Consider the following 144,179-nt stretch of genomic DNA (forward strand, 5'->3'; position numbering starts at 1 on the left):
GCATTGGCACGCATGTTCCTTACCACTAGCGCCACCTGGGAAGCCCTATTGGATGTACATTTCACCTCAATCCCTCTGACTTAAAATAAGTAAGCAGAGTCCTCCAGACTTTCCAGGCACAAAATAAGGGTTAGTATATTTTCTTCCTTTTTCACTGTAACCTGCAGAGCAAACTCACAGCAAGAGACCAAGACTGGAGGAGTTGAGTGGAATCGAGGGTGCAGCCATGGTTGTCTGCCAGAGCTTCCTGGCACAGTTCTGGCTGCCAGGCCTCCACGTGCTCAGGGCTGTGCCATGGGTCTTTAGCTTCTCCGAGAGCCGCTGGAGGGCCAGCGAGAGAAGTTCGGTGTTCTCCAAGGCTTGTGTTGCAAGCTCTGGGAGTTCCTCCAAGCGTATTAGATGCTTCGGTGTTTGGTGACAGCTGCTTGGAAGGTCAAGTGGGACCGAGCATTACCTGAAACATGTCAGTGCGCCATTTGCTTCTCCCTTGAGTTTCCTGCCCTACAACTCTTAAACCCATCATTATTCAACAAAATGGAGCCCTGAGTCCAATTAGAAGTTAAACATGCAGCCTCCGTCTCAAAGGTTCTGAACTTTTCAATCTGTCCCAATATTCATGGGGACCTGTGAATGCTAGGCAGCAAGGAGAACTCTTCGAATGATGGTCACCGGAGCCAAAAATAATAACCACTTGTGGCCAACAGCCCAATAGCGGACACCAACATTGTGAATCGTGGAAACCCCCAGGCTGGTGCATGTATATTGTTGATGGTTGCACAGTGCTTACAGGGAGGCCTGCCAAGGCATTGACACCTAAAGGATTATAGCAGAATGGCTAGCAAATTCTTAGGGACTAAAAAAAAATGTTTAAAATCTGTGTTTTCACTTAAAAACGTGTTTTACAGTCAGGAAAAAGCCTTTATATGCTTCCTCAGATTTATCTCTCTAATAAAATATTCACTACTGATGGGAAAAAATGGACTAATGATAATATTAACAACAAATTGATAATATATATATTATCTATCTATCTGTATAATACACATATAGATAGGTAGATATGGTACTTACTGTCTGCCAGTTATTCTTCCAAACCCTTCACTTATATCGATTCATGAATTCCTTGCAACAATCCTATCAGTAAAGAGTAGTATGATTTTCACTTTGTGGATGAAAACAACTAAGATTATGCAATTTGTCCACAGCCAGTAAATGAGATGAGGTTGGGCTTTGAACCCAAGCAGTTGAGCCTGAGTACATTTTTGCAGCCTTGACCCTGTGTTAAAGTGGGGGGCAGAGAGGGAAGGGCAGGTCCACCTTTGCCCCACTACTCACTTCATTTTCAGTCTGTATTGATGTTTATTAAGTATCTCTAAAGAGAGCTGTTCTATATATCATGTATTGAAAGTCATGCCTTCTAGAATCATGAGAGGGTTTGTAAACTCAAATAGGCTTCAGCAAGGCTTTAAGATCATCATATTGCAGCATTCCAGGAATAGAGGTTTATCTGGGGACACCAAAAGCCTTAGGGTTCATAATTCCTTAAAGGTGATGCCAGCAAGCTTTCCTACTATCTTAAAGTTCCCAGTTCGCTTGCTTGTTCCTAACTCAAAAGCTTGGTTGCTGAGTTAATCAGAATAGAGTATGCTGAGGTAACAAAACTTCCAAATCTCAGTGGCTTTAACCAATAAAGGTTTATTTTTCATGCATGACCTATGGGCATGGGCAGGTAGTTAGATACTCGAATGTTACATGCCTAACGCAGTTTACCAAGGGGTCTCTGCAGCTATTCAGGAACTCCAAATGTCAAGAGCAGTTGAAGTTGACAGTTGCCACACTGGAGGAATGCTTCCCTGGTGCCTCAGGCAGTAATCTGCCTGCATTGCAAGAGACATGGGTTCGATCCCCGGGAGAAGGAAATGGCAACCACTCCAATATTCTTGCCTGGAGAATCACATGGACAGAAGAGTCTAGTGGGCTACATATAGTCCATGAGGTTGCAGAGTCAGATATGATTGAGTGACTAACAGTTTCACTTTCACTTTTTCCACACCAGAGGAAAAGAATGCCCTGGAAGTTCTTGCACCTGCAATTACAGTTTCTGCCTGGAAGAAACATATTCATGGGCTGGAATGGTCTCAGGGCCCCACCAACCACAGGAGACCAGAGAGTGCAATTCCTGTGTGTGCTGAAGGGGGGTGCAGAGAACAAGCTATCATTGGCAAACAGCATTAGTGACCTCCATGAGGCTCGGTCTGAACCACTGTGAGAAAGAGGCTTTCAGAAAGCGACCCGTACACTAATCAGAATCTGCCTAGATCTTGGTAGCACAGTGAACAGGGATCAGTGCCAAGCTTTATTGAGTCTGACTTAAATATGTTAGATTAGAAAGCACTCAATTTAGCCAGTTGTTTTCTTGACTTCTGTGACTGTTCCATCCGTTTTTCTCTGCTTCCCTTCCCACCTCCTCCCCCATCTACCTGCCAGGTTCCAAGATTATACCAGTAATGCTGTTCAGCTGGCCCAAGGCAAGGCTTCAAGGCAGATTTAATTCATAGTGATTTAAAGGGTTGCATGAAACCATGATTGCAAAGGGTGAAGAATAAGAATGTATTTGTAAACATTTTCTGTACCCTCCATTGATTAAGTGCTCACCAGAGGCAGCTCTGTGGGACTCCCTCCCTTCCCCTCATGAGATAGAGTCGTTTAATTTCTTCTGCACTATTTTCGGTGTGTGTAAGATAAGTGTTCTTCAGCACACAGAAACCTGCCATCCGATTTGATTCTGGATTGACCTGGAGCAGAGGAAGTGAGAGACCTGTCACTGCTTCTCAGTTTGACTGATTGTGGGGAAATACTGGTTGCAAAGGAGGTTGATCTGGGTGTGTTCTCCACAAGGAAAAAGAGGAGAGGGGGAGTGGATTTTGGAGTCATACAGACCTGGGTTCAGATTTTAGTGGTTTCACTTATTAGTCTGTGATCTTGGGCAGATTTGTTTCTTCACCCTTAAAAAAACCTCAGTGTCAACCAATCTCTCTAATCAGGCATGAAAGGAGGAAGGCAGGAGGCTGCTCTGACCTTGTCTTTGCTTCCGACATGTTAGGGACCATAGGGTTGTGGCTCAGATGGTAGACGATCCACCTGCAGTGCGGGAGACCTGGGTTTGATCCCTGGATCAGGAAGATCCCCTGGAGAAGGAAATGGCAACCCACTCCAGTACTCTTGGCTGGAGAACTCCATGGACAGAGGAGCCTGAAGGTCTACAGTCCGTGGGGTGGTAAAGAGTCAGACATGACTAAACTTTGACTTTCAGGAGCTGTAGGGTTTTTACAGCCATAGGGTTCTGCTTAAGTCCAATACATTGAGCCTAGGAGACATAAGTTTACATGAAATTGTCACCCCTATCCCTTCAAAGAACCATAGCTAACATATTTCAACATATGGTTCATATTCAGGAGGTCAGAAAAAATAGAGCTCTCTGGTTAAAAGATCTTTCTAGGAGAGATATGTAAAAGTAGTCTGGAGTCAGTGGGGACTGATTTTGTCAGGTTGTTAAGCATAAGCAGCCTGATTAAAAAACTTAGAGCATCTGAATGCATCAAAAGTAGGAAAGAAAAAAGTAGTAAAAGTAAAAGTCACTGCTTCTCAGTTTGACTGATTGTGGGGAAATACTGGTTGCAAAGGAGGTTGATCTGGGTGTGTTCTCCACAAGGAAAAAGAGGAGAGGGGGAGTGGATTTTGGAGTCATACAGACCTGGGTTCAGATTTTAGTGGTTTCACTTATTAGTCTGTGATCTTGGGCAGATTTGTTTCTTCACCCTTAAAAAAACCTCAGTGTCAACCAATCTCTCTAATCAGGCATGAAAGGAGGAAGGCAGGAGGCTGCTCTGACCTTGTCGTGTCTGACTCTTTGTGACTCCATAGACTATACAGTTCATGGAATTCTCCAGGCCGAATACTAGAGTGGGTAGCTGTTCCCTTCTCCAGGGGATCTTCCCAATCCAGGAATTGAACCCGGGTCTTCTGCGTTGCAGGCGGATTCTTTATGAGCTGATTCACCAGGAAAGCCCATCTGGGAAAGATGGAAAAAGGAAAGATAGGAAAAGTAGGAAAGTCCAACCAAATTAGCTGCTTTTATTCCTTCATTATTGATGCAGTGCTGGGTGAATATATTCTGTTGCATTTTCCAGAAAATGGATTTAAACCGTGTTTGTTGTTTTCTGTTTCATTAGAGTGAAAAGTAGCAATGTGTGGTTGAAATAGAACTCATGAGTTCTGAGTAGATCAGAAATCATTAGTATCATAAACAAATATCAAAGCACAGTCTTTCTCTTAAATTCTGTTGACTGCCCCATGTCTAATCCTAGGGATCTGGTGGCTTCCCTGCTCATTCTGATCTGTGGCTACAGTGATGAGTTATTGGCTGGAACTTCCTGACTAAAGATAACTCAATGAATCAAACTCCCTGGAGATGTGGTCCAGGACTCTGAATTTTTATAAGTTCCCCAAACACTGATGTTTGAAAGCCATTGACATGGAGTCCACATTAAAAAATCATTCCTAAACTCCATTTTCCGCACAAAGAAACATGCCACCTTTGAAGGCTTATGAGAACCAGAGGTGGAGTCTTCTAGACTTGACCATGAACAGAGAGCTTCCTGAAATTCCAGCTGGTATCCACTTCCTCCATATTTATGCTCAGAACCCTAAGCATCCTGAATAACAAGCCATTTGTTAGGATTTTCTACCTTCAGGTTACATTAGTACATTGACTTTTTGAGTGACTTTTCATAGATTTCTCCTTAAATTGTCTTAGGCTGATATCTCTCCTCTCTAACTGGGGATGACTGACTCTTGGCTGTGCCTTGGCACTTCTTGCTGTTCACTCCAGTGCCCCACACATAATCTGTGCTCTGCAGAGATCCATGAATTCCTTGATTGGGGTTAAACTCGAGTGTCAGGTCGGCAAAGGTGTTAAGGATACCTTGAAGGGAAATATCCCCGTCTGAGTCTCCTGCTCCATCCATCCTGTGTCTGAAGCAGAACTGCCGCATGGCTGGTGACCATGCTGATGGATTGATGGATTGACCTTAGACCTGCTATCTTATTTTGATCAATACCTTCATATCTTTAGGAAAAGCTATTCCTCCTGGTAGCCACATGTGAACATTCAGGCATTTAGAAATGGCTGCGTCCAAGGTGGTTCCTCTGAAAGTTAATGTTAACACCATCTGACTGCCTACCTGCTGCCTCCTCTTGGATGTGCAGTGGACATCTCTAACTCCACATGCCCCACACGGAGCTCCTCATCTGCTCTCCATTCTGCTCCATCCTCGTTCTCTCCATCTTGGGTAATGAAAACCCCATGCTTCCAGATGCTCCAGTCCAAAACTTAGGAGCCCTCTTCTATGTTACTCTTCTTGTATCTCATCCCCACCTGCAGTAAATTCTGTTCACTCAACAAAATGCATCCAGAATCTGACCGCATCTCAGCACCTGCCCAGTCCACCCTCACCCGCTCCAGTCCATTCTCAGTAGTCCACGCTCAATACAGCAGTCAAGGTGATAATATGACAACTTAAGTTACGTTATCTGACTCCACTACTAAAACCCTGCAATTCCTTGCTTTCCTATTTCTCCCAGAATAAAAGCCATAATCCGTTAAGTGGGCCCTTTTATACCTCTGAGAACATTTTCAATTTCTCGCTCAATCTTCTCCAGTGACTCTGGCCTCTTTGCCGTTCTACAGTCATGTCAGCCCCCCACCCTGGCCCCCGGCCCCAGAGGTGGTGGTTCTCTCTGCCTGGAATGCCTTTGTGCCCCGTGAAGAACTTCTTTGCTTCCTTCACATTCTTGTTCAGATACCATCTTCACAGTGATTCCCTCCCATGCCCCTCAGTGTAACACCTTACCATCCCACCAGCACTTGTTTGCAATCTTAATTTTCCCATAGTGTTTACCTCGTTTTAGCATCATCTACAAATTGTTTGCGCTGCACTGGTAGCTCGGTAGTAAAGAACCCGCCTTGGTAAAGTCAACGTGGGAGACTCAGGTTTGATCCCTGGATCAAACCTGGTCGGGAATATCCGACCCAGGATAAGGAAATGGCAGCTCACCCCAGTATTCTTACCTGGAGAACTCCACGGACAGAGGAGCCTGGCAGGCCACAGTCCATGGGTCACAAAGAGTCAGACACAGCTGAGCGACTATCGCTTTTACTTTTTTTTTTTGATTCGTGGGTCTTAACCTTTCCCCAACATTAATGAAAGCTGGGCAGGGATTTGTGTCTGTTTCAGTCACTGATCTAGTGCTTAGATTATCTAGTAAATTGTTAAGGAGGGAAGAGAGGAAGGAAGGAAGGAAGGAAGGAAAGAACAGACTCCATTTTCTTAGAATCCCTAAATACTAGATCAGGGTTGTTAAGCTGAAATCAATATAAGTCCACATTGCGTGGGGAGAAGCACCAAGTTATCGGTAAAGGAGGTATGTCTCGCACTCTGGCTGTTTGATTGAGCTCTGCATGAGTGGTCGCAGCTACTGCTCAGATTGATTAAGTGGCTTCCTGTCCAATCAACTCCCCATCAGTTACCTGCTGAGTTCTCGCCTGTCCACCATATTGAATGGTACACCCCTCCCTCTGGCTCCTTGTCAGGCTTTCAGAGCCATGGGTTTTGGGATGTGGAGTTCCAGGGAGGATGGAAGGGGACAGTATCCTATAGAAGTTGAGACAGTGTCCTTACTGGTGGCCAAGGGTCCCCACTCTAAGGGTCCTCTGGAAGCCAAGGGCTTCTTAGGGGTACCGAATGATGCTAACCCGATGCAGAAGCTTTTAACCCATCACGCCTGACCTGGGAGTCACTGCTGCCTGTGGTGAGGAGACAGATTTAAGAAGATGTGGCTGGCTGGGAAGCCGTTACAGCCGTTACAGCTCATCAACCATGTCCTGTATTAGCATTCAACAGCAGTGCTGGGTGTTCATGGGGGAGAGTCTGTGTCATTACCAGGGCCATGGTTTCCTATGAAAATGGTCCTTCAAGCTTACAGGGTGATTAAAGGTGAGCAGATCCCACTGAGATTTTCCCACCATCAGTAACCCACTCTCTCGGGTGGGGTCCAAGTAGAGCCACGTGGTGCTGGTTGACATCCTCATGGGCTGAGTTATTAAAAGTCTTTTTAAAAGACTGATAAAAGTTATTAAAAGACTTTTTAATAAAAGTTACTAAAAGTCTTCAATGTGGTTCCAAAAGGCAAGGGCCACATGTGAGGGTGGTCCCTCTGGTTGAAAGTGCTTGTGGTGGTTTTACAACACAGTCACAAGGTCGATAGATTCCCCCAATGGGAGGTGGGGGTCTGTGTCCTCTCCCTTGAATCTGGGGGGCTCTGTGACTGCAGCATACCAACAGCGAAAGGTGAAGCCGTGCCCCGTGACTTCCAGAGTTAGTCTGTTAACGGTCATGCAGCTTCCTCCTTGTTCGTGAGAACACTCACTCCTAGAGCCCTGGGCCGCTGTGTGCACGCCTGTGTGCATGCTCAGTCACTCAGTTGTGTTTGACTCTTTTGGGACCCCATGGACTGTAGCCCTCTAGGCTCCTCTGTCCATGGGATTTCCCGGGCAAGGATACTGGAGTGAGTTGCCAGTTCCTTCTTCAGGGGATCTTCCTGATCCAGGGATCAAACTAGTTTATCTCCAGCATTGGCAACTGGATTTTTTACCACTTGCACCACCCGGGAAGCCCGGGCCATTGTGTAGAGTCTGGCTAGCCTGAGACTGCCATACCAGAGCGGCCATACAGGGGACAAACTCATCCTCAGGTCTTCCTGACCAGGCCCCAGACCTGTGAGCCAAGAAGCCCCCCCAAAAGTGGGTGTTCCAGACATCAGACTGCAGAGGACCTTCTGTGCCGTGACCTTTCTGAATTCCTGTCGTATAGAATCCTTGAGTGTAATCACGTGATGTTTTAAGTTTTGGGATCGTTTCACAGCAATACATACATAACAGGAACAACAGCATATGGGTGAAATACCAGCTTTGGAGTCAGTTATGCATAAGTTCAAACACCCGCTTCTACTCGGCTAGCTTTGTGACCTTGGACAGGGTCTGATACAGCTTTATTCTTTTGGCTCCACTGGGTCTTAGTTGCAGCATGCAGGATCTTTTGTTGCGGCTTGGAAACTCTTAGTTATGTCACGTGGGATCTAGTTCCCTGATCAAAGATTGAACCTGAGTCCCCCTGCATTGGAAGCTCGGAGTCTTAGCCACTGGATCACCTGGGACCACCTCCCTCGGACATAGTTTTACAGTGGGGAGAATATCACCTATATTTCAGGCTGATGTGAGGATTAAATGAGGTAACACATGTATAATGCCTATCATGTATTACGCTTTTGAGAAAAGAAAACAAATCTTAGTTTCCTTCCTCCCTTCCCTTCCACCTAGGCAGAACGAAACAGTGAGACATAGCTCTGCCTGTGTTGGCAATGTGAGGTTATCCAATGCGTACTGTGATACAGGGTGGGTCACTCTGCATTAGAGCTGTCAGATCACTTGTCCCACCGCCCTCTCTACCTCCCCCAGCTCCTTTAGGCAGTGCTTGCTCTCTACAAACATGAACTAGCCCAGGGCTTGGCTCAAAATACTTGCTCCATGAAAGTGAAAGTCACTCAGTTATGTCTGACTCTTTGATCCCATGGACTATACAGTCCATGCAATTCTCCAGGCCAGAAGACTGTAGTGGGTAGCCTTTCCCTTCTCCAGGAGATCTTCCCAACCCAGGGATCAAACCCAGGTCTCCCGCATTGCAGACAGATTCTTTACCATCTGAGCCACAGGGAAGCCCAAGACTGTTGGAGTGGGTAGCCTATCCCTTCTCCAGGGGATCTTCCTGACCTAGGAATTGAACTGGGGTCTCCTACATTGCAGGCAGATTCTTTACCAACTGAGCTATCAGGGAAGCCCACTTGCTCATAAATGTTGGCAGGTAAATGTATTGAAGAAATATCTACAGGCAGAACCTTTATATGTGGTTTTATTGTAGGATGGAAGTGTATGAAGAATTATAACTCCAAGAATTAAAACTGATCTTTAAAAGTCAAACTCTAGCACCTGACTGCCAGGGAACAAATCCTGGTTCTATTCCTCATTAGCTGTGTGACCTTAGCCAAGTTGCAAAACCTCCCTGTGCCTGCGTTTCTCCACCTGCAAAGTGATTCCTACCTACGAGCTTCGCTATGGTGAATATATACTGTGCACAAAGCCTGGCTGGCTCACGGTAACAATGTAATCGTCACAAAGTATATAGCCCATGGACCAGGCGGATCCACAACACCTATGAGCTTGTTATTAATAGAAAAGTGGGAATCTCGGACCTCGACACAGACCAATCAAATCAGAATCTGCATTTTAACATCTCCAGGTGATTCATGTGCCTGTTAGGACTTGAGAAAGACTGCTTGGGTAAGTGTTAGCTATTATTGTGGTGACGAACAGAATTGTCATGCATAGGGAAACCATCTTCCTAAAAACTGTGGGCCGCCCCAACCTGCAGGGCTTTGGGGATTAGACCAGATGTAGGGCAATGCCAAGGGCTGCCATACACTGGTTCAGCAGCGGCTTCTCCACCACCCCCTCCTGCTATGCTCCATCCTTCAGCATTTCCTCTCCTGGCTCCCAGGCCAGGGTACATCTTGCCAGGTTGCTCCTGGTTTCTTCCTGGGCCTGATTCCTCTCTGAGGTTCACATGTGGTCCATTGTCCAGTGCTTGTTCCAGGTAAAGGGAAATGGTGTCACATGCTTTATCACTTGTCATGGACATTTACATTGACAGAGGTATCCTCCTTTGTTACAAGCATCAGTTCAGTTCAGTTCAGTCACTCAGTCATGTCTGACTCTTTGAGACCCCATGGACCACAGCATGCCAGGCTTCCCTGTTCATCACCAACTCCTGGAGCTTGCTCAAACTCATGTCCATCACGTCAGTGATGCCATCCAACCATCTCATCCTCTGTTGTCCTCTTCTCCTCCCCCCTTCAATCTTTCCCAGCATTGGGGTCTTCTCCAAGGAGTCAGTTCTTCGCATCAGGTGGCCAAAGTATTGGAGCATTATGTTACAAAGTATTATGTTACAAGCATAAGTACACCTATAATTTTATCTTAAACCAGCAACCCATTAAAAAATGTATTCCTTTGTGTAAAGCCGTAAGGCACATGATACCATTTCCCTTTACCTGGAACAAGCACTGGACAATGAACCACACTCGAATGTCAGAGAGGAATCAGACCCAGGAAGAAACCAGGGGCCACTGGGCAAGGCTTCCCTGGTGGCTCAGATGGTAAAGCATCTGCCTGCAATGCAGGAGACCCGGGTTTGATTCCCTGAGTCGGGAAGATCCTCTGGAGAAGGAAATGGCAACCCACTCTGGTACTCTTGCTTGGAAAATCCCACTGATGGAGGAACGTGGTAGGCTACAGTCCATGGGGTCGCAAAGAATCAGACACAACTGAGTGACTTCACTTTAGACAGTCTCACAGTTAACATGTCTGCTACTCTTGGGCAAAAGCAGTGACCATGGCCTACATGTGAACTGGTTCTTTTAGTAACACATACCTCTCTGACTACCTGCATTGCAGTGGAGACAGTTATTCACACAGTTTTTTGGAATGAAGATCATCATTTCCTCTAAAATTACTGCAGACTCACTTCTCATTAAAACTTGGTTAATGCCTTTCATGAGTCTGTTGAATCGGATACTTTTGAATGCATATCCTCTATTGCATTTCCATTAATATTGTCCACTAGTTTAGTTGCCCTTGAATGTTGTAATACCTTTGTGCAGTGAATGTAAGAAGCAGCAATGGAGACTTCCCTGGTAGTCCAGCAGCTAAGACTCCTCGCTCCCAATGCAGGGGCCTGGGTTCAATCCCTGCTTGGAGAACTAGATCCCACGTGCTGCAGCTAAAGATCCTGCATGCCACAGTAAGACTGAAGATCTCAGGCTGAAACTAAGACCCGGAGCAGTCGAAGAAATAGATAAATTATTGAATAAAAAAAAGCATTGATGTTGAATGACTGAGAGTAAATATCCTCGTCTTTTGCAGTATTTTGCACCACCTTGTCCCACTTCCACACTTGATTAACTGTCTGTTATGTTAGTTGCTCAGTTATGTCCAGCTCTTTGTGATCCCATGGACTGTAGCCCTGTTTCTCTATCCATGGAACTCTCCAGGCAAGAATACTGGCGTGGGTAGTGTTTTGCCGAAAGTTTTCACTTTCATCTCAGGTTCAAAGGATTTGTTAATAAGCTGCTCATTTTATACAAATAAATAATATCAGTATTTATTAGAGAATTATCTAGTTTACTTTCAATATACTCACATTAAAAGAAAAGAGAAATAGGAAGAGCAGAGGATACATCACCAGACTGGGTTTGGAACAACATCTAGACTCAAACAGCCCTGGGAAGTCCTGTGACACAGTGCGTTGGAATCCCAGTTGGGAAGAGTCCCAGGCAAAGTATTTGCTCTGTGGGTGAGACTTCAGAGATGGCAGTTCGGGTTCCTGCTTATAATCCCAGGATTTAAACTGATATCCCTATCAATCTGTGAGAAAATTGCAGCTCTGATTTCATGTTAATGATGTTTGTTTTGTCTTGTAAAACTTGGAAAGCTGTTAAGCTCCGGGCTTGGTTGGTTGGCCAAGGCCCCTCCAGGGGCTCAACAATTTCAAGATTTGTCCTCTATCTTATTTGCGCTGCCCTTGTGGCTCAGCTGGTAAAGAATCCGCCTGCAATGCGGGAGACCTGGGTTCAATCCCTGGGTTGGGAAGATCCCCTGGAGAAGGGAAAGGCTACTCACTCCAGTATTCTGGCCTGGAGAATTCCATGGACTGCATAGTCCATGGGGTCCCAAAGAGTTGGACTCCACTGAGTGACTTGCACTTTCACTTTCAAGTCTTGCACTCACAGCAGGCAGTCAGGGAAGCATCCAGACAGGTTAGAAGCAAGGCCAGAGGCTGCTCTGCTTTGTCCCTGAAGCCTAAACAAGGTCATTTATTTAATTTTCCTAACAGATAGCCATTTTCTTCTCCAGGGGATCTTCCCTATCCAGGGATCAATCCCAGTTCTCCTGCATCGCAGGCAGAGTCTGCCAGGTGAGCCCCCAGGGAAGCCCTAACTCTCTAGAACTCAGCAATGAAAGCAGGACAGTCTTCGAAAACATGCTGGGCAAATAGGAAGTCAGTGGATTCTGCAGTCGGGGTCCTTGGGCCCCTGGGTTGTCATCTGAATGATAAGGACCACCCAGAGCTGGGGATGCAGTTTCTTAGATGCTGTGGTTGTGGCCGCGTTACCTCCCTGGGAGCTGCAAGCGGGCTGCAGCCACTGCAGTTCTCAGGACCCTGGGACCAGGTTGGGAGCCCGGGGGACACCGTTCACTCCCCCATGGGGGCGCTCCAGCCCCTCTCTGCCCTGTGGACTCCCCCTTTCCTCCTGTGTCTTTAAGACACTGCAGATGCCAGGTGTGAAGTGGTTTGGAACAAAAAGGGAGGAAGAAGCAACGGCCCTACTGAGTCATATGTGCTCCTACCTCCTCCTCCTCCCGCAGTGGTTTTAATGATTCAGTGGCTGGCAAAGCAAGCAGCGTTCTTTATGTCCCCAAACGAAGTCATTCAAATTTACAAAGCCCAGTCCTTGGGAGTCCAAAGATTTTCCCTAACCAAGTGATCTCCCCCAGTACAGAGGTTATTGTTTTAATACAATGAAAAATGCAGTGACATCAAGGGCTCACAATAGCCCCCATCTTTCATCCTTTCAAGCCCTCCTGCTAGTGTATTTAGTAAACGAATAGAGTAATCAGGGAACACAAGGCAGGCTGCTCTGGTTTCAGGTTATTATGGAATCAGCAATGTTTACTTTCTTATTACAGTTTTCCAATTAGTGGGAAGGCAGTGGCAGTAGCCCAGCTCGGGGTCTCCAGGGAGATGCCTAAAATTTTAGAAGGGACTGAAAGGGGTGGCGGGAGTTGTCAGGACTGCAGACTTGTGCTAATCTTCCCTTTTCACCAAGGGATTAGGGGGAGGGTTGTGGATTTGCAGTTTTAATCAGAGGAGCTGCTGGAACTTTTCCTCACGGTCTCTGAATCATGCCTGTGGCTCCTTCCCTCTTTGATGGAACAGGTCACTGGATCCTTTGTGCTCAGGATCTAGGATTATCAAGGGCTTTCTGGAATTGGCAGCCTTATGGTCAGCTGTTTCTGGCTCTGAGTCCGATGAACCTTTCCTCCACTCCAGGTTCTGTGCCCTGCATCCCTCCGTGAGTGTGGCGGAGAACCCCGTACTTAGCCGGGTGCCTCACCTGCTCCAGCCAGCCTGGCCGCCCTTATCGCCTGTGTCCATCCTCTTCCTGCAGTGATGTGTCTCCTTCCTGTCAGGCTTCTATTAACCTGTCAACAGATCTGTGCTTCTTAAAAAAAGTAGAGTATGTTGAGATCTGATTATAAGAGCAATTCATTTTGTGTATATGTGTGCTCAGTCATGTCCAACTCTTTGCAACCCCATGGACTGTAGCTTACCAGGCTCCTCTGTCCATGGGATTCTCCAAGAATACTGAAGTGGGTTGCCATTTCCTTTTCCAGGGGATTTTCCTGACCCAGGGATCAAACTCAGGTCTCCCATATTGCAGGCAGATCCTTTACCTTCTGAGCCACCCGGGAATCCCAATTCATTTTAGAAAATGCCGATAACACAGAATATAATATAAACCACCATATAGCTCGCTGGCCTCAAAGGTGATCATTTTTAGCTCCTTAAGCAAAGATTTTCATATATACATGCTCAGTTATTTTCCTCACTTATTTATTTCCTCAGTTATTTCCTCATGGCACAGTGTGCCATGAGCTTTTCTTCATGTCATTAAGTTTTTCTACAACATTGTTTTAAGTGGCAGAATAGTATTTTGTTATATGGATATCTTGTTACAGTTTTATTACTAAAATCAATTCTGTGTTTTGAGTCATTTTAGAGGCTTCTAAGATTTCTTTCATATAAGCTGTGCAGTGATGAATGTCTTTGCATGTAGATGTCAGGCGAGTGTATGCTCCTCGGTTCTGTCTTGTCACAACAAAGATGTGGAGTGGCGGACATTAAAGCCCTCTGCGCGTCACAGCTCTCGGGTCTCGGACAGACCGTGTTATAGCTCTTAGACAAATCAGTGTTACAGCTCCCAGTTACAGCTCTGTTTTATTTAGATAATAGCAGGAAAATCCATCCTCGAGGCATGAGAGCATGTCGACCCAAAGACGGGAAGAGAAGAGTGCCCCAGCGTGCGGGGGGTGGGGGAGAGACAGAGAGAGAGACCCAGCCCTTTGGCTCCTCTTTTTGTATGTTTCGCCCCTCACCCCCCCCCCGCCCCCTCACCCCCTCACCCCCCCCCCGCCCCCTCACCCCCTCACCCCCCCCCACCCCCTCACTCCCCCACCCCCTCACCCCCCCCAGCCCTGCCCACCCCCGGGCCTGCCCTATGTAAACTGGGTTAACCAGGAGTGTTGTTTGTTCTACCTGAGGTCCTCACTCTGGTCCTCAGACCTTCCTTTGTTCTATTTTCGCGGGCTTTTCTCTTCCTTATCTCTTAGCCACCGCCTTTCTGGACTCCTTTTCCCTGTTCTAACTACCTAACATATCTATTATTATTTCCTTAAGATAACTTCTTAGAAGCAGAATTGCTGAGTTAAAGCGCATATTTTGAAGGGTTTTGAGTAATATTGATATTTCATTCTCCATAAATATTGTTCGAATTTCCTTTGGCCTAGTAAGCAGTTGTATGGTTACAACTGCTCCCTGGTTCACCAGGATAAGCCTATAAGTTCCTAAAGGGTGGGAACCACACCTCCTCTGGTCCCTACACCAGATGTGGGGACTAGGTCTCTTGTCTCTGCCTAGATAATCAAGGCTGGGCCAGGTGAGGAACTCAGTCTCAGGGCTGTCCAAAGTATCGGAGCACACCTGGTATTTATTTATGGTACTGATACTTTTCAGCATGGAATTTGGGGGCATCAATTTTTATTTTTTTTAAAAAAGTATTGCATTAAAATATTATCTCAATTATTAATTTTTGGCACTCCCTTAAGTTTTGTCCCCACAGTGAATGCCGTACTCTTCTCACCCTAATCCTCCCCTGTGCCAGCTTTCAAGGTCTTCTCTAACACTGCCACCTGCAGTGGAGGCCGTGATTGTGCAGTCCTCTGTGAGCTGACCAGCAGCTGAGCAGTCAGCTGTGCCTCTCTGGGTCTCTTTCTGCAACTGTCATTGTGTCCCATCCCTTGTGGATGGAGGTGATGAAAACGATGGCTCTAAGGCTGAGGTCATGTTTGACCCACACTTCCGTCGTGGGTGTCGGCTGCTTCAGGAGGGGGAATGACTGATTTAGGGCAAGAGAACGACAGCCATGCTTCTTCATTCCAGGCTTCCCGTGAGCTGAAGTTTAATGCTGGCCAGCAGGCTCAGACGCCTCCCAGTCATTCTCCCTTCCTTCCCTGCTTTCTAAATCCTCAGGCATCCTGCCCCAGGGTCTCAATTATTTAATGGTAGGCTTCCCCGTTGGCTCAGTGGTAAAGATTTTACCTGTCAATGCAGGAGATGTGGGTTCAATCCCTGGGAAGGGAAGATCCCCTGGAGAAAGAAATGGCAACCTACTTCAGTTTTCTCGCCCGGAGACTCCACTGGGCGGAGGAGCCTGGCAGGTGACAGTTCACGGGGTCATAAAGCGTTGGTCACAACTGAGCATGTGCGCAGTAAGTATGATAATGATAATAATAGACTCTGTTCTCAAGCACTTACTGTGTACTCAAGAGAATGCTGCCAAGAGGAGATGGAGTCCTCATTCAAATGCAAGTCACCTGACCATGGCAAAGTGATTGCAGATTGTAGTGATTGTCGTTCCGGACTCAGTCCTACTGCATTTAAAATCTAATTTGGCCATTTTTAAGGTGTGTGTGTGTGTGTGTGTGTGTGTGCGTGGGCTCAGTTGCTCAGTCATGTCTGACTCTTTGCAACCCCATGGACTGGAGCCCACCAGGCTCCTCTGTTCATGGAATATTCTAGGCAAGAATACTGGACTGGGTTGCCATTTCCTTCTCCATCAAGATGAGTGACTTGGGGCAAATAACTTAAGCCCCTATACTCCCCTCCCATCCAGGCTACTACAGAACATTGAGTAGAGTTTCTGTGCTATCCCGTAGGTATCTGTTGGTTCATGTACATGACCATCCCAAACTCCCTGTCTTTTCCCTTCATCCTTCCCTCTGGTAACCATAAATTCTCTGTGAGACTGTTTCTGTAAATAAGTTCATTTGTATCATTTCTTTTTGGAGTCCACATATACGGGATATCACACAATATTTCTCTTTCTCTGTATGACTTATTTCACTCACAGTGACAGTCTCTAGGCCCAGCTTTTTCAAAGGTAGCACATGTGAATTGAGCTCCTGCTATATGCTGAGCCACGTGCAGACTTGAGGAAAGGATAGCCCTTGCCTTCCTGTTCACAAATGGAGGCAGAGACATTTGTGAATAGCTGGACCTGAGTTGGAGGACCTGAGTTGGAGCTGTGATGTAGACACAGAGAGGACAGGAGAAGTGAGGCCCACGTGGGGAGAGATGGCCACACCCTGGTTGTCAACCCCTAGGCCATCTGTCTTGCTTCTTCCCCACTGACATCATGCTAATATTGTACAAGTATGGGGTGATCATAGCTTTTAGGGGAGTTGGAACTTAGGTAACTGGCAACCTGAGCAAGCTATAGGAAAGGGAGGATTTTAACTTGTTCAGAAACATCACCGTTGGCAATAATCATATTCCTTTTTCAGCTCTTTTAAAAATCTCTCTCCTCCCACTGCAGTGGGAGACTTGTGACAACAGAGCTTCTGCCCACCTTGTTCTCCAGTGCTGTCTGGTCCATGGTACATATTCCCATGAAATCTGCAGACCTATACAGTCAGGCAGCTCGTTTCAATTCTGTAAATAAGTATTGATTTTCTGCTATGTGCCAGACCCCGTGTTGGGCCCTGGGGATGCTCTGGTGAACAGGCACAGCCCGGGGAAGACAAGCATAAAGCAAAGTCCCACAAGTGTGCTGAGGGTTAGGGAGCGACAGATCGCAGGCGGTGCTAGCGGAGGAGTCTGATGTAGTGTGAGCCTTACATTCGATCAGAGGGGCCAGGAGAGGCGTCCCTGAGGCTCCGGGAGGAGTGAGAACTACCCAGATAACTGGAGATGAGTGGGCAGGAGGGAGAGCTTTCCAGGCAGAGGCGACAGGGAGGAGACTGGGAAGAGAGGAGCTCCGTGCAGGTTCTAGAGCAGAGATGCTCAGAGCTGTTGAAGGACGGAGGGAGGGGCAGAGGGGTGACGTGACGGGGGCACGGGGGGATCAGGCGGACAGAGCCGACCGCGACAGAGGGGAGAGCAGGCAGGGGAGGATGGGGACCCGGGCTGGGCGACCTCGGAGGCCCGCCCGGGGGTACCTGGCACTGCTGTGTGCAGGGCGCTGCAGGTGCTGGTTTTGCGATGTTACTTAGACCCGGCTGCAGGGCGTGTTTTCCGGGGGGCCTGGACCACAGCTCACCGCGGAGTGAGGAGTGCGGCTTCCGTGCTTGGCCACTTGGCTGGAAGAGCCCTAGCGGGAGAATCACCCCGACTCCACAGGACCGCCACCGGGAGGGGTTCTGGGGCAGGAACGGTGGTGATGGTGGGTCGCTGGGGAGCAGAGCTCTGCAAGTTGAAGCAGCCTGCCAGTCCGACTGTAACCAGGAAGGGTTAGTTTTGAATTTATGCTGAACCTGCTACTGGGACTTAAACCCTTCCTTTGCCTCTTTTGTTGTTGTGAGCATACATAATGACCTGTGAAACTAACACATCCCCCTGCCCCAGGTTTGCCATTCTAGGGGACATTTGCAAGGATGAAACAGTCTTTTTACTTTGTTTCCTCATCTCACCACTCCCCTCAATTCTTATCCATAAAAGAATCTGGCAACCAGGCCCCGACAAGATGGTTATTTTGAGGCACTAGCCTGCCATCTTCTTGGTCAGCCGGCTCCCAAATAAAGTCCCTTCCTCGTCCTAACACTTTTGTCTCAGATTCATCGGCTTCTCTTGGGAGGCAAGCAGAACAAGCTTGGACTCGGTAACATGGCCTTTTAAGAGAATGCTGCATTTATTTCTCTTTGTTTTACTGTTGTTTGCCTTTAATTTCAGTTAAAATAGCAGGACAGGAATGTCTGAGGCTTTTCGCTAAGCCCCGCAGTTAGCCTTGTTAACAGAGCTGTGGGCACGTCCCTCCCTTGGGTTTCTCCCAACAGATGGTCTTTGTCCAGGAATGCTTTGCGTTCTGGCAAGATTTGACTATTTCAGCTGAACCCAAGAAGCATTTTGAGCTCTCGAGCACACACTATGTCAAAGGGGGGATACCAAGGTATCAATAAATGAGACAGTCCTGGCCCAGGGGACCACACCTTTGGGGAGAGGTACGCAATTACCTGAACCATGGTGCAGCGGGGAGGAACTGGGTGCTCTGATGGGTTTAAGTAACATGCTTAGAGGGGTGGGGGGCCTGGGGGAGGGAAGGATGCCTTGAGGGGTGAATCCCATGCTGGTGCTTGGGGGAGGGACAGGCAGTTCAAGCAGAGGGAACAGCATAAGCGAAGGCCCAGAGAAGTCAGCCTGTTGCAGAGTTAGAAGCTAATTCTGACTCCATGTTGGAACTGCTTCTTGAATTTGCTTTTCTTTGCTTTTGTTATTGTAATCATACATAATGACCTGCGTCAGTGAACCCTGCCCCTCTGCCTGACTGTAAACTAAAGTGCCTTTGTTCAGAACCCTGTCCACCTGTAGATGCCAGGAAGGAAGAGCTTAACACACTCCCTGCCTGAAACTTGCCATTTTAGGAGATATTTGCAAGATTAATGACCTTTATACTTTGCTTCCTAACCTCCCCCCATCTCTGATCTACAAAAGAACCTGGCATCCAGACCCCATAAGATGGTTATTTTGAGGCACTAGCCTGTCACGTTCATGGTCAGTGGGCTTCCTGATAAAAGTCTTTTCTTGCCTCAACACCTCATCTCTGGGATTCATTGGCCTGTTCTGCAGCGAGCAGAGTGAGCTTGGACTTGGTCACAGACACACCCCAGTGTCCGAAGCTTAGAAAGTGGAGGGCCACAGCCTGAGAATTGGCAGTGACCCCTCTGTGATTTACATGCCATGGTCAGGAGTTAGAATTGCCTCTCATGACAGTGGGGAGGTGTTGAAGGTGACTCAGTCTGCCTGTATTAACCATCACCTTTCTGATCGAAAGGAGGTTTGGAGAAGCATGAAGTTGGTGACATGATGAGGTAGGGGACGGATGAAAATTTTAGTATCTAGGTAAGCAATTGGAAAGGATCAGTGGGCCTGGAAGGGAAAGATTAAACACTTGTTCTACAAGAGAGCAGTGTTTATCAACCCTACCTAAAATGAAGCTCATAAATAGTCCAACCAAGCTACTCTCTTAATTTCAGAAATGGTAATGCTCTAAGTGTAGTATGAGCTTCCCTGATGGCTCATAATAAAGAATCTGCCTGCAGGGCAGGAGACACGAGAGATGTGGGTTTGATCCCTGGGTCTGGAGGATCCCCTGGAGAAGGAAATGGCAACCCACACCAGTGTTCTTGCCTGGAGAATCCCATTGATGGAAGAGCCTGGCGGGCTACAGTCCATGGGGTCACAAAGAGTCTGAGACGACAGACTGACTAAATGCGCGCACGCACGCACGCACGCACACACACACACACACACACACACACACACACACACACACACACACACACACGTGTAGTATATGGGAGAAACACCACGACAGTCATTTATATCAAATAGCATGTATTTCAGTATGAAGTAGTCCAATATCCTCACCCACACTAACATCACCGAGGAGGCAGCTGATGTTGCCAACTGCAGATACAACATAATGTAAAGTTGGACCTCTTTATGTTGGACCTCTTTATGTGCGATTTGAATTCCTTGAGGGAATGCAGGAAATGCAGGACAGTTCTTGGAGAACCAGTGATGCAGGGGAAGAATCAAGTGGACACCAAGGTGGACTGAAAAAGCCAGGGGAGGATAAGGGAAGCTGTTAAGATGCCGCTGGGTTTCTAGTCCAGGTGATCAAGGGAGAGGCTAGAAACTCGGGAATGGAAGGTTCAGTGAGGATGCTCCTGTGCAGGTAGAAGCAGCAGGTCAGCCTCGACTTTGGGTAAAAGCTAGGTGTGAGATGCCGAGTGGACCTCTCTGGGTAGGGCTCAGGAATTTCCCAGAAATCCATGAGCCACCCACCCATGACACCAACTGTGGCAGAGAGTTCGAGTAAAACAAGAGGCCGCTGCATTTGGCGGTAAAGAGGTAGTTTGTGATGAGAGAGAGCTGAGATAGTACAGTAGTGAGGGATGAGGCCAGAACACACATAAGGGATGACATTAGTGGTCAAAGAAGTAGCAGCTGCAGGTTTTAAGAATTGTTGCAAGGAGTGGAGAGTGGGAAAGTAGTTTGGATACAGAATGTATGTGCTGTGTGTATGGAGTTTAGAAATGGGTGGGGAAAGAGAGAGAGGGATAGATAAGGTGACTTACTATTCGTTTGGCATGTGTTGTATTTAGCATTTGGAGAATTATACCCTAGCAAACGTTTTATAAAGTTTGTTGAATTAATAAAATACAATAGCAAGGCTTTTTTTCCCTTAAGAAATTTCAAAGGCATCTGGCCCAGCATTCCTGGTACACATCATTGCCACTTTATCACTGTTGGTTAAATCTAGGCATTGACTGGCTTTCCAGTAAAACAGAGGTACCTAGTTAAAGGACGCATTGGCAATTTAATTATTGTTTTCTAATGACCAGGCCAAGTGCTTCCCTGGTGGCTTAGCAGTAAAGAATGCCTGCCAATGCAGGAGGCTTGGGTTCAATCCCTGGGTCTGGAAGATCCCTTGGAGGAGGAATTTGGCAACCTACTTCGGTATTCTTGCCTGGAAAATTCCAGGAACAGAGGAGCCAGGTGGGCTACAGTCCATGGGATGGCAAGGAGTTGGACATGACTTAGTGACTAAACAGCAGCAGCAAATGACCAGGTCAAGGCATCTCCTGGGATTGGTAGAAGATTCTGTTGGGCTAAGGCTCCTTGAGGAGGCAGATCACAGGTAATTTTCCATTTGGACATGGACCAAAAAAAAAAAAGTGATTTTTTTTAAAAGGTCATCTGCCTGGTACAAGGAAAAATGCCTGTGTAGGTTTTATTCACTTGATTAGAATACGTAGAGGCTGATCTTTGAGTTCAGTGAGCCCTTGGTAGAAAAATTCTTATAACTCCCTTTTACATTTTTGACCTTCTGGGCTGATTCCCTGGCTTTTCTCCCAATGGTTCCTATTCATCCAATTGTTTCCTACAACTGAATCAAGCTGTCGTTTTCTTAGTAAACTCCAGGATGAGGCAAGTTTCCAAATCTGGTGTCTTCTTCCCTAATGTGGTTTTCATTGATTCCCAGAGTGGTTGGAACAGCGGTATCTGGTTTATAATTCCCAGGCAGGGACTGAGACGATCTTGGGAGTCGCCGTGAGAGAACGCTATCTTCCTTTGTACAAAGATGGCTTAGATTTCTTCACAGCTTCTTTTCCCGCGGCAGCTCAGAAGGTGTAAATGGGGTGGGGGATGGGGCGTGTGTCAAATGGAAAGGTTTTATAATTTCAAGGCAACCTAACAAAACAGATCATTCAGAATGTGGCAACCTAGTCCCAGGCACAAGAATCGCCTCTGCTTCCTGCGTCTGTAGCCTTTTGCATTACCCTGTCACTAGCAGAAAATAGGATTTCTCACCTATAGATGGAGAAGAGAGACGAGACTAGCCAGAACATTAGGTAGAAATTACTTGTCAAGTTTGATCAATTCAGAGAAAATCCAAATCCCCTTTGAAAACGCACAGTTGATATTCGAAGATGAGCAGGGGATGTCCTTATAGGTCCATTGTTTGGCCAAATTGTCTGCATATGCAGCGTGTTTGCTAAATGAATGATACATTTGCATCTAAATGGCCCATAAGTAATTTGATTCTGCTCCAGACAGGGTAATAAACAAGCCCCCTCCCCACTGTTGGCCTTGTGAGCCGGGTGTGCGCCTGGACTCCTGTCTTATTGCTTGGATTGTGCTATTATTTGACAAGGCACGGGGGAAAGAGTACATGAATCTATTAAGGGGAACCAATCTCCATTATGCGCTGAGATTTGAGGGAACGGGCAGAGAAATCTTTCATAATGTACAGCTTTTGGCCTCCGGCTCTCTGAGCAAAAATTAGAAAAAAAAAATCAAAGTTGCTGCCACTGTAGCAAATCCTCTCTGCGTGCTGGGGACAGTGAGGCGTTAATTACCATCTGCATGCTGCTTTTTTATGAGAGTGTTAAGTACCCGTGCCTCCTGTCCAGCACCTGAGTGAGTATTTATAGCTCACACGCGAACGTGGGATCCATGATCTGCGTTTGAGCTGAGATCTCTGAGGACATTAGCTACTAAGTGGACACAGCCAGGTATTCAGATCACAAGCTTTCCCCCCGTGTCCAAACTGATGAGTTCGAGCTCTTCATATGGAAGGCAGGGGGCTTAACGCCAGTTTCCAGTTTTCGTCTTGCAGTTATGTCATGCCTATTATGTCAGAGCTGTGACTCTTTATGGCCTCTTTCCATGAGATTTGTGATGTTCCGTTCTTTTAAAGGCTCCAAGGGGATAGTACACCTTGATTTAAGGAAGCTCAATATATTAATCCAGTTTCACTGGAGAGAAATATAGAAGGATGGTTATTCACTTTGTAGAAGGATCTACAATGGAATTCTTTAAGTAGTAAATATTATATGTGGTGCTTAGCTTGTGATTTAGTTCATCATTTCAGGAAGAAGTTCTACTGGCACAATGCAGTCTACTTCTGAGATGTTGGTTTTTCTTACTTAGATGATTCACCCCTTGTTTCCCAGCCCACACCAGCATCGGGACAACCCAGAACTCAGGAGATCATCCCAGTGGCAGCTGCTTCGAGTCCCCAGTTTTGATCCTAGAACTCTAAGCCTCTCATCCTTTATGGTGACAGGTCATATAAGTTGGCTCATGTAGTACAGATTCTAATTCCTTTTAGTTTGCTTTCTGGAGCTAGAGAGTCTGAAAGCTAAGGCCGATTCTGCCCAGTTTCCCTGACATTAAGACCTCCTCCTATGATTTAGGGATTAGATCTCCTGGCAAATACAGTGAGTGGTAGGGATGTCTGGCCCTAGTAGGGGAGGAAAATACTTTCCCACTACCATCACCGACTCAATGGATGTGAGTTTGAGCAAACTCCAGGAGATGGTGAAGGACAGGGAAGCCTGGCGAGTTGCAGTCCACAGGGTTGCAAAGAGTCGGAAACAACTTAGCAACTCAGTAACTAGCCTTCTGAGTTCTTGGCTAAGACTCCGTAATAAAACGCAGATGCACACGAGAAACAAACAGGAGTTTATTAACATGTCTGCTGCTTGTACATGTGAGAGTTACCTGGAGAAAATGAGTAACTCAAAGAAGTGGCTTAGAATTCAGGCTCGGACTTCCCTGCTAGCCCAGCGGTTAAGAATCTGCCTGCCGATGCAGGGACATGGGTTCGATCCCTGGTCCGGGAAGATTCCTCATGCTGTGGGGGCAACTGAGCCCATGTGCTGCAACTCCCGAAGCCCTCAATCTCCAAAGCCTGTGCTCCACAAGCGTGGCCCACACACTGCAACTGTTCACCGAAACTAGATAAAGCCCGTGTGGCAATGAAGACCTAATGCAGCCAAAGATTAATTAATTAATTAGAAAAAAGAATTCAGGCTAAATATCATCTTAACAGGGACAGGAGAGGAGGGTGAAATCCTCCTCTTAATGGGAGGAAGAATTGACTTCTAGGAAAGTTGAATGGACCCTTAGAAGAACAGATAGGAGAGATGATAGTTTGTGATGAAGTTTGTCTGAGTGAGGTGCTGACTTCCTTTCTCTCTTGTGATACAGTCCATCTTCCCCAATTGGCAAAATTCCTGGGGAGATGATTTATGACAATGGGCTTCCTCCTGGAAAATCTGTCTTTAGGTAGATAAGGGGAGTTCAGAAAAAGGCTTCTCTGTGTATTTGCTATTTTCCCAGTGCCTAGGGCTCCATATAATCAATATGTCAAAGTGGCATGTTTTGGGGTGCTACGTCCTGAACTCCCACAGTCCCATTTTTGGGGAGCCATATTCTGCTATCCTTTAGGGGGCAGTGGCTGAGTCTCTGACCCCAGTATCCAGTGTACACAGTGGTATTTCTGCCAGAAGAATTTTGAGGTATATATAACTAGGTAGTTTTCGATGGCTGCTCTGTCCCCAACTCTATGACTCTCTGGCCCTCCTGTGAACTACCTCATATATTTTCTGCTTAAACTAACTTCAGTAGGTGTATCAGCCACAACCAGGAAGATTTACTGATACACTCCCCCATCCCTATGTGTCCGGGGTCTTTCGCACTCTGGGCTGTGGTGTACAGCTGGGCAGGTGGTGCACTGCTCAACTCCAGAGGACGCCATTCCCACAGGCGGAACACCTTTTCCTCACGGACTGATCTTGTCTTGCAAGCCTCTTACTGCTCTCTCAGCTCTGCTGCTCCCGCTGCCTTCGTGTGGGCCTCACTCCACAGCTTGAACTGTAGCCACCCAAGCATGAAGGGAAAATTTTCTTCAGAGAGGACAACTCTATCAGCTCTCATGACCTTCTCCAAGGGATTAAAACTCTTTAAGGCTAGAGTTTCTTCTGTCCAGACACCTAGGACAAAACATTCCAGGGGCTGGGTGTATTAATCATGAGTTTTATTTTCAATATTTTACGATGTTTTGACATCTTGGGGACTTGAGGACCCGGGAGAGGGACAGCCCCTCTGAAAGTTAGATGGATCATTCCTCAAGAGAGTAGACAACTTCCCAGAGAGCCTGCCTTTGATGTGTAAATCAACCAATCCTGTATCCGCAATACTTCACATCAGCTACCTGCTGTGAAGAGCCGACTCATTGGACTAGACACTGGGAAAGACTGAGGGCAGGAGGAGAGTGGGCAACAGAGGACGAGATAGTTGGATGGCATCCCTGACTCAGTGGACATGAGTTTGAGCAAACTCTGGGAGACAGTGAAGGACAGGGAGGCCTGGTGTGCTGCAGTCCATGGGGTCGCAGAGAGTCCGACATGACTGAGCAACTGAACAACCACCTTCCTTCTTTTATCAGGCACCTGCCCTAAATCACCCCAGGGGACAGTAACCTCTAGGAGGCCGCTGAGATTCAAATACCCAGTCCTCAACCCGCTCAGCTGCTTCCTCTGCCTCACCCAGCCCTTCTCAGGAAAAGCACAACAGTGGCTTTTGCCCGTGTTGCTTTACCCTCATGCCTGCCTCCTGTCCACCCCGATGTTTCCTTGTGTGGCTCTGGGTAGCATGCGGACCCCCCACCCACCCTTGGAAATTTTTACATAATAAACTTTTCACTCACAGGTATTTGTCCCTGTGTCTACCATCTTATCGTATCTGATTAAAACAAACCCTGGGCGATTGAAAACACTGGGAAAGGAAGTATTTGAGCAGCACTGTGTGGCATCATGGGCTTCCCAGGTGGCTCAGTGGTAAAGAATCCATCTGCAATCAGGAGACGCAAGAGTGAGTGAGTGACTGAAAGTCGCTCAGTCATGTCTGACTCTTTGCGACCCCATGGACTACACAGTCCATGGAATTCTCCAGAATACTGGAGTGGGTAGCCTTTCCCTTCTCCAGGGGATCCCTTCTGCAGGGGATCTTCCAAACCCAGGGATCGAACCCAGGTCTCCCACATTGGAGGTGGATTCTTTACCAGCTGAGCTGCAAGGGAAGCCCAAGAACACTGCAGTGGGTAGCCAACTCTTTCTCCAGGGGATCTTCCTGACCCAGGAATTGAACCGGGGTCTCCTGCATTGCAGGCAGATTCTTTACCAACTGAGCTATCAGGGAAGCTGAGATGAAAGAGACGTGGGTGTGATTCCTGGGTCAGGAAGTTCCCTTGGAGGAGGAAATGGCAACCCACTTCAGTGTTCTTGCCTGGAAAATTCCATTGAGAGAGGAGCCTGGTGGACTACAGTCCATAGGGCTGCAAAGAGTATGACATGACTGACCATACACACACATAGTATCATATTCCAAAGTCTTTATTTCTTATGATGAACTGGTCTTCTCAAGACAGAACCCTTGTGTTTTGATTGTCTTCTGCCTCAGGGAAGTTACATGAAGGATTCCCCATCAGCGCATTCCCTCTCGTTGTTGGGTCACTGACCCTCAGATGCAAAGTCTCTCTTATCATTTATTTCAGAGAACCTAAGAACTAACATGAGTAAGGCTCTCTGTGACCTTCTAGAATCTCTAGCTCTTCTAGAATTTTGGAGGTGAATGTATAGATTAGGATTCTAATAGTACTCTACATCTGGAAGAAGACTCAAAATACCTGTAGAGTTTATAGTTGCTCTACCAAGTCCCTAAACAATTATGGGATCTTAGAGTGATAAAGGACCCTAGGAATTATCTAGTCTAGATTCCTCCTCTGTGACTCCCTTCATTATTCAGTGCTTGCTTATTTATTTTTCGACTGCACTGGGTTTTCATTGTGGCAAGCAGGCTCCTTGTGATACACAGACTCACTAGTTGCGACTCGCAGGCTTAGTTGCCCCATGGCATATGGGATCTTAGTTCCCCAAACAGGGATTGAACCCACGTCCCCTGTGTTGGAAGGTAGATTCTTAATCACTGGACCACCAAGGAAGTCCCTACTCAGTGCTTCTTCATCCAACCCTCTTCCTGTTGAGTATTCGAATTCCTTCTGCCATTTCTGATGGTCAATGACCCGTCCATTTGATCATCCCATTGCATCTGTGTTAACGTGAATTGTTGCGTATTTTAGTGCTGAAGTTGATGAACCAGCCCATTGGACAAATCCAGTCTGCTGCCTGTTTTTGTAAATCAAGTTTTATTGGAGGACAGCCATGCTCATTCATTCAGGTGTGGTCTAAGGCTGCTTTCACACTACAGTGGCAGAGTTAAATAGTTGCCCTAGACAGCATATGGTCTGCAAAATCTCTAGTATTTACTATCTGGCTCTTGTCCTAGCAGATAGAATGGGCCAGAATCTTGGACATTATTTACAAGTTCTTCAGGGACAACGCCAAATTATTTCTCCATGAAGCATTTTTTAATCATAATAGCTTCCATTAGGGTCCTCTTCAAACCATGTCAGTTAAAGTCTTCATTATTTCATTAGCTCTTTATTCTTCAAGGCTATTGAGAGAGGATGGTCCATGAATTGCTCATGTTTCTATACATCTAGACATGATGAGCCAATTTGCTCTAGAACTGTCTTTTGAGGAATGTTAATGTAAATGTGGAGATAATGACTCCTTCTAGAACAAATTTGTTTACGTTCCTGGATAGTAAAAATAGAAGTATTCCCTTCTCAGAGAGATTTGCTTATATTCCAGGGTAATAAGGATTCCCTGGTGGCTCAAATGGTGAAGAATCTTCCTGCAATGTGGGAGACTCAGGTTCAATTCCTGGGTTGGGAAGATCCCCTGGAGAAGGGAATTGCAATCCACTCCAGTATTCTTACCTGGAGAATCCCATGGACAGTGGCTCCTGGCGGGCTACAGTCCTTGGACTTGCAAAGAGTCAGACATGACTGAAACGCACAGGGTAATAAAAATAATCTCTCCAGAAAGGAAGATGGCAGTCTTCCTGGCAACCCCACCTAAGATCAGCGTCTCCTAATCTCAGGGTCCCTCTCCCTAATGGTCCCCACACTGTGCTCAGGTAGCACCTGTTTATCATCCTATTGGAACTGGGGCTCAGGAAAGTGAAAGTGAAGGCACTCAGTCGTGTCCAAGTCTTTGCAACCCCATGGACTGTAGCCCACCAGACTCCTCTGTCCATGGAATTTTCCAGGCAAGAATACTGGAGTGGGTTGCCATTTCCTTCTCCAGGGGATCTCCCTGACCCAGGAATTGAACCCAGGTCTCCCGCATTGCAGGCAGACACTTTACTGTCTGAGCCACCGGGGAATGGACTCAGGAAAACTGGACTCAAATATTCTTCTTGCTGTAAATAATAAATTGTCTAGGGACTTCCATGGTGGTCCAGTGGTTAGGAATCTGCCTTCCAATGATAGGGACACGGGTTTGATCCCTCCTTGGAGAACTAAGCTCCCACCTGCCTCGGGACAACTAAGTCAGTGCGCCACAACTGGAGTTAAACCCACGCACTGCAGCATAAGTTCCTGCGTGTCACAACTAAGACCCGATGCAGCCAAAGAAACACGCCCAAGTCCATCTGCGCTCATTGTCTTCCTCTGACCGCAACTACAGGTGCATGTCATCCAAACCATCCAAATGCCACTGGGCTGCTGCTTAGGAACTGCTGGGCCATTAGACAGTTGCTTGATGCACGTGTAAATGTATTTATTTTGTTTCCTTGAGTTCACTCCAGTTCCTCAGGGCAGGGACCAAACTGTTCTTCCCTTTGTATCCTCCGGTGAGCCCACCACACGTAGGCATTCACTCCTATTTTGTTGCTCTTGCTGTAGGCTCTCATACATCCTGTTCTGAAGTACTCTTCTTAATGGCTACCTGAAGACTTGGGACTATTTCTAAATTGCCATGGCTTCTCTGTGCCCAGTTGCCTCAAGACTCTGGGCTCTCAAGACACCCCAGGCTTTGTTAAACAATGGAGGTGAGTTCCAGCCCCACCAGTGCCCACCCAGAGGGCAGCCCACCGTGGATGCAGGAGCAGAGCCTAGGGAATACAGCCCCACCAGTCCTGCAGCCAGAAGTTGGCCATACACGTGGCTCCCCAGATTAGGGCAGAATGAACAAAGGGTGACACTGCCAATGAGGGCTTGCTGTGGCTAGTAACCCGCACCCACGATAAAACAAACACACTTTATGGACTCGTTCCTCTTAGGTTTGCCGGATTTAGCAAATACCCTAATACTTTTATTTTATGAAGTGGTCCTACTCTCTGCACTCTCCCCTCTAGAGCCCATTCCCCAACTGAGCCTTGCCCTTGGGGTGTGGCCACATCACTAAAGCAGACCCAGTGATAATGGTTTTCCTGATTCTTCTTTTTCACAGAGCCTCGCTTCTGGGCTGGGGAAGATGCAGATCTGAATGTTTAGAGGATGGACCCAGACCTCCAGGAGACCTTCTCCTAGTTTTGCTGGCTGCCTCGATCTTCTGTCATTGTTTGCAGGAAGCAGGACCACCAGGTAGGTGGTGGGCTCGACTTTTGAATGATCTGGAAGTGTTTTCATTGGAGGAAGGGGGACCCCTTCCAGGCCCTGAGGGTGGGATCAAACACTCGGAAATGAATTATCAGAGGAGACACACGTGCTGACAAAGCAAAAGACTTTATTGGGGGGGGCGCCCTGGTGGAGAGCAGCAGAGCAAGGAAACCCAGCTATCACATGGCTCACAGTCTCGGAGTTTATGGTAATGCAGTTGGCTTCTGGGTCGTCTCTGGCCAATCATTTTGCTTGTTGCCCATGTGTGGTCTGAATCAGAGTCCTTCTCGGCCAAGGTGGATTCCAGTGTGAGAGTTTCTGGGAGGTTGGTAGGATGCACCGCCTCCTCCCTCCTCCTTTTGACCCTTCTCCAAATCTCTGGTGACTTTTGGCTGTAGCGTCGCGTTCTTTATCGGGACCTCCTGTTGTGAGACAACTCAGGCAAGCAGTTTATTTTCATGCCCAGCCAAGGCAGCCAGTTTCACTCAACAGTTCTCTAACATTTCGATGTATTGAGGTGCTTGATTTCCTGTTGATTGTGTTTTGATTTTTAACTCTGTAATTGCCAGGATTATGGGTCAAGTCGGATATAGAAATCACAAAATGTCTATCTCCTTGTATTAACAAAAGTTGATACAGAACCTAGGAAGAGGCAGAGAGAGGGGAAGATGGAATTACCTCCTGGATGGGTGATAATCCACGTCCCCAGCTTTGATCCTTAATAGATGCTTTTTCCTTGGGCCCCCCCTTGCAGAGGATGTACAGCGTATATCTTGTCTACCTCTAGGCTAATAAGAAACTAGTTCGTGATTTCCTTTCCTCTTGCCCATAGGCAAGACTTATGTGGGGCTTAGCTCTGAGCCACTGCTGAAAGTGGCCTGATAATTCACATCCCGCATGGACGGCCCTGGAATAGTGACACCTGCTCAGGCATCCTGGGGAGATTTGCAGGATAAATAAATGCCTCCCTGGGTATTTGCGAGGTAACTCCCTGTCAGGGCTAGGGGCAGAGATTTTAAATATGAATTACCATCCCAGCCTGGCAGGGGTTTATAGGATAAGCCCCTTATGTGCTCATGGGGAAGATTTACACAGTCCCTTTATCAGCACCAGGCTGCCGGAGTTGTCACCGCGTGACACTTGGTGCTGGGGACCCTTCTATGCTGGCTTCCGTCCGCCAGTCCCGGTCATGGCTCCGGCATCACGGCTGATGACCTCCAGCATCCTGCCTGCCCAGCTTTCTTCTCTCCCTCTTCTGTGCCTGCCACCCACCACCTCTGCCTCCAAGGGACAGGAGAACAGAGTTCCCTCTGCTGCTCCGCACAGGGAACCCCTTCCTGACTCCTCTCCTTTTTGGACTCTGTTTCCTGCTCCTCCATCCGAATGTAACCGGTCGCTTCCTGTCACCTTCTTTCCTGCCTTCCTCCCTCTCGAGGAAGGACTGGCCTGCTTCTCCAGGAGGTTTTATCTGCTCCTTTGTTTTCTGTGGCCCCTGTTACCACCGGTGTGCTCAGCTCTGAATTTGAGAGTCCAATCATCAGTCACATAACCCTTGCAGAATCCCGTGGGGGAAAGAGTGTTAAAATCAGAATCCCGGGTTCCACTCTGAGTCTCCTGAATGAGAATCTCTGGTTTCTGGATATTAGAAATCAAGTTCTGTTGATCATTCTTTATATTTACTTATATTTGACTCTGTCAGGTCTTTATTAGTGCTTAGGCTTTTCTCTAGTTGCAGCGATCGGGGGCTTCTCTCTAGCTGTGGTTCGTGGGCTTCCCATCGCTGTGGCTTCTCTTTTGTGGCGCATGGGCTCTTAGTGCAAAAGTTTTGCTAAGTGTGGCGCACTGGCTTAGTTGTTAGGCAGCCTGTGGGATCTTCACAGACCAGAGATCAAACCCTTGTCCCATGCATGGGCAGGTGGAATCTTTACCACTGGACTGCCAAGGAGGCCCTGTTGATCATTCTTAAGCACACTATTAAGCACCCTAAAGTTTGGGAAATAAAGCCCGGCATCTCAGGGAGGGTTCAGGGCTGGACCTCTCTCCCTGGCTGAATTTCTCGACGGGTGAGTGTCCCCTTCTTTCAGTGGAGTCTCTCTCTGGCACTCAGCAACCTTACTGTGCATCTTTAGCACATTTTTCGGGCAAGGGAAAATTTGGGACACCATAGGGTGCAGAACCATTCCAAGAGAGGCCATGGCCTGACAACTAACGTGACTCATGAATATTCATGCTGGTTCTGTGGTCAGTTTTGATCACTCAGCTCAATTCAAGGCGCTCTCTATAAGCCTTTGTGAGAGCAGGAAACAGGTTCTGGGAAGAAGGACATAAGGAAGAAGATGGAGGTTAAGATGAATTGACAGGCAATAGGATTAAAATTCTTGCTCAATCCTGATCTTGTGCGTAACTAAGATCAGTTGGCCTGAAATTAACAAATTAAACCATGAAGGCTCCCTTGACAACTGATCTGATAGGCCCAGAAGTAAATTTCAGGGACCCTGTTGTCAGAGGCAGGGGAGGGCTCAGATAAGGGGCGCTGGGAGGAAGCGGATGGGCAGTGAAGGCCATCGGGGGAGGCTGTGGTCCCTCTTCTCAAGGCAGCACCAGAGGCTGAAATAGTACTGGGGGTACATCAGTTGCCAGGGCTTTTATTCACCTTCAGAAATACTTTCTTCCTTGCATCCAACTATGACTTTGAAATGGAGGCAAAAAAAAATGAAACGGGGAGGAAGATAATGAAACATAGGTCAAATGTGGCAGCTGGTGAATTTCTGATAATTGCACTTTCCCGTATAGCATTTCATTTCTATTCCCTAAAGTCGCACAGAACCCTGTGGGGAGGGAAAAGATTCAACAACAAACAATAACAACAAGCAACTCTGAAGGGTTCAAGGAAACAATATCAAATGCAATTTAATGACATTTTTCATGGGAGACAGGGTGGAGATAAACTGATATTCCAAGCCTGCTTCTTCTAACATTATAAGAAAGCCTAGAAAATTACATAAACATCAATTTAGGTCAAGTAAAATGATCCTTGATTTCCTTCCTTTCTGTCTCTCTCATCTCAGTACCCCAAAAAGAGGTTAAAAAGGGGAGAGGAATATTTGTAGTATAGTATTCTATATACTATACTATATTAGAAAAGGCAAACTCTAAGCCTTGTAGGTAACCTATGTAGTAATCTGATTTGGGGGGGAAAAAAATCAATGCTTATCTACAACAGATTGTTTGGATCTTGTAACAGTGAAGTTTTTCTTGGCTGGCTGTTCTCCAGGTTAACATAATAGAGAGCTCAGCAATTCTTAAGGAAATCTTCAGAACAAATCGTCTGAAGGTCTAAAAATCTGCTAGGAGATTCTGCTCTTGATGCTGTTTGTAGCTCAACTTTAATCGAAGCATGATTCTTTGACATCCCAACCATGATCCCTTCCCCTTCCACCAGAAATAGCATCCAAGTGGAAGCTTCAACAAGCCTCACTTCTTTCCCTGACACTGAAGCCACTGGGATCAGAGTCAGTGATTCACTATTGGCCTTGGAGATTCTGCCTCTTATCAGGTACTCAGCCTGGAGTTTCACTGTGACTTTTATCCTAGTGGGAACCAGGCCTTAATGTGAAAAGAGTGCTGGCCTGGGTAGACTGTGAATTGTGAACAGCGTCCTTGTTGGGTTGTAGCTAAGTATCCAGATGAAGCTAGATTAGTGCTGGACTCCTTTCTTCATATAACATCCCCTGACCTGTTCCCTCTCAGTCCCTCAGCTTCGTGGATGAGGGTCCTGTTTTTGCATTCACACATGTTATGCTGTGTTATAGTCACTGCCCACTGTGTCATTCTCAGATGTTGGATATTTCCAATCTCTTGTTGCAAAGTGGAATATTTCTTTAGGCTTTGGTCTACATGTGGAGTAAGAAAGACGACCAATGAGAACAAGGAACGAGAGACTGTACTTTTGTAGAGTTTGGTCTTCCCTTTTGGACTGGGATTGCCAACAGGCTGGTTTTGTGAGCTATAATTTTTCCATGAAAGTCATGAGATAGAACTTTCCACCCTAACTACAATAGGGAAGGATCTGGAGTAGAGAAAGGAATGCCCCGGAAGCTGCTGTAAAGCCTCAGACTCCTTTTTCCAAAACAATTTGCATCTTCCCAATAATTTGCTCTTTGGCTGGCTTGGCTATCATTTCTGCCCTGTCACTGTGGCCACTGGGATCTTATTTCTCCTTCCAAAATCCCCTTTCCCTCTCCTGATGTATGCATCAGAACTGCCCATGCAGTGATAATGCAGGTAAATGTTTAATGATTAGTCTTCAAGTGGGAAACACCTTGGCTTATAGCATTGCCAATTTCCATGGTGTACACTGCCACCACAGCCAGTTGCAAGCTGTTCCCATGAGATCACCAAACATGGGGATGGTAGCACATCTTTATATAGAAAGTTCACCATACATACATGATCAAGGTAAATAATCTCAAGAGCATAGAAAATAAGAGTAGTGAAATAGTTAGGAAGTGATGAGTTTCGAGTATTTATTACTTTTGTTTTAATAGAACCTAACTGTAAATTTATATAATTTAATTTTTAATCATGGCTATGCTTAACAATTTGTAAAATTCCTAAAAAATTTAACAACTGTTAACATAAGCCAGCTCTAATATACAACTCTGTCTTGGTCTGGGAAAAGATGGAGTAAAGGAAGAAATGAAAGGGTGTATTTAATACTAAAGTACTAAAAGGCCTCTGTGCCATTCAGACTTTGTGCCTGGCCCTTCTGAGCCGTGGGTCCAGAAATTCCTAGAAATGACATAGTTGGTATTGGTCTGAAGCCAGGACTTTGGAGCAAGACACACCGACTTCCAGTCCCCGCTGTACCGTCTGCTAGTTGCGTGACCTTGGACAGTGTCTAACCCCTCTTTGCTTAGGCTTCTCATGGGTGAAATAATAGTACCTGCTTTATAAGGTTCTGTGTGTGCGTGCTAAGTCACTTCAGTCATGTCTGACCCTTTGCGACCCTATGGACTGTAGCATGCTAGGCTCCTCTGTCCATGGGATTCTCCAGACAACAATACTGGAGTGGGCTGCCATTTCCTTCTCCAGGGGATCTTCCTGACCCAGGGATTAAACTGGCGGCTCTTACATTTTCTGCATTGGCAGGTGGGCTCTTTACCACTGGTGCCACCTGGGAAGCCCTCATACAGTGTAATGGGGATTAAATGAGGTAATATGCTCAAAGTACTTAGCCCACTAAGTTACATAATAAAACCTCAATAAGTGGTAGCCGTGAGTACCATTGTGATTAACCTGATCCATTTCTAAAAGGTCCACAATCTCCACAGGTGGTGATGGGATCTATCCTAGATGCAAATTCATGGAGAGAAGGATAATTAAGGCAATCTTCCTTACATGATCTGACTCCATTATAAATGGACCATTTATGTAAACTCAGCCTCAAGGCTGGGATGTCCTTTTCACCATACTTCCTGCTTGAGGTTCACATGCTGGTAACTCATCTCTTGCTGTAAAAGGCTGCAGTCGTCCTAGGCCTACTTTAAAATGCAAATAAAACTGGTCCCCCACATCCATGGGTTCTAACTTGACTTGTACTGAGCCATTTTATATGAGGGACTTGAGCATCCATTGATTTTGGTATCTGCAGGTTGGTGGTGAGGGGGAGGGTGGGGGGCTTATCCTGACCCAGACCCCTGAAGATATAGAGGGCTGACTGTACTCTTTAGACAGCGGTTAATAAGTTTGCACCTAGGTGCGCAAATGGCAGTCAGATCCCAGGGCTCTATGTTGAGCTGACTCCTGGGAATCTAAAAATGAGGAGCCTGCAGTGGGTGATCGGACACAGAGGGGGGCCTGAGGCCACTGAAGACCCCACTCTTTGGTTCCCCTCCCCCCCATGTCCCTCCCTACACTTCCAGGTTGACCAGTTCTTTGAGCTGACATGCCTCTAAAATCAAAGCCACTTCACACTCTGTCTCCCTGCTCCCCAGGTGTCCCGGAACCAAGACCCAGTGGACCCTGGGGCCCACAGTCCACAGATGAGGTGGGAACATGCCGACTCTCTGTAGTTAGTGGGCCAGGTTCAAGTCATGGTTGTGACCTTGGGAAGGTCATTTCATGTCTTTGAACTTCTATGTTTTTTAATGTATTAAAGACGCTGATGAGAATTCACCCAAGAATCAAATGGGGGAGCAACTTTGTGACGATAAAGCTCAACACAGCACACCTTGTTGGTACCATTTTCTATCCCTGCTCATAGTTTTTAGTTTGCTCCCTTTTCTTCCATTCTTTACACATGGCTATAGAGACAAAGGCCTTCTTGGGACCATCATAGATGGATGACAATAATACATCTCTACCCTTTAGTCTAAAACGTTGCTGGGAACCAAAAATATCAGTTCCTGTCTGGGCTGACTTATTCATAATACAGCCTTGTGTGCACTAATAATAACCTAAAGTTATTCTCAGTTTGGCTCATGTAACTTGGCACTACAGGAAGGCAGAGATGATGTCTGCAGGAGCCCTAAGGCCCTGTGGACAGTAATTAGACTCTTGCTGAGGTTTGGTTTGTTTATCTTGGGCACCTGTGATGCTACACAAATGTTTCAAAGTGGTAGAGGACCAGGAACTAGAGAAGGAATGCAGCTTCCGGAGACAACAGACTTACAGTCAAGTGGGGAGGGTCTTAGGTTCTGGGGAAGGGCCTGGGGGTAAAGGCAGGAGCCAGTCTCTCCCCACATGAGCCAACCTGTCTCTGCTTGTTCCGTTCTTGGCAGGAGATGCTGGCACCTTATAGGATGCTGTGACAGTGCTGAAAGGAACCCACAACTCTTTCCTTGGGGCTGTAGAGCTGGCGTCTGCCTCCATCAGTAACACTATGTTTGTTAGCCTCCTTAGGGCTCTTAGAGAATGAAACCCCAGCTCCCAGGCCCCAGCAGTTACTGTCTAAGTAGAGGGGGCTGTGTTATGCACTCCTCCATGGACTGGCATCGCCCTTCTGGAGCTGGAGCTGGAGGTGGACTGCACAGGGGGCCACAGGGTTGTTGGGGGAAGGGAAGGTTGCTCTTGTGTTTCAGGATCAGTTATTTTTGGCTGAGAAAAGATGGCTGATGCCCAGCCAGGGCAGGCTGCCTGAAACTAAGTCTTCAGTGGGAGGCCTGCCAGGACCCAGCCGAGATGGCCAAGGTGAGGGAGTGGGGCTGAGAGCAACGTCTGGTTGGCGAGAGGTCCACTAGTGAGCGTCATGTGGGGCTCGGGGGTCCCATGCTTCTGGTGCGGATGGGGAGTGGCCAAGGAGAGGACAAAAATGACAAAAGGAGGTAAGAGAGGACCTCCTGGGAAGATTTACAGGTGTTCAGCTTCCATTAGAAGAGACGACGTTGACTAAACGCGCTTACTTTCTTAAAAAACCCAAGAGACTTCCACAACAAGACATTGGCTTGTTGTTCTGACAGCTGAATTAAGAGAAAGCCATCTACACCTGCAGGCAACGTGAATTTTTGTGGCCTCTTCATTCACCCTGCAGCAGAGTGGTGGATGCAGACTGACCAGTGATAGCATCTGTGTGCCGAATGGGGCCCTTGGCATGTTTTATATATTTATTTTGTCAGCTGCATCACGTGGCTTGTTGGATTTGGTTAGTTTCCTGACCAGGAATCGAACCTGTGTTTCCGTCATTGGAAGCTAAGGGTCTTAACCACTGGACCACCGGGGCGTTTTAGAAGTAAGGAAAGAGGACCCTCCCAGGTGTCTGAGTGATGGGGCCAGGCCTCCAGGCCAGAGGACCAGGTGCACCCTCCAAGTTCCTTGTGTCTGCTGCTGAGTCATGGTTCTGGTTATGAATTGTCGAGAACACAGAGGAATCTTTGCTGGATACAAAAGCGCTCCACCCCGAGGGAAAACACTGATGGATTTTATAACTTGATAATAGAGCTCTCTGGGGAGAATGCCCTCCCAAAGGTAGGAGATTAATTTTATCCTTTGCTTTTTTTGGCTGGTTCTCTTCCCCTGCGTCTTGCCCATTCTTTTCTATGACTTGCTCAATGAAGGGCAAAGAGGTTTTCTAGAAAGCACCAAACCCTTGAGGCCTTTGATTTCAGAGAAGGAAAAAAATGGTCCGGGCTGAGGGCAAGCTCACAGCAGCCTGCCTGCCAAGAGAGGGTTCAACCTCTTGCCTGCTCCTCTGAACCCCAGGATCAGCCCAGAGAACACATGGCATGATGGTACCTCCAGCTCCGCGCCCTGAAGGAGACACCATCTCGTGTCTAAGCAGCGTGGCCCCTGAGGCTCCTGGGAAAGTGGCAGAGTTGTGTCTAGCTGATCTGCAGTACACACCCCTGGGCTGGCCAGGTCCCCGTCCGTAATCTGCTGTCTCCACACCCTTTGGAGTTAGCTCACTCTGAAACAGACTGAAAGGAGGAGGGGGGAAATGATGTGGACACTCAGTCTCCTTTCAACCCCAAGAGTCTGCCTCGTGACCTCGGTGACTGTTGCTCATTCGAGCAGCAGGAGAGAAGGGAACTGAGGGTGGCAAGCAATCACCATTCTGATGGAATCCGGTTAAGGAGCATTCTGCAAAACTACACCAACAAATCAGGACAAACATCACACCAAGGTCTTGCATCACAGGATGTTTACATAATATAATGCCCATGGCAGACAGATACCAAATACCACAAAGTACCTGAGACAAAAAAAAGAACGGAAGGAGGGGAGGAGGGAGAAGAATAGAAAGGAGCCCGGAGTCCTGGCACGCGGAGATCCAAGGGCCCAGGCAGAGTTTCTTGGGGGAGGGGTGGCCACACATGAGCGTCTGGTGGCCTCCGTGTCACATCTCAGCCTCCGAGGAGCAGATCTCCGCGGCCGCGGAGATGGCGATCCCGATGGCCAGGCTGCCGTTGTCGGAGAAGTGCTGGGCCAGCGAGGTGTTGATGACGAGGCAGTCCCCGTTGGTGATGACCGAGTCCACGCACTCCAGGACAGACCGGGGCGTGGCCTCCCACTTGAGACACCGGTGGTTTCTGTTGAGCTCCAGGCGATAGGTGAAGCTGTCGGCCTGGGTGGGGGTCCCGATCAGCATCATGGTGGCGAAGAACTGGGGGTGCCCTGCGTACCTCTCCTGTTTCCTGAGCACCAGCAGGAAGTGGTGGCCGAAGCAGGAGTGGATGATGAGCCAGTCGGCCGGCGCCGGGAGGTGCATGTCCGTGGCCAGGAAGACGATGTCGGCGCCCTGGAGGACGTCCACCCTGTGCATCTGCCGCAGGTGGGGCACCACCACCTCCAGGCGGCCCTCCCACGGGCAGGAGAACAAGGGGCACAGGCAGGGCATCACCCGGGTGGCGTGCAGCCCCGCCTCCGCGTGGCGCAGGTGGTGGGGCCGGGCGTGGTGGCAGAGGCGGTGATGGGGCTGGTGCTGGCAGCGGTGCTGGCAGTGGTGGTGCGGGGGGAGGTGGGGGGCGTAGCTGCTGGGCTCTGGGGCGCTCTGGGTGACGGCGTGTCGGCTGGACACATACTGTGAGAGAGAGACAGAGACTTGGTGGGTTAGTGGCCGTGAGGTCATTCTCTCTGGCTGACCAACCCCCCAGCCCCCCTCAACCCCCAGGTTCAGCGTGTGGAAAGCAAACTCTCCAATACAGGTGATGACATGCGGTCGCTCAGTCGTGTCTGACTCTGAGACTCCGTGGGCTGTGGCCCGCCAGGCTCCTGTGTCCATGGGATTTTCCAGGCAAGAGTCCTGGAGTGGGTTGCCATTCCCTCTCCAACCGATACAGGCAGAGAAAGCTTTAGTTCTTAAAAAAAAAAAAAGAAAAAATAGAACCACCAGACTGTTCTCTGAAATGGCAGCACCGTTTTACATTCCCATCAGCCAAGTAAGAGGGTTCCGATTTCTCCATGTCCTTGTCAACACTTGTTATTATCTGTTTTGACAAATAGGTTAATGAGACTGAATTCATTGTTTTGCATATTTTGCCAAATTTAGATGCTGAAACATTGTACATCTGTGTGTCATTTCAGGACAGAATGTAAATTTACTCAATTGAAAACAGAACCTCCTTCAAAAGATTCCTCTTGCAAGAAGAGATTTCCCAAATGTATTAGTATATTATAAAAAAAAAAAAAAAACACAAAAATAAAAAAATGAGGGACGTGGTGGATGTCTTGAGTGGTTGAGATTCTGAAGACTCAGTCCAAGAAAATGCAATATTTATGCCTTTCTGATTCTTTAATAAGATACTCAAACAGGCAATTTCCCCCTTTGAATAGTATGCATTATGATGGTCATAAGGAACAAAGAAATCAATTTTTCTGTTCTTTTCTGATATTGTTGATATTTTTCTGCAGGGTCTGGAGATCAATGGATTCCCCCCACCCCCACCCTATTTTATCATTAGTGTTATTTTTAGAACAAAATTTCAGTAAATACCCATTTGTCCTCCCAGTGCTGCCAGGGGTGGTACTATCTGAGATGCCCTTCTGGGCTGTAAAACCACCACGGCACACAGAGCTGACTGTGTGCCGCTGGACTGTGGTCCCCAGGGCGGGAGTCTCCGCTGTGACTCCCAGGACTTGGCTCCACCAGGCACACGTCTGTCCTGCTTTAGACTCATTGTTAAAGAACAACTTACCAGGGGTTCACCACCAGGCTTCCTAGGTGGCATTAGTGGTAAAGAACCCACCTGCCGACGCAGGGACATGTTAAGAGATGCAGGTTCTATCCCTGGGTTCGGAAGATCCCCTGGAGAAGGGCATGGCCACCCACTCCAGTTTCTTGCCTGGAGAATCCCATGAACAGAGGAGCCTGGTGGGCTACCGTCCATAGGGTTACAAAGAGTTGGACACGACTGAAGCGACTTAGCAAGCACACACGCAGTACTGATATAAAATCAAAGTAAGGAGGGAGTCAGGAAGAAACAGCACAGCCTGCCTTTCCTCCCTCCCCCCAGCCCCCTGCCGGTGCCTCCTGTTGGCTGAATGCAATCAGAAGGAAGCCCGGGAGATGCACTCAGCCAGGGTCAGCTCCCTCTGGAAATGCGCTTGTGAAGAGGCAGTGTCCACCTGCATGCAGATGTCTCGGTTCCCTCCTTTGTGATGTTCCTTGATCCGACCACGCTGGGCTTCCTTGGCTGAGCTTTGATAAGGCCGATGAGGGGGAGGTAGGGAGGGCTGATACCTGTCCACAATCATTAAGCCATCTGACGGATATGTATACACCAGCTGACACGTGCAGCGCCTGGGCCCGGGCTGAGAATACTGAACAGGGTAGGATCCCTGCTCCCGTCTCAGCGGTTCACTGTGATTAGTGTAACATAACACAGTGCAAGGACGCAGGATGCCGGGAGGGGCTCTGAGCACGCAGGGTGGGGGCAGTAGCTGTTCTGGTCAATGCAAAGTGCTGTCTACCCTCGGTGAAGCAGGAAGGGTGACGCTCTAACAAAACGGGCAAAAGGTTTGTGAGTAGTAGGTTCCAAGGAGCTGGATCTGAAAGAACATGGGATGTTTAAGAAATGAGAAATTCCAAGTGGCTGTTGCTAGGGGATCTGGCAGAGATGGCGAGGAGCAGGGCGGGAGAGCTGTCGGACCATGTTGCCAAAGAGTGGGCTCGGAGGTGGCACCCAGCACTTGCGGCAATTGGGAGGAGGGCCCAAGGGCTTTAGGGAGCCCCCTCGGGCAGTGCGATGCCCCAGGCCCAGCGGTAGAGCGTGCACTCAAGATGGAACCACAGTGGAGTCCTGGCACTAGTCCAGCCCCTGGACTCGAGCCATGATCCTTCCAGCCAGACTCTCCCCTTCCTTCCTTCTGGCCTCATCTTCCCCTGGCCTTCCCACTGTTTAACTGTGGCAGGGTAACAAAGCCGCCAGCGGTGTATTCCAGAGTGAATGACTATGCAAACACGTCCTAAACTCACAGAGACCCCTGCGCTCACTTGCTGTGCCCTGGGAAGGAGCTGAGAATAAACACAGCCTTAATCCTTCATTTCTTCCTGCTCCTTCTCCTGATGCAAAATATGTTTCATTTACACACACAATCTTCGGGGTGAGTGAGGTCACAGGGCCGCTGGCTGGGAGAAGGGATTCTTTTAATTGGCAAAATGCTAATCGTTTTGGAAAATGAATTCTAATCTTCCCATCTTAAACAGTGGATGTGTGAGTAATTACTTTCCTTCACTAAACTGTTAATGCGACATTAGTGATTACACTAATTAAAACTAATGAACTCTTACAGGCTGATAACCCCCTCAGTCAGTCCGAGGACGCCTTCCTTCCATTGGCTGTCCTTAACTTGCCATTTGGAAGAGAGATCTTGAATTAACCTTTAGAATAATTCGCAAAATTGGGTTTAGAAATGTTAGGCTTTATGGACTGGGTATAATTCTCTCCGCAAGCATTAGTGAGACCATTTCCACTGAGGGTGTAATTGAATTTAAAGACGTCTTCCTTAATTTCATCAGCCACACTCCCATGGTTGGTAATGGCTATCCCTCCAAATCCTGGTGTCCAAAGAGGAAACCTGCCCCTGGAAACACCATGTGACCCTTTCTACAGCCTCTGCTCCCTCTGATCTGTGAGCTCATTTGGAGGACTGCTCTGTCTTTCTGCCTGATTCCAGGAACAGTGCCATGCTAATGGAGGCATTTCAGCTGAAGGTGGGTTTTGCACCCAATTTCAAATGACAGTCATGGGTTTTGAGTTTGCTCATGTCCTTATTTATGAGAGTTAATGAAGTGAAGCTTTCAGTACTTTCAGCAATGCTATCAATGTATTTCACACACAGGAGAGAAGATGGGGAGGAGTTATATTTCAGGGCAGGTATCAGGACGTTGGAAAAGACCCCGATGCTGGGAAAGAGTGTGAGCAAAAGAGGAGGGGGTGGCAGAGAATGAAATGGCTAGACAGTATCACCAATTTAATGAATGTGAATTTGAGCAAACTCCGGGAGATAGTGGAGGACAGAGAAGCCTGTTGGGCTGCAGTCTACCGGGTCACAGAGAGCCGGACATGACCTCGAGACTGAACAACAATAACAACAACCAGAACATTGGAAAACAGACATGGCCAGAACCTAGCCGGGCATCAGGTCTGCAAAGATGGAAGAGTAATTGTACCCGCTCCAGGTCCCACTCTGTAGTGTTTAAAAATTCCCTGTTTCTGGGAAGGATGGTCAAGGCTGAAGGTTTAGTGTTTCCCATTCCATTTTCTCGCCTCCCCCCCATCAAAACCTAGCATGACTGTGCATGTGCACACGAAAGCCAGGAGGACTCTGGAAAAGCTTCCACCAAAGTCAAGAAATGAGTTATGCTGAGATAGAAAACAACGATGGGGCTTTTATTTCCACTAGACTGTCTTCCTTCACAAATGTGTTATGCTGCTTTTCCCCAGACTGTTATACTTAGAACACTGAATGAATGAGATCTTCATGTGGGCAGCATGATAATGTCTGTAATTTTCTTTAAAATGCTTCAGTTGAGAGATTGTGATAGAAATGTGTACATTTTTAACCTACACTCCAGGGGCTGTCAATTCCCTAATCAGGAATTCACACTTTGAGGTGATCACCTAACATTTTATCTGAAAGGCCACACTTCAGAGATAATGACTACAATTGCCTCGCTTAGTATCCATATTTCTGATCCACACCAGATGCTGCTAATTAACATTTCCACAGAGGTTTCCATTGGTGAAATTAGTAGTTTGTTAATCAGCATAATAGATGTATGAAGATTGTTTAAAACATTTCAGAGTAATTCTGTATTTTAAGGATGAACCCAGGAGTTTGTTCCATAACTATTCCTGAATCTAGCCACTGAGTCAAGGACTTCCCATGGTCTGATGCCATCTCTAAGAATATCAGAATCTTTTTCTTGTTAGATCACTACATACATACAAACTTTTCTTGTTGGCAGTAAAAATTATGTAAATTGAGCAAGGAGACAGTGGTTAGCAAATATACAGAAACTTTGAATCCTGAGCTATATATGCCATGGGTGAGCACGTGCTAAACTGCTTCAGTCATGTCCGACTCTTTGCAACCCCACAGGCTTGCAGCCATCTGTCCATGGGATTCTCCAGGCAAGAATCCTGGAGTGGGTTGCCATGCTCTTCTCCAGGGGATCTTCCCAACCCAGGGACTGAACTTGCATCTCTTACATCTTTTGCATTGGCAGATGGGTTCTTTACTACTAGTGCCATCCAGGAAGCCCCATATATGCTGTAACTAATTAGAGAAGAGGGAAATGAGTTATTACTGTGAAAAGAGGAAGATAAAAATTTGGGTGGATCGATTTTTAAAAGCCAAGGTCTGTGGGCGAAAAGCGGCAAAAGGCATCCATACAGATGTCTACACAGGTACTGTTCCTATGGTCTCAGACATCTCCTGACCAAGCTGATTGTCTTATAAATCCAGACCCTGGCAGTGTAGAAATATGTGGACAACACTGTGACAGCAAAAATATAACTCAGTCCTCAAGCACCCTGGGCCTTTCTTGAGTTCCTGGATCCTGGCCCATGGCCGCCCAGCAGGTGTCAATCATGGTCCCAGCTGGTCTTGTGTCTTTGAGACCATCTGCCCTAGTAAGACAAGAGATGCTCTCCCTCCCTGACCTGCGAAGTCAAGCAGCAGTTAAGATCTGTCTATACAGTTCACTACTGCATTTATTTCAACTTATTTGGAAAATCACACAGGGTGGGTGGCTTTCTCTCCTTAGGTAGCTGGGAAGACAAAGAGGGTAGGGATTGTGTTGACTTTGCCCCCGCCTGGTCCGGTGATGGGCAAAGCCAGCACTGTGCAGTGTCTGGAGTCCTAGACTCTCAGTATTCGCTGCTTGATTGGATGGATGAATGAGTGGTTCATATCTGGAGCCTATCAACGCAAAGGCTGCTGGCCTTCGGTCAGAGGCTCTGTCCTCTACCCTTCCTTCCTGTAGAAATATGTGGGTATATATGTGTGTGCACGTGGGTGAGCATCAGCTTGGTCTCCTGGTGGTTCCTCCCCCAGAACTCGGCAGTGATGGGACACTGGGACCTGATTCACGTCCAGGCATGGGTTCGTGTCCAGCTGCCATTACAGGAAGTATAATAACAGCGTTGAAGAAGCAACTTCTCCTGCCAGTTAGCCACTCTCTGCTTTTTTACAGAGATTATTCCCCGAGTTTCAGCATCCTTTTTATTCACAGCAGATGATTTCTTACCATCTGGGGGACAGTCTGCTGGACCAACCTGGGAAATCGCCCACCTGTTAGACTGATGTGGACCCACTTGCTCTGCTGGAACCAGTGACCTAACAGAAGGCTGGATGCCCCCATACCGCCTCATTCGTTTTCTGTCAACAATCACCAGGAAGTAACTTCAAACCAAGATTACAGGCCCGCCACCAGCTCCGCCCTCCCCTATAACATGAGGGCCTACTTGGGTTGTACCCCTGCGGCCTGAACTGGCCTCTCTAGTCTGCCCTCCAGGAAACAGGGGTCCTAGAATTCCCTACCCAAGGACTCTAGACTCAGCTTCCAGGAGCCTGAGCTATTTCTAGGATCCAGCACCCAGAAGGCGGGCAACGGTAGACGTGAGGTGTGGCGAGTGGGGGAGTAGTCATAGCTTGGCCGGGTAGGCCGGGGGTGTCCACTTGCCTCTGCCTTGGGACTCATCACAACGTGAGACGAAGCCTCAATAAGAAGAAAGTGAGACAGGCTGCTGGCCGGTGACTGCGGTCTCCGGATCATCGCGAAGGGCTAATTATTAAAGCAGGAGGGTACGACGTATTCCAAGAGTCGCGTCTCTCGATCTTTGGCTTCCAAGTGTACAGACAGGCAGCGTGTGCGCCTCTGCCGGGCCGGCACTTCAGCCTCGAGTCCCGAGAACGTTAGGGGCGGGTCTGCGGTCAAACCACGCCGCGGAGGAGTCCGGCACACACTTGGCGGAGGAGTCCCGCACCCACTTGGCGGAGGAGTCCCCACCCACTTGGCGGAGGAGTCCCGCACCAGTGGTGGAGGAGTCCCCACCCACTTGGCGGAGGAGTCCCGCACCAGTGGTGGAGGAGTCCTGCACTCACTTGGCGGAGGAGTCCTGCACCCATTTGGCGGAGGAGTCCGGCACCCACTTGGCGGAGGAGTCCGGCACCCACTTGGCGGAGGAGTCCGGCACCCACTTGGCGGAGGAGTCCGGCACCCACTTGGCGGAGGAGTCCGGCACCCACTTGGCGGAGGAGTCCGGCACCCACTTGGCGGAGGAGTCCCGCACCCACTTGGCGGAGGAGTCCCGCACCCTCTTGGCGGAGGAATCGCTGTTTCTTCTGCGACTCCGCCTTTCATCCATGGGGTTTTGAGCATACTAATGAGTTTTATGAGTCTTATAGATGAAAGACCTTTCCTTAAAAGCACCTTTTCGAGTCACCAGACTTTTATATCTGCTGCCGGCAAGTGAATCGCAGGGCCTCTAGGGAGCCGTTTATAGGTGAAGATTTAATTACCTAAAGACTGTAAGCCTCGCCAGGGGATGACGTCAGGACCCCGGGGTGACTCAAGGGCAGGGCCTAGCGTGCTAGGAGCACAATCTCAGCCAATCTGAACAACCTCAGGTTGTGAGCAACGGTTTTGCTCGTGTGCCTGGTGTTGCTATGGTAGGATCAGGGCTGTCAGCTTAAGAGAGGGGGTGGGTTGCTATAAATGGTTACATATGCAAATGCAAACTTCAGCAGTACCTGTGTTGGCAGGCCGTGAGTGGGTGGCAGTTAGTCCTGGGCGGTCTGAGACATGTTGATGGCCAGGCTGCCCCAAGAGCTCATGCCACCCTTGTTTGTGTGATTTTTTAAAGACATCTTGACCAGGCATTCCATAAATTCATTTCTCTCCAGCTGAACTCGCCACCCTCCCCATCGCTCACCTATAAGGCACCCTTTGGCCTGGCTAAGTTGCATTCCTCCTTGCAGTGTTCTGTGCTGACCTGGGTAGGTCTGCCCGCCCTGTGTTCCTTTGTGACACACGATACACTGAACATCCAGGTTTGCTGCGGGGCTGTGATGTGAACGCAGGTCCCTGAGCATTGCATCTTTTCTTGCCTGCTGTATCCTCAGTGCTGGCAGAGCTTGCAACATGGTTGGTACCCAAGAAATATTCCTGAAGATGCTGAATGAGTGACTCCTCCCCGTTGAGCTCTCACCCTAATACAGTCCAACCACTCCTCACCATCTGGCTGCCGCCAATCTAAGGCAAGTCAGCCTCACCGCCTTTCTGGGCTAATGTGACAGCCTCATAACTAGTTGTATTGAGTTGAAAGGCGACCCCCAAAAGATATGTCTACATCCTAACCCCTAGGGCTGTAAATGTGACTTTATGTGAGAAACGGGTCTTTGAAGATCTAAATAAATGAAGGATTTCAAGAGGTCACCCTGGATTATCCAGAGAGGCCCTAAATCTAATGACGAGTCTTCTTAGGAGAGACAGAAGAGGAGAAGACATAGACACAGAAAAGAAGCCGTGTAAAGATGGAGGTGGAGGTTGGAGTGGTGCTGCCGCAAGCCAAGGAACACCTGGAGCATCAGAACCAGAAGAAGCAAGGAAGGATTCTCTCCTAGAGCCTGCAGAGGGAGCATGGGCCTGTTGACAACTTGATTTTAGCACTTGGGCCTCTAGAACCATTGAAAATAAATTTTTAGTATTTTGAGCCACCAAATTTATGGTAATTTGCATGGCAGCCCTAAGAAATGAATACACAAGTCTTCCTGCATCCATTCTTGGCCTCATAGAGACTGTAACTTTTATCACAAAATCTTTTAATGGTCTTCCATCACTGTCAGAATGAAGCACAAACTCCTATGTGTGCCATCAAGAGCCAACACACTCTAGAAGACATACAGGTGGCCAGTAAGCACATGCAAAAATGTTCAGCCTCACGAATTCTTAGAGAAATGCAAATCAATCAGTGAACTCACATTGGTCAGAATGGCCATCATCAAAAAAGTCTACAAATAATAAATGCTGGAGAGGGTGTGGAGAAAAGGGAGCCTCCTACATTCTTAGAATTTAAATTGGTGCAGCCACTATGGAAACAGCATGGAGATTCCTTTAAAAACTAAAAATAGAGCTCCCATAGGATTCAGCCATCTTGCTCTAGGGCATATATCCAGAAACGATGAAAACTCTAATTCAAAAAGATACCTGTAACCCAGTGTTCATAACATCACTGTTTACAATAGCCATTACATGGAAGCAACTTAAATGTCTATAGACAGATGAATGGATTAAAAAGATGTGGTTATATATATATATGTATATATATATATATATACACACACATTTTTTATATATACATAATGGAATATTACTCAGTTATAAAAAATGAAATAATGCCATCTACAACAACATAGATGGAGCCAAATATTACAATAAGGGAAGTCAGACAAAAACAAATATATCATGCATATATGCAATCTAAAAAAAGTGATATGAATGAACTTATTTATAAAACAAATAGACCCATGACATAGAAGACAAACTTATGGTTACCAAAGGGGAAAGAGAGGAGGAGGGATAAACTGGGAATTTGGGATTAACAGATACACACTACTGTATGTAAAATAGATAAACAGCCAGGACCTGCTATATAGCACAGGGAACTATATTCAATACTCACAACAACCTACAATGGAAAAGAATGTGAAAAGGAATGTGTGTGTGTGTGTGTGTGTGTGTGTGTGTGTGTATATATATATATATATATATGTATGTGTGTATATATATATTCTTATATGCATAACTGATTCACTTTGCTGTAAATCTGAAACTAACACAACATTGTAAATCAACTTCAAAGAACAAAAACCCACATTCTCTGCATCATCTTTTTTTTTTCTTCTGCATCCTATTTGCTACTTAGCCTAATCACAAGGACCTCTTACTGTTTTTTTGAACATGCTATCCACACACTTGCCCCAGGGATTTTGCACTGCCTATTCCCCTTACTTGAAACAATCCCACATACCCACGTGGCTCACTGTCACACTTCATTCACATCTCTGTTCCACAACTGCCTGTACTCTGAGGTTGTCCTTCACTTAACTGTTAAAGAAACCCTCTCAATCCCGATACTCTGCTTTAGTTCACTTCCTAGTATTTTCAACTAGGAAATTTTCAACTATATATTATAGTGTCTGTAGGTCATACATTTTTTTGTATATCGTCAGTAAAGAGTCGGACACGACTGAGTGACAGAATTGAACTGAACTGAACTGAGTCTTCCCTCCTGCAATGTAAGTTTCTTGGGACTAGGAATTTGCCTGTGTTCACTATTGTATCTCTAGAACATTATCAGGTACCTTAAAGGGCGCAATAACTGTTTTTGTTTTTTTGTTTTTGAATGAATGGTTACATTCCTTTGGGTCTTAACCTTTTCCATCTGGGTCAGGAAGATCACTTGGAGAAAGAAATGGCAACCCACTCCAGTATTCTTGCCTGGGAAATCACATGGACAGAGGAGCCTGGGGGAGTGGTGTGTACAGTCTGTGGGATCACAAAAGAGTCAGACACAACTGAGCGACTAAATAACAACAACAATGACTTTCAGGCCCGTCTCATCCTGTCTCCCCGTCCGTCTCCAAATCTCCCAGCACTGAGGAATTTATGCCTACACATCTGCATTCCTCTCAATCTTTCAGGTCCAAGATGATAGAAGCAAGGGTTTCCTCTCTGTTTGCTTAGGACCTCTGCTCAGAATTCTGGTTTCCTCCCTGAGGCTTGCCTTAGGATGACTGGGACAGGGAATGGCCTCGCTGTCAGAAAGCGTCTATAGCCAGACGTGGATGTAGCCTGGTCTTTCGCAGAATGATTGTCAGCTCAGTATCCCTGGGCTAACACCAGAGCTGCATAAATCTAGAGCAGAGAACCAGGTCATTTCACATACAAAAAAAAAAAATCCATCATCCAACAGCACACTTAACTCCCAATAATCATTTTTAGCAAATTGGGCCTTCTGATAAGCCTGCCCCTAAAATAGGAAGTGTGTCGTTTGACCAAGGGTAGATGGAAAGACAGTGCTGCAGGGGAGAAAGAAAACATTTTTGAAGGCAGACCCACTGGGGTATGAATCCTGGCTTTGCTTTTAAAAGCTCTGAGACCGTAGGCTCATTCATTAACCTGTCTATTCTTGTTTCTTCCTTTATAAGATGGGAATTGTAATATCTCAGAAGGTTGGATTAAGGACTGAATGAAACACAATATTGGGTTGGCCAAAAAGTTCGTTCGGGTTTATCCATAAGCTGTTACAGAAAAATCCAAGTGAATTTTCTGGCCAATCCAACACATTGTATACTGCCTAAGTCAGAGTAAGAAGATATTATTATCATTATTGCCATCATCACTATTATCATGGTTATTGACTAGCTAGCTGCTGAAGATGTAAGCTAAGGGAATTCACTCTACATAATTTCTAGACTCATAACTGGATTGGATGGAATCATAAAAACACCAAAACCTTTCCAGAACCCCTTCAGACCTCCATGACAGCTCTCATTCCAGACCAGTGTTTGCACTCGTAGAAAGCCTTTTACTCAATATTTTCATCTCATCACTAGCCAATGGATGCTGGCTGCAATGTACAGAGTAACTTACTACATATAAAGAGCCTAATTTAGTGCCTGAAACATAGGAGGTACTCAATAACTGATCATTATTATCTTCATTATCATCATCTACTTGGATAGTAAGGAGATTAAACCAGTCAATCCTAAAGGAAATCCACCCTGAATATTCATTAGAAGGCCTAAAGCTGAAGCTCCAATACTTTGGCCACCTGATATGAAGAGCTGACTCATTGGAAAAGACTGTGATGCTGGGAAAGATTGAGGGTAGGAGGAGAAGGGGACAACAGAGGATGAGATGGTTGGATGGCATCACTGACTCAATGGACATGAGTTTGAGTATGCTCTGGGAGATGGTGAAGGACAGGGAAGCCTGACGTGCTGTGGTACATGGGTTTGCAAAGAGTCGGACACGACTGAGCGACTGAGAAATATCATCTACTAGCATTTTGGGCAATGCAAAGGTGCTAGAAAGTTCAGGCAATTCTATGAGCAGATGTGCATTGGTCCCCCCAGCTTCTTAGAAGCTCACCCCTTTCTCCTCCATTGATTGAGCATTTCTCCTAGGGTCTCTCACCCATGGTGGCCAGGCCTAAATGGCATTATGTAAGGCAGTGCCCTCCCCTAAGACAGGCTCTCCTTGCTTGAGAGAGCCTCTTCCTCCCTTTCTATGTCTTTTGTTTGTTTGCTTGTTTGTTTTTTGGCTGCACCACAAGGCATGTGGGATCTTAGTCCCTCAACCAGGAATCAAACCCACAACCCCTACATTGGAAGCATGGAATCTTAACTACTGGACCACCAAGGAAGTCCCTTTCTACGTCTGTAAAATATGTTTCCTGAGAGAAGATTGCCCTGTGTATCTGCTTCCTGGAGCCTCACGCCTGTACTACCCACGGTTTACCTGATACACGGCTATTAATATATAGTTGACAAATGAAAATTTGGTAAAGGCAATAATATTCATGTTGATCTGAACCATCATTTTAAATGACCTCAGGCATCTGCTATGTGGAAGAGTTCCTGGATAAACAAAGGTATGGGCACACTGGGATGGCTTAATGAAACGGATCAGCAGTACCATGTGTGGGCAAGGGTGTGGAGTGCGTGAAACTTCAGACACTGCCAATGGGAGTATAAATTGGTACGGTCATATTGGGCCCCTTTTGGGGCAGTATCCGCTACAGCTCAATACAAGACAGCCACTTTGACTCAGCACTTCTACCCCTTAGCATTCATCTGTTGGGAAACGGTTCTCTGTTGAACTCTTGAATTTCTGTATACCTGGCAAGTCAGGCATTCAATGTCCTTTGTTTCAGACTATGCTTTCAGGATGTTTGTATATTGAACAACCTTGAGATAGAGAGTGTTTCCCTCTGGAGCAAAAGACAGATTTGCTTACAGCCTTGGGACTCAGATGGGGCTTCCCTGATAGCTCAGTTGGTAAAGAATCTACCTGCAATGTGGGAGACCTGGGTTCGATCCTTGGGTTGGGAAGATCCCCTGTAGAAGGGAAAGGCTACCCACCCCAGTATTCTAGCCTGGAGAATTCCATGGACTGTATAGTATCAGTTCAGTTCAGTCGCTCAGTTGTGTCCGACTCTTTGCGACCCCATGAATCGCAGCACGCCAGGCCTCCCTGTCCATCACCAACTCCTGGAGTTTACTCAAACTCATGTCCATTGAGTCAGTGATGCCATCCAGCCATCTCATCCTCTGTCGTCCCCTTCTCCTCCTGCCCCCAATCCCTCCCAGCATCAGGATCTTTACCAATGAGTCAACTCTTCGCATGAGGTGGCCAAAGTACTGGAGTTTCAACTCCAGCATCAGTCCTTCCAATGAACACCCAGGACTGATCTCCTTTAGGATGGACTGGTTGGATCTCCTTGGAGTCCAAGGGACTCTCAAGAGTCTTCTCCAACACCACAGTTCAAAAGCATCAATTTTTCGACGCTCAGCTTTCTTCACAGTCCAACTCTCACATCCATACATGACCACTGGAAAAACCGTAGCCTTGACCAAATGGACCTTTGTTGGCAAAGTAATGTCTCTGCTTTTTAATATGCTATCTAGTTTGGTCATAACTTTCCTTCCAAAGAGTAAGCGTCTTTTAATTTCATGGCTGCAGTCACCATCTGCAGTGATTTTGGAGCCCAAAAAAATAAAGTCTGACACTGCTTCCACTGTTTCCCCATCTATTTGCCATGAAGTGATGGGACCAGATGCCATGATCTTAGTTTTCAGAATGTTGAGCTTTAAGGCAACTTTTTCACTCTCCTTTTTCACTTTCATCAAGAGGCTTTTTAGTTCCTCTTCACTTTCTGCCATAAGGGTGGTGTCATCTGCATATCTGAGGTTATTTATATTTCTCCCGGCCATCTTGATTCCAGCTTGTGAAAATTCTGAAAGAGATGGGAATACCAGACCACCTGACCCACCTCTTGAGAAACCTATACACAGGTCAGGAAGCAACAGTTATAACCGGACATGGACCAACAGACTGGTTCCAAATAGGAAAAAGAGTACATCAAGGCTGTGTATTGTCACCCTGCTTATTTACTTAACTGTATACTATATGGGGTTGCAGAGAGTCGAACACCACTGAGCGACTTTCACTTTCTTTGGGACTCAGATATTGTATCTCCCTCTAGAACTAAGGGCAAGCATACTTATTGTCCATTATAAAAAAATTGGTTGGGAATACTTGCTGGTGGTCCAGTAAAACTCCATGCTCCCAATGCAGGGGGCCCGGGTTTGATCCCTGGTCAGGGAACTAGATCCCACATGCCACAAGTGAGTTTGCGTGCTGCAATTAAAGATCCTGCATGCTGCAGTGATCAGAGATTCCACGTGCCACAACAAAGTCCTGGCACAGCCAAATAAATCAATAAAAATCATTATGAAAAAAAAATTAGAATTCCCTGAGCATTTGTAATGCACCCTACTGTGGGTGGGTGTCATTTGGCCTTCTCTGTGTTAATTACTCTTTAGGGGTTGAGTCTCAAGGAACTGGTGCAAAAATGCAAATATTCTGGCTCCTGCTGTTGCTGTGAGTGAGGAATTGCCTGTCATCTCTGACCGAGGAGTGTTGCGTCTTCCGCCTGCCTCAGTGAAACAGGTAGGCTACTTTGTGAGTTGATCAGTTGAGTAAAATCTCAGACTCCTTTTAGTTACATTGAGCCCCTGACAGAAGTGAGCAAAGTAAGATCAGCAAACATACATACGGATATTTATAGAAGGATTAATTCACAGTAGCTAGAAATCTAAAAACCACTAAGTGTGCTTTCAATGGAGACACTACTGTATAAGCTGGGATGCTAACTAGCTGTCACAAAACAATGAAAGACTGCTACACATGTGGATCCATTTCAGAAACGTCTTGGTTAACAGAAGCTAGACACAGAAGAGTACATCCTGAATGATCCCATGTGTATGAAGTTCAAAAGCATGTACAGCTGACCTATGGTGAGAGGTTTGTGTGGGGGCGCATTGGCCAGGAAGAGACACGAGGGGATCTCTGGGAGGGGGTGCGGCTGGAAATGTTTTAGTGGTTAGTTGGTTGCATGTATCTGTCAAAATCTGTCCAGTTACATACTAGAGATTTGTGTACTTCATCACATGCTGTACATGAAAAAACATAAGCCAAGCAACAAATAGAAAAGAAGAAAGAAGGACTTCCCTGGTAGTGTAGTGGTGAAGAATCTGCCTGCCAGTGCAGGGGACATGGGTTCCATCCCCGGTCCGGGAAGATCCCACATGCTGCAGAGCAGCTAAGCCTGTGAGCCACAACTACTGCGCCTGCGCCCTGGAGCCCAAGCTCTGCAGCAAGAGTCGCCTGCCCATCGCACCTGGAGAGTTGCCCCCGTTCGCTGCCACTAGAGAAAGCCCGTGCGCAGCAATGAAGACCCAGCTCAGCCAGAAATAAATTAATACATTAAAAAAAAAAAGAATCTTAACAGATTAAAAAAAAAAAAGAAAGGAGACCGGGGGAATGGGTGTGGATGGCTCTTGTCTCCAGGTTACTGTTAAATGGGCATATTGTACGGTCCTTAAGGCAGAAAACTTTTTTTTAATGTTCCCACGTGTTTATTTGCTCCTCTGTGGATCTGGGTGCCTGTGATGCTAGTAACTAGGGTGATTCGAGGACAAGGATGGGAGTTATAGCAGGGCCAGGTGCTGGGCACCCACGGGAGTGGATGTCCCTTGGGCTTGGAAGATGGGGTCACGGCTGACACTTCCGGGGAGACTGGAAATTAGAGGAAAGGATTGAAGGGATGCACAGTCATGCCTGGAATGGGGCAGGGCCAGCCCTTTGGTCCTGGGGGCAGAAGGCGCTTTCTTGAGTCTAGATTAGGGGCTAAGGACTGAGACTAGCACCGGGGCAGGACCAAGAACTGGAGGAGACCTGCCCCCGGCTGTGGGCCAAGAGCTGCGTGAGTGTCTCCTCTCTCTGGGGTGAGACCCCCCTCACCCCTGCTGACGGCTCGGAGTTAATCCCCTTGAGCAAGGTAGGGGCAGGTGTTTTATTGACTCTAAAGCTCTCCCAGTTGCTGGGTACATATTTAATAAAAATTTCAGGCTTAAGGGGCCGACATGGGAAGGCAGGAAGGAGAATTGCTGCCTGCTGGGCCTGGAGGGTGAGCAGTCCAGCCACTCCCTAATAACTCCTTCATCCAATATTCATCTCTGAGTTATTACAGTCACCACGCGTCTCTAAGGAACACGATTATTAGTGTCCACTAAGATAATTAGTCCGACATACTTTAAGGTGGTTGAAAGTGTTCCCATAATTGTATTTCTTTCTAGAATTCACCATGGATGCATTTCAACATTGGTCCCGTTTCGGTCCCATTTCCCTCACTTTCTTCCAGAGTCCCAAACGCTCCATCTCCTAAGGGGAAGGCGATCACGGGGCCCCAGACTCCAGCTGGACCCTCTGCAGGCTACGCTGGTTGAACCCCGCACAGTACCTGCAGTGTGGGTCCCCTCTAGGGTCACCCCAGGGAGGGGGCTGGGCTGGCTTTCTATCGCCCCATCATTCCCCTCGCTCTCAGGGAATGGTCTAGAAGGGCAAGCGCATGCCCTGCACGTGTGTGAATCTCCCATAGCATCCCCGGCAGTTCCGTCAGCAGAAAAACTCCCCTTTCACTACTCCACTGAGACGGGGCTAGACCTGTCTAGCTCAAACACCACAGCATGCATGTGAATGACCTGGGCATCTTGTGAAAAAGCAGACTCTGACTCAGCAGGTGTGTGTGGGACTGAGATTCTTGGATTTCAAAGCTGCTGGGTCATGGACCACAGTTTGAGGAGCAAGGGGCTAGACGCACTCTTCCTATCAGCTTAGATACTACTGGGCATCTCTTTTGGAATCAAATAGATGGTTCTCAATGGTCTCAGACATTTCTCTTAACTCTCTGGTTCTTTAACAAACTTCAAGGGCACCTTCAAAACACGCTCCCCTCTTCTGCAGGATAATGACTTGATCTGTCAGTCATGTGGGGTCCCCAGTATCCAGGCAGAGCCTGGTAACATGGACTTGCTTCCCAGGAGGGGCAGAGGGGGAAGAGGGGAAGGCAGAGTACTGGGGGAATTTTTAAGCACAGAGGGGGAAGTTGGTTTATCTTCTTTATTTTCACAGTATTTAAATTCATTTTTTAGGAGCGAGTTTAGCTTTAACTAATAAATTCTTCACTTTTTTATAGCTGCCTATAATTTCCCACTATTTAGTTTAATTGGGTTTACATGTTCAGAATTTAGAAGCAGCTTCCTCCTCTGAGTTCTAAGTAGTAAAACATAAACGAACAAATATCACCCTCTCCAGCAGCGTCCGTTGATTTCCATGCTGTTCTGCTGTCACATTTCTTGTTGTTCAGTTGCTAAGTCGTGTCTGACTATTTGCAGCCTCATGGGCTGCAACACGCCAGGCTACCCTGTCCACCACCAATTCCCAGAGCTTGGGGCTGTCACATGGTAAATTCATTTATTCACTCATTTATTCAAGAAATCTATATTAAGCAATAAGTATGTGCCATGGGAGGTACACAGGGCAATGTAGTCCACATCTTCTCAGAGCTGACTTTCTGAGCAGTGGGATCGAGTGCTCCTAGGTGTCAGGCAGGGATTTGCAGAATGATCAGGGTGGTGCTCTGTGTGGTGTCTTGTAGAAAGAAGCTGAGGGCAACCCACCCTGTCCTTTCTGCATCCTCCTCTGTTAATGTCAAACCCAGTGGTGGGGGTGGGGTGCTTCCCCGATGGCTCAGGCAGTAAAGAATCTCTCTGCAATGCAGGAGATGCTAGAGACTTGGGTTTGATCCCTGGGTGGGGAAGATTCCCTGGAGGAAGGCATGGCAACCCACTCCAGTATTCATGCCTGGACAATCCCATGGACAGACAAGCTTGGCGGGCTACAGTCCGTGGGGTCGCGAAGAGTCAGACACCACTGAGCTACTGAGCTTGAACATGCTGAGAGAATGGGAGGGAAGAGAAGTGAAGAGGGTAAGGAAGGTGGCTTGGGTGGGGATGAGGAAGGAGCTAGAATCCATGTAGACTCTAAGGGTCTGATCTCTATATAAATTCCTTGTAGGAAGCCAGGTTTGGAAGGACTTTATCCTCCTCCACAGCCCTTCCCCTATATCACCATGGCCAAAAAGTTCTTCCACGAATCTAACATCCAAGAATATTTCAGAAGGGAGATAAGTTGATGATGGCAGGAAGGCCTTCCTCCATAAAACATAGGAATGACAAGTCCTCGATCCTAGCCCTGCCAACATGCCAGCCTCGTGATGAAGAATCAGAGTGAGCAAAAGTCTCTTCAGTTTCTCCCCATTACCGGAACCTGGCATAGCCACAGTACTTGAACTTGGCCAAGCAGTTAACAGTAATTTCCTGGCTAATCGTCACACATCTTTGCAGAGACAGATCTCGAAGTGAAACTTAAATGTCCTTGTGAGGGCTTAGAAAGGAACCGAGGTGTAGAGTAGAAACCCCACCCCACCCTCTCTGCCCACCATGTGTGATGGGGAGTGGGTAGCCATCAAGACTCCTGCAGAAATGCAGTGTGGTTCCAATTCTTCTACTCCTTCCAAACCAGAAGCAACTCTTTTCGTTTTTTTCCAAGACTTCATTTCCGTGACTGTAAGATGAGAAAGTTGGGACCTGCCCCTCAACTGGAGGATGTGAAGGAGATGTTAGAATGTGTCTTAAACAGTGAAATCCATCTGGAAGAAAGTATTATATGGATGCAAATCAGGCAGGGGTGTGCCCCCCCCTTAATTGTTCTGGCAGACATCTGCCGAGGACCTGTGCAAAGCGCCTTATATGCGTCACCTCACTGAATCCTCCTCTGGGCTCCAGGACGTGGGAACCGTTATCACTAGCAATTTGCATCCCGGGAAACTAGAGCAGCAGAAAGGATAAGGGTCTTTCAAGACTTTGGGGTTAGCAGTAGTGAAGCTGGGTTTCAATCCTTGGGAATCCGGCTTCCGAGCAGGGGAACTGAGCCCACCCAGGGGTTCCTGCCCTCTCTGTGTGCAACTGAAGCTCAATTATCTGCCTGTGGATTATCTGCAGCTCATATTTCATTTTGTTCCAAGCTGACTCTTTCTCGCCATCCAGTTCAGCTCATTAGTTGGCAGAGGAGCTCAGGGACTTAGAAGTAATCCTAATATTAAGTAAAGAGCAAAGCCTAATTAGGAAGATAAATCTTCTGGGGAAAAAAATGTATGTAACATATTCCAGAGTCAAGCCTGGGTGATTTTTCCCATCTTCTAGATGATCTACACCACTCACCACTGTTCTCTTTTTCTAGCCCCGATAACTATGGGTTGATCATGGATCTTTTTTTTAATGGGTTTTTTTTTCTGATTAATTGGGAATATATCCTGGTTAAAGAAATATCAGAAAATTTTGCACAGTATAAAGAAGAAAATAGAAAACTCAAAGACCACTGTCCTGTCAGTAGCACTATTAATGTTTTGGTGGATGCTTTCTTTCAATGCCTTTTAAACATGAATACCTAAATGTTGTATGTATGCCTGGTGGGCTAAAATTCATTGGATCTCGAAGAGTTGGACATGACATAGCGACAGAGCATGCACACATTGTGTGTGTGGTCTTGTACACTTTTTTTTTTTTCCATTTGAGATCTTATGGAACAATACATGTCAAAATATGCTGATTGACGCCATCATTTTTACTGGCTCCAGTGATCTCAGAGAAATCATGGAGAACTCATATGGAGGTGGCATAATTGGTTTCGTTCAGATCTGGCTAAGCGAGACATAGTTGCATGTATTCAATCATTGATTGAGTCATTCATTCAGCAGACCTGCCAGATACTGGCATAAAAAGAAAACTAAGATTCAGTTCAGATCCTCAAAGAGTTCACAATCTTGTCTCTGAGTCTCTGCATCTTTCTGTTTTGTGGCCCAACCTCCTTGTCCCCTGTTGTCCCCTCTGTCCTTGTCCACAGCGTCCAAGAAGTAGCTTTGTCCCTGGAAACAGCCAGGCCTTGTTCACTGACCCTCCTCCCACTCCATTCCCTTCCCCCCTTTTGCCTCTGGCTTTAACAGTAGCATAAAACTAATTTATGGCTCTTGCCAGGAAGAGGACAAATTTTCATCTCAGCCCGTCATGTGAAAAACTCCAGCACAAGATGAATAATTGGTGACCCATGCTACCTATTAGAGATTGTGCTGGGGTCACCTCGTTTGTTGTTTTAACACAAGAAATTAAGGGCCCTGGCAAGGGTTTCCACGGGGACTGAATTGGTAATGAGGTAGAACGCTGTCTTTGTGAGTGACCTCTCCTAGTGCCACGATCACAGCGGGCGTGGGGTGGGGAAACTGGGGCCTTGCTTCTCCAACCATCCCACGAGAAGGGCTGATTCTGCCTGTACCCACTTCTGACTGTAGGCTCAGGGCCATTTCCCTCCAGGGTCCTTATCAACAGGCACAGCTAGGGTATCCTGGGCACGGTGTGATGAGTTGAATGGGACGTGGACAGAGATGTTGCTGTTTCAACCTTCAGGGAGTTTGCCAGCACAAGCCAGATGTGAAGCCATATGTTTCTATGATACAAGAGAGCATGGAGTGATGCAGGCTGACTTCCCCTCAGGGTCAAATGGCTTGAGTTGTAGGAAAAGCCTTGTACAGGGGGTGACCCTTAACATGGGCCAGAAATGAGAGATGAGAGCTGGATGGTGGAGAGGTGGGAAGGGAGAACTCCTGGAGGCCGGGGAAAGCCTGAGTTTGGTGAGAAGCTAGTCTTTTCATGAACAGGTGAGGCCTTAGCAGAATGATGAGAAATAAAGGTGTGACAACATTACCAAGAGCTTTGAAAGTAAGTTGGGGGTTGGGAGGGGTGGCGTGGGGGTTCACTTTGGATTGGTTCTGTATCCTGGATACAGGATCAGGATACACAGGGTAGATTGAGTATGCTATGCTTCTACTATGAGTGACTGAAAATCATGATGGAAATAAATTGTGTGTGTAGAGCTTTTCACCCAGCAGGGGCTCAACAGATATTTAATAACATGTTACATTATTCATTGCTTTGCCATCTCTTCAGTGAAGAACTATCGCCTCAAACCATCACTTTAGCATTTTAAAAGTGTTTTCACACTTAGTGTCTCATGTAATAGAATATAGGGATGGTCAAGTGCGCGAGTTGCCCCACTGATGACATTTGCTGGTATTCTTTACATTCCAGGCATTGGTCTAGGTCAGCAGCAGAAGACAGTAAGTGTCAGAGAGGCTGAGCTTTGGTGGAGATTCTGCCAGTTTAGCCTGACTCTGGAAGGGACAGGTAGCAAAAGGGGAAGATGCTTTAAATGGAAATTGGGATATCATGTAAAAGAATCAACCAGAAAATAGGTTTAAAAAGCAAAGAGTTTAAGTTTTAATGAAGTGGCAGAATGACAGGAGTATAGTTTTCCCCATGGCCCAATGACGCGGGTGGTGAGTTTACAGAGTGAAGTGGGGTGAGCCAGGGCAGGAACTGTTGAGGAACTTTTGCCTCTTGGCTTATGGTCCTTGAGCTAGAAGGAGGGTAGGAAAATCTTCAGGATTATCAGGGTAATTCTCAGCCAAATATTCATACACCAGACTGAGGGGGTCACTTTGGCTGCCACTAGGAGCCACTGTTCGTGTTTTAGGAAGGGGAGTGGGGACGCTCTGGGAGGATGCACTATTTTAAAACAGAGCAGTGGCCTTGATGAGCCTCATGTAAGTGCCGCGCTAGCTCTAGTTGTGCATTCAGCACATGCTGTCCCAGGTGGTGCAGTGGGTAAAGAATCCACCACCTGCAATGAAGGAGATGCAAGAGACATGGGTTTGATCCCTGGGTTGGGAAGATCTCCTGGAAGAGGGCGTGGCAACCCACTCCAGTATTCTTGCCTGGAAAGTCCCATGGACAGAGGATCCTGGTAGGTGAAAATCCATAGGGTCCCAAAAAGTCGGACATGACTGAGCATGCATGCTGTCACCAACTGTTTGCACTGAAGCAAGTGAAAGAAGACAGAACCAGGAGTTCTGAGTTGAAGCAGCCTTGTACCAGAAAACTTGCTCACTAGAGTGTGAGCAAGAGTAATGTACTCTCCTAAGTAGTTTGAAAGTGGGGACTGTGCTTTATACAACTCTGACTTGCTTGGGTCACTGATAGGTATGTTCAGTGCAGTTCAGTCGCTCAGTCGTTTCCGACTCTTTGTGACCCCATGGACTGCAGCACACCAGGCCTCCCTGTCCATCACCAACTCCCGGAGTTTACTCAAACTCATGTCCCTCAAGTTGGTGAGGCCACCAAACCATCTCATTCTCTGTCGTGCCCTTTTCCTCCCACCTTCAATCTTTCCCAGCATCAGGGTCTTTTCAAATGACTCAGTTCTTTGTATCAGGTGGCCACACTATTGGAGTCACAGCTTCAGCACAGTCCTTCCAATGAATATTTAGGATTGATTTCCTTTAGGATTGACAGGTTTGATTTCCTTGCTGTCCGAGGGACTCTCAAGAGTCTTCTCCGGCACCACTGTTCAAAAGCATCATTTCTTCAGTGCTCAGCTCTTTATGGTCCAGCTCTTTTTCCCTACATGACTACTGGAAAAACCATAGCTTTGACTAGATGGACCTTTGTTGGCAAAGTAATATCCTCTGCTTTTTAATATGCTGTCTAGGTTGGTCATAGCTTTTCTTCCAAGGAGCAAGTATCTTTTAATTTCATGGCTACAGTAACCATCTGCATTGATTTTGGAGCCGAAGAAAGTAAAGTCTGTCACTGTTTCCATTATTTCCCCTTCTATTTGCCATGATGGGAACAGATGCCATGATCTTCATTTTCTGAATGTTGAGTTTTAAGCCAACTTTTTCACTCTGCTCTTTCACTTTCAAGAGTCTCTTTAGTTCCTCTTCACTTTCTGCCATAAGGGTGGTATCATCTGCGTTTCTGAGGTTATTGATATTTCTCCCAGCAATCTTGATTCTAGCTTGTGCTTCATCCAGTCCAGCGTTTCTCATGATGTACTCTGTATATAGTTAAATAAGCAAGGTGACAATATACAGCTTTGACATACTCCTTTCCCAATTTGGACCTGGTCTGTTGTTCCATGTCTGGTTCTAACTGTTGCTTCTTGACCTGCATACAGATTTCTCAGGAAGCAAGTCAGGTGGTCTGGTATTCCCATCTCTTTCAGAATTTTCCACAGTTTGTTGTGATTTACACAGTCAAAAGGTTTTGGTGTAATCAGTAAAGCAGAAGTAGGTGTTTTTCTGGACCTCTTTTGCTTTTTGTATGATCCAATGGATGTTGGCAATTTGATCTCTGGTTCCTCTGCCTTTTTTTTTTTTTTTTTTAGTTCTACCACTTTATTGCTACCAACCCATCTCCCTCCACCCTCATACACACATGCTCAGTCATGTAACCCCATGGACTACAGCCCGCCAGTTTCCTCTGTCCATGGACTTTTCCAGGCAAGAATGTTGGAGTGGGTTGCCATTTCTTTCTCCACCTCTGCTTTTTCTAAATCCAGCTTGAACATCTGGAAGTTCACAGTTCATGTACTGTTGAAGTGCCTGGAGAATTTTGAGCATTACTTTGCTAGTGTGTGAGATGAGTACAATTGTGTGGTAGTCTGAGCATTCTTTGGCATTGCCCTTCTTTGGGATTGGAATGAAAACTGACTTTTTCCAGTCCTGTGGCCACTGCTGAGTTTTCCAAATTTGCTGGCATATTGAGTGCAGCACTTTCACAGCATCATCTTTTAGGATTTGAAATACCTTAACTGGAATTCCATCACCTCCTCTAGGTTTGTTCATAGTGATGCTTCCTAAGGCTTACTTGACTTCTCATTCCAGAATGTCTGGCTCTAGGTGAGTGATCACACCACCATGGTTATCTACATCATGAAGATCTTTTTCATATAGTTCTTCTGTGTATTCTTGCCACCTCTTCTTAATGTCTTCTGCTTCTGGTGGAGCCATACCATTTCTGTCCTTTATTGAGCCTATCTTTGCATGAAATGTTCCCTTGATATCTTGACATTTTTTGAAGAGATCTCTAGTCTTTCCCATCCTATTGTTTTCTTCTGTTTGTTTGCATTGATCACTAAGGAAGGGTTTCTTATCTCTCCTTGCTATTCTTTGGAACTCTGTATTCAAATGGGTTTATCTTTCGTTTTTTCCTTTGCCTTTAGCTCCTCTTCTTTTCTCAGCTATTTGTAAGGTCTCCTCAGACAACCATTTTGCCTTTTTGCATTTCTTCTTCTTGGGGATCATCTTGATCTCTGCCTCCTTTACAATGTCATGAACCTCCGTCCATAGTTCTTGAGGCACTCTGTCTATCAGATATAATCCCTTCAATCTATTTCTCACTTCCACTGTAAAAGTGTAAGAGATTTGCTTTAGGTCATACCTGAATGGTCTACTGGTTTTTCCCTACTTTATTCAATTTAAGTCTCAATTTGGCAATAAGGAGTTCAAGATCTGAGCTACAGTCAGCTCCTGGTCTTGTTTTTGCTGACTGTATAGAGCTTCTCCATCTTTGGTTACAAAAAATATAATCAATGTGATTTCGGTATTGACCATCTGATGATGTCCATGTGTAGAGTCTTCTCTTGTGTTGTTGGAAGAGGGTGTTTGCCATGTAGAAGGTATGTAGAAGTGATCAAAGAGTGTCTGTCAATTTGCCTAAAGCTGGAGTGTATGGATTTTGTTTTGTCCATTTATTCATCATACTTCCATGTGCTAGGAACTGTGATATATCCTGATGATACGTCTATCATCATTTAAGTCTTCCCCTAGAGAGAGCACAGTCTGATGGAGGCACAGACTGGAAAACAGACACGGCAATACATCTGTGGGCAATGCTGTGGTAGAAACAAGCCGAGAGAGGGGGGAGCAGAGGGGAGACAGGGAGAGAGGTCCAGCCAAAGAAAGTCTCATGGAGGAGGTGAGAGCTGAGCCCAGCCTTGACTGACGAATGGGGACTGTCCTGGCAAAGGGCAGGCTGTGGGGAGACAGCAGGGACAGTCATGTAGACAAGAAGCTAGGACTTGTCAGTAGCATTCAAGGCTACAGACAGGTCAGCCAGTTTGGGAGGTGGAGATGGTCAAGGTGATTGGGGATGTTGAGATATGGCACAGAAGAATCCTTGGAACACGGGGATGCCCCGCTAAGGAGTTTGGATCTAATCATAAAGGCTTTGGTGGGGCCACTAAATGATTTTAAAAGAGAGGGGAAAGAAGCTGACATAAACTAATTTCTTACTAAAAGTTTGCCAGGTGGGTGGGTTGGGATGTGAAGAGGGATATAAGGTTAGTAGCAGTTAAAAATGTGTATTTTTATCTGATTACACATACCCCTTTTTAGAGCTGCATGTAGTTGGACACTGAAAACAGATGGATTCCTATAAAGTAAACTGTGGTTGAAACTTCTACAAATATAATGGTTTTACATATTACATCTTTAAAAACAAAATCACTCTACATGTTATTTAGGTTAGTTCATTGTTACCATTCCTACTATTACTGTATTAATATTGTTATTAGTATATATGAGTTAAAACAAATCTATCTCTAAAAAGCAAAGACTCCTTTTCTATTGTATATACTCTAAGGCTGTGATGTCAAACATTTAAGTTTTATGTACAATATCAGGTATTTTTTTTTTATAGTTTTTCTTTTAAACTCATTTTATTTTTTTTAAATATTTTTTTGTGGGTTTCCCAGGTGGTGCAATTTTTTCTTTTAAACTCATTTTTTTAAATTCTATTTTTTAATTGGTGGAAAATTTGCTTTATTATTTTGTGTTGGTTTCTGCCATACAACAGTGTAATCAGTCATAATTATATATATATCTTCCCTCCTGAACCTCCCTCCCCTCCTGCCATCCCACTGCACAGGTCATCACAGAGCACTGAGCTAAGCTCCCTGTGCTACATAGCAGCTTCCCACTAGTTATCTTTCTCACACGTGGTAGTGTGTGTGGACTCTGGGAGTTGGCGATGGACAGGGAGGCCTGGCGTGCCGCGGTTCATGGGGTCGCAAAGAGTCGGACATGACTGAGCGACTGAACTGAACTGAACTGAGTGTATATATGTCAATGCCACTTTCTCAATTCACTGCATCCTCACCTTCCTCTGCAGCGTCCACAAGTCCACTCTCCACTAGGTTCATCAGTACCATTTTTCTAGATGTAGAGAATTAAGTTGCAAAAAAATTTCAGCGATTTCCTGTGTGCCATGAATCCAGCTTCATCTATTGCTAACAACTCATACAACCATCTTGCAGTGATCAAAATCAGGCAAATAAAATTGGTGCAATGCTCTTAACTACTTACGGATCTTATTCAAATTTAGGAATATGTTATTAATACTTCCTAAGTCTTGATTGCCATGTGTTATTTCAGGGAAGCAGTCACAGGGAATGAGAGGAAATGAGAAGAACATTCACAAGAATGAGAGGAAAACAGCTTTTGACTCAATGGAACACGAATTGTGTCCTTTGTGGAGAGCCTGGGTTGAGCAAGCAGGGTCTAACTTCTTGTTTCACATTCAAATTGATCCACTAGGTCTAGAGTGCAAAGGTGGGACACATAGAGGGGTCTCCTTTCTCCCAGGGACACCTTGAGTCATTACTAAGGACAGTGTACAAATATGAAATGAGAGTGAAGTCAGAGAGGAAATTTGTAAAAGTTATAGAATTACTTCAGCCTACGCAAATGTAGGGGAGCTCCAGGTGGCTCATGGTTAAGAATCTGCCTGCAAAGCAGGAGACTCAGTTTTGATCCCTGGGTCAGAAAGACCCCCTGGAGGAGGAAATGGCAACCCACTCCAGTATTTCTGCCTGGGAAATCCCTTGAACAGAGGAGCCTGGCAGGTTACAATGGGGTCACAGAGAGTCAGACTTGACAGCAATGTATGTATACTTTCCCTGGAAGAGATGAGTTCACACAAGTAAACCTCAGAGGGATGGCAAATTTGAAAAGTAGTAGAGAAAGCTGTTTTTCCTCTCTCACACCCTCCCAAGATATAACCCCCAGGCCCAGATGGTTCCACATAGGACTGCCACCAAATCTTTACCAAACAGATGATCCTCAGCATATTTAAATGGTTAAGCAGTCCAAAAAAGAATCTGATTTTTTTTTTAAAGCCTACCAAAATACTAATTATAAAATTTAATGAAGACAACATAAAAAGAGAGCTTAGACTAATCTCACTTATGAATACTGATGTAAAATTGCAATAAAATGATACAACTATGGTATGGCAGCAGCATATTGAAAGAATATCCCTTGGCTAAGAAGGGTTCAAGCCAGGGATGCAAGACTGATTCAATATTAGAAAGCCGTTAATATGATTTACCATATAAGTAGATCAAAAGGAATCACATAATTATATTCCTTGATGTTGTAAAGATATTTGATACAGCAAAAAAGTGAGAGACACTATCTACAAATCATATATCCAATAAGGGGTTTGTATCCAGAATATGTAAAGAACTCTTACAACCAACAAGAAGACAAGTAACCCAACTAAGAAATGGTTTAAGGCTTTGCAAGGCTTCCCTTGTGGCTCAGCTGGTAGAGAATCCACCTGCCATGTGGAAGAACTGGGTTTGATCCCTGGGAAGATTCCCTGGAAATGGGAAACACTACCCACTCCAGTATTCTGGCCTGGAGAATTCATGGGCTGTATAGAGTCTCAAAGAGAATTCCATGGACTGTATAGGGTGGCAAAGAGTCAGGCACGACTTAGCAGCTTTCACTTTCACTTTCTTTTGAAGATGTATTTCTCAAAAGAAGATATATAGCCAACAAGCATGTAAAAAGATGTTCAGTGTCATGAGCTTTTAGGGAAATTCAGTTCCAAACCACAATGAGATAACTCTTCATGTCCCCTAAGATGGCTAAAATTAAAAAAAAAAAAGGTAACAAGAATTGGTTGGGATGTGGAGAAATTGGAATCCTCATACACTGTGGGTCGAAATGTAGAATGGTACAGCTACTTTGGAAAACATTCTTTGGAATGTTTACTTTGGAAAACATTCTGGCTGCTCCTCAGAGCGTTAAACGTACAATAACCACATGACACAAACACATATGGATTGATTTAGTGGATTTAGTACAGCAGAAAGTTACCATTGCATCTCCCAGCTCTTCTAATGAGTTATTATTTATTTGGTGGCACATGGGCTCTTCGTTGGTGGCGCACAGACTGTCTCGTTATGAAGGGCAGGCTCAGTCGCACTGAGTCATGTGGGATCTTAGGTCCCTCACCAGGAATCAGACCCATGGTCCCTGCATCCTCAGGTGGGTTCTTAACCACTGGACCACCAGGGAAATCCCTTGAGATTTAGAATCTGCACCCCCATTCACCCATAGAGGCATACGAGTGAGCTGAGAGCCATGGACCTGGAGAAGACAGCGTGTGTAGAGGAGTCAGGACACGTGGTGGGAGTATTTAGGAAATTCTCAGCTACTGGATATCAGGGTTTGATTCTCTGTTTTGGCTTTTTAAATTTTTTGGTTGTCTAGAGGAGTTTGAAGAAAATAATGGGGAAAACGTTTTCTTCTTAAACTAGAGTATAATTGCTGTACAGAGCGGTGTTAGTTTCTGCCGCGCAATAACATAAAGCAGCTTGTGTATACACACATCCCCCCTCTCTTGGCCCTCCCTCCCACCCCTGCAGGCCGTCACAGAGCACCGAGCTGAGCTCCCAGTGCTAGCCGGCAGCTCCCCACTGCTTTATGCAGGATAGTGTGTGTATGTCAATGCTCCTCTCTCAGTTCGTCCCATCCTTCCCTTCCCAAGAAAACGTTAATAAGGCAAATTACATTTTAAAATGCACTGGGTATATAGCTGTTTGTTTGTGTTAACTAGAGCAAAAAATTGAGGAAACACCCTTTTATTGTGTTCTAAAATTGTTATCTGATTAAGCCAAAGAGTCATTTACACATTGACATCTGAGTGATACTCTGACATGTACCTTGCCTGGTTCACTTTTGTCTTGTTAACGTGAAAGAAACTCTTAGCCAACATTCGCAGGGAAATCACACACATTCATCAGCTCAGTGGCGATGTCTCATGATAACCTGGTCTTGTCAAGTGATGCGCCAATTGTAACTATAGGTTGGCTATGGGTACAAGAGTTCAGCAAAACCTATGAAGGCATTCTGTGTGGCTATGTGGAATTTAAGATAAAGAATAATGTATAGTTTACTATTTTTTAGACTGGTCACAGGTAGTTGATATCAGTAAAGTTTATAGTAAACTTAGGTACATATGTATATATCCTTTTTACCCCAGAGAGCGGATTGCTAAACTTTGATCATAACATCATGTCAGGAAATTCCATGGCAGTCCAGTGGTTAGAAGCCCCTGCAGGGGGCACGGGTTCAGTCCCTGGTCAGGGATCTAAGATGCCACAAGCCATGCTGTGTGGTCAAAAAAAGAAAAAAGGAACACCCTTCTTAGGCCCCTCAAAATGTGGACAAAACCCTGGGCAAAAGTGGGGAATTTTCAACTTGGCTAAGATTGTTTCCACTCTTGATGGAATGGGAAGCCAAGATATAAATTCAGTTATAGAGAAAAGAATGTTGTATTTCTTACACTTCTCAGATCATGAACATGTTTACGATTGTACCTATTTCTCATCTGAAAGGTCTTAGTCGATTAAGAAGCTTCTGGGACTGGAGTGCCCTGTGTTTCTGCCTGCAGTGGCATGTCCCCATACGGGGGATGAGCGGGCTTCCAACCCTGTTGGAACAATATTGATGGTCCGCTCTCGGTCCTGACACATAAGAGAAGTCGATGAGGGTCAGTGAGTCCTGAAGCGGACATAAATCCCGAGGCTGCCTCACATAACCCTTGAACTTTCAGCAGCTGCTGCCTTAAAGTAATTGGCTGAGTTGTTGGGAGTGAGGGTGGAGGGAACTGGGGATGCTGGGGGCTCCATAGAATCGAGACCTTTAAATGGACTCCATAATTTCCATTCCACTCTTAAGGCTGCCCTGGAAATTTATAGACTATGGTTTGGAAATCATTACAAGTACTGGACATGTTTTTGTGCCTGCAGATCAGTGGAATGAGAATCTCTGAATGTTCTAACAAATGCCCTAGATAAATCAGACATGCCCGGTAGAGACAGAGAGGCATGTCTCTCAGGGGTTTTGCCAGGCATGACTCCTGACTGTGGACAGTTCAGCTGCTTCAAGACTGCAAGCAAAGTTTCAGCCAAGAGCATCAGTCCTTTGGGCCATGTTCCTCTAGCCTGGCTGAGACTCAAGTTGGGGGACACTGGACTTAAAAGTGCCCAAGGGGCTTCCCTGAAAGAGTCCTACCTTCATACTGACCTTGTAAAATGTTTAAAATATATTAATTTTTTAAAAAGCAAGGTAAGACCATATATGCATAATGCTATTTAATACTCTTCTTGTAAAAAATACAGTCAAACATATTGCATTAACATTTTACTGGAAGCACAAATACCAGAATTGTGGTGATCACTGGGTGGGATTGATTATAGGCAATTTTTTTCTCTTGGTGGTTTTCTATATTTTATAAGCATCCTTACAGAGCATGTGCTGGTTTTGTCATTAGAAAAATAAATGCTATTTTTCAAATAATGTGTGTAGCATGGAGAGAGAGAGAAAGAGAGGGAGAGAAATGAAACAAAACATAAACATTAAAAAAAAAAAACCCATTTAGAACTCCTTTTGGCAGCTGGTTCCAGGGTGGTCCCTTAGCCATGAGCCCCCTGCTGGAACCAGGCCTGACCCACAGCACCCAAAGTTCCTAAACCACTGCGAAGTTCTGGGGTGACAAACGAAGGAGCGATTGAGCAAGGATGGCTAAGAAGCCACCAGCTTGGATCACAGTGGCCCACAGCCAGCGTTCTGGACCTCTTGGAAACCAGACTCTACAGGGATAGCTGGTAGAGATGCCAGTCCCTCCAGTTGCTCAACTCAACACCCTCCTTTCAACGAAAGTAAGAGACAACCATCTTCAGCCGTCTCCCATGTCTATTAGGGACGCTCCGCAGTGGCTAGCTGGCTGAACGGAGGGATGTACTTCTGTTCTGCACAAGATAGGAGACTGCTTCCACTCAGGGCATGGGTGAGGAATGGTTTGCACCAGAATCGCACATGTATCTCAGCTCTTGCATGTGTTGTTGGGCTGATGTACTGCTGCCGCAAACCACTCTAGATACTTAAAATCCAGGAGGCATTTTTCAAACTCTGCTTCCAGTGGCTGGTATCTGGGGGCTTAGACATGGGGTATTGATGTGTCCTGGAATCAGAGCATATCACTCTCAGAAAATAGAAAAGTACTGCAACCCACATAGGACTGGAATTTTAGCCTAGCGTTTGCATGGAGCCTGTCAATTTCTCACTTCTAGGCTCAGAGTTGGAGGCAAACATTTAGAGAACTAATGTGCTGCTCTACTCATGTGGATGATAGACATCTAGAGTTGATGCTCTTCCAAAATGATTATTTTGAACAGATTCTTCTGCTAAAATTTGACTGTGAGTTGTCACTACTGATTCACTTACAGGCGTCTCTGGAGATGTGAAGCAACAAACTTTACAAACTTCCCTGGGCTCCCTGGTTCATTGTCTTTAGAGTGAGGGTCTGCAAGTACAGCATGAAAGAGCCTAGAATAGACTCTTCAGAAACCAGGCACAGAGTCGGAACGAAAGAGAACCAACAGCACACTTGTCCGTATCTTTCTGCTTGGCTTCTGCGGGAATATGCTGAGGAGCTATTCTATTATGCTCAGGGGCAGTAAAATAGAGAAGGAAGTTAAGAGCGTGAATTTTGGAGACATGGATTTGAATCCTGGTTTAGCTGTTCGTTTGCTGTGCAACCTAGGGAAAGTCACTTAACGTCTCTGAGCTTCCTACGTAAAACCAAGACAGTAAGAGAATTCTGTCATAGGGTGATTTTAAGGAAAAGAGCAAGTCCTGTACATTGTCTGGGACAGAAGAGTTGCTAGTTCGTGTTGGTAGTGGTGATGATGATGGTGGTTGTGGTTGTGGTGAAGGTTTTTGGAACTTAAAGGCAGGACTAGTTGGAGGGGGTGAAGGGTGGTGGTAGTTGGTACTCTGGCCAGAAGGGGGGCAATGAACAGGAGAGAAATTAATGTTTTCAGCCTAACTAGATTTTGAAAACTCTGTAATGAGGCTTTGTTTATCGGATGAATAGATGTTATGGAAAAGTATTTTTAGTGCCTTCTAAATGGCACCTCCTGCGGGTGACTTTTCTAATTTCAGGAAACCATTATCAGGGTCTTAGGGCTATGAAACTGTGGTCCTGGTGTACTTCCTGTCCTGAAGTTCCTTGCAGACAGGAAATAACTACTTCTGTTGTCACCTGCTCCAATTTCTCCTTCCAAAGGTTCCCAGGGCCGTCCTATCCTGGAGCTTGCTCCTCTTGGTTTAACTGCCGTTTCTCATGTTCATCAGCCTCTACTTACGTAGGACTCGGAGGTCATTTGGAGGAAGGTCTTGCAAAGGGAAGGTGCTTCTGTCTCTGGGGAACCAGGGAACGTCTAACCTGGTCCTGCTGTGAGGATGGCTCTGAACTCTCAGTAATTCCTCAGGTGTCAATTTGGGAGAGTTAGATCACCTGGAGAGGGACAGCTCACCTGGGGAGGGCTAGGTCTCCTGGGAGAGAGGGATCATCTGGGCTTGGATGCCAGGGACACATTCAGAGAACAGGAGCCAGGCTCACGCTGTGTGCTTTTTTTGGCCCAGAGTTGCTCATCCAGAGTACACCTCCCAGCATAGGAAAAGAAACCAGTGGGTCACATCGCGCAGACCAAGGACTCTGAGGAGGAGCTGCCAGTGGGCTCCCAAGCTGCTCGATGCAGAAACGTGACCTGAGGTTGATCCTGCAGGGCCAGGCTTGGAGATGGGTTCCAAGCTCGCTGGTTTTCCCACGGTGTTCACTTTCAGGATCTCTTTTTGTCCTCTCCTACACCCCAGGATCGTTGATTCAATGGACATGAGTTTCAGCAAATTCTGGGAGATAGTGGAGGAACAGGAAGCCTGGCATGCTGCAGCTCAAGGGGTTGTAAAGAGTCGGACATGATTGAGCAACTGAATGACAATAACACCCCAAAAGAGAGGACGGACACCCCTCAGCCCATTTCACACAGCTTGGACAGGGTGATGGTCCCATTCCTAATTTATCCTTTTTTTTTTCCTCCTGAAAGAGGTTAAAAACAGTGCCTGCTGAAGAATTCCCCAAGGACTTTGTTAACCACATCCCATTACTCTTCACAGTCATTCTGGAGCAGGGGGTGGCTAATATTACAATGATTATAACGATCATTATCATGACATAGAATCCCTGGGAATCTGTGGCACAGTTTTCTCACTGCCATACTTTTCTGTGGCACATATTGGGGGCAGGAGTGTGTGTATGTATATGTATGCATGTGTGCATGCCAAGTTGCTCAGTCATATCCAACTCTTTGTGGCTGTATGGCCTATAGCCCACACAGTCCAGGCTCCTCTGTCTATGGGATTCTCCAGGCAAGAATACTGGAGTGGCTTGCCGTGTCCTCCTCCAAGGGATCTTCCTGACCCAGGGATCGAGCCTGTGTCTCTTACTTCTCCTGGGTTGGCAGGCAGGTTCTTTACCGCTGGTGACACCTGGGAAGCCCATGTATATGTATAGATATATCGGTACATAGATAGGTAGATCCTGTTGGTTCTGCAAGGAGATCCAACCAGTCAATCCTAAAGGAAATCAGTCCTGAATATTCATTAGAAGAACTGATGCTAAAGCTAAAACTCCAATACTTTGGCCACCTGATGCGAAGAACTGACTCACTGAAAAAGACCCTGATGCTGGGAAAGATTGAAGGCAGGAGGAGAAGGGGATGACAGAGGATGAGATGGTTGGATGGAACCACTGACTTGATGGACATGAGTTTGGTGATGGACAGGGAAGCCTGTGCTGCAGTCCATGGGGTTGCAAAGAGTCAGACACGGTTGAGCAACTGAACGGAACTGATTGGTTCTGCTCTCTGGAGAATCCTGATTAATACATGTGGCATATTTTTATAACGATAAAATATCATTATCTTTAGGTTCATTTGAAAATATTACATCTTATCTACCAGGAAACACCATGCTTTCTGGCTTTTTCTGTTAATCCCAGCTGTTCACATTATGATCCGAGAGGGCTTGGTAGGAGAAAAAAAACTCCAGCCCTGAATTCCATGCCTGCCCCGGCCCACTGAGTCTCGAGAGTCTAGACGAGTCAATCAACTTCCTGGGAATCAGTTTCTCCATCTGTCACACAGCTGACGGCAGCAGTTAAGGTGACTTGGCAGCACAGGGAGCCTGATAATAAGAATGACAACAGGTACTACTTAGAGAACTCTTTCCAGGAGCCAGGCCTCACATGAAGCACGCCATACGCAACCTCTCCTTTCATTCTCACAACAAAGCCACAAGTTAGGCATCATCATCAGCCCCGTTCTAGAGATGAGGAAACCGAGGCACAGAGAAACGTCGCTGCATCACCCAGGTTCACACAGGAGGTTGGAGGCAGGAGTGAAGCCGGGCAGCCTTCCTGCTAGACCTGCATTGAGACCGAGGACCGTGGTTGAAGCCCACTCTGTGCGTGCTAGGTCGCTTCAGTCGTGGACTGCAGCCCGCCAGGATCCTCTGCCCATGGGATTCTCCAGGCAAGAATACTGGGTTGGGTTGCCATGCCCTCTTCCAGGGGATCTTCCCAACCCAGGGATCGAACCCAGGTCTCCCGCATTGCAGGCGGATTCTTTGCCGTCTGAGCCACCAGGGAAACCCGAGAATACTGGAGTGGGTAGCCTCTCCCTTCTGCATTGGAACTTCCCAACCCAGGAATCGTACCCAAGTCCCTTATGTCTCCTGGACTGGCAGGCAGGCTCTTTACCACCACGCCCCCTGGGAAGCCCCCTCTGGTTTGCATATGTTCTGCACCACCCCATCACTCTGCTCCAGGGGAAAGAAAGGCCACAGGAAGGGTGCCCTGCGCTCTGGCAACCTGCTGGCCCCTGGTTCTACCAGCCTCTTTATCTCAGCATCCTGGTGACCAGACCAGACTGGCATAAAGACAGTGAAGTGAGGCTTTATCTGGTGTTTATACCCCAGCAGAAGTAAGGGAGCCCCGTATTTCCACCAACCTGTGGAGTGGGAAATTATGTGTATGCGTCTATTTTTTAAAATGTTGTTATAAATTAGAACAGCTGAGTCATAAAAGCCTTGCAGGAATAGCATTTGTCCAGGTGTAAGTGTCAACAAAGCCCCCAGGACAGCAGCCCTCTGGGGTGCGCCCTCTAATTACACTTGCTCTGAGCAGTCACGGAGCGCCCCCTCACCTTCGCTTGCCTCGCCTCACCGAGATGCTGAAGGCTCACGGGGCTGCTCTCTTCAAAGCATAGAGGTTTGGGATGTGGGTTTCCACCTGCCCCAGGCCCACAGATATTAGGGGCAGGTCTGCTCGATGGCGATGGTGCCTAGTGATTCTTAGGTCCTTCTGGGTACCCACTGCCCTGCTTCTCACCTCCTTCCCTGAGTAACCTGGGGAGAATAGACTCTCCACCAGGGCCGCTTCTGTGAGAGTCTCTGGGTTCCCTGAGGCTTCTCTTTCCCCTCCTCTCCCAGATCCTGGGGTCCTTGGAGCAGCCTCATTGGGGAATAGCCAGCTGTGGGGCTTCCTCCTAACATGCTGCTGCCGATCCTGTTTCCTGGGGGTCCATCCCTGCCCCCGGGCCTTTGCACCACACATTCTGTCTTCCTGGAAAGTCCTGTCCTTCCCAAACTCTCCCGGCCAGGCTCCGTTGCTCCTCCGGTGTGTTCCCCTCTGTGCCTTGTACACAGATGTGTGCATGCATGTTCAGTCGCTCAGTCATATCCTACCGCTTTGTGACCCCATGGACTGTAGCCCTCCAGGCTCCTCTGTCCATGGGGATTCTCCAGGCAAGAATACTGGAGTGGGTTGCCTTGCCCTCCTTCAGGGGATTTTCCTGGCCCAGGGATCAAACTCGCTTCTCCTGCATTGGCAGGCAGATTCTCTACCATAAGCCACCAGGGAAGCCCTCTAATTAATGACACAAAGATGCAAATTACAAGCATGCGTTATTTTAGTGGCTCCGTAGCCCTCTTAATTTTATCATCACCTAGATAGGGCCCCCAGGAAATACCTGTTTGTGATGATTCGGTTGGTAATCAGTGAAGTGGGGCAGAAAAGCAGCAAAGGGGAGGATCTGCAACTCAGCAAGCTGGGTAGGAAGAGAGAGCAGAACAAATGTGCCCTGTGAGATGCCTGGGGGTTCTTCTTCACAGGCCAGATTGATGTCTGGTTCTTATCTTTTAGTACCACCCTCCAGGATGCAGGGCTGAGGGCCTGGAGACGGGGCAGAGTGATTTATGTGGGCCATCAGCAGCGGTTACAGGGAATGCATCATACCTGTGTGCTCTTTGCTGGGACTGCATGCTTCTGCTCTTGGAGCATCTGTCTGCAGCTGCAGGGGACGTGTGGGACCCAGGGCATCTCGGAGGAGTCTGGGTCCTGGAGTTGCCAGTCCAGGCTCCCCGGGTTAGTCTAAGAGCCCGCCAGCTACTCACTACTTTCTGAAGACACCGAGGTCTCGACTCTCATCTGTCTGTTATCCCGCTCCTGTAATTGGGGAACCATGGGCAGAAAAATTGCAGTCTTTCTGGAATGTGATTTGGGGACTTGTTTTTCAACTCTGTTGTAAATTTCTTAGAGGTGAATAACTGCATTTGTGCTTAGTCACTTCAGTCATGTCTGACTCTTGGCAACCCTATGGACTGTGGCCCACCAGGCTCCTCTGTCCATGGGATTCTCCAGCCAAGAATACTGGAGTGGGTTGCCATGCCCTCCTCCAGGGGATCTTCCCGACCCAGGGATCAAACCCAAGTCTCTTAAGTCTCCTGCATTGGCAGGTGGGTTCTTTGCCAGTAACACCACCTGGGAAGCCCAGAGGTTTTTAAAATATATTACCCTGGTAATCACTCATTACTTTTTCAAAGTGTAGGCAGACCTCAGAGAGATTGCCAGCCATGCATGATAAAGAGAATATTGCAATAAAACAAGTCACACACAGTTTTAAATTTCCCAGTGCATATAAAAGTTTACACTGTACTGTAGTCTATTAAGTGTACATGAGCATTATGTCTAAAAGAGCAATGCACATACCTTAATTTAAAAATAGTTTATTGCCGAAAAAGTACTAACCATCCTCTGATAATTCAGAGTTGCCACAAAGCTTCAAACCTTTCCTTTGTAAACAACACAAAATCTGTGCAGCATACTAAAACGAGGTATACCTGTATAGTAGGCAGCATGTTGGATCACATGGAAACACCCTGAGTTAAATGGGTTTGTTTTATAACTAAACAAACTGCATTTGAACTTGAATCTTTTCTGATCTAAGCTTTAGCTCTGAATTATTACTCAAGAGTGATTAATGCCATGGAAAAGTGAGCTGAAGTTTTCATTATCAAGTGTGCACATAGAGAGAAAGAGAGAGAATGGCGGGGGGAAGCAAAATTAATTGATATTTATAAGAATTGCCTCTGGGATTTAAGATTATGGGCCATTTAAAATTTTAATATTTTTATTGACAAAGTTTGAAAATGAATGTGTATTTTTCATACAATCAGGCAAATGTTATTTTTAGAAGAGTCAGTATCCTCAGTACAGTTGACAAATATTTGTTATGTGAAAGCGGGGTGTGCACAGACATGGGGGATGGACACTCATCCTTACTCTGAAACAAGAGGAGCTGGTCTGAAAGCTACTGTGATCTCCAACTCCACCTCCTGCCCCCATGGCCTCTATCCCAGCCTTAAATATTACCTCCATGCAGTTCTGTTTATTTCCTTTATTAAATGGCAAATGCAGGCTGCAGGTCCTCGTAGATGTCTATGCTCGGGTTGCCCTAGAGAGGGATAAGCCCGAGGGATTCTTTTAATCCGCAGGACAGACAGCTTCTCCTTCGGTTTAACTGGTCCCTTCTGCTGTTGATGTTCAATCACTGACTTGTGTCCGACTCTTTGTGACCCCATGGACTGTAGCCCACCAGGCTCCTCTGTCCGTGGGATTTCCGAGGCAAGAATACTGGACTGGGCTGCCGTTTCCTCTTCCAGGGTGTCCTTCTGACCCAGGGATTAAACCCTCATCTGCATTAGCGGGTGGATTCTTTACCACTGAGCCACCAAAGAAGCCCTTCTGCTGTAGCTTCAAGCTATTAGCTCTTCTTTGAACCTCAGTTGAAGGTGGGCACCATATTCCATAATAGTGTTGGGTCTGTTTGCATAATAACAGAATCACAACTCATATTTTCGTGAAGCTTCCGAGTGTCGGTTTCTCAGGTTTCTCTGCTCAGCTGATTCGCCTGGGGAGCTTTTATTGCCCCACCCACCCCCGCCTGTTGACTTAATTAGTCTGGGGTGCCCCCCTACTTCTGGAGGCTTGTGAAGGCTCCCTAGGCGATTCTGACAGACAGCCAGTGCTAAGAAGTGCTGCTTCCAAGTTTTTAAAGCACTGGTCTACTATTTTAGCTGATCCTCAGAACCGCTAGAGGCAAGGCAAGTCTGCCCCAGTTTCTGAGTTAAGTCTATTTATAGCCACTACTTTAGCAACCTTAAGTCTCACGTTCTACCTCTGGAGTTTTTCCAATTTTCTTTTCTTTTGTGAAACCTACAGTTGATATGCCTTCCAGCTTTAAAATACTCCAATTACCTGAATGTTAGCTCTCAGCTCTAGAGAGCTTGGTCTGTTCCCGTGATCCCCCTAAGCACTGGCAAGACTTTAGCCTCAGCCTTTTACTATCCATGAAATTAAAAGATGCTTGCTCCTTGGAAGAAAAGCTATGACAAACCTAGATAACATATTCAAAAGCAGAGACATCACTTTGCCAACAAAGGTGGTTTTTCCAATAGTCATGTACAGATGTGAGAGTTGGACCATAAAGAAGGCTGAATGACGATGTTTTCAAATTGTGGTGCTGGAGAAGACTCTTGAGAGTTCCTTGGACTGCAAGGAGATCCAACCAGTCCCTCCTAAAGGGAATCAAGCCTGAATATTCATTGGAAGGACTGATGCTGAAGTTGAAGCTCCAATACTTTGGCCACCTGATATGAAGAGCTGGCTCACGGGAAAAGACCCTGATGCTGGGAAAGATTGAAGGAGGGAGGAAAAGGGGGCAATAGAGGATGAAATGGTTTGATGGCATCACCAACTCCGTGAACATGAATTTGAGCAAACTCTGGGAGATAGTGAAGGACAAGTAAGCCTGGCGTGCTGCAGTCCATGGGATCACAGAGAGTCAGACATGACTTAGCAACTGAACAACTTTTACTATCCAAAGACACCAGGAAGCTTTGCCTACTCCCCTCCACCCACATTATCCTTCCCTACCCTTAAGACAAGAGGTCCTCAGATACACATGCCTTCAGCACAAGCAGATATCGTGAAAATGTTCATCTGGTGGTTTAATCCCATCAACCCACAGTGGGGAGGGGGAGAGGGGTGGGTGACCCTGGTTTGTATCAGGAGTGTGTCCGCCCCACCTGCCACCTTGGGTGCCTTGCTTCCTGCTCCGAGCCTCAGTCTATCCCTCTGTAATGTCATCAGGTCGTTGTTTTGCCGGCCTACGTAGACCTTACAAAGTTCAAAGACATGTTTTCTTCCATTTTATCTCCGCTCACTGTAACTTAGGCAGTTTTTACATCCCGTTTTATGAACCAGGCAAATTTGACTTAAAGAGGTTTAAGTGACTTGTTCAGAATCACACAAATAGAAACCGGCAGAACTTGGTTTTGAAGTCAATTCCTATTAGTTCCAAGCCCTTAATTCATCTCACTGTGCCATATTAAGTTCCCTGAACATGTCAATTATGTTCTCCGCCCTGGAGGGTTGTCAGTGGGACTGAGCGTGATAAGGCCCAGGAGTGGGCAGAGCACCTGGCCCATCTTGCAGTCACTAAAGCGTTGTTATTAATAAAAAGAGTAACAGTGACCACGGCCCCGCCACGCACTGGCTTTCCCACATCTTCCTTCTCTCCCATCTCTGTATGGTCAAAGGTTCTGGGCCTGATCTCATCTAACTAAAGCACAATCTCTGGGGGTGGTGCCCAGGTTTGGGCATTTTCCCCCCTTCTTTTAAAGATTGCTAGCTGAGTCTACCATGCAGGCAGGGTTGGAAACCACTTGATAAAATCTCTCTGGACCCCTAGACTACATCACACAGAGCCTGGAATGTAAAGCAAGTGGGGTCGTGGATTTATAAACATAGTGCACTGGAACTGGAAAATCCAGCTTTAAATTCTGCTCTACCACTTATTAGAGAAAAGGACTTATTCTCTCTGAGCCCCAGATTCCTCACTTTAAAAAAACAAAAATAGAAAACAGGCTGTCCTCTCTCGTCTGTAGGGCTGGACTGAGAAATTGGGAGACTTGGCCTGTGCAGGCGTGCTCACGTCTTTGCGTGCCAGTATGCGGTACTCGGTTGGGCGCTAGGATAGCATCACTAAATATTTAGTGATTTCACAAGATCTTGCCTACCCATCTATTCTTCACCCTTAAAGATGAAGCCAGGAGAAATAAATAAGAAATATAATTGCGTCTCACACTTCAGGACTCCCCAGGCAGCTCGCATTAATAGGTCTCTTCAGCTGTCGTCTAAGTGCTAATAATTCCTGGGCGTTTTGATGGTAGCACTTTCTCCCAGAGATGAATTGACCCCAGCTAAGAGCCCAGCTCCTTCCCAAATCTCATTACAATCAGCCTTGATGGCAGACAGGCTTCAGAATGTAACAAAATTAGAGCTTTTAAATCATTATCTCAACTCTAGGAGTGTCACATTAATAAATGGGAAGGAAGATGATAGAGAAAGGCAGAGAAGGGATTGCAGCCTCCATGACAGAGCCTCACATCACACTGCTCATCATTAAACACAGGAAGGGGAACCGATTTCACCAAAGCCAGGAGCCTCGCTCCCAGCCGAGTCATGGTGATGTGCTCAGCGCTAAATCTGAACTGACCTTTTCACACCTTTGTAAATTAGTGCTCTAGCTGACTTGCTTCTCCCAGTTCACTTTCCTACTGAAGGTAACGGTGTGTGTGTGCTAAATTGCTTCAGTCCTGCCCCACTCTTTGCGACCCTATGGACTATAGCCCACCAGGCTTCTCTGTCCATGGGACTCTCCAGGCAAGAATACTGGAGTGGGTTGCCATGCCCTCCTCCAGGGGATCTTCCCAACCCAGGCATTGAACCCTAGTCTCTGATGTCTCCTGCATTGTCAGGCAGGTTCTTTATCACTAGCGCCACCTGGGACGGTCATGGTAGGGGGAAAAGAAAAAGTCAGTGTCTTTTATGAAACATCTTGGTGAACAGTAAGTGACTTAGGAGGCAGCCCTTTCTGTTGCTGCAATGACTTTCCCTCTCGCTGCTTTCTGGAGCCTCTGAGCCTCTCATCACCTGTCCATTCATTCCACTACGATCAGTGCACACCTGTCACACGAGAGGTACCAGGTAGACCCTGCGGAGCATCCGAAGGTGAAAACTGGGTCATGTTTCTACTTCCTACTTATCTCCCAGATAGATTGAGTTTCCCATCACCCAGCCCTCTCCCAAGTGTGTGTCCTTGGCATTTCTTTTCTGGATATTTTTGATGCTTCTAGAGGGCCTTCTGCCAGCATTCTCTCTCCTGAGTTGAAGACAGCTCTTTCCACTCCCGGACCCCACCCAGAGACAGTTATTGGAGAAGTTTCTTCTTCCCCCAGGTCACACCTGCCCCAGCCACACACAGCCTCTGGGCTTTGTCATTATCCTGGTTTGTCCATAGGATGACCCTCTCCCCTGCTCCCTCCTTACTCCTGCACTCATCCTCTAAGACCCAGCTTTCCTCCAGAGGCTCCCCACACATGCAAAACCCAGGACACTCAGGGGTCCCTGCCCTCCTCCCTTAGGCTCCCAACACCCCAGCCCCAAAGCTTGCTTTCTTGGTTTCATCTTAGCCTTTCCCCCAAAGATGTTTTCCCCCAAGCCTTGCAGGGCTGGTTCTGGAAACTTTCTCTTCATTTAAATTTGAACTCACATGCTATTTGTTTAAAGAAGGGATGACTCAATTCATTGTTGCTGTTCAGTCCCTAAGTCATGTCTGACTCTGTGACCCCATGGACTGCCGCACACCAGGCTTCCCTGTTCTTCACTATCTCCCGGAGCTTGTTCAGACTCATGTTCATTGAGTTGATGATGCCATCCTGCCATCTTATCCTCTGTCACCCCCTTCTATTCTTGCCCTTAATCTTTCCCAGCATCAAGGTCTTTTCCAATGAGTCAACTCTCCACATCAGGTGGCTAAAGTATTGGAGCTTCAGCTTCAACATCAGTCCTTCCAATGAATATTCAGGGTTGATTTCCTCTAGGATGGGCTGGTTTGATCTCCTTGCTGCTCAAGTTAATACATTTGTTTATTTACTTGAATTTTATTTTTCTTCCTCCCTGGACTAGATTGAGATCAGCCCCGTGAGATCAAGAACCTGTTAATCTTATTCATTAATATGTCCCCAGAGCCTAGGACAATGCTTGATACATTCTATGTGTTAAATAAATATTTTAATGAATGGATGGATGGCTCAATCAACCACCTTCTCTGCAAGCCCTCCTTGGCTCTCCAAGTTATGTTATTATAGGAACTCTATGCTTTCTCTTATCACTCTCCTCCTGTCTGTGTTGCAGCTTTTATTAGCCACTAGTGGACTGTACCAAAATCAGAGTTCTTAGCCATTGGCATCTTTAAATGCACTTGCTCAAACTGGAACAATGGATTTGCCTTCCAGGACTTTACCTTCCCACAGGAGGGGAGAGGCATCCTCAGAAAGACCTCAGTCCTCTTCATGAACAGTAAGTGCCCTAAAGGGAAGAGGTGAGGAGTCACAGGGCCACAGGCCATACCTGGGCTTCAAAGTCTGCCTAGCTGCCCACAGTCCTGGGGTGACAGACACCCCAGATTGATACCCAAGCCAACCATAACCTCAAGCTTCCCTCAGACTGTTTCTGGGAGACATACATGTGGACTGGGATGAACTCAGGGCACTAGATTTGTTCATGGAGTAACCAACAGCCTTAAGACATAATACCAGTTCTATTTTCTTCATGGTTAATAGTAGTTCATGGCAGTTTAATGGCCATTTACAGCTCTGAGCCAATCACTGTTCTTTGTTTCCATGCCCTGGCAGTTCTGGGTGGCTGTGTGACCAGCTCTGGTCAATGAAATTTAAGGGCCACCGTTTGGAGGGGGGCCTTCTGAGAAAGCTTTCGCTTTCCCTTTTGGGTATACTGTCACTCCTTCTCCTTCTATTTGTCTTGAATGAAGTCAAGATGGCTGGAGCTACAGCAAGCATATTGCAACTATGAGGCTATGTACCCTGACACAACGGGCAAGAGAATCACAGAGAGACCAAAACTGACATTTTGAGAACCGAAACTAATGTGGAAACTACCTACTCTTAGACTTTGATTTGTGAGAAAAATAGACCTATATTTCTTCAAGCTACTTCAGTTCAGTTCAGTCGCTCAGTCGTGTCTGACTCTTTGTGACCCCATGGACTGCAGCACACCAGGCTTCCCTGTCCATCACCAACTCCCAGAGCCTGTTGAAACTCAGGTCCATCGAGTTAGTGATGCTATCCAACCATTTCATCTTCTGTCGCTCCCCTTCTCCTCCTGCCTTCAATCTTTCCCAGCATCACGGTCTTTTTCAATGAGTCAGTTCTTCGCATTAGGTGGCTAAAGTGCTGGAGCTTCAGCTTCAGGATCAGTCCTTCCAATGAATATTCAGGACTGGTTGCCTTTAAGATTGACTGGTTTGAGAGTCCCCTGGACTGCAAGGAGATCAAACCAGTCAGGCTACTTACTGATGCTTAATTATTCTGTTATTTGTTAACGGATAGGGAACTATACAGACATGTCTTGTCCAGGCCTGGAGCTGATCCAGAAGGTCATGGAATTCTCAGAGGGATTGGGAAAAGTACTAGACAGCAGAGGATGAAACCAAGAACTGGCAGCTTGCTCCTGGGACAGACATATAAGTCCCGTCGGCTTCAGGAGATGCCTAAGCTCCTGGCTACATCTTGCTCTGGTTAAAAAGCACCAGTAGGGTGCTCTCGGGTCTGACTACATGAAACCAAAGTGATATTCCCCTTCCAACTCATTTCCACCTCTCTCAATACAACTTTTTGTTTTATCAGTCTTTCCAACCATTATAAAGCCCTCTTTCCTTCCACAGTTCTTTGCCGCTCCTTCACTCAAGGCTGGCTTCATGGGCGTCAGAAATGTCCAGGGACACAGGGCTCTGCACTTAAAATGGTCTCAGGCTTGATTTAATGCACTACGGTCACTGCTGTGAAATTCTTAAATTAAAAAAAAATTTTTTAATTCTATTAATATTTAAAGTATAGTTTATTTACACTATAATATTGGTTTCAGGTGTAGCACATAGTGCTGCAGTATTTTTTTTTTTTTACAGATTATACTTGATTAAAATTTATTACAAGATAGTGGCTATAATTCCCTGTCTTATATATCTTTGTTGCCTGTGTGGGAGGGAGGCACAGGAGAGAGGGACTGTATGTATACCTAGAGCTGATTCACTTTGTTGGACAGCAGAAACTAACAGAACATAGTAAAGCAACTACACTCGAATAATAAAATGTAAAAAATAGAAATTCTTAATTTTTTAACATTGGGTTCTAGATTTTGACTTCGATCTGTGCCTCGAAAGTGATGTAACCAGTCCTGCCTCTGCTTACAGACTTCGACTTTGGGCCATGTCTTAGCTTCTCTGAACCTCAGTTTCCTCAGCAGTAAAATGAGAATAATCCTAACTCATTTGCCTGGTTGTTGGTGGACTTCATGAGACCTTAGCGGAGCCGCTCCACCATGCCTAGCCTGCTTGAGTGCCCTGTTCTAGTTCCTTGTCTGCCTGATTTCCTACTGCGGTTGATTGCATCCATGTCCATCTCCAATGGTGAAATTCACTTTCTTGGTTTGTCATTTAGGAGTTTGATGCTTGGTAAGCTCTTTGAGGGTTGAGACCCTCTTCATTTCCTCCATGGCACCTGGGATGGTCCCTTGTCCTTGGCATCACCTGATAACGTTTTGATGATGTATGGGTGCTGTTCTGGAAGCTTCTAGAACTCTAGGAGAAGCCTACTTCTCCTTTAGAAGTTGAATTTAGAGAAGAGCAGAATTTAACGCCAGTATTACAAAGAAGAGGCTTCTTTGGTGGCTCAGTGGTAAAGAATCCTCCTGCCAATGGAGGAGCCGTGGGTTCAGTCTCTGGGTAGGGAAGATCCCCTGAAGAAGGAAATGACAACCCAGTATTCTTGCCTGGGGAATTCCAGGGACAGAGGAGCCTGGCGGGCTACAGTCTATGGGTTTACAGAGTTGGACACAACTTAGTGATTGAGCTCGCATGCGCGCGCGAACGCACACACACACAGACACACACACACACACAACAAAGAAGGCATAGGCGATATTTTGTGAGACTCAAATTGCAATCCTCACTTGGCTGACCTAATATAAAACAGTCAAAATCTCCTCTCTACCTCCTCTGAGCTTCCCAGTGGAATCAGATTAGAGCTGAGACATTACCTTAAGGAATGAAATGCAGCCAGGACAGGCCTCTTTCGGGGCTGGGTGAATTCCACCACGAGAGCAATGAAGGTCTTTGTCAATAAGCCCGTTTCCATAGCGGGCTCTGGTTTCCCTGAGGATTGAATTCCAGTCGTGTCCCAGAAGCCTGATGGCCCAAGAGCCCCAAGTGTGGTTTCCAAGAAATCAGTCAGTGAAAATGAGTGGTATTGACAGAATAGTTAGACGAAGGAGAATATTGGACAGAAATAACTCATTTTGTTGCATTTAGAAAAAATATACCTTCAACAAATCTGTTTAAAGTTTTAAGCATTTTAATAAGCACCAGCTGACATAGCTGATGCACAAGCAGTTAATGTAGCTGATATAATTTGATAACCACCAGTGATGAAGCACTCTCCAAGCGCACCTCCTCCCTCCCCCGCAGTGTCGTGAGGTAAGGAGTTGACCTTACCCACTACGCAGTGAGTAAATTAAGGTTTTTGTTTTGGTATGTGTTACTTTTTCCCACTTAATTTTTTCTTCAAGTTGATATGTCGTATTTTGATTTTTAGTCAAGAAATTTTCTTGTCCTCTTTTTGGCTGCATAACAATCAGGATCTTAGTTCCCCAACCAGGGATCAAACCCATTCCCCCTGCAGTGGGGGCATACAATCTTAACCTCTGGACTACCAGGGAAGCCCCAGTAAACTGAGATTTAAGGGGATAAGTAAATTGCCTCAGGGCATGGAGCTGGCCAGCCCCAGGCTGACTGACTCCCCAACTGCTCCTGTGTGAAGTACATTCATCTCAAGTGTGAAGTTTGGAGAATGTTAATACGCACATGACCCAGTAACCACCACTCTAATCAGGATGTGGAACACTTCTAGCATTCTGGAAGCTTCTGTCAATACCCCCACCCCCACCCTTCCCAGTAATTCCTTCTCTGAGATAAATTAGTTGGAGGCAAAACAATCTTGCTGGTTTCTTTGCCTGCATTTGTTCCTCAGAGAAGACAAGAGGTGCTTCTGTCTCTCAATCCTGCTAATAAAATCCATACATATCATATGTGTTTGTGCTAAACTGCTTCCGTTGTCTGACTCTCTGCAACCCTATGGACTGTAGCCCACCAGGCTCCTCTGTTCATGGGATTCTCCAGGCAAGAATACTGGAGTGAGTTGCCATGTCCTCCTCCAGGAGATCTTTCTGACTCAGGGTCATATGTGTTCAGTTATATGTAAAATCTCCAGAGTAAAAAGTACCTTGTATTTCTAGAGGCTTCTTCTTACCCCACACCTCGTGATGCCCATAACCCAGTGGTAAGGACTTCCTTCCTGTCTTGCTGAGGCACAGGCCTACCCTTGACATTAGGGAGACCCGAGCAAGAGTCAAGGAGAGGCCCACAGACCTTTTGTTTTTGGCTGTGTTGGGGCTTAGTTGCATCTTGGGCTCAGTAGTTTTGGCATGCAGGCTTAGTTGCCCCACAGCATGTGGGATCTAGTTCCCCAACCAGGGATCAAACCCGAATCCCCTGTATTACAAGGTGGATTCTTAACCACTGGGCCACCAGGGAAGTCCCAGTCATTTGACTAGATGTTACAACGAAGCCAATAGACTCTTAGAGTACTCCCCTCCCCCAGTCTTAGTAAGTAAAACTTTTCATAACACCAGGCTTGAATTTAGAGCACTCAGACTCCTTGGAATTCTGAAACATGGTGGTAGAGTGTCAGCTGTGGCTCTAGGCTGGGCAGCCTGCCTGCTCTTTTCCTATTTCTGGCTCCATCCCATATCTGATGTGTGTATGTGGCCACCCCAGCCGGTCCCTCTAAGTTCTGTCCACATAAAGGAAGCCTTGACCGGGCCGCCTGACCTAACCTCATGCACGCTGATGGCATGGGGCATCTTTGGAAAGACAGATCTGTGACAGACAAGTTCTGGATGTCCAGAGAGAGGCCTGGAAGGGAAGAGATGAGCTTCAGGGAGGAGCATTCATTTGGAGCTGCAACTCCCTCACCCCCACAGGTCTGGACACAGCCAGGGGAGGGCCAGGTGGGGCCTGCGGAACTCAGAGCTTAAAATGCCCTTTTGTCTAGTCCGAGGGTGGTTCTACAAAATTAAGGCCATTGTCTCATCCAAGAGACAGTTCTTGTCATTCTCAAAGTCATTCTGAATAGTTGGGTTTTCAGCCACTGGACCACCAGGGATGTCCCTGAAATGGATATTTATAGCAGGCACTGTGGACAAGGGCTTCCCTGGTGGCTCAGTTGGTAAAGAATCTGCCTGCAGTGCAGGAGACCCCGGTTAGATTCCTGGGTTGGGAAGATCCCCTGGAGAAGGGATAGACTACCCACTCCAGCATGCTTGGATTTCCCTGGTGGCTCAGACGGCAAAGAATCTACTTGCGATGCGGGAGACCTGGGTTCGATCCCTGGGTTGGGACGATCCCCTGGAGGAGGGCATGGCAACCCACTCTAGTATTCTTGCCTGGAGAATCCTCATGGACAGAGGAGCCTGGCGGGCTACAGTCCATGGGGTCGCAGAAAGTTGGACACGACTTAGGGACCGCACACAGCACAACAGCAGTGGATAAGGTCGAAAAATCCCTGCTATCAAGGGGCTTACATTCTAATGAGAAGGTAGGGATACCACAGATACATAAAGAAATAAATACTTCAAATTATTTCAGGCAGACCTAAGTGCTGTGGATGATGAATCATGAGCTAGAGATGAAGGAGGGAGTAGGGAGCGCATTCGAGGCTCTGAAGACCTGCCAAGGGTTCCACTCCCACCAGGGCCCTCAGGCTCCTGTCCAGCTGGTCCAGCAAACCATCCTGGGTCTTTTCTGGAACTGAACATTGCCTGTCATGACCATGATTCTACAGGGTGCTTATAGCTCCACAAGAAATTAGGACAAAATAGGTAGGCTGCCTCGAGTCCTTTTTAAAACAAAGAGGGCTAAGCAAACAAATAAAAGGATGCAGAAGGGGCTAATTCATCCCAATAATACTGTCCATCCACATTGCGATTTCAAGATCAAAAAACACTTTGCCAGGTATTTTCTTGTTTGATCCTCACCTAAGCTATTGAGTTTGGCGGGGTAAGTACCGAAGTCCATCTCAAGATTTGCAGGAAGGGACAGATTGAGAAAAAAGAGGAGACCTGCTGAAGGTCAAGTTGAAGGACCAGGGATGGGCCTGTCTCTGTGCCAGGCGCCCACTCCCTCTTCCCCCACATGGTGGTGACTCACCCCTGCCTTGCTGCCCTCAACCTGCTCAGGGTTTCAGGAAGGAGCTCAGCCAGGCTTTTAATAATCAATCAAGAGTTTTCCTGAGGCATCCGCACAGACTTTTGGCTAGTCTTCTCAGAAGCTGTTCTCACAAAATGCTTTCTGATTTTTTGCCCAATCAGTAGTGAGGTTTAAAAAAAAAAAAAAAAAAAGCCCTTCCATTCTCTTTTTCTGCACCAGCCAGCCTGGCAAGGCCTATTTCATTTTTGAGATTCAAATTGGAAACTGCCTTCTGTTCTCATTAGTTTGGGTTGTAGTGGTCATTACATCCTAAACAATTAATCCCTGAATGCCAATTTCTTACTAGAATTATCCTGGACTCAACAACTGGTTTTCTTAGCAGCAAGGCAGAAGCAATTATTCCTGGCTTTTGTAACTAAACATGCTGTGCTTGGCACTTTACAATGTTTTCATCATCATTGAGTTATCAACATTTATCTCTATCAGGGGAAAGGGAAGTTTGTCCAGTTTTGAAGTTCTGGCAATCACGTAGACCTGTTTACTGGTATCCGTGGGCCTCCCTTCACTTGCTCAGGTGAGGGAGGAAGTCCCTCAGGCCCTAGGCCCTGTGTCTGAGTCGAGGACCATCTGAGAGGGAATAGAAAACCAAGGGGGAGAGGTGGTCTACCTCTAAGATCTCAGGTTACAGGGCTGTGCTCACAAGTTACCTGGGAACTCAGGGCCCAAGGCTGGTAGACAGTGTCCTTGAGCTCGTGGGGACTGTCTGCTTGGGTTCTCAGATTCTTTTCTGGGGAAGCTTCCCTTCCAAAGCTGGGCCACTTGGAGTCAACTCGGGGACTCTAATGGGGGAGTCTGTCCCCTCTCCAGTAGGATAGACAGAGCTATACCAAGACCATCAGGCAGCTCAGTCCACCCTGGATTGGGAGAGGCCTGCTTACCTACCTGTGCACTGACCCAAGTTTAGCTCTTCTGGAGGGTGGCATGATGGGAGGCACTGGGGTAGCTTTGGGGCTGGGTCCTGAATTCATGCTCCTGGCTGCACCCCTCACAGCTGTGTGAATGTGGGCACACTGCTCACCCTCACTCTGCCTCATTCCTCGTCTGTTAAGTAGTGATAGTTATCACTGTATTCCACAGGGTTATTCTGTAGATTAAGTGAGTTAGTATTTGTCATTAAACAGCATGCCTGGCTCATAGGAAATAGCTATTAAGTGTGCATTTAAAAACAAAAAGGAATTTTCCTTTAACGTCTAAAGGAGATTTTTAATATTCTTTTGTCCCCTTTAAATAGACTATAAAGACAGACAGCCTAAACCACAAAGCCCACTGGTTTCATTTGAATACACCAACAAACCAAGCCTAAACGAATGTTCTGGTTTCTTTCCAGTTGGAGTGTAATCGCTTTACAAAGGTGTATTATTTTCTGCTGCACAACGATGTGAATCAGTGGTATGTGTACAGATACCCCTCCCTCACAGACCTCCCTCCCCCATCCCCCTTCTGGGTCGTCACAGAGCACTGCGCTGAGCTTCCGCTGTAGCAGGTTCCCACTAGCTGTTTACACGCGGCGTGGATGTATGTCAACGCTGCTCTCCCTTCCCATCCCACCCTCCCCTTCCCTGCCACGTCCACATGTCCCTTCTCTGCATCTACATCCCTATTCCTGCCCTGCAAACAGGTTCATCCGTACCATTCTTTTTTCTAGATTCCACATTCCGCGTTAATACTCGGTAATTCTTTTTCTTTTCCTGACTTTCTTCACTCCGTATGACAGACTCTAGGTCCATCCACACCTCTACAACTAACCCAATTTCATTCCTTTTTATGGCTGAGTAAGATATCAGTGAGGTGGGTAAGGCAGTTTTGATTCTCCCTGGGGAGAGGTGGCATGGGCTGCTTCCTGCTGCTGTGTGTCCCTGACACCAGCCATTTGCCTGAAACTTTGCTGGTTGTCTCTTTGCCTGCCTGCATATACCCACGTGACCTCAGAGAGCAAGAAAAAATTGCATTTGTCATCTTTCCCTTTTAATTGGTTAGTAGAAAATGTGCAGACCTCTGCTGTTCCAAGGGTCTTCCCAGTTGGCACAGTGGTAAAGAATCTGCCTGCCAATGCAGGAGAGCAAGAGATGCAGGTTTGATCCCTGGGTTGGGAAGATCCCCTGGAGAAGGTCATGGCAACCCACTCCAGGAAAATCCCATGGACAGAGGAGCCTGGTGGGCTACAGTTTGTGGGATCACAAAGAGTCAGACACACACACACACACACACACACACACACACACACACACACACACACTGCTGTCCAAGTGCCTGCTTCAGGAACAGAGGAACAGCAGATTCTAATTTCCCCTGGACCGCCCAGGCATCCTGATGTTGCGAAGCTTCACGTCTGTGTGGAGCTGTGCCCCTTGCCCTCCTAATAGTGGCTCTGCCCCTGGTCTTCCCACTTCAGTGTGGAAAAAACATCCTCCCAGCATTCCCTGTTCTGTGCCCACAAACCTTTGGGAGCTCTCAGGTGTCAAAGAACCCATCGTAATAATTCTACACCCAGATAACAAAATGAGACACGGAGAATGTGAAGGACTCATCCGTTGACTCTGGATAAGTTCGCTGAGTCATTCCCATCTTGAAAATTTCTGCCTTCCCTCCAGGACAAGTCTCTGCCTTTCATAATCTCAAGCTCTTTCTCAATCTTAGAGAGTTCCCTCTAACCTATTATTCAAATATGAACTATTTCCATGTTAAATACATAGAAAAATATGAAAAGAGGAGGAAAGAAGGCAAAAGAAATCAACCTCCAAGAGGACACTTCTATGTGTTAGGCACTGATCTAAGTTTTTGACACATTTAATCCTCCACCAGCTTCACATTGTTTGTCTTCTTATGGTCAAGAAAAATGAAACTCAGAGAGGTTAAGTCATTTGCCTAGGGTCAGGTAGGTATGAATACTGGAACTAAATTTGAAGCCATATCTGAGTCCGAAGGCCATGATCTTTTCAGTACACTGAGAGGTGTTTAAGACACATCGGTAGAATTTCACTTTTCTGCTAAATTTCTGTCACTCATGGTGAATGGGTTAAGCTTGTACAGTTAACTAGTCGCATCCTCCCTGTTACTTCCGTCTTATTCACCTGTTCACGCCACCATTTGGCTTAAACTGTCTCAAACCCCTTGGAAAGGAGGCCATGTGTGGATGAGGTCAGCGGTACAGAGCCGTCTCTGTACACCAGGGTCACCCAGCAGGGAGGCACCGAGCAAGTGTCCCCTCTCACCTGCCAGATGGAGACGCCGGGGTTAAGTGACTCGCTCAAGACCCCATGGGCGCAGCCTCTCGGCTCTGAGGAAACCTCCTCGGCTGAGTATTTCCAGGAGCCCTGGTGAATGCCTGGGAGCGCGCCTTTCTGCTCTCATTTCTCGTGGGTTCTTGGAGAGCCTCGGGTGTCTGGCACTGGCTTCAGCAGGCACACCGAGAAGGGTCCAACTGGCATTTCTTTGATTAACATAAGCGGATGTAGCCCTTGGGCTTCATGAGGCAGCTTCTGGCTTTTGTGGTCTTTTATTATTTATTTGTTTGTTTTAGCTGAAGTGTAGTTGATTTATAGTATTGTGTTAGCTTCAGATGTACAGCAAAGTGATTCAGTTATATGTATATACATGTGTATATATATATATATATATATATTCTTCCTCAAATTCTTTTTCCATTATAGCTTATTACAAGGTAATGCATATAGTTCCCTGTGCTTGTTCTTTATCTATTTTATATACACTAGTGTGTATATGTTAATCCCATGCGTGCTTGTGAGCTAAGTTGATTCAGTCATGACTGACTCTTTGCGACCCCCATGGACTGTAGCCCGCCAGGCTTCTCTATCCATGAGGATTCTCCAGGTAAGAATCCTGGGGGGAGCTGCCATGCCCTCCTCCAGGGGATCTTCCCCACCCAGGGATCCAGTTTGTGTCTCTTATGTCTCCTGCATTGGCAGGCAGGTTCTTTACCACTGGTGCTGCCTGGGAAGCCCTGTTAAGCCCATGCTCCTAATTTATCCCTACCTGTCTCCTCTCCCCTTTGGTTACCATAAATTTGCTTGTTTTCTGTGTCTGAGTCTGTTGCCATTTTGTAAATACATTTGTTTGTATTACTTTTTACATTCCACATTCAGTTCAGTTCAGCTGTTCAGTCGTGTCTAACTCTTTGCGACCCCATGGACGGTAGCACACCAGGCCTCCCTGTCCGTTGCTAACTCCTGGAGTTTACCCAGACTCATGTCCATCGAGTCGGTGATGCCATCCACCCATCTCATCCTCTGTTGTCCCCTTATCCTCCTGTCCTCAATCTTTCCCAGCATCAGGGTCTTTTCAAATGACTCAGTTCTTCACATCAGGTGGCCAAAGTATTGGAGTTTCAGCTTCAGCATCAGTCCTTCCAGTGAATATTCAGGACTGATTTCCTTAAGGATGGACTAGTTGGATCTCCTTGCAGTCCAAGGGACTCTCAAGAGTCTTCTCCAACACCACAGTTCAAAAGCATCAATTCTTTGGTGCTCAGCTTTCTTCACAGTCCAACTCTCACACCCATACATGACTACTGGAAAAGCCATAGCTTAGACTAGATGGACCTTTGTTGGCAAAGTAATGTCTCTGCTTTTTAATATGCTGTCTAAGTTGGTCATAACTTTTCTTCCAAGGAGCAAGCATCTTTTAATTTCATGACTGCAGTCACCATCTTCAGTGATTTTGGAGCCCAGAAAAATAAAGTCAGCCACTGTTTCCACTGTTTCCCCATCTATTTGCCATGAAGTGATGGGACCAGATGCCATGATCTTAGTTTTCTGAACGTTGAGCTTTAAGCCAAGTTTTCACTGTCCTCTCACTTTCATCAAGAGGCTCTTTAGTTCTTCACTTTCGGCCGTAAGGGTGGTGTCCTCTGCATATCTGAGCCAAGCATTTCTCATGATGTACTCTGCATAGAAGTTAAATAAGCAGGGTGACAGTATACAGCCTTACCATACTCCTTTCCCTGTTGTTCCATGTCCAGTTCTAACTGTTGCTTCCTGACCTCCATACAGATTTCTCAAGAGGCAGGTCACGTGGTCTGGTATTTCCATCTCTTTAAGAATTTTCCACAATTGGTTGTGGTCCACACAATCAAAGGCTTTGGAATAATCAAAAAAGCAGATGTTTTTCTGGGACTCACTTGCTTTTTTCAGTGATCCCAATGGATGTTGGCAATTTGACCTCTGGTTCCTCTGCCTTTTCTAAATCCAGCTTGAACATCTGGAAGTTCATGGTTCACATATTGTTAAAGCCTGGCTTGGAGAATTTTGAGCCTTACTTTATTAGCGTGTTAGATGAGTGCAATTGTGTGGTAGTTGGAGCATTCTTTGGCATTGCCTTTCTTTGGGATTGGAATGAAAACTGACCTTTTCCAGTCCTGTGGCCACTGCTGAGTTTTCCAAATTTGCTGGCATATTGAGTCCAGCACTTTCACAGCATCATCTTTCAGGATTTGAAATAGCTCAACTGGAATTCCATCACCTCCACTACCTTTGTTCATAGTGAAATCAAGCCCACTTGACTTCACATTCCAGAATGTCTGGCTCTAGGTTGGTGATCACACCTTCATGATTACCTGGGTCATGAAGATCTTTTTTGTACAGTTATTCTGTGTATTCTTGCCACCTCTTTTTAATATCTTCTGCTTCTGTTAGGTCCATACCATTTCTGTCCTTTATTGAGCCCATCTTTGCATGAAATGTTCCCTTGGTATCTCGAATTTTCTTGAAGAGATCTCTAGTCTTTCCCATCCTATTGTTTTCCTCTGTTTCTTTGCATTGATCACTGAGGAAGGGTTTCTTATCTCTCCTTGCTATTCTCTGGAACTCTGCATTCAAATGGGTATACCTTTCCTTTTCTCCTTTGCTTTTCGCTTCTCTTCTTTTCACAGCTATTTGTAAGGCCTCCTCAGACAACCATTTTGCCTTTTTGCATTTCTTTTTCTTGGGGATGGTCTTGATCCCTGTCTCCTGTACAATGTCACGAATGTCCGTCCATAGTTCATCAGGCTCTCTGTCTATCAGATCTAGTTCCTTCAATCTATTTCTCACTTCCACTGTATAATCATAAGGGATTTGATTTAGGTCATCCCTGAATGGTCTAGTGGCTTTACCTACTTTCTTCAATTTAAGTCTGAATTTGGCAATAAGGAGTTCATGATCTGAGCCACAGTCAGCTCCTGGTCTTGTTTTTGCTGAATGTATAGAGCTTCTCCATCTTTGGTTGCAAAGAATATAATCAGATTTCGGTATTGACCATCTGGTGATGTCCATGTGTAGAGTCTTCTCTTGTTTTGTTGGAAGAGGGTGTTTGCTAGATTCCACATATAAATGATATCATATAATAGTAATATTTGTCTTTGTCTGACTTGGCATTCAGTATGATCACCTCTAGGTCTATCCATGTTGCTGTAAATGGTAATATCTCTTTGTTTTTTAATGGCTGAGTAGTATTCCCTTGCCTATATATACCACATCTACTTTATACACTCATCTGTTGATGGACACTTAGGTTGCTTACATGTCTTGGATACTGTAAACAGTGCCTCTTTGAATATTGGGGTGCGTATATATTTTCAAATTAGAGTTTTTGTCTTTTCCAGATACTATATATTCAGGAGTGGGATTGCTGGGTTCTATGGTAGTTCTAGTTTTAGTTTTTTAAGGAACTTCCATGCTATTTTCTACAGTAGTTGTACCAATTTACCAACAGTGTAAGAGAGTTCTCTTTTCTCCACACCCTATCTGGCATTTAATGATCTAGACTTTCCATGATAGCCATTCTGACTGGTGTGACTTCGTACCTCATGGTAGTTATGATTTCCATTTCTCTAATAACTAGCATTGTGGACCATCTTTTCACGTGCCTCTTGGCCGTCTGTATGTCTTCTTTGGAGAAATGTCTATGTAGGTCATCTGCCTATTTTTGATTGGGTTGTTTGTTTTTTTGATACAGTTGTATGAACTGTTTATATATTTTAGAAATGAAGCCCTTGTCAGTTGCATTGTTTGCAGATATTTTCTCCCCATCCATGAGTTGTCTTTTTGTTTTGTGGATGGTTTCCTTTGCTATGCAAAAGCTTTTAAGTTTGATTAGGTCCCATTTGTGTATTTTTGCTTTTACTTCTTTTGCCTTGAGAGATTTATGTAAGAAAATATTGATACAATTTATGTCAGAGAAAGCTTTGACTGTATTTTAGGACTTTTAAGATGTCATGGCTTAAATGTAAGCCACTTTGAGTTTATTTGTGTATATAGTATGTGGGTGTATTCTAACTTCATTGAGCTACATGAGGTTGTCTAGCTTTCCCAGCATCACTTGGTGAAGAGACTGTCTTTTTTGGCTCCACTGTGCAGCTTGTGGGATCTTAGTTCTCCAGCCAGGGATCAAAGCTGTGCCCTGCAGTGGAAGCACAGAGTCTTAACCACTGGACCAGCGGGGGAAGTCCTGAAGAGAGCTGACTTTTCAGTGGGGCAGCTTCTTCATGTGCTCATCAGCCCTCCTGCTTCTGGGCGTGGGGGTGGGGGTGTGCAGGGCTGGGGGCAGCAGAGGTGCTGCAGGGCCAGGCCCCTGCCCCTGTGATCCTCCAGGTGGTCAGCCCGAGGGCCACAGAGACGAGTAGGCATCACGGGGCTGGGAATGGCGGTGATGGCACATGGCTCAAGCCGGAGGCACTTTCCTCCCAGAATTCCTTTAGCTCCTTCATGTCCGCGTCCTCCCTGAGCCCTCTGCAGCCTCTCTGAATTTCCCCAGATGCCAGGGCTGCTGCTTGAGGTGACTCTGGGGATTGACTACCTTGGTGACCTCCGTCCACAGTGCCTGGGTGAGCGTTTTCCTCGGAAGTCAGTATAGACGCTGCCCTGCACGGTTCCAGCTTGTACACTGGGAACAGATCTTAAGCATCATTCCACTCTTCTGCCATAAGCCCACCTCTAACCTGGATGCCTCCCTCAACTCAGTGCTTCTCATGGCAGCTGTGGAAAGAAGAAACATCTGAAGAGCATTAGGAGAAGGGCTGACCAGAAGTCAAGGCAGAGACTGAGTTAAATTAGGTAGAAAATGGGCATTAAAAGTTCGCTCCTCTTTGATTTGAGTTTAAAAAAATAAATTTGATTATAATAAAGTATGGCTGATAATGGGAAAGAAAATTTCAAAGTTCCGTGGATCTCTGAGAGAGCAGGTGTGACAGGGTAAGAGCCTCATTCTCTTGAAGTATGTTTTTGATTTTGAATAAAAAGATTTCTTTCTTTTCTTCTCAGAGAAAAAGTGCCCTGTTTAATGATATCCGAGTGCTTAGAGAGTGTTTGCATTCTGACATGGTCGACTAGTTCCCACTGTCATTGAGAAGCAAGTGAGGTTTTGACAAGACAATCCCGTGGCCCAGATTTAGGGGTCAGTGCTAGGGCTCAGTGGTAAAGGAAGTTGCCTGCCAAGGCAGGAGATGGAAGAGACACGGGTTCAATCCCAGTGTCGGAGAAGATCCCCTGGAGAAGGAAATGGCATTCGACTCCAGTATTCTTGCCTGGAGAATCCCATGGACAGAGGAGCCTGGTGGGCTACAGTCTATGGGATTGCAGAGTCGGATACGACTTAGTGACTGCGCACACAAACACACACATAACAAAGAAGGCATAGTCATTATTTTGTGAGATTCAAGTTGCTATCCTGGTTTGTCTGACCTAATACAAAAGCAGTCTACAGGGTCGCAAAGAGTTGGACACGACTGAGCCATTAAGCATGCATGCTAGTTTCAGACACTCTGTCCTCCTCCAACCATGTAATCCATTTGAAAAAATGATCATGGGACGTGAACTTCCTTTTCTGCAGATGATTTTGAGTTGAACACTTAGATAAAGTTGTTGCCAAGATTTCCTTCAAGTATTTTGTACAAATTGTAATTTGCAAAAGTATGTGTATATTTATTACTTATTTGGCTGCGTGGAGTCTTAGGTGCAGTGTGCTGGACCTTCACTGAGACATGCGGAATCTTTTGAGGCAGCGCATGGACTCTAGTTGTGGCACTCGGGCTTCAGTATTGAAGGTGCTGGGGCTTAGTTGTTCCTCGGCTTGTGGGATCTTAGTTTCCTGACCAGGGAACGAACCTGCATCTCCTACATTGGAAGGCAGATCCTTAACCACTGGACCACCAGGGAAGTCCCCCAAGGTCACAGTTGTTATCAAGCCTGATTTGGAAGGCTAGGCTCTTTGTAGAAGCTTCCAAGTAGGTGGTCTGTGACAGAGCGGGAGAGACAGCTTAACACAGAGGTGAAAAGCACCAATTAAACTCTATCACTCATTGGATGCACCCTTGGACAAGTTACTTAATTTCTCTGTACCTCAGCTTCCCCGCATGTGATTTGGAGATAGACTGTCGGCATTGTTCTAAGAACTTTTAAAAAGGCAATTTGGGTAAATCACTTAGCATGGCAGTTGGCACGTAGGAAATGCTCAATAAATATATGTTAATTAGGAAACATATACACATATGTGGACTTCCCTGTGGCTCAGACAGTAGAGAATCTGCCTGCAATGCCAGAGACCTGGGTTTGATACCTGGGGTTGGAAAGATCCTCTGGAGAAGGGAATGGCAACCCACTGCAGTATTCTTGCCTGGAGAATTCCATGGACAGAGAACCCTAGCAGGCTATAGTCCATGGGGTTGCAAAGAGTAGGACGTGACTGAGCGACTCACACTTCTACTACACACATATGTAGTTTTAACTAGGGTTCCCCAAAGAAGAGCCTGAAAGAAGGACTTCATACAGTGGTTTCTTTGGGAAGAGATTCCAGGAGGCAGGAGGAAGGGACAAAATCGCTGCCATTGGCCACAGAGTCCATCCCACGGGGCAGCCCAGGGAATCCTAGAGCAAGCCTCCCAGGATCGTCCCCCACGAGCTGGGGCATCTGTGTGTGTTTGATGTCTGTGCATAAGTGAATGAGCCAGGATCTCAGCTCAGTATTTTTAAATGAAATATAATACACTCAACATTGTTTGTTGTGAAGTAGGAATGCTGAGGGATGACATATGAAGACATTTTTAAAAGCACAGGATTTTCTTTAAAGGAGTTCTTTTTTATAATTGTATTTATTTTTGACTGAGCTGGGTCTCCGTTGTTGTGCAGGTTTTTCTCCAGTTGCAGTGAGCCGGGGCTACTCTCTAGTTGACGTCCGAGGGCTTCTCGTTGCGGTGGCTTCTCTTGTTGCAGAGCACGGGCTCCGGGGCTCTTCAGCTTCAGTAGCTGCAGCGCATGGACGCCGTCGTGGTGGCTCCCCGGCTCTAGAGCACAGGCTCAATAGTTGTGGGGCACGGGCTTAGTTGCTCCATGATGTGTCGGATCTTCCCTGATCAGGGATCAAACCCGAGCCTCCTGCCTTAGCAGGCGGATTCTTTACCACTGAACCACCAGGGAAGCCCCCAAGCACAGGATGTTAATTTTAAATGGCTCCACTGCACAGAGTTGTGTATCATTGAGCAAGCTTTTTTCCCTTCCTCTGCTTTGATGGAATGATAATAATACACTACTTCCTAGGGAGAATTAAATGCATAGCATTTAACACAGTTCCTGGACATAGCATGCCTTCCATAAAAGGTAGCTATTTTGTGGTTGTTCTGATCATTATTGTTATTATTGTGTGCATAACTGGGACAGCAGAAAAGCACAGCCTGTGGGTTTCAGGATATGTAGCCAACTTAGCCTAAGTCACAATATACCTGTAATTTATAGAAAGGGAACGCGAGGTTCTGAGTGGCTTTCTGCCTTGGACTTCCTGGCACATCCTTGGCGAAGTTGTAGGAATTAGATCTGAGGGACCATGGCGTCTGGCTACAAAGCTGGGCAGATGGCTAGACTAGCTGGCCCTTCTTTTGTAAAATTTTGTATCGATCTGGATTTGGTTCAGTCTCTGTGGAGCCTTCCTAATGGCATGCTAACCCTCCCCAAAATGGTCTGCAGTGGCCTTTCCCCTCCATAGAGGACACTCTCCAGTTTTGTCCTGGGGGACCCTACCCCTTCCACAGTTCAGTCTCTTCCAGCTGGAGTTCCTGGTACCGCCTGGAGACAGCCCTGCAGCACACAGCTCCCTCCTAATCACAGGTTTGTGATAAAAAATACATTAAAGGACCGAGAAATGATTAAGAGATACAGCGGCTTGCAAGTAAAACTGACATTTCCAGTTAGACCACAATTCTAAATGATCCACAGGGACCCTATTCTTCTGCTAAAAACATTAGGCTGATCACAGATTGGTTTCTAACGGTGCTTTCACCCTGGGGCCCCAGGTCAAGATGAAAAGGTCGCCTTTTGTAGCAGAACTTGACCCACCCTGCTATCTGAAAGTCTGGGGTTATGGCTTTGTGGCTTGGGCGATTTCACTTACAGCCTCACCCCAGTCTCTGCTATGTATCTGTGCCAGCAGTAGACATGCGAGGAACATTGCCTTTTTAATGCCCCATGTTTACCTGACTAGCTGTTACCTTGGCGAGGTCCTAAGGACAGGGACCCCCTGGGAAGATGCCCAGCATGTGTGGCTTGTATTAGAGAGGCAGCATCTTTATCCAATGCCCCAGCCCCCAGCAGTGTGATAGCATAGATAGAGCAGTGGGCCCTGCCCTGCCTCAGTTGTGACCCTGGGCATCACCCCTTTGGGTCTCATCTGTTTGAACCAGGACCTGGGCTCTGGTTCCCTGAGCTTTAACCCGTTGTTTAGTCGCTAAGTCATGTCTGACTCTTTGCGACCCCATGGATTGTAGCCCTCCAGGCTCCTCTGTCCAGGAATTCTTCAGGCAAGAATACTGGAGTGGGTTGCCATTCCCTCCTCCAGGGGATCTTCCCAACCCAGGGGTCAAACCACGTCTCCTGCATTGGCAGGCGAATTCTTTACCACTGAGCCACCTGGGAAGCCCGAGCTTGAACCTACTATGCTTCAAAATCTTGGTCAGTCAACAGACAGGTCCTTTTACTGCTGACCCTTCCCTCTCTTTCCCCTAACATCCAGGTCAAACTTGGACAAGTTTGATCACTTGTCCAAGTTGGGCAAAAGAATCTTGGTACATCTCGTGCATCAGGAACATCTCTAAGGAGCTCCACTTACTAGTGATGACAGCTACCATCTGTGGAATATGTACAAGGTGCTGTACTAAGCAGTTTATCTACATTATATTTCACCTTCACGATAATCACTTTAATAGTTGAGGAAATGCAGGTTCTGGGAGGTCAAAGAGGTTACTCAAGGGAACTGACATCACTGGATCCAAACCCAGCTAGGTCTGACTCTAAAGCCTTTGCTCCACGACCTCAACTAGAATGTTCCTCTTTTTTCTCCCATCTCTCCTGTTACCTCTTTCCTGAGGCTGGAGGTCAGTGACAGTTTGGGTGGGGAAGAAAGATCCCCTTCTTTACTCCACGGTGGTCCTGGGGACCCTGTCCACTGGGCTTTACGCCTTCTGATCTTGCACTGCTATTCAGAGACCACTCACGGTCCAAAAAGGTTGGCATCTCAGAATCTCCATGGACCCTGAGTGTGTGTGTGTGTGTGTGTAGAAACTCAGGTGGAGTAAGGAAGAGCCCAGCCCTGTGGCCTTTCTTGGTGCTTTTTATAGACTTGCCTGATGATAGGATCCAGGAAATTCTTTCTTGGCTCAGAAAGGCCAGAGCCTCTTTCTCCCTTCACTTCAGGGGATACAGGAGGCTCCGTGATAAATCAGCCTGCCAGTGGTGGCTCAGTGGTGGCTGGTGGCTCAGCCTGCCAGTGCAGGAGACTCAGGTTCCACCCCTGGGTCAGGAGGATCCCCTGGAGGAGGAAATGGCAACCCACTCCAGTATCCTTGCCTGGAGAATCCCATGGACAGAGGAGCCTCGTGGGCTACAATCCACGGGGTCTCAAAGAGCTAGACACGACTTAGCAACTCAATAAGAATACCAAGCTTCCATTAAGCATCACCCATCCCACCTAGCTCAGAGAGAAGGGACTTCCTCAAGGCGGAATGAGCTGCAGGCAGAGAGAAAAATGAATGTCCAGTTTCCCAGGGAGCCTGCAGGTTTTGTCCGCTTACCTCTCCCCATCCTGTTGCATCTCTCAATGGTGTCACTCAGCCTCAGACCCTCACCCCGATCAGATGTCCCTCACAGACCTGCTGGCCTTTGTGCTTACTCGGCTGCCGCTAATGAAAAGAAAGCATGCATAAGTCATGAGGACTCTTCCGGTGGGAGGAGAGGGGACTTGGTGGCAGGGCTCCTGGCTCTGCGGATGTTGGGCACCCGGGCACATGTGCCAGCCCCTGTCCCACTGGCATGCCCATCTCACCCAACCCAGCCCCTTGCCCATTGCACTTCCAGTCTCGGAACTCAAGCAGGGCTCAGGGTTTTCTTTGAAGTTACGCAATAAGGACAAATCTGACTTTTACATAAGGCAAGGAATTGTTCTATTCAAAACTGTCTTGAAGGCCAAGGGCAATTCACAAGTACTAAGGAACAGCAGGCCCCGAGGCCCGAAGGAAGGGAGGGGAGGTGGAGGAGAACAGAAGGTGGAGTGGTGGGGAGACTGACTCCAGCTTCCGAGGAGCGGCTTTTAGCTTTTATCGTAATGACCCGTGTTGACAATAACTGCTACTATTTACCGACTCTCTCCTCCGTGGCAGACGTTTTCCTTCTGTGAGCTCATTTACTCCTTGCAGCCCCATCGAAGGTGGGCGTTCTTTTCTGCTTTTTATAGAGAAGGAAATGAAGCCTCTGAGAGGCGAAGTCATTTGTTCAAAGTCACCCATCGGCCAATGGAACAGTCTGGATTTGAGCTCAGCTCTTTCTGCCCCAAAGCCTGTGTGTTTTCCCTACACCCACTGCTTCACCCCTGTATTGATCTGGTGGATTTACAAACTATGTGCTAAGGGCAAGATCTACTGCTCTATGCTTCTGACAGTGTATCTCTTTATCATTTGATTTTTAAAATATGATGTGCAGGCATCCACGTAGATTATATTGTAAGAATTTGAAACAGGAAAGAAAATTTATGGAAGGGATAGGGGAATAAGGGAGGGTGGTGATAAAGAGGGCTTCCCAGGTGGTGCTAGTGGTAAAGAACCTGCCTGCCGATGCAGGAAACATAATGAGATGTGGGTTCGATCCCTGGGTCAGGAAGATCTTCTGGAGAAGGGAATGGCAATCCACTCCAGGATTCTTGCCTGGAGAATCTTATGGACAGAGGAGCCTGGTAGGCTGCAGTCCATGGGGTCACAGAGAGTCGAACACAAATGAATTGACTTAGCACTCTGTGAGGTGATAAAGAGGGCCTGATTTGCTAAGGAAATGTGAGTCTGATAAAGGGGAGATGATAGGGTGTGTGGTGCAGCCCATGGGGTCACACTGGCTGATCTAGGGCTGATGGGGTGCAGGAAGGGGTTCCCCACAATTTCCTGCTTCCACAGCATGCACTCAAGCAAGGGATGTTTAGCTTGGACTAACTGGAAGACAGCCTGGGGCGGCTGGGGATCTGGGGCTGACCTTTGGAGACCTAACTTCCGGTTCCAATTCTGTCACAAAATAGATTGAATCGGCAAGAGGGAAGTAATGGGTTGAAAAAAGATATTCACATCTTAGTGCCTGGAACTTCTGAATTACCTTAAAGAGCAACAGAGAGAATATTATACGACCAATGGTGTGATTATCCTTGCCTTGTGGCTCAGATGGCAAAGAATCCACCTGCAATATAGGAGACCCAGGTTTGATCCCTGGGTCAGGAAAGATTCCCTGAAGAAGGGAATGGCAACCCATTCCAGTATTCTTGCCTGGGGAATTCCATGGACAGAGGAGCATGGCAGGCTACAGTCCATGGGGTCGCAAAGAGTTGGACACGACTGAGGGATTAAAGCTTTCGAAGTGTGATTAAATTAAGGATGTTGCAATGAAACCTTACCCTGGATTGTCCAGGTAGGGACAATCCAGATAGGCCCTCAATACAGGCACCTGGGTCCTTATGAGATGGACACAGAGAGGAGAGAAGGAGGCCATGTGACCCCAGAGGCAGGGGCAGAGAGATGAGGCCACAAGCCAAGGAGCCCTCAAAAGCCAGATAAGCGAGGAACAGATTCTTCCCTGGAACCTTGGAGGGAGCCTGGCCTTGCTGGCACCTTGATTTTGGACCTGCAGCCTCCTGATTTCTCTGAGAAATAGATTTCTCTGATTTTGTGCCTCCCCATTTATGGTAATTTGCTACAGCAGCCGTAGGAAATACAAGTCATTTCCCTCTCTCACCTCAGTTTCCTCGACTGTAGATTAAGAAGATTCAGCCTCCCAGTTCTGACATTCTCTCAGCTCGTTCTCTGAGCTGGCGATCCCCACGGGAGGGTGGGGCTCCATTCTCTGGGGTGGGACCCCTTCCACGTGACACCTCGTGTCTAAACAGGCCAGCTTTCCCCTCTGGGGAGCACAGCTGGTTGAGTCCAGATGACTTTTTTGTCGTTGCTCAGCCGCCAAGTCGTGTCCGACTCTTTGCGACCCCAAGGACTGCAGCACGCCAGGCCTCCCAGTCCCTCACCATCTCTGGGAGTTTTGCCCAAGTTCATGTCCATTGAATATCAGTGTTGCCATCCAACCACCTGATCATCTGTGACTTTGCCAAGAGTCAAATACCACTCCAAGACAGTTCATTTTTTTCTTATTGTTAATTGCTAGAAAAATATTCTGCCTTACCCCAGGGAAGCCATCCAAATAATTCTGACCTCTCTGTGGATTTCAAGGAAAGTGTTCAGTCCCTGTTTTCTCCTTGCTTCCAAGCAGTCCCTGCCGCTTGAGGGACCGTGGTGAAGGGAGGGCCTCAAAATTTGCTCCGGGGTGGGGGCTATCGGAGAAAGGCATGCCAAGGTCGTGGACTCACCTCACCTCCACACTGGCTTCAGCCTCCCCTGCCCTCCCCATCACCGCACACCGCTACCCGAATGGCTGCCCGGAGCCTCCAGTTATGTGACTCGGGAGCCTCATTTACAATCACCATTAACCAGACAAGCCGCATGACTGCTCTGTGCCTGCAGAGCCAAGTGTCACACGGTATTCACAGAAACCGAAGGACTGGAGGCGGCGGCACGGGAAAGCCTTCAGCCTGAAGCTCAGAGAGTGACTCAGGGACCAGCTTCAGTACCCCCCTTATCCTCCTCCTCTGGTCTCCCCCATCCCCCCATCCCCTCCCTACCCCCCACCTCCCTACCACCCCCATCTAAGGCGCTAATAGAGCCTCCAGCCTGGACAGCAAAGGAAGATGCTGAAATGTCAAGGGAATGGGGGATGGGACTCAGAGATGGCTGTGTCAGGAAGAGCTAGAGAGAAACCCACACGCCGGCTACTAAACCATCTTGAACTGCCAGAAACTAGGCATTCAGGCTGCACACTCCAAGGCCGCCTTTACATCTCTAAAAACAACATTCAGGTCTTTAACTTCCCTTCGGCTGCCTGCCGCGCTGTGTCAGTTAGTGAAAGCCCAGAGGCCAGAACGGGATTTCCAAAGGGTAGCCCCTGAACAGTCGAGGTGCTCGGGGTGAGGTTTGCCTTGGTTCTCCCTTGATGATCCCCTCCCCCAGCTCCATGCAGCCCCTCCCCCATCCCCACCGTCACTCGGCACACATCCATCCACACGGCTTGGTCTCAGAATGACAGGCAGGGGGATGCTCGAAGTCGTGGTACTAAAATGCCCTAATTTTAGATTTAGTGTCTGCTAGGCTTCCCAGGTGGCGCCAGTAGTAAAGGATACACCTGCTAGTGGAGGAGATGCAAGAGACTTGGGTTCGCTCACTGGGTCGGGATCATCCCCTGGAGGAGGGCATGGCAACCCACTCCAGTGTTCTTGTCTGGAGAATCCCATGGGCAGAGGAGCCTGGTGGGCTATAGTCCACGGGGTCACAAAGAGTCGGACACGACTGAAGCAACTTAGCACGCACAGGCACTTAAAGCCCACACTGTCCTATATGTCCCTCCCACTGTGTGTGCGTGCATGGCTCTGAGTGTGTGTGTGTGTGTGTGTGTGTGTGTGTGTGTGTGTGTGTGTCTGTCTGTCTATAGACTCAGGGTTAATGGGCTACAACAGAAAAGGGCTCCAGGGATTGGACCCACTGGATGGAGGCATGAATAGCTTCCCAGGAGCAGTAGGGAGGTTAGGGCCTTTTGGAAGTTTGTCAGAAGCCTTTTGCGAGACTTGTTTCAGAAGCTGGTTTATCAAGCGCTGTGGTTACAGGGAGGAAGTCTAGCCAGCCCCGGCTCAGAGCCTGTCTGCTTGGGAAGTGCAGAGCTCCGACCCCAGAGGGGCCCCGGCAGCCACTGCAGACCCTTCCCTGGAGAGGCCGGAAGCACAGAGTGGCCAGTCCACTCTTCAGAGGGCACTGCTGGAGACGGGGCAGGAGCAGAGAGGGCTGCCTGGGGCAGGGCATTGTCCAAGTAGCGCATGTGGGTGGGAGAGGAGCCAGGAGAGAAACACTTTCTTGGTTTGGAGACAAGCGAAGGACAGGAGGGAGAACGTGGTGCTAAATCAGGACATGAGCCTGCGCCCTGCTCGGTGCCAGCCTGCAGCCCCTGGGCCACATCTCAGTGACCTCCATGAGCGAGGAAGCAGACGGCAGCCAGGCAAGCTCACCAGCTCCTTGGCGGTCACTTTCCATGGGCCTGGATGGAGAACTGGGGGGCCTGATCCCTTCAAGGAGCCATCTCTACAGGCAGGGACAGACAGACAGACACAGGGCAACACAGAATGCCATCTGCAGTCCACAGAGCCGACTCTGCCATGGATTCTTCTTGAAGCAGGAGAACCTCTTATTTCAAGCCAGCGACTAAACACCCCTTTTAAGTAGGATGGGCTTCAGGAGTGTAATGGGTTTAACTGGGTTGTCTGCATTCCCCGGGAAGACCTTTGCCTTCCACTTAGAAGCAAGCTTCCAGAACAAGCTTGCTTGAAGGAATCCCAGGTTACTGAGTAAGTCGCCATAATGAGATTGAGAATGAAGGTGACCTATGGAAGCATGGTAAATACACGGTTTTCTCTGCTCAGTAACTGATTTTTGATTGTAACTCGGCACTTGCCTCAGCTCCCGAAGTACTGCTAGCGTTCTCAGGAAAGCGCAGGAAAGGACAAAGTGCAAAAATGCTTCCACAAAGAAAAACACAAGCTTCCCAGTTCCTCTTGGTAGCAACACACAACCTAGAAACTTGAAAGCAAGGTTGCAATGTCTGTGTCCTTGGTCACCACGTGATGTACTGGCCTGTCATACAAAGTGCGGGGAAGCGCCGCAGATCAATCGCCATTCTGGTTTAACATTGCCACAACTTGTTTTTTCTTTAAAAAAAGACTTTTCTTCCTATGTGGATTACAGGTTTTTACATCCAAGGCATATTTCCGGGGCCTGTCTGTGGAAAGGAATGGTTGGAAGGAGCACTTTCTTTCGAGGTTTTATGCACTTCTTAATATTCATGATGGAACAGCAGTGTTCCTAGAGAATAGTGCCTTTAAAAGCTCCAAAAAAAGTTCCAAGTTGGAGAAGCAGGTAGAACTTACCTGCTGGGCCACCTGGAGCATGGATGAGACTTTCACAGAGGCATCCTAGGCTGCAGAGGTCTGTCTGCACCTGGCCCAGCAGCCTCTGTAAATGCTGTGTGTCCTGTCGCACCCCCTGGTAACATGAGCATCCCTCAGTTTGATTTGTTTATCTGTGAGGACACTCATCTGAGCAAAATCTCTAAGTGGCTTTTTATGGGAAATGAAAAGTCAAATAAGTATGTACATGACAAAGTGAGCCACGAAAAGTAGCCTCTCAAAGCACGTGTCTCCTATTTTTATATTACTGCTTATATAGTTTCTAAGTCGGCTGAAGGCTGTAAGTAATAACTTTTGAAATTCCTAATGGAACCCTATGAATGATGTGCAATAATATAATTTGGGGGGTGGAGGGGAATGTTAATAAAGCCCATCTACCTGGAGTATCCCTTCACAGCCTCACAGAGCCATGGAGGAGGCAGGCTAGAGATTCATTGGTTCATTTTGCAGATGAAGAAGGGAAGGCTCAGAGACACTGAGTCATTCAAGGTCACATAGCTGGTGAGCACTGATCAACGGTCTTCAACTCTGACTTTGGACTCCTGGGTTTGGGCAGCAGGACTGCCTGTCAAAATCCAGGCTGACATCACCGAAACAAGCACAGATGATTTTCAGTCCATCCCCTACCGAGATCTTAGCAGCCTGTTCCCCCTCCACCATCAGCTGCAGCCAACGAACCATATAAATCGAAATTTTGGAAACGCTAAGTCTCATAAACAATTTGTAAAGGTTTTAAAATGCAAAGCAGGAATAAACAGAATTTCTTGCCACAGGGAAGTAACTAATGTAAAGTGACAAAATAATGGGAGTTTGAAGGCGGTCTCAAAAGTAGTCATAAAACAGAATTCAGAATCATATTTTAATACACTTTGCCAAGGATGACTGGGGGTGAATTCCCACTTATAAACAGAAGCCATGAAGGGAAAAAGAAATAGGGGAATGAGGGGAAGAGAGGAGGAAGGAGGGAGAGATGGCAAGGTGGGCGGGAGGGACGGGGGAGAGAGGCAGAGCAGTTGAGATGGTGTTCATCACAGCTTGGATACTGCAGAAAATCACTTCCTAGGTCCAGAGCACCATAGTGGTCTCAAGGTAGTCCATCATCCTTCCATCCAGGAAGGGCCTTGGCATATGACCCCAGGGGCTCCCGGCAGCTGTCCCTCCTGGGGACTTCCAGGAATCATTGGGGGTGGGGGTGCGAGGAGGTACCCATTAGCACTGGCCTGCAGGGCTCCAACTGAAGAGAGTCTGACTGCAGGAGTTTATAAAGTGATGAGCAACAAGCAATGAGACCTGCCCCACAGCAGTGGTCAGAATGACAGATCTGTGCTCGCAGAGACTGTTCTTGGCTTAGCCGCAGACGTGCCCTTCCCCCCTCTTCGCTCAGCCTCGGGTATAATGAGAGCAACTCCCAAACGAGTCCGTCGTTTATTCTGGGACGGAGCCCAGGCGGCTGCGACTTCCACACTGGGGTGCGGGGGACTTCAGCTGCGTCCTCGCACCGCCCCCTACCGCCCCGCCTGCCCACCTTCCCCCGCCCCAAGCCTAGTGGCTCTCCGTTCATTCCCCCCTCGTCTTGGCGGGGCATGTGGAGCGCTCCCCCGAGCCCGTGTTGAGGCCGTCCTCTTAAAGGGCGCTGACCTAAAGGCAGAGCTGTGAGGGCCGCAGCGCCTGCGGTGATTCCAGCAGTGGGGGCTCCGAGCGGGGTTCGTTACGATGCTACTGAAACAATCTGCCTGCTCCCCTCCTCGATACAGCCGGCGCATCCAGCTCTCAGGAAGCAAGGAAGACGAACTCCTACCGACACCCCCTCCCCGCGCCCCCCAGGCTGAGTCTGAGCTCAGGGAAAACACACTTTGCAGAAAGCGCCCCCTCCCCAGCTCCCAGACCCCTGCCTGGTGCGGGGGGAGGGGTCCTGCCCCGCGACCCCCCAGCCCAGCTACTTCAGGAGCAACCAGAGGGGCTTCAGAAATCCGTGTGCTTGCCTGCCTGCCTTTCCAGCACACGGGACAGCCTGCAGTGTGGGTAACTTTTCAAACCCTCTCTCCTAAACACTTGCCCACAGATATTTGGGAGAGGGAGGGGGACGCCCCTTGCTCCCTTCAATACCCTCACTTCTGACACACACACCCCCCACCCCTGACTCCTAGGCTGACAGCGAGGGGGAAAGAAATAGACGCTGACTCTAGTCGCCCCTGCCAGGCAGGGAAACAAACCACACCGTCGCGGGAGCATCCACACACCGGGAGAGGGAGAACGGACCCAGCACGGCTCGGGTATCCAACACCGTCTTGTGTAGCAGAGGGATGACCTTTGCCTGGAGCGCCCGGGCTCCGTGGGAGGGTCCCTGACGCCACTCCCCGCCCCCCGAGGAAGGACTTGAACCCGAGCCGCGGGAACATCAAACGGTAGCAGCCACTCACCTTTAGGTTGTGCGTGGGGTTTACAACGCAGACAAGTTGCCCGGCGGCGGAGAACACTCGTTTAGCCTTGTTATGCTGAAAGCGGAGGTGAATGAGATCTAACACAGCCCCAAAGCACTGGGTGAAGAAAAGCATCACAACTTTTTTGGGGGGATGATTGGCACAGGAAGGTGGTGGAGGAAGCCGTTAAGTCCTTGGGCCCTGGAAGGCGCGCAGCCTCTGAGACGCTCGCTCCAGCCCGGCTTAGCATGCCTTCATATTCATCATCAAAATAAGACGGTTAGAATCTTGCAGCAGTGAGGCGGCCAATCAAAAGGACAGAAATGTTATCCTTGAGGTGCAGAGACAGCCAATAACAAATGCCTCCCCTACCGAAACTCCCTGATGAATTGAGCCTGGCGGAGAATGTATTATTGAACATTACCATAGATCAGCCAGTTGCATTTATCTTGTGATTACAGCCAACCATACATAATGCCGGGGAGATAGGCTGACAAAATTGATTGCCTAATGTGTCTCATTTATTAATTGACTTAATTTAACATGAGAGCCTTTCTTAATGCGCTGGCAAAAACGTGAAGCATTTAAACCGCCAAATAGTAAAACACCCCGCTCCAAAGTAGGCAGATGGATAAGGCAGATCGTGGCTCCGATTCACCAGAGCTGCTTGGGAGAAAATCAAATATTACAAGACTCCTCCGATTCCAGATAAGGATTTGGCAGCGGCAGAATCGTGCATCTTTCAATCTTGAGCTCTGACTCTCTCTGCGATTTGGATTTCAGCCCCTTGATAAATCTTACTCTCCACTCTTTATCAAACAGAAAAGCATTCCTGACAAATGCATTTGGAGTTGGAGGGGGCGAAATGTGTATGTATATCCGTAATACTGTAATTACTGAAGCCTGAAAGTATTAAAACATAAAAGTGTACAGTGTATGCTTCTAAAAATAATGAAATCCCTGATGCATGAATGCACACACAGAGGAAAAAGCTACATGGAGAGGAGAGCGGCTTGTAAATCAGCAAAATAATTACAGATGCAGAGGGCTTTTGCTTGTCATTCATTTGCATATTGGTGGGCAGCAAATTGCTAATTAACCACTAGATTGTTGGAGACATTAAAATAGAGATTAAGAGCACACATACCACAATACCACATCGTCTGCTTGTCTCTGTGAATGCCAGCAGCGCATTTCTGTGCTGGAGCAGGCAGAGGGCATTCCAGTCCTCAGACCGCACTCCCTCTGTCTTCAGAACCGGGCTGGTGGGGGTGCTTAAGCCCACCTGCTTGTTCTGGAAGAAAGGCTGTGAGCAGTACATGAGGAGTCTTAGAGTTTGGGGCAGACAAGCTCCGATGACTTAGTCACTCTTTGGGGCTCACGCAGGAGAGTGGCGTGTGCTGTGTTTCCCATCCTCTTTGGCTGTTTCTCCCGTGGGAAGTCAGCCTACACCCAGCGAGCCCGGGTGAGTATCAGGCTTGGGTGTGAATTACACCCTGAGTGTGAGAGCACATTGCTTCTTCTGGAATGGTTCTCGCTCCACTACGGCTGCCGAGCTTCGGTTGTGGTGTAGGCAAAGCTTACACACAGCTGGGACAGCGACATCTGTGACATGGTCAGGCAATTAAACCAGCTACTGATTAAAGTATATAGAAAAAAAAAATGCGCGGGTTTCCTGAAACCGGGACAAAGCCCAAGTGTTCATTTTCAATTGAGTTTAAAACCAAACCAATGTTTTCAGAAACGAATAAGCCAAGTGCCCATTAAAATGAAAACTGTACTTCCTAAAATAATTGCACTGGTGCAAAGTTAGAAGATGACAACATTTGAACTGATTAGAACCTCATCAAAGTGATACTTTTATAGGATATGAGTCCCTGGACCAACGTGTTCTTCATGTGCTCAGTTGCTTCAGCCATGTCTGACTCTTTGCAACTCCATGGACTGTAGCCTGCCAGACTCTGTCCCTGGGATTTTCCCGGCAAGAGTACTGGAGTGGGTTGCCATGCCCTCTCCCAGGAAATCTTCCTGGCCCAGGGATTGAACCTGCATCTCCTGCACTGCAGGTAAATTCTTTCCTGCTGAGCCACAGGGGAAGCCCTGTTCATTATACGATTCATAAATAAGAGTTGCTGGTCTATACTCTGGAGTTCTTTTTCTATGGTTTTCATTTTCCAGAACAAGCTTTTAGCAGGAAAACCTTCAATATTCTTTTATTGTCTTCCTTAAAAATATAAAAATAAAAGTTAGCATATACTCCCATAGATTCCTTAAAGACACAGTTCATAATTCAGAAGGTCCAAACTTTCTACATCCTTTGTAAGAATGGAACTATTATGCAGTTTGTTTCTCCTTTTGGGTAACCTCAGACAGGTTTCTTGAAACCTCACTGAGGCTCAGTTCCCATTCCTGCAGCATAGGGATAATAGCAACTTATTTCTCTCTCAAGGTTACTGGGAAGACTAAGATATGATGTATCTGGAAGAACCCAGCCCAGTGCCTGATTCAAAGCAGCCTCTCAATTCCTGAGCCTACTGAGTGTCTTTAGTGGAAGAGTGATTATTTCCAGAATGTTTTTCCTTCCTGCTCTGTGAATTGTTTTCCCCCATGGATGTTCACCCTACCATCCAGTGCCATGAAAGCACTGAGCGTGGTAAGAACGGACTTGACTTTTGCTATGTTCTCTTTTTCTCTAGCTGGCTCTTTGTTGCTGCACACAGACTATCTCTAGTTGCGGTGAGTGGGGTCTCCTCCCTCGTTGTGGTGCATGGGCTTCCCATTGTTGACTTCTCTTGTTGTGCAGCACAGTCCCTAGAGGGCGGGCTTAGCTGTTGTGGAGCATGGACTTGGTTGCTCGGAGGCAGGTGGGATCTTCCTGGATCAGGGATTGAACTGGTGTCCCCTGCATTTCAAGACAGATTATTAACCACTGGACCACCAGGGAAGCCCTTGCTACATTCTTAAGTGTATTACTTGGTATCAGCTGGACAGTGGGCTTGGGAATGAGCCCTAAAGGGCTGAGGAGTACATATTGACATCAGTGACTGAATAAGCAGGGCCACAGATCTGCTAGTAAGGATGCGTTTTATTAACCCCAGACCCGACCTCTTGTTCTAACTCTCTACCCCCAAACTGGTTTGCATCACTCTGTTTTTGAATATTAAGCTTATCCATCTGTTCTCAGAATCAGCCCTCAAAATAATCATCCATTGGGAAGTGTCTGAAGCTACCCCTGGTAACAGATTCTCATGGTTGATGTGCCCAAAATACAGTGGCACAAACAAGCTTTCAAGTAGAGATTTAGAGCTGTTTTGCCTCTTGCCACTAAGTTGGCCCCTTGGCGGCAGCCACACCAACCGTCTCCTGCTGTGCCGCAATGCCTAAGTTTTCCCCTTCACCTCCTTAGCAACCGGATTTACATTTTATCTGGACCAGAAAGTCTCAGAGATCGGTAATTAGACAAATTTGAATTGGAAGCCTACATTGCTACTTACTGCTACTTTGGGCAAATTATGTGATCTCACTGATGCTTAGTTCTGTTTGTCTGTAAAAGTGAAGCTAATGACTCCCTTGAAAAGTAGTTTAAAGACGAAGCGAGATAATATAAGTAAAATAATCAGCCCAATGACTGGTTTTAGTAATAACTTTAGTGAGAAGGTATTATCATTATTATCATCTTCTCATCAAAATTATTTTTGTCCAAGTCAATCCAAAGTTCTGGTGAGCATGTGGAACATCCAAAATTCTCATGCCCTGCTGGAAACCACTTTGGAAAACTGCTTGGAAGCATCTAGTAAAGCCAAACATATGGCTACCCTACAATCCTGAAAGGTGAAAGGGTTAGTCGCTCAGTTAGTAAAAGAGTTGGTCTGACTCTTTGCGACCCCATGGACTATAGCCTGCCAGGCTTCTCTGTCCATGGGATTCTCCAGGCAAGAATACTGGAGTGGGTAGTCATTCCCTTCTCCAGGGGATCTTCCTGACCCAGGGATCGAACCCAGGTCTCCTGCAATGTGGGCAGACTCTTTACCATCTGAGCCACCAGGGAATCTGATGACGACCAGCAAAGGAAGCCTCTCCCAGAAGCCAAGGGAGAGGCGTGGGACAGATTCTCCTTCACAGACTCCAGGAGGAGCTGACCCTGAGGGCACATCGACCTCAGACTTCTCAGACATTTCCAGAACTGTCCTGCCATCTATTATATATAAAGTATATATATTTTATAAAGTATATTATTACTTTATATTAAAAAAAAGTATATTTTACTTTATAAAGTAAAATATAAAGTATATTATATATAAAGTATATATAGTATATACTTTATATCTAAAGTATCACAGTCAGATTGTGATACTTTGTTATGGCAGCCCAAGAGAATGATACAATGGGTATATCCATTTGGTGGAAATTCCTTAGGCTGTGAACTTAAAAAAATATATTATTTATTTATTTAGGGCAGTGCGGGGTCTCGGTTGTGGCCTTTCTCCAGTTGTGGCCAGTGGGGACTACTCTTTGTTGGGGTGCACAGGCTTCTCACTGTAGCGGACTCTCTTGTTTCAGAGCTCAGGCTCTAGGCGCACGGGCTTCAGTAGTTGCAACGCGTGGGCTCCATAATTGTCGTGTGTGGGCTTCACTGCTCCACAGCATGTGGGATCTTCCAGGACCAGGGATCGAACTCATGTCCCCGGCATTGGCAGGCAGATTCTTATCCACTGTACCACCAGGGAAGTCTGGCTATGAACTAATGATCAGTGCACTTTTTTGTATGTGAGATATATGCCCCAAATATATTGAAATAATGTGTGGATAAGAAATAATCAAATTTTGGAGTACTGGAATATTCATAAAGATTTTAAGAGACTATTGAAGTAACCACAAAGGAAAATACTTGATTACATAAAATGCTAAACTGTACATCAAAATAATGTCTAACAACTAACATTGAAAAAACTCAAAATATTGAGGGATATATTTGTAGCAGTTATAACAACAACAGATTTGTATTCCTAATAAAGGTCTCTTGTGTGTGCATTTTAAACAACTAAAATTATATAGAATAGATAAAGGAAATAAACAGGGTAAAGAGAAGAAAAAATTTAAAAATTCATAAATGAATGATAAATGTTCGATAGAACTAGAAATCAGAGAAGTGCATGAAGCAAAATAGCATCTTTTATGTGTCAAATTGGCACTTCTTATTTTTAAACAATCATATTCAGGGCTGGTGAATCTTAATTGAGACTGACATTCTCCTCTGCTGCTGATGAGACTAATAATAACCAACATTTAAATTCTTGATAGAGGGCTCCCCTGTGGCTCAGTGGTAAAGAATCCACCTGCCAATGTGGGAGACATGGGTTCAAACCCCAGTTGTGGAAGAGCCCACATATCCCACATTCCAGGGAACAACTAGGCCGGTGCACCACAACTATTGCGCCTGTGTTCTAGACCCCTGGTACTGCAACTACTGAAGCCCGCTTGCCCTAGAGCCTGGGCTTTGCAACAAGAGAGGTCACCGAAGTGAGAAGCCCACTCACTGCAACAAAGAGTATCCCCCACTTGCTGTAACTAGAGAAAATCCCGCAAGTAACAAAGACCCAGCACAACCAACATTAAATAAATAAAATGTTTAAAAAACTATTTAAATGCTTGGTAGATATCAGGCAGTATGCTAAATAGTTGGCCTGTGTGGTCAAGTACATCTACAGTGAAATATCTTATTTTCTTCTTCACAACAACCTCGTCAGATATTTTAAAAGAAGTAAACTGGCAGAAGTAACACATAGAAGTACCACACAGAAGTACCAAAAAAAAGATGTCCTTTTCATCATAGGGTTCTGGAATGCAAAAGTAGGAAGTCAAGAGATACCTGGAGTAACAGGCAAATTTGGCCTTGAGTACAAAATGAAGCAGGGCAAAGGCTAACAGACTTTTGCCAAGAGAATACACTGGTCATAGCAAACACCCTCTTTCAATAACATAAGAGAAGACTCTACATGTGGATATCACCAGATGGTCATTACCGAAATCAGATTGATTATATTCCTTTGAGCTAAAGATGGAGAAGCTCTATACAGTCAGCAAAAACAAGACCAGGAGCTGACTGGCTCAGATCATGAACTCCTCATTGCAAAATTCAAACTTAAATTGAAGAAAGTAGGGAAAACCACTAGAGAATTCAGGTATGACCTAAATCAAATCCCTTCCGGTTATACAGTGGAAGTGACAAATAGATTCAAGGGATTAAATCTGATAGACAGAGTGCCTGAAGAAATAAATATGGATGGAGGTTCGTGACATTGTACAGGAGACAGGGATCAAGACCATCCCCAAGAAAAAGAGATGCAAAAAGGCAAAATGGCTGTCTGAGGAGGCCTTACAAATGGCTGAGAAAAGAAGAGCAAAAGCAAAGGAGGAAAGGAAAGATATACTCATTTGAATGCAGAGTTCCAAAGAATAGCAAGGAGAGATAAGAAAGCCTTTCTCAGTGATCAGTGCAAAGAAATAGAGGAAAACAATAGAATGGGAAAGACTAGAGATCTCTTCACGAAAATTAGAGATACCAAGGGAACATTTCATGCAAAGATGGGCACAATAAAAGATAGAAATGGCATGAACCTAACAGAAGCAGAAGAGGTGGCAAGAATACACAGAAGAACTATACAAAAAAACTTCATGACCCAGATAACCACGGTGGTGTGATCACTCACCTAGAGCCAGACATCTTAGAATACAAAGTCAAGTGGGCCTTAGGAAGTATCACCACGAACAAAGCTAGTGGAGGCGATGGAATTCCAGTTGAGCTATTTCAAATCCTAAAAGATGATGCTGTGGAAGTGCTGCACTCAATATGCCAGCAAATTTGGAAAACTCAGCAGTGGCCACAGGACTGGAAAAGGTCAGTTTTCATTCCAGTCCCAAAGAATGTTCAAGCTAATGCACAATTGCATTCATCTCACACGCTAACAAAGTAATGCTCAAAATTCTCCAAGCTAGGCTTCAGCAATACGTGAACCATGAACTTCCAGATGTTCAAGCTGGTTTTAGAAAAGGCAGAGGAACCAGAGATAAAATTGCCAACATCTGCTGGATCATTGAAAAAGCAAGAGAGTTCCAGAAAAACATTTATTTCTGCTTTATTGACTATGCCAAATCCTTTGTGTGGATCACAACAAACTGTGGAAAATTCTGAAAGAGATGGGAATACCAGACCACCTGACCTGCCTCCTGAGAAATCTGTATGCCGGTCAAGAAGCAACAGTTCTAACTGAACATGGAACAACAGACTGGCTTCAAATTGGGAAAGGAATATGTCAAGTCTGTATATTATGACCCTGCTTCTTTAACTTATATGCAGAGTACATCATGCAAAACGCTGGGCTGGATGAAGCACAAGCTAGAATCAAGATTGCCAGGAGAAATATCAATAACCTCAGATATACAGATGACAATATTATGGCAGAAAGCAAAGAAGAACTTAAGAGCCTCTTGATGAAAGTGAGAGGACAGTGAAAACTTGGCTTAAAACTCAACATTCAGAAAACTAAGATCATGGCATCGGGTCCCATCACTTCATGGCAAATAGATGGGGAACAATGGAAACAGTGGCTGACTTTATTTTTCTAGGCTCCAAAATCACTGCAGATGGTGACTGCAGCCATGAAATTAAAAGATGCTTACTCCTTGGAAGAAAAGCTATAACCAACCTAGACAGAATATTACAAAGCAGAGACATTACTTTGCCAACAAAGGTCCATCTAATCAAATCTATGGCTTTTCCAGTAGTCATGTATGGATGTGAGAGTTGGACTATAAAGATAGCTGAGCGCCAAAGAATTGATTCTTTTGAACTGTGGTGTTGGAGAAGACTCTTGAGAGTCCCTTGAACTGCAAGGAGATCCAACCAGTCCATCCTAAAGGAAATCAGTCTTGAATATTCATTGAAGGACTGATGCTGAAGCTGAAACTCCAATATGTTGGCCACCTGATGTGAAGAACTGACTCACTGGAAAAGACCCTAATGGTGGGAAAGATTGAAGGTGGGAGGAGAAGGGGATGACAGAAAATGAGATGGTTGGATGGCATAACAGACTCAATGGATGTGAGTTTGAGCAAACTTCAAGAGTTGGTAATGGACAAGGAAGCCTGGTGTGCTTCAATCCATGGGGTCGCAAAGAGTTGGACACAAGTGGGCAGCTGAACTGAACTGAACCACATGGATTAGATTGACAGGGGCCAAATTAGTATAAAATTGATAAGAAGGCTTTGGACCCTGAGCTCCTATTGGTAGGAAGCAAACTGAGAAAACTTCTGAGCAGAAAACATGGGCTACCTTTTATGAAAAGAAAAGATGACTTCCAGGGTGGAAACAAGAGCTCAGAAGCTGGAGTTGAAAGTTGTGGAGACTCATTTTCAGACCTGGAGTCTTAGACAAGGAACTTTCAACATAGAAAGTGATAGACATGACACTGTGTGATTTTTGAGGCTTGATTACCCAAGGCATTGCCATTCATACCTTGCATTCTTTAACAGCTCACTTTGAGAGAAGCCAGAAATCATGCTTTCTGGACCCTCCAGACCCTGACAAACTTAGACCCAGACCCTGCAGCTAAGCTACTTATGATTTGCTGATCCACAAATACTGTGATACATATTTGTGTTTGTTGTGACTTTGAACCATTAGTTTTGGGGTAATTCATTGTGTGTGTATTGTTGATGAAGCAAATGACTAATTATGGTGGTGTCATTGATGTAAGAGAAAGGAACCACAGGTATAAGATAAGATTGATGAGGTTTAAAAAATACTGTAATCTTGAATTCAAATGGCAATCATTGCAATGGTGTATTTTATGTTAAGGAGCAGGCAGAGCAGAAGGAGGAGAGAAGGATGAGGAGAGGGAGGGGAAAGCCAAAGCAAAGTTCCTTAAATCTGTCCACAGAAAAGACCTTGAAAATGAATACCATAAAACCCAGCTTCTATATAAAATTTCCCACTGAAAAGCAAACAAACTGGATCCCTTTAAAGAAATAACTAGCTCTAGACCTGGAACAGAAAATGTTTAAGATGAGCCTGGAACATCACATAACAACAGAAAGTAAGGACGCAATTTTTAAAAAGCATTAGGAAAAAAAGCTAGGATCTGTTTAATAATTTAGAAAGCAAAGTGAAGAGGCTCCCATTGGCTGAAGATGGGACTGTTGGCACATGATTAAGAATAATAACTGCGATGGACTAAAACACATCAAATATGTTTAAATCCACGCATTCATAATGATGCTAGAAAAACTAATTAGTTCCATTTGCATGGTGCTTGGCACTTAATTCATTATTTTGATAACTGGCAAATAAAGGGAATAAATTACACATTTATCCTGCCTTCTATGAACTGTACCTCAATATAATTGGAGTCAATGAAGAGAAGTTTCTCTTTATAACTTCAGTTAACGAATGTAGAAATAGTAGTAAAGTGAGAATATTCATCTATTTGAAATTCCTAATGAAATAATGAATCTGGGCAGTGATCATCATTGGTTTCTGACATCACAGAAGGACAACCAGGTACTGGATACCTCCTGGGAAGTCTCAGCAAAGCAGTCCTACCAAAGTAACAACATGAATCTGATCAAACTTTGAGATGTAGCTAACATTTTTTAGAGAATATTGGGGACAGAGGAACATGATAAATGACAAAATGGAATATGATAAATGACAAAATGGGGAGATCCTATTAGCAAAATCCAGGTCATTGGAAACTCTACAGGAAAAATGACCAGTTTATTTAAAACAGTACTTAGAGAAGGATGGTGGAAAGGAGAGAGACAGAGAGAGAGAGAGAGAGAGAGAGAGAGGTCATGTTTCAAATAGTTTTTTAAATGTGCAAAAATGCCCATTGTATATTAAATTGGGAGATCAGGATATAAAATTATAAAACAAAGCCATCTGATTTTTTAAAGAAACATACAGCATGAAAGAAAAAATGTTCAGAAAACAAAGTGTTTTGTAGCAGGATTATTGGTAATTTTGGAATATTGTTCTGTATTTTTCCAATCTGCTTTAAGACACAAATATAACTTTTCTAATCATTGTCCTTCTTGGAATAAGGACAAATAGATAAATTAGTAAAAGCACATCTATAGAGAGGGAGGGGGACAGTGTATTAACTTGTTTTTTTCACATGGTGGCCCTATGCTGTCCACTGAGATTCTCTTCTGTAAGAAAGAACACTGGCACATCCCACTGGATTGTAATGTGTTGGTGGGTCCCCTCTCACCAGTAACAGGTATATATTTTACTACTGGTCCTTTGGGAAAGACTTGAATTCAAATGAACCACCAGCCCTTCTAACTCTGAGATGGGTGTGAGAAGTAAGCCCTCGTGTAACTGTTGAGGAAGGTCAGTATCTGAATTATGAAGCCTGACTTTCACCAGATGATGAACAGGAAAAGGAAAAAACTGCCTCGAAACAACCTGGGTTGGGTACAGCTGGTTCAGAAGCAACAAGTTTATTCTGTAATGTTGCCAAGGCAACAGCATCTGCTTCTGACATCGCCGAGGGTGGGAGGAGGGAGCAAAGAGGAGCAATAAAGAGGCAGAATGATTCTGTACATCTTTCCTAGGAAAACAGGAAAGAAGACTGTAAGATATTGACTATTTTCTGGGTGAATGTGCTTCCATAATGCGTAAAGTGTCATCAGGGAAAGGCAAATGGTGTTTTTCACATTACAGTCTGCCTTGAACCAAATAGGAGCCCCCGTGCCTCTTGTCACATTGCCATTTTCCCTTCTGTGACTCCTAACAGCAGTGGACAGGGCTTTCTTACAGCTCTGTCCCCTTGAGTGTGAAAGCACATTGATGTTTTCTTGTGACAGTTACTGCAGCATCTGTTCATATGGCTGAAAGATGCTTATTATGTTTCGTCTGTGTCTGGATTTGCACGGGAAGAATACAGGAAAGGAATGGCCTTGATTCTCCTCCTCCTCTTCTCCTCCCCTTGGCTCCTGCCTCCAGATCTTTCTACCTGTAAAGGAGGAGGATGAAGCAAGGAGAACATGGCAGTGAGGAGGGAAAGAGAGCAGCAGGTCTGGGAAGTGTGCTAGAGATATTTTTAGCTGAGGGCAAAACAGACAACAGGCTACCTGGCCACAAGGCAGCCCACATGGGGACACCAGGAGCCTGGGAAGAGCTGAGTCAGGGGCAAGGTAAGGGGGGCTGGAGCCCAGCTCTGCATCAAATGGCCTTAGAGGGAGGTCGGAGCTGGAGATGAAGACAGAGCTCCAGAGATGATCAGTGGCATATGTTGAGCATCAAAATTGTTCTCAAACTGGAGAAACACTCAGCTTGGTTGCCGGGCTCAGGGAAAGATGCTCCTTCCTGCCTGAACCTCATTTCATGTGTTTAGAACCTGAAGCAAATAGTCTCTGGGTAGTTCTCACTGGCTCAGAAACAAAGAATTTAGACCCCTGCCTGTGCCCAGTTGGGACTGAATTTTTTTTTTCCAAATGCCAACTGCTTTTACAACATGGCAGGATGTTCCAGAGGTCAAAAGCCTGAACCTGAGAGTCAGGCAAATCAGGGGAACCTGAATCTGACCCTCCAGGCCTGCCGCTTTCAGCTGCTTATACATTACTCATTATGCATTATTTCACTGGAGTCACATTTACAAGGTTGGAGGCAGGTAACCCAGCCTCCCCAGGCCTTAGTTTCCTCTCTTTTGGTGGGCTGCCAGGGCCAACTTCCTAGTGGTAGGCTGCGAATTTGGGGGCACAGCACTTGAGACTTTCCTGTTATCATCATTCTCATTTGTCTTTGAACATATCTTTGAAAAGTGGGAAGGAATGGAGTTCACTTGTGTTTGCTTCTTGGATTTGAAAGTGACACTAGATTAGGTAGAAACCCTGACCAGAAAGTTCTGTTCCGGGACTTCCCTGATGGTCAGTGGTTAGGAATCTGGCTTCCAATGCAGGGGACGTGAGTTGGATCCCTAGTGGGGAACTAAGATCCCATGTGCTGCGGGGCAACTATGCCTGCACAGGGCAACTAGAGAGAAGCCTGTGCCACAGCTAAGACCTGAAACGCGAAAGTGAAAGTTGCTCAGTCGTGTCCGACTCTTTGCAACCCCATGGACGATACAGTCTATGAACTTCTCCAGGCCAGAATACTGGATTGGGTATCCGTTCCCTTCTCCAGGGGATCTTCCTGACCCAGGAATTAAACCAGGGTCTCCTGCATTGCGGGTGGATTCTTTACCAGCTGAGCTACCTGGGAAGCCCTGATGCAGCCAAATAAATAAATATTTTGAAAAAGGAAAAAAAGAAAGTTCTGTTACAAGTTGGCAGTGGACTTGTATTAAAGTTCTCTAGAGAAACAGAATCAGCAGGAGATTTTATATATATATATATAATATATATATATACACACAATGTAATATTATATATTACATAATATGTTATGTAATATATATATTACTTATTCTGTCTCATATATAGCTATAGTTAGATAATATAGATCTATAATCTCTATATATTATATATATATATTATAGAGAGAGCGAGGGGCCGGGGGTGGAATTTATATTAAAGAATTGGCTCATACATCATGGATGCAGGCAAGTTCAAAATCTTCAGGCAGGCCAGGAGACTAGAACCCAGGGAAGAGCTGATGCTGCAGTTTTAAGTCCACAGGCAGAATTTCCTCTTCGTCAAGGAGATCAGTTTTTTCTAGTAAGGCCTTCCTTCACCTAATTAGATGAAGCCTGCCCACATTATAGAGGGCAATTTGCTTTACCTGAAGTCTGCTGATTTAAATGTTAAACTCAACAAAAAATGCTTTCACTGAATTATCTCGAGCTGTGTTTGACAAATATCTGAGTACCATGACCTAGCCAAGTTGACAGATAAAACTGGCCGTGGCAGGCCCCGTTTGCCCTGTGCAAACATGGGCGCCTCCTCGCAAGCCAGCACCCACGACCCCAAATAGTCACTCACACAGTAAGTACGTTCCATTAAGGTAGCCAATCTCATGGCATCTGCAGAAGAGCTGGGACCAGCTATTTTACTTTTTCTTTATTTGTGCTGCGCCCTTCTTCAGGAGAAAAAAAAAAAAAATCAAAGCATAGCAAAAGTTGATAGCAGGAATTATGTCAAAAAGGCAATTTTCACCACAGGTCCTGGGGTTAATATGTACTTATTCCAAAGATCTTAAACATTAAGGGAAAGAGAAAAATATTTAAAGGGAGCTCTAGACTGGGGACCAGAGATTCAACACTCTACCCTACCATTTAGGCAAAAGTCCTAATTCACAGTGAGGTGGATAATTACACCTGCAACAAATCAGGGAGCAGAGAGGACTTACCACGATCGTCTACACCAAAGTGCACAGATATCAATTATACTTGAGTCTGGAAAGGGTTGAAAGCTGAAAGCTTACTGTATGAACAGAAAGTGTTGCTGCTTTTAACACTGCAAGTAAGGAAAGAGGGAACCAAGACACGTATCTCTGAGGCTGACACCTCACTCTTTTCTCTCGAGTGAAATCCCACTATGTCCTGACAGCAATCTCAGCTGTTCTCCACCTTGTTGTTGCCATCCACATCTCTCTTTGTTCGGTTCACATGAGTGGTACAGAGCTCTTTCTGTAAGCTGCTGTCAGGAAGGGCGCACGTCCAAGTGGGGAGTTCAAGGGCTGAGGTTTTAAACAGGATGTTAGAGGTGCCTCTCATGCATTGATGGAGAAGGCAATGGCCACCTACTTCAGTGCTCTTGCCTGGAGAATCCCATGGACGGAGGAGCCTGGTGGGCTACAGTCCATGGGGTCACGAAGAGTCGGACATGACTGAGTGATTTCGCTTTCACTTTTCACCTTCATGCACTGGAGAAGAAAATGGCAACCCACTCCAGTGTTCTTGCCTGGAGAATCCCAGGGATGGAGGAGCCTGGTGGGCTATAGTCCATGGGGTCATGAAGAGTCAGACACGACTGAGCAACTTCACTTTCACTTTTCACTTTCATGCATTGAAGGAAATGGCAACCCACTGCAGTGTTCTTGTCTGGAGAATCCCAGGGACGGAGGAGCCTGGTGGGCTATAGTCCATGTGGTCACGAAGAGTTGGACACGACTGAGCAACTTCACTTTCACTTTTCACTTTCATGCATTGGAGAAGGAAATGGCACCCCACTCCAGTATTCTTGCTTAGAAAATTCCATGGACAGAGGAGCCTGGTGGGCTATGGTTCAGGGGATCACAAAGAATTGGACACAACTGAGTGAGTGAACACCACCATCCAGGACTGCGTAGATGACTTACCATCCATTTTGAGAATAGAATATTATTTAATCATTAAAAAAAATAAAATGATGATGGACGTGTGTATATAAAAATATTCATGAAACATTAAGGGGGAAAGTAAGTCATAAAATATTAAATCTATATTTAATTCCATTAAAAATAAATACACAGATATATGAAGAAGTTTGATGATGTCTTTGTTCATTTGGGCTGCTATAACAAAATACCATAGACAAGGTGGCTTATAGCAAAAGAATTTTTTTCCCTCATAGTTCTGGAGGCTGGGAAGTCCAAGTTAAAGGCATAGGCATGTTCAGTGTCTGCTAAGGACCCACTTCATGATTTGTGGATGGCAGTCTTTTACATATTGTCTCCTTACATGATGGAAGGGAGGAGGGAGCTCTGTGAGGTCTCTTATAATGACACTAAAACCATTCATGAGGGCTCCACCCTCATGACCTAATCACTTCCCAAAGGTCCTGCCTCCTAATCCTATGACATTGGAGGTTAGCATTTCAACATATTTTGGGGGAAACATAGACATTCAATCCATAGCAATGGATATATACCAAAATATTTACTATCATTTTCTGAGTAACATAATGTTGAATTAATAGAATTCAACCAATTCAACCAACAGAATTGTTGATTAACTCTTTTTAATATCTGTATTTTCTATATTGAGTGTATCAGTTCAGTTCAGTCACTCAGTCATGTCTGACTCTTTGTGACCCCATGGACTGCAGCACGCCAGGCTTCCCTGTCTGTCACCAACTCCCGGAGCTTGCTCAAACCCATGTCCATCGAGTCAGTGATGCCATCCAACCATCTCATCCTCTGTCGTCCCCTTCTTCTGCTACCTTCAATCTTTCCCAACATCAGGGTCTTCTCCAGTGAGTCAGTTCTTTGCATCAGGTGGCCAAAGTATTGGAGCTGCAACCTCAGCATCAGCCCTTCAAATGAATATCCACAGTTGATTTCCTTTAGGATTGACTGGTTTGGTCTCCTTGCAGTCCAAGGGACCCTCAAGAGTCTTCTCCAACACCACACTTCAAAAGCATCAATTCTTCTGACTCAGTTTTTTTTATGGTCCTACTCTTACATCCATACATGACTACTGGCAAAACCATAGCTTTGACTAGAGAGAACTTTGTTGGCAAAAAAATGTCTCTGCTTTTTAATATGCTTTCTAGGTTGGTCATAGCTTTTCTTCCAAGGAACAATTTAATTTCATGGCTGCAGTCACCATCTGCAGTGATTTTGGAGCCCAAGAAAATAAAGTCTGTCGCTGTCCATTGTTTCCCCATCTATTTGCCATGAAGTGATGGAACCAGATGCCATGATCTTAGTTCTTTGAATGTTGAGTTTTAAGCCAACTTTTTCACTCTCCTCTTTCACTTTCATCAATAGGCTCTTTAGTTCTTCTTCACTTTCTGCCATAAGTGTGGTGCTATCTGCATATCTGAGGTTACTGATTTTCTCCTGGCAATCCTGATTCCAGCTTGTGCTTTATTCAGCCTGGTATTTTGCATGTGGTACTCTGCATACAAGTTAAATAAGCTGGGTAACAATATACAGTCTTGACATACTCCTTTTCCAACTGGAACCAGTCCATTGTTCCATGTTGAATTCTAACTGTTGCTTTTTGACCCGCATACAGATTTCTTAGGAGACAAGTAAGGTCCTCTGGTATTCCCATCTCTTTAAGAATTTTCCACAATTTGTTGTGATCCACACAGTCAAAGGCTTTAGCCTAGTCAGTTATGCAGAAGTAGATGTTTTTCTGGAATTCTCTTGTTTTTTCTATGATCCAACAGATGTTGTCAGTTTGATCTTTGGTTCCTCTGCCATTTCTAAATATTGAGTGTATGGTTACTTATAGAACTAAGAAAATAAAGGGGGAAAATGCCTTTCCTATGTGCCCTCTGATCTCATCCTTGATGAGAAGGGTGAGTGCTGTGTATTCTTAGGCCCATAAGGACATCTGGGGAGGAAAATTGTTCTTGGCATTATTTGTTAGTTTTTACCCTCCACTGGCATTTTAACATCAATGTTCATAGCAGCCTCTCAGATTGATATTCTCTGTGCTGTCGAAAAGAAAATTCTAGCAAACACCAACACTGCATAGCTCTTTCTAACAAGTCTAGATCACAAACCACTGCAAGGTAAAGTAATTGTTCAATTCCATAAGAGCACCATATTGTCATAAAGATTGAAGTTCCTTGAGGTTGTTAACAAAAGTTCATCAAGGAGTTTCTGGGGTTAATGGTAAAAACCAGAAGTCAGGAACATAAGCAAAGGTGACACTGAGAAACCTTGATAGGTGTGTGTGTGTGTTTGTGTGTGTGTGTGTGTTTCTGTAAGCAGGGTTGATAATCTTTCTTCTGCGCGGCCAACCACGTGAGCTGATATTTTAAGTGTATGTAATGGCAGGGCTTGAAATGATGCTGTTTCTTGATAACACTGGGACATTTCACCCTGAGTACTCTTTTACCTTGAGATATGCAGATAACCCAGAAAACAGCCAGCACTCTTCAGACTGGACACTGCAGAAATGCCAGAGTATAATCATATTACCCTGTTCTCCTTTTACACTGTTGACCTGTAATCAGAGGTTTAGTCTCCTGACTACACGTATGTTAGGATACTTGAAGTAGTTCCAGGCTTTGAGATCCTGAAACACCTAGCAGAAGGCTCAAATCATTCTGTTTCTTAAAGAGGTAGCAAGTAATGAGTCAAGATGGAGGGAGAAAAGGGTTGCAGGTAAGAAGACCAGTGTATACCCCTGGATCTGCAGCGTCAGATCAGCTCAGGAGGCAGGCGTTCAGTGTTCTGAATGGCCTCTTGCCTCTCCCCATTCTCATGCAACCACAGAGATGATAGATCCTTCTCTTGCCACATCTCTACCACCTCAGAACTCCTGCTAGTCTTTATTTGCATTTCTCTCAGGGTATGTACCTTATCCTGCCTTGTGTTATAGTAAACTATGAAGACTTCTTCAGTCAGTCAGTTAGTTCAGTCGCTCAGTCGTTTCTGACTCTTTGCAACCCCATGAATCGCAGCATGCCAGGCCTCCCTGTCCATCACAAACTCCTGGAGTTTACTCAAACTCATGTCCATCGAGTTGGTAATGACATCCAGCCATCTCATCCTCTGTTGTCCCCTTATCCTCCTGCCCCCAATCCCTCCCAGCATCAGGGTATTTTCCAATGAGTCAACTCTTCGCATGAGGTGGCCAAAGTATTGGAGTTTCAGCTTCAGCACCAGTCTTTCCAATGAACACTCAGGACTGATCTCCTTTAGGATGTACTGGGTGGATCTCCTTGCAGTCCAAGAGACCCTCAAGAGTCTTCTCCAACACCACAGTTCAAAAGCATCAATTTTTCAGTGCTCAGCTTTCTTCACAGTCCAACTCTCACACCCATACATGACCACTGGAAAAACCATAGCCTTGATTAGACAGACCTTTGTTGGCAAAGTAATGTCTCTGCTTTTTAATATGCTATCTGGGTTGGTTATAACTTTCCTTCCAAGGAGTGAGTGTCTTTTAATTTCATGGCTGCAGTCAGCATCTGCAGTGATTTTGGAGCCCAAAAAAGTAAAGTCTGACACTGTTTCCACTGTTTCCCCATCTATTTCCCATGAAGTGATGGGACCAGATGCCATGATCTTAGTTTTCTTAGACTCTTACTAAATCACAAGCTCCCTGAGAGCACTGACAGTTTCTACATTGGCTTACTGTTGATGATGTCCAGTACCTAGCAGATAACTCAGTAAAAAAAAATGAATGAATGAATAGATAGTAGCCCTAAAAATTTATTCACTTCCACTGACAGGAAGAACATGAAATTGATGCTCTTTAGGAAAAACGAAAGCTGACTTTTCAATCTCCTAATGGTTTGGTGGTTGTGTGTGATTCCTCTTTCTCAGAGAAGACTTGGCTCTGACGTCCCTGATGTCACCACTTTGATGCTTTCTTACAGCAGAGAAGGTGAATTTATTAATAGCATTATTAGCATTAACAGCATTATTCAAGGACCTGTTCTCTATCTGGGACTCAGCCTGGTCACTTTCTTTCTGAATGCCATTGGTGATAAGCTGCCCAATGGTGGATCAGGCTTAGTATTTCCACCTACAGTCTAGGAAGTGGTTTCATAAAACTACTCCATAGGTATTTATTATTCAACTATTACATGCACTTCATGGCAAATAGTTGGGTAAAAGGTGGAAACAGTGACAGGTTTTATTTTCTTGGACTCCAAAGTCACTGTGGACAGTGACTACAGCCATGAAATTAAAAAACATTTACTCCTTGGAAGAAAAGCTCTGACTAACCTAGACAGCATCCTAAAAAGCAGAGACATTACTTTGCTGACAAAGGTCTGTCTAGTCAAAGCTATGGTTTTTCCAGTAGTCATGTATTAATGTGAGAGTGGGACCATAAAGGATGCTGAAGAATTGATGCTTTCAAGTTGTGGTGTTGGAGAAGACTCTTGAGGGTCTCTTGGACTGCAAGGAGATCAAACCAGTCAATCATAAAGGAAATCAATCCTGAATATTCATTGGAAGGACTGATGCTGATGTTGAAGCTCCAATCCCTTGGCCACCTCATGAAAAGAGCTGACTCATTGGAAAAAAACCTGATGCTGGGAAAGATTGAGGGAAAGAGAAGGGGGAAACAGAGGATGAGATGGTTGGATGGCATCACCAACTCAGTGAACATGAGTTTGAGCAAATTCTGGGAGATAGTGAAGGACAAGGAAGCCTGGTGTGCTGCAGTCCATGGGATCACAGAGAGTCAGACATGACTTAGCAACTGAACAACTTTTACTATCCAAAGACACCAGGAAGATTTTCCTACTCCCTTCCACCCACATTATCCTTCCCTACCCTTAAGATAAGAGGTCCTCAGATGCACATGCCTTCAGCACAAGCAGATACCATGAAAATGTTCATCTGGTGGTTTAATCCCATTGACCCACAGTGGGGAGAGGGAGAGGGGTGGGTGACCACAGAGGATGAGATGGTTGGATAGCATCTCTGAATCAGTGGACATAAATTTGAGCAAACTTCAGGAGTTAGTGAAGGACAAGGGAGACTGGTATGCTGCAGTTCATGGGGTCACAAAGAGTTGGACATGACTTAGGGACTGAACAACAATTACACGCACAACCCTGAAAGGTACAATACTCATAGAATTTTTGGACAGAGTAGGAAAGTAAAGTGGTTTTTCATAGAGTACATGGAGTAGTCTAAACCACTTAATCCAACCCTGTTACAGAAAAGACTGTACCAAACCATTCCAAGGCATCCCCATCACCAACATCCCCTCTTCTTCCTTCTCCTTTCTCCCCCTTCCCCTCCCCCTTCCTTCCCTTCCTTCTCTCCTTCCCATTTCTCCTCCTCCCCTCCTCCCCCTCCTCCTCCCCTTCCAGTCATCAGCCACAACCTTCACCAAAGGCCCTGTGTACTAAGTATTTTGCTAAGTGCATAAAATGAAGCCCAGGAACCATTGGATCAATGTATATGCATTCATAGAACTGTCTTTCACGGTATCATTTTACATGGTGGGCTGAAAGAGACTTCATCTCCCCTTTCTAATGGTATCCTAGGATTTTGTCACTTCTTTGAAGGAGGTGCTAATAATGGTAATAAGAATGTACAATGATTTGCTGGCCCATGCCCCTCTCCCTCTCCCTGGGTCCACAGGAGTGTGGTCAGAAGCCAATTCTGGGTATTTCCATTAAAAGTGGCCACAGCCTCCCCACTGAGAGCTCCTGGGAGAGGGAGGCTGCCTCTGTAATCAGGCAGCTGCCCCAACTTGAGCTCCTCCAAGAAATATGAGCTGCAAATGTTATTATGTGTCTTTGTTCTTTACTCCTGTGGTACCTGTAGGTCTTTCTTCAGTGAGGGAGCACCACTCTCCCTCACCTCAGAGTTAAATGGAACCTTGTGCTTGCTGCGTGCTAAGTCACTTCAGTCATGCCCAACTCTTTGGGACCCCATGGGCTATAGCCCTTCAGGCTCCTCTGTCTATGGGATTCTCCAGGTAAGAAAACTGGAGTGGGTTGCCATGTCCTCCTTTATCTTCCCAATCCAGGGACTATCTTATGTCTCCTGAATTTGCAGGCGGGTTCTTTACCGCTAGCGGCACCTGTGAAGCCCATAATGGATCCTTAAGTGCCCCCAAATCATTGGGTCAAATCCTCCAGGAATCATGAAAAAAAATTGTTTCCAGGAGTGAGTGTTATCTGGCAAGGAATTCATACATTTTCTGGAACTCCTCATTTCCTCCCATTGTGTTAATTCTTCCAACTCAATACCCTCATCTTCTGCCCAGCCCCTGCACACATTTCCCTCTCCTCCCCCACCCCAGGGAAGAAACTGATTGATGCTGAAGTCAAAATCCATCCAATTTTGTGATACTCCAGACAATTGCCCTGCAGCAGCCACTGGCCGTCCTCAGCCTGTGTCAGAACAACCACAGTTTCAGCAGGCTCATTTAAAGCTGCAAGGAGGTGGGAGGTGTGTGCTAGGTGTGCGTTTAGGAGTTTGCGCCACGTGTCTTGGATAAACGCCAAGGTCAGGAAGTCTATAGAGGGTTTTCCTCCTACTTCTTCCTCTTTGATCTGTTTCAATCTGCCTTTGTACCACCTGCAGAGGGGCTGCTCCAGCCTGTTGGCATCACTTCCTTGCACAGTCTGTCTTCACTCAACTTATTTATTATTCAATTATTAGAGTTATTGGATGTGCTCATGGCTTATTACCCTCTGGGTGCATTTACAAGTAGGATAGGAAAAACCCACCGCAGTTTAATTTCTGTTGTTACCAAGAAGGCTGTACTTACTGTGAAACCTCATCTTCGTGTCATAAAGTTTTTATGGCATATTTATCTTCTCAAACGTTGAATTTCCTTTTAAGGGCTACCTAAAATGTATACATGCGTTCTCCATACAAAGTAGGTTAGAAGCAAGCGCTACTGATCAACAAGCGGGCAAAGAGCCAAGAGCCCCAGCTACTGGGGAGAGGAGCCTGTGAGCTAAAACCTGCTCCCTGAAGGTGATACCTGGTTCTTGATCATGTCAGCATTTGCTTCACAGACTGTGTTTCCATTCCTTTCTGGTCTTTCTCAGAAGTTTGTTCTCTCTCTTCTCTGTGATGTGTGGACAAACACCTGTGCATACAAGCGCGTGCACACACACACACACACACAGCAGCAGCCTCCTATCCACGACACAAACAAAGACATATCATCAGTTTTCTGGGGACAGTGGCGACACATTTCCTGTCCTCATTAGCAGACCTCCCTTGTGGATTCTTTCAGAGGAGAGAAGGTTCCTAATTTTCTGCCTTCCTGTAAATCCTTTTGCAGAAGGAAGGCCAAGAATATATGGACCAGGCCCAGGGCTGGTCTGGTTCTCTGCACACGATAGAGGATTCATACAGTGCCAAGAAAGCCGACCATTTCTTCCCAGGTGGCTCAGTGGTAAAGAGTCCACCTGCCAATGCAGGAGACACAGGTTTGATCCCTGGGTGGGGAAGATCCCTTTAGAGGAAAGGGCAACCCACACAAATATTCTTGCCTGGAAAATCCCATGAACAGAGGAGCCTGGCAGGCTACAGTCCATAGCATCACAGAAGAGTCAGCCACAACTGAGCAACTGAGCACACGTGTCTGAGTGCAGACTATTTGCTTCCTGCTGCGGAAGGGAATGCTAGCGTGAAAGGGGCCCGGGAGTCAAGTTTCATTATTCTGGCTGAAAATGTTCAGTGGTTGTCAAGAACACAGGGGAACATGAGAGTTCTGTCATTCCTTCTTTCTCGTTTTCTCTCATTCGTGTCATTGTCTTAGGGTAGCCCATCCCAATGGTTAGGCAGGCATCCCTCTGACTAGGTGCCCTGGCATCACTGCAGGGCCATCTGGAGCCCATGGGATGTCTTTGGCTCCCGACAGCTCATGTCACAGGTCTACACGCTGTCTCCTCACTGGGTATTTACCAGAATCTGCGCTCTACCTTCTCAGGTTCCCCGCGGGACCGGGGCAGCACGCAGCTCCGAGCTCTCCTGGCAGTAACACGTGGACACTTTATCCATTCAGCTTTTCCAGGCTCGAAAGGAACGTGTCCCAAAGTACTTACAAGCAACCAGAGCCTCACATGCTCTGCTCACTCTCTGGAGAACAACCTGGGACTGGCCAAGGTGGTTTCTGTTGTTGTTCAGTCACTAAGGTGTGTCTGACTCTGCAATCCCATGGACTGCAGCACACCGGGCTGTCCTGTCCTTCACTCTCTCTCAGAGTTTGCTCAAACTCGTGTCCATTGAATCAGTGATGCTATCAAACCATCTCATCCTCTGTTGCCTCCTTCTCCTCCTGCCCTCAATCGTTCCCTGCATCAGAGTTTTTTCCAGTGTGTTGGCTTTTCGAATCAGGTGGCCAAAGGATTGGAGCTTCAGATTCAAATCAGTCCTTCCAATGAATATTTAGGGTTGATTTCCTTTAGGATTGACTGGTCTGATCTCCCTGCTGTCCAAGGGACTCTCAAGAGTCTTCTCCAGCACCACAGTTCAAAAGCATCCATTCTTTGGTGCTCAGCCTTCTTTACGGTCCAGCTCGCACATCTGTACATGACTACTGGCAAAACCATAGCTTTCAGTATACAGACCTTTGTCAGCAAGTGATGTCTCTGCAAGAGGCCATCTGAAATAGTCCATATGTTGAACTTGGCTGGATGGGGTGGAGTCCCCAGAGATAGCATTACATAGGCTCCCATTCTGACTGTGAGGGAGTCACCGTGTCTGAACCTGGGAGCTATAGGGAACTCAGAGGGCAGCAGGGCCTTCACCCCAGGGACCCCCAAAGCCATAAGCCCAGAGGCATCTGGTCTCCTTAAAGCAAATGTGCAATTCACATGGATCTGAGTTCGGGGGTTTGGCTTGTTCTGCCTGGGGTCCTGCTCAGCCCGCAAAAGCAACACTAGCTCTGAAGCCCTGAAGAGGAACATTCAGAGTAATTTAGACACTAAAGGAGTGTTTGCTGGTTGTCCATTGATTTCCTACCGCTGCTCTGTTATCTGGGGAGCCAGAAGCGCTTTCTCCCCCAAAGCCCTCCCTCCATATAATTTGCCAACCTCAACAGGACAGCACCTGAACAAAATGCTCTTCCGCAGGAGGCTGTGTTAGTTCGTCATTTTCATCTCAGCATCCCTCTTCCTTTAGAGGTGCCCACAGCAATTCTCACTCCCTCCTGCCTCTCTAAAGAGTTTCCATTGCGCATTTCCTGATGTTACACATAGGTTTGTCTCTTGAAAAACACTGTTGCTCCACCCCAGAAATACAGCCCCGAAACTGTTGCATCTGATCCTTTTGTTATTCTTTTTTTGCATCCAGCCTTTTTTTTTTTTTTTTTTTTTTTCCTTCGCTGTTTGAATCAGAGGTCAAGGGTGTCTGATGCTGCAGTACAATAACCAGCAATCACTTATTGGACTAGCTCCCTGGGAGCTTTGCTCATTGAATTGCAAATGGCTGATCAAAAGCAGTAAATCTTTTCCAAGAACAAGGTCTGGTTTTGCCATGTTGGGCTTTGCCAAATATTTCAAAAAGTCTTTCTGGTCTAACCAAGGTGGGATGTTGGTATTTATCATTAGTCAAAGGCAGTGTTCTTAAACTATAGGTCATGATCCACTCCCTGCATGCTCAGAGACTTCAGTCGTGTCTGACTCTTTGCCTACAGTCCCTGCCAGGCTCCCCTGTCCATGGGATTTCATAAGTAAGAATACTGGAGTCCTGCAGGAGATCTTCCTGACCCGAGGGTTGAACCCTCATCTCTTGCATTGGCAGGTGAATTCTTTACAACTAAACCACCAGGGAAGCCCTATAATCCTCTAAGGGGATCTAAAATCAGTTGAGTAGCTTACAGTGGCAACCCACTTCAGTATTCTTGCCTGGAAAATCCCATGGACAGCAGACCCTGGCAGGCTAAAGTTCATGGAGTCACAGAAGAGTCAGACACAATTTAGTGACTAAACAGCAACATTTTACAACTAGCATCACAAAATAGAATTGGAATTCCCTGGTGGGCCATGGTTTTTATTCCACACTTCTATTGCAGAGGGCATGGGTCGACCCCTGGTCAGAGAACTAAGGTCTCTAAAGCCATGTTGTACGACCGAAAAAAAAAAAAAGAGAGAGAGAGAAAGAGAGAGAAAGAATTGAACTAAGTAGAATAAAATAAACGTATGAATACATCTTATGTAATATGTAATAAAAGTAGAGTTCTCTGGAAAATTTTTGTTCTAGTATATATTTTTACATACCTAGGTCTATAAATGTGTGTTCTGAAAAGTCAAAGTGAAAGTTGCTCAGTTGTGTCCAACTCTTTGCAACCCCATGGACTATACAGTCCATGAAATTATCTAGGCCAGGATACTGGAGTGGGTAGCCTTTCCCCTCTCCAGGGGATCTTCCCAACCCATGATTGAACCCAGATCTTCCACACTGCAGGCAAATTCTTTACCAGCTGAGCCACAAGGGAAGCCCAAGAATACTGGAGTGGGTAACCTATCCCTCCTCCAGCAGATCTTCCCGACCCAGGAATTGAACTGGTGTCTCCTGTATTGCAGGCGGATTCTTTACCAACTGAGCTATCAAGGAAGCCTGAGGTAGGACCTAAAATGTATTTCCTTTAAAAAAAAAAAAATTAATTAATTTATTTTATTTTTTACTTGACTGTGTCAGGTCTTCGTTGTAGCACTTGGAATCTTTGTTGGTGGTGTACAGACTCTCTCGTTGCAGTTCGAAAGCTTAGTTTCTCCCAGTCATGTGGGATCTTCGTTTCCCCACCAGGGATCAAATTAGCATCCCCTGCATTGCAAGGCAGATTCTCAGCCACTGAACCACCAGGGAAGTTCCCTATTTCTGGGTTTTTAAAATCTTTATTTTTATTGTGAAATATATAAAACTCCCAGCTACATATATACAATTCATATTTTTTTAATTTATTTTTTATTGAAGGAAAATTGCTTTACAGAATTTTGTTATTTTATGTCAAACCTCAACCTGAATCAGCCACAGGTATACATATATTCCCTCCCTTTTGAACCTCCCTCCTATCTCCCCATTCCACCCCTCTAGGTGGATACAGAGTTCCTGTTTGAGTTTCCTGAGCCATACAGTAAATTCCTGTCGGCTATCTATTTTACATACGATAATGTAAGTTTCCATGTTACTCTTTCCATACATCTCACCCTCTCCTCCCCTCTCCCCATGTCTACAAGTCTGTTCTCCCTGTTTCTCCATTGCTGCCCTGTAAATAAAATCTTCAGAGCCATTTTTCTAGATTCCATATATGTGCATTAGAATATATTTATCTTTCTTTTTCTGACTCGCTTCACTCTTTATAATAGGTTCTAGGTTCATCTACCTCATCAGAACTGATTCAAATGTGTTCCTTTTTATGGCTGAGTAATATTCCATTGTGTATATGTACCACAACTTCTTTATCCATTCATCTGTCGATGGACATCTAGGTAGCTTCCATGTTCTAGCTATTGCAAATAGTGCTGCAATGAACAATGGGATACTTGTGTCTTTTTTAACCCTGGTTTCCTCAGGAGTGGGGAATCCCTAGCAGTGGGATTGCTGGGTCATGTGGTGGTTTTATTCCTAGTTTTTTTTTTTTTTTAAGGAATCTCTCTACAGTCTTCTCTAATGGCTGTATTAATTTACATTCCCACCAACAGTGCAAGAGCATTACTTTTTCTCTACACCCTCTCCAGCATTTATTGTTTGTAGACTTTTTGATGATGGCCATTCTGACTGGTATGAGGTGATATCTCATTGTGGTTTTGATTTGCATTTCTCTAATAAGCGATGTTGGGCATCTTTTCATGTGTTTGTTAGCCATCTGTGTGTCTTCTTTGGCAAAATGTCTGTTTAGGTCTTTTTCCCACTTTTTGATTGGGTTGTTTGTTTTCCTGGTATTGAATTGTATGAGCTGCTTGTATATTTTGGAAATTAATCCTTTGCCAGTTGTTTCATTTGCTATTATTTTCTCCCATTCTGAGGGTTGTCTTTTCATCTTGCTTATAGTTTTCCTTTGCTGTGCAAAAGCTTTTAAGTTTAATCAGGTCCCACTTGTTTACTTTTGTTTTTATTTCCATTACTCTAGGAGGTGGGTTATAGAGGATCTTGCTTTGATTTATGTCATCGAGTGTTCTGTCTATGTTTTCCTCTAAGAGTTTTATAGTTTCTGTCTTGCATTTAGGTCTTTAATCCATTTTGAGTTTATCTTTGTGTATGGTGTTAGGAAGTGTTCTAATTTCTTTCTTTCACATGTAGCTGTCCAGTTTTCCCAGCACCGTTTATTGAAGAGGCTGTTTTTGCCCCATTGTATATTCTTGCCTCCTTTGTCAAAAATAACATACCCATAGGTGCATGGATTTATTTCTGGGCTTTCTGTCTGTTCCATTGGTCTATATTTCTGTTTTTGTGCCAGCACCCTACTGTCTTGATGACTGTAGCTTTGTAGTGTAATCTGAAGTCAGGAAGGCTGACTCCTCCAGCTCCATTCTTCTTTCTCAAGACTACTTTGGCTATTTGGGGTCTTTTGTTTCCATGTGAACTGTGAAAGTTTTTGCTCTAGTTCTGTGAAAAATGTTATTGGTAATTTGATAGGGATCACATTGAATCTGTAGATTACATTTGGTAGTATAGTCATTTTCACAATATTGATTCTTCCTACCCAGGAACATGGAATATCTCCCCATCTGTTTGTTATCTTTGATTTCTTTCATTAGTGTCTTATAATTTTCTGTGTACAATTCTTTTGCCTCCTTAGGTAAGTTTATTCCTAGATATTTAATTCTTTTTGTTACAATAGTGAATGGGATTGATTCCTTAATTTCTCTTTCTGATTTTTCATTGTTAGTATATAGAAATGCAAGTGATTTCTGTGTATTGATTTTGTTTCCTGCAACTTTACTAAATTCACTGATTAGCTCTAGTAATTTTCTGATACTATCTTTAGGGTTTTCTATGTACAGTATCATATCATCTGCAAACAGTGAGAGCTTTACTTCTTTTCCAATCTGGATTCCTTTTATTTCTTTTTCTTCTCCGATTGCTAAAGCCAGGACTTCCAGAACTATGTTGAATAATAGTGGGGAAAGTGGGCACCCTTGTCTTGATCCTGATCTTAGGGGGAATATTTTCAGTTTTTCACCAGTGAGAATAATGTTTGCTGTAGGCTTATTGTATACGGCTTTTACTATGTTGAGGTCGGATCCTTCTATACCCATTTTTTGAAGAGTTTTAATCATAAATGGGTGCTGAATTTTGTCAAAGGCTTTTTCTGCATCTATTGAGATTATCATGTGGTTTTTCTTTTTCAATTTGTTAATATGGTATGTCATATTGATTGATTTGGGTATATTGAAGAATCCTTGCATTCCTGGAATAAACCCAATTTGATCATGGGTGTATGAGTTTTTTGATGTGTTGCTGAACTCTGTTTGCTAAAATTTTATTGAGGAGTTTTGCACTGATGCTCATCAGTGATATTGGTCTGTAGTTTCCTTTTTTTGTGTTGTCCCTATCTGGTTTTGGTATCAAGGTGATGGAGGCCTTGTAGAATGACTTTTGAAGTGTTCCTTCCTCTGTAATTTTTTGAAAGAGTTTTGGAAGGATAGGCATTAACTCTTCTCTAAATGTTTGATAGAATTATCTTGTGCAGCCATCTGGTCCTGGACTTTTGTTTTTTGGGAGATTTTTTTTTTATCACAGCTTCAATTTCAGTGCTTGTAATTGGGTTGTTCATAATTTCTATTTCTTCCTGGTCCAGTCTTGGATGATTGAACTTTTCTAAGAATCTGTCAATTTCTTCCAGATTATCCGTTTTATTGCCATAGAGTTGTTCATAATAGTCTCTTATAATCTTTTGTATTTCTGCATTGTCTGTTATGACCTCTCCTTTCTGATTTCTAATTTTGTTGATTTGATTCTTCTCTGTTTTTTCTTGATGAGTCTAACCAAAGGCTTGTCAATTTTGTTTCTCTTCTCAAAGAACCAGCTTTTAGTTTTATTAATTTTACTATTGTTTCTTTAATTTCTTTTTCATTTATTTCTGCTCTGATCTTTAAGATTTCTTTTCTTCTACTAATTTTGGGGGTTTTTTGTTCTTCTTTTTCCAGTTGTTTTAGGTGTAAAGTTAGGTTGTCTATTCAATGTTTTTCTTATTTTTTGAGGTAAGATTGTATTGCTATAAGCTTCCCTCTTAGAACTGTTTCTGCTGCATCCCATAGGTTTTGAGTTGTCGTGTTTTCATCGTCATTTGTTTCTAGAATTTTTTTTATTTCCCTTTTGATTTCTTCAGTAACCTGTTGGTTATTTAGAAACGTATTGTTTAATCTCCATGTTTTTGTGTTTCTTACAGTTTTTTTCTTGTAATTGATATCTAGTCTCATAGCGTTGTGGTTGGAGAAGATGCTTGATATGATTTCAACTTTCTTAAATTTATTGAGATTTGATTTGTGACCCAAGATGTGGTCTATCCTGGAGAATGTTCCATGTGCACTTGAGAAGAAAGTGTATTCATCTACTTTTGGATGGAATGTCCTGAAGATAGCAATGAAATCCATCTCATCTACTGTATCATTTAAGATTTGTGTTTCCTTATTAATTTTCTGTTTTGATGATCTGTCCATTGGTGTGAGTGGGGTGTTAAGTCTCCTACTATTATTGTGTTACTGTCAATTTCTCCTTTTATGTCTGTTAGTGTTTGTCTTATGTATTGAGGTGCTCCTATGTTGGTTGCACAGATATTTACAATTACTATGTCTTTCTCTTGGATTGATACCTTTATCATTATCTAGTGTCCTTCCTTATCTCTTGTAATCTTCTTTATTTTAAGGTCTATTTTGTCTGATATGAGGATTCCTACTCAAGCTTTCTTTTGCTTCCCATTTGCATGGAATATATTTTTCCATCATCTCACTTTCAGTCTATGTGTGTCTTTGGGTCTGAAGTGGGTTTCTTGTAGACAGCATATATATAGGTCTTGTTTTTGTGTCCATTCAGCCAGTTTGTGTCTTTTGGTTGGAGCATATAATCCATTTACATTTAAACTAATTATTAATACATATGTTCCTATTGCCATTTTCTTAATTGTTTGGGGTTGAGTTTGTAGATCTTTCTCCTTCTCTTGTATTTCTTGACTATATAAGTCCCTTTAATATCCGTTGTTAAGCTGGTGTGGTGGTACTGAGTTCTCCTAATGTTTGCTTCTCAGAAAAGTTTTTTATTTCTCCATCAATTTTGAATGAGATCCTTGTCTGGTACAGTAATCTTGGTTGTAGATGTTTCCCTTTCAGTACTTTAAATATATCTTGTCATTCCCTTCTGGCCTGCAGAGTTTCTGCTGAAAGATCAGCCGTTAAATGTATGGGGTTTCCCTTGTATGTGACTTATTGCTTCTCCCTTGCTGCTTTTAATATTCTTTCTTTGTGTTTAATCTTTGTTAGTTTGATTAGTATGTGTCTTGGCATGTTTCTCCTTAGGTTTATCCTGTATGGGACTCTGCACCTCTTGGACTGGTTTGACTATTTTCTTTTCCATGTTGGGGAAATTTTCAACTGTAATCTCTTCAAAAATTTTCTGATACTCTTTCTTTCTCTCTTCTTCTGGGACCCCTATAATTCGAATGTTGGTGCATTTGATATTGTCCCAGAGGTCTCTGAGACTATCCTCAGTTCTTTTCATGCTTTTTACTTTATTCTGCTCTTCAGAAGTTATTTCCCCCACTTTATCTTCCAGGTCACTGATTCATTCTTCTGCTTCAGATATCTGCTATTGATTCCTCCAGAGTATTTTTAATTTCAGTAATTGTGCTGTTTGTCTCTATATGTTTATTCTTTAATTTTTCCAAGTCTTTGTTAATTGATTCTTGCATTTTCTCCATTTTGTTTTCAAGGTTTTTGATCATCTTTACTATCATTATTCTGAATTCTTTTTCAGGTCATTGTCTACTTCCTCTTCATTTATTTGAACTTCTGTGTTTCTAATTTGTTCCTTCATTTGTGTAGTATTTCTCTGCCTTTTCATTATTTAACTTACTGTGTTTGAGATCTCCTTTTCCCAGGCTTCATGGCTGTATTCTTTCCTCCTTTTGGTTTCTTCCCTCCTAAGGTTGGTTCAGTGGTTTGAGTAAGCTTCGTATAGGGTGAGATTTGTGCTGGGTTTTTGTTTGCTTGCTTGCTTGTTTGTTTTTCCTCTGATGTGCAAGGCTGAGTGAGGTGGTAATCCTGTCTGCTAATGATTTGGTTTGTATTTTTGTTTTATTTGTTGTTTAGATGAGGCCTCCTGCACAGGGTGCTACTGGTGGTTGTGTGATGCCAGGTCTTGTATTCAAGAGGTTTTCTTAGTGTGACTTCTCACTATTTGATTCTCCCTAGGGTTAGTTCGGAGAAGGCAATGGCAACCCACTCCAGTACACTTGCCTGGAGAATCCCATGGACGAAGGAGCCTGGTAGGCTGCAGTCCATGGGGCCACGAAGAGTCAGATTTGACTGAACGACTTCACTTTCACTTTTCACTTTCATGCATTGGAGATGGAAATGGCAACCCACTCCAGTGTTCTTGCCTGGGGAATCCCAGGGACGGCGGAGCCGGGTGGGCTGCCGTCTATGGGGTCGCACAGAGTCGGACACGACTGACATGACTTAGCAGCCGCAGCAGCAGGGTTAGTTCTCTGGTAGTCTAGGGTCTTGGAGTCTGTGCTCCCACTCCAAAGGCTCAGTGCTTGATCTAGTTGCATTCTTCTTTCTACATAGTGAGCTCCACATCCCCTCAGCACCTAGAGAATGTGAGGATTCTGCCGCCACAAATCCCCCTCCAGGGACCTTCCAGCCAGGCAGGAGAGACCACTCGCACCAGCACCTTTTTTTTTTTCTCTTTTCCTTTGTGCTTAGTTGCTAAGGTGGCACATGCAGAGGCTGCATATCTGGCACTTCAGACCCGAGTTCCTGGTATGAACCAGCTTGGCCGCACGTCACCTCAGGACGTGTGCAGAAGCGCCTAAAACACAATTCGTATTTTTTAAAGACTAAGCAAAATCCTGAATTCCCATCACTCTGATTAAGAACTAGGACAGACCGATATCTTCTAGAAAACATCTGAATGAGACTCCTCACTTCATTCCCCTCCCTGTTCCAAGAGGTAGCCCCTGTCCTGACTTTTATGATAGTTACCCCTTTGCTTTCTTTATGGCTTCACCACCCATGTATACATCAGGAAAAATAGAGTTTAGTTTGGTCTGTCTTTGATCTCTTCCTAACAGTTCTCCCGGATCTGCTTCCTTCACTCCGTGTTGTATTTGGGAGATTTATTCCCGTCAGTGGAGTTCATTTGTTTTCAGTGCTGCATGCTTTTCTTCCTATGATTGTATCATGATCCATGTTCTGTCCCAGGACTGGGGGACATGGAGATGGTTCCAGATTGGGTGTTAACAAACAGTGCTACTATGAACCTTTTCCTTCATTTCCTTGGCATGCTTGCAAAGGAGTTTCTCTGGCTGCACAAGAGACAGGTGCTGGGTTTGTGATTCTTGCATGTTCCACCTGGTGAGGTGCAGTTCAGTGCTTGTACCTGTTTTCCCCTAGCAGCTCACACGTGGTTTCATTCAAATATTTTTCTGACTGGATGTTGTGATTTTTAAGAGTTGGAAAGCATGTGCCTGAAGACTCCCAAGGTCAGGGGCGGGGAAAGGAGACATTGGGACGAATTGAGAGAGTAGCCTTGACATATACACACTACAGTGTGTGAAATAGCTAGTAGGAAGCTGCCGTATAGCACAGGGAGCTCAACTCAATGCTCTGTGATGCCTAGAGGGGTGGGGTGGGAGGCGGGAGGGAGGGAGGCACGAGAGAGGGGGTTTATGTATCCTTCTATCTGATCCACATTGTTGTCCAGCAGAACTAACACAACTTTGTAAAGCAGTTATACTCCAACTAAAAAGTAAATTAAAAAAATGAAGACCCCTAAGGTAATAATTAAAAAAAAAATAAAACTCAGGATTTTCCCATTGCCTGGTGGTGGTGTTGTGCTGTGTGTGTGTAGATGGGCTCGGAGGAAATTGGAGCCGCAGAAGGGATGCTTACCTTGATTGAGTGCTTGTATTCTGCCATGCGTGGAACTCAATGCTTTTCCGCTCTCCAAGTATCATCTCCTAGATTTTCACATCAGCCTTAGGAGATGTGATTGATCCCACTCCATAGGAGAACTGAGGTTCAGAGGAAATGGAGGACGTGCCCAAGGTCACGTGGGGAAATGCTGGAGCTGGAACTTGAACCCGAACCTGTCTGTCTCCAACGGTCCTCTTCCTAGTGCTTCAGGCTCTGCCCCTCTGCCTCACTGGCGTGTGACCTTGACCCACAGCTGTATAATTCACTCCAGTGAATTCCTCCCAATATGAGGGTGACCCAGAACACAGCCCCTAGGGATAAGTAGCATGAACAAGAGAGAAACTTGTTTTTAGCTGCTGAGTTGGGCAGCTGTTTTACTGCAGTAAACCTGGCCAGCCCTCGTGGATAAAAATATACAAGCACGTTCACAGGGTCTCCATTTTTGAGTGCCTGTTTGAATGCCTAGCACAGATGGAGGCTTTTCCCTTGCTGTGAGTCACTCTCCTGACTACCCAGGGGTGAATCATGGAAGGGAGACGTTTCATTATCAAGGTATTCTTAGAATGTTCTTAGGGTGTTCTCAAAGCTCTTAATAGTTCATGCAGTAATTAATATATTCTGACGGATTAGTAACTTACCAGCAAAATCCTCAATTTCTATAGCACCACTGTAGGCAGAAAACTCACAGTGTATAATTGACTTAATTAGTAGCTCAGAGTCACAACTAAGATCATTTATAAGGAAAATGGATAAGATGAGGCAACAAGAAGGACCAATCACTAAAGACTGAGAAAATATGTTATTTGTGGCAATGAAATGAAAGGGTTTCCACTTCACTGAGTGGGGCTCACATTCAAAGGGCCCTACAGGATAAGGACATTTATTCAGCGAGATACTCAGGAGAACCGCCATTGCCCTCACCTCTTCAATCCTACTTCATGCCAGGAGTGTGCCCAGAGGCCTCAGCTGCCAGAAAATATGACCTGAGGAGTCCTGATGGAGAAGCTAGAAGGCAGGCATGCATGGCCCTGACCCTTTATACCACATATGATGTATGTGTCCTATTCTAGATCATATCTTCTAAAGCTAAAGTATAGCTGATTTACAGTATTGTGTTAGTATCAGGTATAAGCAGAGAGATTCAGTTACGCATACATGTAGAGATTCTTTTTCGTATTCTTTTACATTGTAGGTTATTATAAGATATTGAATATGATTCCCTGTTTAATACAGTAGGACCTTGTTTATCTATTTTATATACAGTAACTTATATCTGCTAATCCCAAACTCCTAATTTATCCCTCTCCACCTTTCCCCTTTGGTAACCATAAATTTGTTTTCTATGTCTGAGTCTGCTTCTGTTTTGTAAATAAGTCCATTTGTATCATATTTTAGATTCCACATACAAGTGATAGCATATATTTATCTTTCTCTGATTTACTTCATTTATTTTTTTTTTAACTTCATTTAAAATGATTTCTAGGTTCATCTACATTGCTGCAAATGGCATTATTTCATTTTTTTATGACTGAGTAACATTCCATTGTGAATGTACGCATATGTACATATATATCATGTCTTCTTTATCCATTCTATATCATGAATTATATACTACATATATATGTTATGTATAGAGGTTTGATATAAGGAATTGGTTTACATGACTGGCAAGTCCAAAACCCAAAGGGCAGGACAGAGGCTGGGACCTGAGGCAGGATTTCTATGTTACAGTCTGGAGGCAAAATTTCTACTTCTCCAGGAAACCTAGGTCTTTGCTCTTAAGGCCTTCAACTCATTGAATGAGACCATCTTGGGCTGAATTATGTCCTCCCAGAATGTGTATGTGAAAATCTTAACCTCCAATGTGATATTTGGAGATAGGGTCCGTATGTGTGCATGTGTGTGTGTGCACGCTTATTCAATCATGAAATGAGGTCATAGAGTGGGGTCCTAAACCCCATGACTGGTCCTTATAAGGAGAGGAAGTGACACCAGGGAGGAGCACACAGAGGAAAAACCCAGGTGAGGACACAGAGAGAAGGTCTCCAGGTCAAGGAGAGAGGCCTCAGGAAAAAACCAGACCTAATAGCACCTTGGTCTTGGACTTGCAGCCCCCAGAACTGTGAGAAGTCACTGTCTGTTGTTTAAGCTATCCTCTCCCCCAGTCTATGATGCAATATTTTCTTATGGCAGCATAAGCAAATACAGGGGCCCACCTACATCTGGGAGTAATCTTTTATTTAAAAGCAGTCAATCCTAAAGGAAATTGACCCTGAATATTCTTTGGAAAAACTGGTGCTGAGGCTCCAATACTTTGGCCACTTGATGCAAAGAGCCGACTCATTGGAAAAGACCCTGATGCTGGGAAAGATTGAGGGCAGGTGGAGAAGGGGGCAACAGAGAGTGAGATGTTTGGATGGCATCATTGATTTCAATGGACATGAGTTTGAGCAAAGTCCAGGAGATACTGAAGGACAAGGAAGCCTGGGGTGCTGCAGTTCATGGGGTTGCAAGGAGTCAGACACGACTGATCAACTAGACAACAACAGCAATGAGGCTTCCCTGGCGGCTCAGTGGTGAAGAATTCGTCTGCCACTGCAGGAGATGTGGATTCAGTCCCTGGTCCAGGAAGATCCTACATGAGGCGGAAGTCTATTCATTTTGTTGCAAATGGCGTTATCTCATTCTTTTCAATGATTGAGTATTATTCCATTGTATATATGTATCACATCTTTATCCATTCGTCTGTTGATGGACATGCTTCCACATCTTGGCTATTGTAAATAGTACGACAATGAACACTGAGGTGCATGTATCATTTGGGGCCATGTTTTTCTCCACATTTTTGTCCAGGAGTGGAATTGCAGGATCATATGGTAGCTCTATTGTTAATTTTTTAAGGAAACTCCATACTCTCCTCCCCAGTGGCTATACCAAAGTTCATTCCCACCCTTTCTGGGGCCATTGAGCAGCCTCACACCTCTTTTAGCCCCCTTTGCTCCCAGAACAGCAGAAGCCATGCCCTGATGGCAGAGACCTGTCCCTGGGCCTCACATCAGAGCTTCCCGGGAAGTTTTTCTTCTTTTCAACTCCATGGTTGACATGCTTTTTTTTTTTTTTTTTCTGGTGATTGAGCTGGAAATGAAATTCCACAGGCTTGAAAAACTGTCAAGCAGAGTCTCATTGAAATTGCTTTTTTTTTTTTTTCATTTTTAATTTGAAGAAAACAAAAGCCCAAAACCCTGCAGTGGAAGAGTCATTAAATAATTGACTGCATATGCCATTCTAAGAGGTAATTCAATACACCCCATCAAGCCACCTTTACAACGGAACTTTTGGGAGGCCCT

The 144,179-nt window shown here is 45.8% G+C and overlaps 1 protein-coding gene across 1 annotated transcript; it reads right to left on the bottom strand.

Annotated features, from left to right (window-relative positions):
* Positions 1-38,200: 38,200 nt before the first annotated feature.
* Positions 38,201-108,570, bottom strand: SIAH3 (siah E3 ubiquitin protein ligase family member 3). The gene is made up of 2 exons (XM_065901725.1): positions 108,376-108,570; positions 38,201-38,884 (listed from the first exon to the last, which is right to left on the bottom strand). The coding sequence occupies exons 1-2, from the start codon at positions 108,508-108,510 to the stop codon at positions 38,201-38,203; spliced, it is 819 nt and encodes a 272-aa protein (XP_065757797.1). The 5' UTR covers positions 108,511-108,570.
* Between the last annotated feature and the right edge of the window lie 35,609 nt (positions 108,571-144,179).

The sequence above is a fragment of the Muntiacus reevesi genome, chromosome 11 (genome assembly GCF_963930625.1).
Source record: "Muntiacus reevesi chromosome 11, mMunRee1.1, whole genome shotgun sequence".
Taxonomy (NCBI): domain Eukaryota; kingdom Metazoa; phylum Chordata; class Mammalia; order Artiodactyla; family Cervidae; genus Muntiacus; species Muntiacus reevesi.

Bases quoted from the DNA above. Each gene is read 5' to 3' on its own strand.
- SIAH3 (XM_065901725.1), bottom strand. From the start codon at position 108,510: ATGCTTTTCTTCACCCAGTGCTTTGGGGCTGTGTTAGATCTCATTCAC. The intron at 38,885-108,375 runs GTGAGTGGCTGC...TCTCTCTCACAG, and splicing joins ACCCCACGCACAACCTAAAG to TATGTGTCCAGCCGACACGC.